General features: G+C 35.3%; 2 protein-coding genes across 2 annotated transcripts; one reads left to right on the top strand and one right to left on the bottom strand.

Moving 5' to 3' along the window:
- The first annotated feature begins 39401 nt into the window (after positions 1–39401).
- CHMP2B (charged multivesicular body protein 2B) lies at positions 39402–69264 on the top strand. The gene is made up of 6 exons (XM_059064773.2): positions 39402–40074; positions 55251–55342; positions 60216–60410; positions 63928–64030; positions 67252–67358; positions 67563–69264. The coding sequence occupies exons 1-6, from the start codon at positions 40041–40043 to the stop codon at positions 67671–67673; spliced, it is 642 nt and encodes a 213-aa protein (XP_058920756.1). The 5' UTR covers positions 39402–40040; the 3' UTR covers positions 67674–69264.
- Positions 69265–73814: 4550 nt separating this feature from the next.
- POU1F1 (POU class 1 homeobox 1) lies at positions 73815–89612 on the bottom strand. The gene is made up of 6 exons (XM_059063790.2): positions 89187–89612; positions 86200–86271; positions 78082–78306; positions 75851–76015; positions 75057–75117; positions 73815–74182 (listed from the first exon to the last, which is right to left on the bottom strand). Exons 1-6 carry the CDS (start codon positions 89326–89328, stop codon positions 73972–73974), a joined length of 876 nt encoding a protein of 291 aa, XP_058919773.1. The 5' UTR covers positions 89329–89612; the 3' UTR covers positions 73815–73971.
- Between the last annotated feature and the right edge of the window lie 54567 nt (positions 89613–144179).

Below are 144179 nucleotides of genomic sequence, written 5' to 3'. Positions count from 1 at the left end.
GATGTCAATTACAGGAAAAAATCTGTAAAAAATACAAGCACATGGAGGCTAAAAAATACACTACTTAATAACCAAGAGATCACTGAAGAAATCAAACAGGAAATCAAAATATATCTAGAAACAAATTACAATGAAAATACGACAACCCAAAACCTTGGGATGCAGCAAAAGCAATTCTAAGAGAGATGTTTATAGCAATACAATCCTACCTGAAGAAACAAGAAACATCTCAAATAAACAAACTAAACTTACACCTAAAGCAATTAGAGAAAAAAGAACCAAAAAACACCTAAAGTTAGCAGAAGAAATCATAAAAATCAGATCAGAAATAAATGAAAAAGAAATGAAGGAAAACATAGCAAGGATCAATAAAAGTAAAAGCTGGTTCTTTAAGAAGATAAACAAAATTGATAAACCATTAGCCAGACTCATCAAGGAAAAAAGGAAGAAGACTCAAATCAATTAGATTAGAGTAGAAGTAGAAATGAAAAAGGAGAAATAACTGACACTGCAGAAATACAAAGGATTATGAGAGATTCCTACAAGCAACTATATGCCAATAGAACGGACAACCTGGAAGAACTAGACAAATGCTTAGAAAAGCATAATGTCCCAAAACTGAACCAGGAAGAAATAAAAAGTATAAGATGACCAATCACAAGCACTGAAATTGAGACTGTGATTAAAAATCTTCCAACAAAATGAAGCCCAGGACCAGATGGCTTCACTGGGGAATTCTATCAAACATTTGAAGAAAAGCTAACACCTATCCTTTCTCAAACTCTTCCAAAATATAGCAGAGGGAGGAATACTCCCAAACTCATTCTATGAGGCCACCATTACCCTGATACCAAAACCAGACAAAGATGTCACAAAGAAATAAATCTATAGTCCAATATCACTGATGAACTTAGATGCAAAAATCCTCAACAAAATACTACCAAACAGAATCCAACAGCACATTAAAAGGATAATACAGGGTTTCCCTGGTGGCGCAGTGGTTGAGAGTCCACCTGCTGATTCAGAGGACATGGGTTCATGCCCTGGTTCGGGAAGATCCCACATGCCACGGAGCAGCTGGGCCCATCAGCCATGGCCACTGGGCCTGCGCATCCGGAGCCTGTGCTCCGCAACGGGAGAGGCCACGACAGTGAGAGGCCCGCGTACCCCAAAAAAAAAAAAAAAAAAAAAAAAAAAAAAAAAAGACCTAAATGTAAGGGCAGACACTATAAAACTCTTAGGGGGAAATATAAGCAGAACACTCTATGACATAAATCACAGCAAGATCTGTTCAGACCCATCCCGTAGAGAAATGGAAATAAAAACAAATGGGACCTAATGAAACTTAAAAGCTTTTGCACAGCAAAGGAAACAATAAACAAGATGAAAGACAACCCTCAGAATGGGAGAAAATATTTGAAAACGAAGCAACTGACAAAGGATTAATCTCCAAAATTTACAAGCAGCTCATGCAGATCAATATCAAAAAAAAAACAACCCAATCCAAAAATGGTCAGAAGACCTAATAGACATTTCTCCAAAGAAGATATACAGATTGCCAACAAACACATGAAAGAATGCTCAGCATCACTAATCATTAAAGAAATGCAAATCAAAACTACAATGAGATATCATCTCACACCGGTCAGAATGGCCCTCATCAAAAAATCTACAAACAATAAATGCTGGAGAGGATGTGAAGAAAGGTGAACCCTCTTGCACTGTTGGTGGGAATGTAAATTGTTACAGCCACTATGGAGAACAGTATGGAGGTTCCTTAGAAAAATAAAAATAGCACTAACATACAACCCAGTATTCCCAATACTGGGTATACACCCAGAGAAAATCAAAAAGAGTCATGTACCACAATATTCATTGCAGCTCTATTTACAGTAGCCAGGACATGGAAGCAACCTAAGTGTCCATCGACAGATGAATGAGTAAATAAGGTGTGGCACATATCTACAATGGAATATTACTCAGCCATAAAAAGACATGAAATTGAGTTATTTGTAGTGAGGTGGATGGACCTAGAGACTGTCATACAGAGTGAAGTAAGTCAGAAAGAGAAAAACAAATAACGTTTGTTATTTGTTATTGTTATTTGTGTGCTAACACATATATATGGAATCTAAAAAAAAATAATGGTTCTGAAGAACATAGGGGCAGGACAGGTATAAAGACGCAGACGTAGAGAATGGATTTGAGGACATGGGGAGGGGGAAGGGTAAGCTGAGACGAAGTGAGAATGTGGCATGGACATATATACAGTACCAAATATAAAATAGATAGCTAGTGGCAAGTAGCCGCATAGCACCTGGAGATCAGCTCGGTGATTTGTAAACACCTAGAAGGGTGGGAGGGAAAAGCAAGAGGGAGGAGATAGGGGGATATATGTATATGTACAGCTGACTTGCTTTGCTTTAAAGCAGAAACTAACACACCATTGTAAAGCAATTATACTCCAATAAAGGTGTTAAAAAAAATCTTGAAGTCATTGTCAGTGCTTGGTGTCTAAGGGAAATTTTTGCTCTCCATCAGAACTGTAGTCCTCTGGAATGTTCATAGGTACTTTTTTTTTTTTTTTTTTTTTGATTTATTTATTTCTGAGTTAGAAGCAGAGTCCCTGGTAAATGATTTGGAAAAATCCTGAATTAAAACTAAATGTTTTTTTTCCTGTGGGAATTTTCAACACTATTTACAAACTTATAGGCACCATTATTCTCCAAGAAGATAATACAATATTCAGTATTGTCTATGTGCATTTCACCACAGAATGTCTTTTTTTTTTTCTGTGAGCCTAGAGATTCATGGACTACTTTAAATAATATCAGATTAACCATTTGTATAACAGTTCTTTATGGAAATAGCAATCAGGAGATTGGGTTACAAAAGCCCTTCTCACTGGTACTGCATATTTAGAGGGAGCTCCCTTGTTAAACCATTCACCTGCACTCTTAGGGTACTCTGATAGAGGAAACTTCTGCCAAGGGAAAAACTTAGAAGAGAAATGGAGCTCAGAGAAGTCCAGGTATTTTATGAGAACTTTCAAGTGCCAGATGATTTTCCAAGTTCTAGGGATAAGGAAGCTTAAAAGGGCCAGAGACAGATTGCTAAGCAAACAATCGCAGTGCCACAGTGCAAAGTTAGGATAGCGGTGTTCTGGGAGCATGGAGAAAGAACACCCAAAGTCCTCTTAGGAGCTGTCAGAGAAGGATAAGGGAGAAAGGCATTTTAACCTGAATCTTGAAAATTGAGCTGCTGTTAATTAAGTTCATAGGTGGTGACACACTTTCCAGGAGTGGTAATAAGCAGGAAAAAAGCATGGAACTTTGAAACGATACATTGGTTGCTTGGGAAAGCAAATGATTTGGTAGAATGCAGGTAGGGTAAGTCATGGAGCTGGAAAAGTAATCAGGGATCAGATTAGAAGAGCCTTGTGATATGAGCAAAATAATTTTTGAAAGATTTTTAAGCAGGGGAGTGACATGAGAAGACAGGTCTTTTAGGAAAGCCTCCTGGGAACTCTGTGGAGGATGAGAATGAGAGAGTGTGAGAATGTGGCAGCAATCACAGTTAGAGGCAACACAACAAGTGAGAAAACCTGAGGATTTAGATTTATGCTAAACAGAAGAGAAGCTGGAGAGAGGACAAAGTTGGGAGCTGTTTAAAGATATTTAGAAGGTTACAACAGGACTTGGTGACATGTTGGCTGCAGATGCCTAGAATGAAGGAGGGATTAAAGATAACAGCTTTGTCATGGGAACTGGGACCCTAATAGAGTGTTTTTCTTTCAAAAGGATCTGAGACCATTGCATAGTCCCAATACAAAAGTGAGAAAACTGCACAGTCTTCAGGATAAATAACGTATTTGTGGTATTTTCATTCTTATGCCTGTTTGTTCAGATTATAAATTAAAACAAGCTTACATTAAAATATTTTAAAAATATAATTGCTGTAATATTTGAGACTATTTCCTTTAAGGCTTCTTTTCTAAGCCTATGGAGAGGGGCAGTGAGTGAAGGTGCATATTTATGACTGTGTGTGGTGGAGATCCAGTTTTTATATCATGTGCAGCCTGCATTTCTATTTAATACTCTATCATGAACATTTCCCTACCTGTCTTAGTCTGTTTGGGCTACTATAACAAAAATACCATAGAGTGGGTAGCTTAAATAAACATTTATTTCTCTCCGTTTTGGAGTCTGGGGAGTCTGAGATCAAGGTGTCTGCATAATCTATGTCTAGTAAGAGCTTGCTTCCTGGTTCATAGACAGCCACCTTCTCCTTCTGTCCTCACGTGGTGGATGGGATGAGGGGACTCACTGGGGTTTCTTGTATAATGGCACTAATCCCATTGAAGTGGGCTCCATCTTCATAACCTAATTACCTCCTAAAATCTCCCACCTCTTAATATCATCAATTTGGGTTTAGGATTTTAGCCTATGAATTTGAGGGGACAGAGCCTTAAGTCCATAACACTGTCATTAGAAATTATTCCTCAGCATCATTAAAGTGTTTTTTATTGATATTAAAAAACTATATTAAATTCTGCTTTATAACTGTCCTACAATTAATTTAATCTTTCCCTCCTCTTTGATATTTAGGTTGTTTCTTTACCTTTTTTTTTCATTTAGAAGTTAGTGCCTTGATAAATACTTTTTCACCTGTTTTTAGATTCTCCTAATAATTTACTTGTCACAGATTCCAAGAAGTGGAATTATTTTGTCAGATGGTATAAACATTTCCAATATTTTATGGATATTGAAAATTGTATTTCAGAAAACTTGAAACATCATGTTACTTATTTAATTAACCATTAACCATATGACTTTTATTTAGTGTATTTAACCTATCCCCAAATTCTATTTTCCAGATACTATACAATTATTTTGATTCTACTGGTTTTAAGTTTTAAAAAGAGTAGCTAGATACTGGATTATTGCTAATCATAGTTCCTTAGAAAATGTATTTTCTTTTTCCTAATATAAACCACATAATTCCTTTATAAATTTATCTAAATTAAAAAATGGAAAAATTGATCAAAAACAGAGTTATTTGTCTCTTCTATGTATAATATATGTTTCTGCTAAAATCAATATTGCCCATGGTAGAAAATTTGGAAATTATGCTAATATCTACAGGAAAAAAAATTACTTACAACATTACCATCCAAAAAGAACCATCTCTAATGTGTGTTCCACAATGGTACCTTGGGGATTTTTTTGTTCTCAGATCTGACCCAAGTTTAACAAACATTTGTTGAATAATGAATAATTTTTAGCTTAATTTTTAATATTTTACATAGATATTTACAATAACTAACATGTATCGATCAAAGTATCAACCTCCTTTCTAAATGCTACATCCAACGCCTCATTTAATACAACAACCCTATTTCGTAGGAACCAGTATAGTACTCAAATGGTAAATGTAGGGTCTGTGTTTTAAACAGATTAAGTTGCCTGTAAAATGTCACATAATAGCCAACAGTTTAAGCTGTGGCAGGGCTTGCTTCTAACCATTACACAAGCCTGCCCACTTGACAGGCAGATAAACCACAGTCATTTTATTAGGGTTTATTATTTTAGCACTGCTATTGTTTATAAATCATTTCTTAAATCCCTGAATGTTTGATTCCCTGGACTTAGTAGCATTTATTAAAAAATTTCCAGTTGCTGGGTAATTCCAATATTTTACTACTTTAATATTGTGAATTTTATCATTGTAATTAATATTTAGTCTGCTTTCTGAATATTACCTGATCTTTGATTGTTATCAGTGGAAGTACTAGATCAAGGAAATGATTGTTTTTAAGTACTTTACACTCAGAAAGATTGTTGATGTGCTCATTACAATACATGCAGCCCTCAATCTTTTTAGTCACCATATCCTTTTAGATTCTTAAAACTTACTGTGGACCCCAGACAGATTTCATTTATGTGAGTCAGAGCTATCTATATTTACCATATTAAAAATTAAAACTAGAAAAAAATGTAAACAACAAAGCACACATTCCATTAGTTATCAGAGTGATGACTCATCACACACTAAGTAACCTGTAGAAAACTCTCCAGTACACTTGTGAGAGAATGAGTGTGAAAGGGCAAGTGATGTCATGGTGTTATTATGAACATGCTTTAACCATGTGATTTCTGTGACAAGTTCTTGGGGATTCCTAGGGGTCCGTGGATCACTCTTTGATAACCACGGCACTATATCATATTTAGTATTTTAATTTACCATTTTAAAAATCTTTTCATTTTGATGGGCAAAGAACAATATATCATCCTGGTATTAACCTGCATTTACTTGGATCATTGTTATTTGCACCTCACCTTTTATGATCTTCCCTCCTCATGTTGATTTCTTTCTTTGTTTTTCACTTTCACTTTCACTTTGAATCGGAATTGTCCAATTCAAAATCTCTTTACATTTTCCCTTGAAATGTAGACAATAACTCACATTAGGTTTTCATTTTCTCTCTAGCACGCTGAAGCAAATTTATGTTACTTGTGGTTGACTGTTCTGGCAGACCTTAAGCTCATAACTCCTCAGAATAAGTCCCCCTGACTTCATACAGGTTGCAGCTGATCTGTGTGTGCCCTACAGACCCTTCCAGAAAAAAAGAGTCCTCTGTCTTGAAACATCAATAACCTGTTTAACTTCTCCATGTTTGTTATACATAATCTCCCTTAAAATTTACCCAACAGTAAACTTCTCACTTTTTCCTCCTCATTCTGTTCTCATAGGTGCAAAGTCAGGAGAAAAATCATAGGAAAAGAAACAGAAAAGACACTCATACCTTCACCTATTGCTATTGTGCCACCAAATTTGCTTCTTACTGCTTCACCCATATGGGTCTTCAGATACTTGTTGACAGAATACCTGATATTCTTTAATACCAACTTCTGCTATTTAATTTTATTCTTGACTTTAAAAATAATTTCTAAATGATGCCTACACTAATATTTCTAACTATCATCTGTCTATATTTTCTGCTTTAACATATAAAATTTGGATTCATTTTAATAGAATATTGCAGGAATAATATTGTTTCAGCTGAAATTGTATTGTCTTGTCTAAATATTAATCATATGTCCTTCTATTGAACATAACTTCCCATGTTTAGAAAAGCTAATTTAATTTTTCCACAATATGGTTGAGTTTATCTCAAAAACAATCCCTTGCAGCATTTAGGTTTACAGAAATTATGTCCTGTCAAAATATCTTATAATGGCAGCATTAAATATTGCCCTAAGGAAAAATATAGCTAAAAGTTGACTGAGAAATAATATCTTGGTGCTATGCCACATTAGAATAATTTTTTATTTCCTGGAGATAATAGTTGATGGCTATATTTTGAAAGAGAATCTATATTTGCCCACAAAGTAGAATATTTAAATGGGAAAGTTAAGAATTCATGATGCATTGCTAAATTATGAACTCGACTGCCACCCCCATGCGTTTCTACTCATAAAAGCCCCTTTTCCACTTTGGACTAAATGAAGTGGTTAATAGTTTGGGAAGAGTAATTTAGCTTCTGAAAATAGCTTGCAGATAAAGCATAACATTGGTGATAAATATAATATACAATTAACAATTTACATACAGTGCTTGTGCATACAGTAGTACATGATAATTAGCAAGCACACCTGGCAACTCTCTGTATCCTCCCCTCCATCTGTTGCTTCACTTTGAGTTTTAGGCAACTAGAATACTGAGTATTAGGAGTGTTTTTCAATGCTGTGAAATTTTGTTTTAATGCATATATATTATATAATTCAGTAAATAAGTAATATTCTCGACTCAAGTACTCAAAAACTTTTCTATATCTGGCATTGGATAGGCTACATGTCAGATATTTGAAAGACATTTCCAGCCTTCATCTATATATCTAGCATTCCTTTCGATCTTTAAGGATGGCAAAATCAACTCTGGGCATTGTGAAAGCAAGATCATACAAAAGATTACATAGAATAGCTGAAAATAGTCCATACCAGGGAAATGATCTCAATGGCTTAAGAAAAGAAATATTGTCTCTTTTCTGGGATATGAGACCATACACTTAATCACATCAATGTGATAAACTCAGAAAGCAAAATTATGTTATAGAATAGTCATTAAAATATGGATGATAAGAATCAGACTTCCTGGCTTAAAATCCATATTTTGCTGTTCACTAACCATTTAAACTTGGTCAAGTTTCTTTACCTCTCTTTGTCCTAATTTTTCTCTTTGGCTCAATGTTTAGATTTGTAAAATGAACATAATAATTGTATATGTAGGGTTGTTATGAAGATTAAAGGAGGTAATATTCATAGACACTTATAACAGTAACTGCCATAGAGTAACTCGTATAAGTAACTGTTAAATGAATAAAGAGAAATAAACACACTATGCTTATCTTAACTTTGCTCATTTTAGCCCTGAAACTGTGAAAGATGCCCAAAGATTTGCTTGTGCTAATCAATCACAAAATTCTTATTTCTCTCATATTATTCTCTTAAAAGTCATTTTATTAAATGTTAATAATATCATGACAGAATGGATTCAGTTGACTTTTATCCACATTTTATCACGAATAAAATATAATGTTTTCACTTGAAAGATAGAATATCTATTTTCATACTGACCATTGCTCTTTGGCAGTGTTCCAAATGAGACATGTTAATTAGTATAATAATGAACTGTGCTTAATTAGTCAATGTACCCCTAAATTTTTTAAATCGCAAAAAGTCTTGTATTGCATGTGAATATTTTTAATTGAACAAGAGACCATAACTAAAACCCTGGAGGTATAGATTAGATAATTAGTCACAGTTTGCTCTTTGCTGATCCCAATAGAAATTAGCTGAATCTAAACCACTAATGACAGACAGTATAATATGAGAGTAAATAGTGGTCTTATTACTCTTTATTTGCTGATATAGTCCTTTTTAAAATGTTAAAAAAAATTTTTTTTATATATTGGTCTGCATATCTTTAATTTTAGGATGGAAGATTTTACCACATAGTTGTAATTAGCAGTAAAGTAGTAAGGCAACATGGACAAAAAATTGTTCAACTCCCTCCTATTTTTGGTATAAGTTCTAAAATATAAGGCAAATAGTGAAGGAAACTATCTTTTGTTTCCTTTCCTGCTTTTAAAAGATTAATATCATTAATATTCTTTAATATTCAAATAATCTTTCTAATATCATAAAGTTAGAAAATAATACCCTAATTAATCTATATCTGTATAATTTATAATAAATATAAATAAAACACAAATAAAATTCTACAGTTGTAGACAAAGTCTAGATGTTTTGTTGGCTCATATAACTGTCATTTAAATACCTGCAGTCTGGGCTTCCCTGGTGGCGCAGTGGTTGAGAGTCCGCCTGACGATGCAGGGGACACGGGTTCGTGCCCCGGTCCGGGAAGATCCCACATACGGCAGAGCGGCTGGGCCCATGAGCCATGGCCTCTGAGCCTGCGCGTCCAGAGCCTGCACTCCGCAAGGCCATGGCAGTGAGAGGCCCGCATACTGAAAAAAAATAAAAATAAAATAAATACCTGCAGTCAGATCTTAGTAAATTCTTCAAAAAGTGGGAGATTTGAGCAAATTAAGCTTCTCAATAATTTATTAAGAATAGCTGCTGACCAGTTAGCTTTTGCTATGTTACAAATCACCCATAAAAGATAGTGGTTTGAAACACCTACCATTTATCATTTTTCACGAGTCTACAGGTTGGCTGGGTGGTCCTGCTGATCTGGGTCAGACTTGACTGATCTTTATGGCTGGGTACTGGCTGTCTGGACTAGCCTAGCATACGTGTCTGGATGTTGATCAGGTGACATCTGGGGACAACGAGGATAACTGGACTATTCTCTCATCACATAGCAGTTTAGCCTAGGCTTGTTCACATGACAGTAAAGAGTGAGAAAGGGAAGAAGTACACAAGGTCTCTGGAAGCTTGGATTCAGAACCAGTACATCGCTCTGCCAAATTCTATTGGCCACCACAAGTTACAAGGCCAGCCCAGATTCAAGGAATGGAGGAATAACTCCATCTCTTAAAGGGAGTAGATGCAAAGAATTATGGTCATTTCTGCAATTTACCACAGACACTCTGGGTAATTTAGGAATAAATCATATTTTTTTCTTTAACTGGGCTGAGGCCCGATCTAAGTACAATGTTCATATCATGAGCCCTGTAATTAACAAACTGACTTTTTTTCCTTTTTTTTTCCTTTTTTTTTTTTTTTTTTTTTTTTTTGCCTCTGAGGAGGTCTCTGTATAATATTAACAAGGAAATGGGAAGCATGAAAAAAACAGCTAGTCCATTTGGCCTCAGAAAGCCCTGAGTATTTTAGTCATGGTTCAACTAAACTATTTGATGTTTGATTCACAAGAAAATATTTCCTGGCTAAAGCTTCTTGATTTCATGTCAACAAGTCAAATTCCTACCCTTTCTTTACTTTAAATTAGCTGAATGGGAGTAGCCATTACAATGGTGAACAAAGTTGTATTCATTTAAAAATACTCTATCAAACCCCAGTTGAATTGGCCTCTCTAATTTCAGCATAATAATGTAATATAAAGTTAGTATTTCAGCTATGCTCCTATGATCTTGTTAACTGAAAATGTTATCTGTAACAATCTGAAGTTTGTGTTTTTCTGTTCCAAGCACCACATTCCTGCCTGGGGTTTGCCATGGAGGCCACCTAATTCCTGTTTCTTTGTGAAAGAGTCTTCCAACCTGGATCCTGCTAAAGGCAGCAGAAAGGATGAGTTAAGAAGAATTTACGTGATATACGTAATGTTAGCACAGATTACACGCACACGTGTGTAAATATGTATCTGTCTTTGCTGCATAACTGACAGGATCTTTGACACTGTCTTTCACCCATGTTTTTTCCTCCTCCCATACTTCTCATCTCAATTAATGGCACCACTTTCTGTTTTGTTACTTAAGCCAGAAACCCAGAAATCTTTCTTGACGTCTCCTCTCATTTATTCCCTGTCTATAATGAATAAGCAAGTCATACAGATTCGAATTCCTTGATACCTCTGCCATCTGACTCCACCTCACCATTCTTCACAGCGACTGTGTAACTTCAAGCCTCACTGAGTCTTACTTAGGTTCCTGCAACTGCGTCCTGACACATCTCCTTAAAATCAGTCTCCTTTCCTCCAACACATTGCCTGCTCTGCTGCTGAAGTGAACTCCCTAAACATAATTCTATTTATGTCATTCACCTACCTAAAATCATACAGTGACAATTCATGGCCTTAAGGATAAAAGCCAAACTCACATAAGCGTGGAAAAAGATTTTAAAGCACAACTCTTTCTGTATTTAACTAAGTTCTTACCACAAGGTCTAAAACAAGGCAACAGGTACTGCCACATTCCAAAAAGGAGGTGGTGTACTTTCTAGATGGAGTGATTGAGAGAGTGGCAAAATCTGATTTGCAACCCTCCACCTAGCACCCACTTCTCGGCTGAAGTTGCAGAGAAATTTTAAAGTGGTTTAGCAGACACCTCCCTCCACACTCAGACACACACACACACATGCACGTGCACTCCCAAGCACTGGGTGAGGGAAAGGTGGTTCTTTCCTCTTGACCTAAGCTGAGTGGCAGAGTCTTTAAGAGAAACACTTGGCCATTGAAATTTGTTAAGTACAGAAACCGGTACCGGAACCATATCTGAAAAAGTCCAGAGAGCGTGGACTGGATGGCACAGTAAAGAGGCTACAATGGGAGCAAACTTAATTAAAGGCAGAAGAAAGGGATCTGTTCCTCCTTGACTTGTGGTCAAGAGGTGCTCTGTGTTCAGGCTGAAGCCCTTTTAAATGTTACATAGGTGACTGCCTGGTGAGTCAGGGACCCCAACAGAAGGATGGCCCTCTGTGTGCCCAGGGTCCTGAAGGAGCAATCATAAGTAGAATGGACTGTTCGAGGCCAGCATTTCCCACATTAAAAGTACTGTAATCAGAGTAAGGCATGTACCTGAGGAACCCAGAGATAATCAGGGAGTATCAGTATGAGCAAACATTCCCAGGCAGCGTCACTAGATGACACCTGTGCCTGTCAGTACGCTCTTTCCTATTTCTTACACCTTCGCAATTCTAGTCATTAACCCTGCAGTGGGCCAGAGTAGCCCAGGGACGAATCAGGAAAACAAGGTGATCCTTGCCCTAGATAAGCAAGGTGATCCTTACTCTGGACAAACTCTCCTCACCCTTGGCAAGGAAACTGGAGTTGGTATTGTGAAAAGTGAGAATGGGAGATAGAGGTGGATTTGGGGATCAGGTAAAGATAACACAACAATTTTTCCTTATGCAAACTTTCTTTCCCAGGAACTGACTTTAAACTTTTCTACAGAATGTATTTATATACAATATTCAAAGACATACAAAAATTTGATGTCATACCTTTGAAGCATTTGGTTTCTTCTTTATAGAACGAACCTCTTCTTAGCCACAGGTAGATACACTATGTATTTGAACAGATAATATAAAATGCGTTAATGTGTCTCTCAGAAAGAGAAATAAAGCCTCAAAACCTCAAAAGTTTCCTCAGTGGTAACAAATAAATGTTCATAAAACTTAATGAACTCTCTGGTTAAAGGAATTTAAGAACCTGGGGAAATAGTCTCTGATAACCCTCTGGCAACATTTTAATTATAATGCTGTCCCCCTCCCCAGGCAATGAGTCCAATCTATTATAATATGAACAACAATCTATTTACTACAACACATTAAGAAATCCAAATATCTGGAACAGGTCATATCTCATTTGCTATTGCTGATTAAAACAAATAATGGAGTAAGATGGCTTTCCATCTCTCTCTTGTTTTTTAATCACCACTGTGCTTGTGTCCAAGATTGTTTTGGAAATAAACTAATACTTTAGTACTTGAATAAACAATTTTCTAAATTGTATTAATCATATGATACTTAGTTTGAGAACTGTTCTTTTGAGTATTTTTCTTAGTGGTGATTTAGAAACTCTTATTTATCAGTACTTTATGTATTTTGTTGAGTATTTCAAAGAGATCATTTCCACACAGGTCATTAGAGTGTGTCAAAATATCACTTCTTGAGTCGTGGAAAAGTGAAATCCCCTCTATTCACTATCTTAGATCATTTCGTAATCATTTGCATGAATTACCTCTAGTTCCTCTTTTTTCTCTGTGAATTACAGAAATGGTACTTAAAAGATGGCCTAGAGCACACCACTGGAGTCTCAGCTAAATGGTAAACAATGGGTAGAGCCGAGCTCATCCTGGACTTGTCACTCCATGCCCCATGTTAGAGGACAGACCGCCTTTCTCCTTCTCACTCACACCACAGTTGTCAGCTCTTTTCTGTGAGTTTAAAGATTTCTCAGACTCCTGTTGGTATATCATTAGTTCCACTTTTCATACTAAACAAAATCTTGAAAAGACAGATTATCTATGCGTATAAGAAATTATTTTCCCTGAAGGGCATTTTCTTTCTCTTTATCCAGTGTATTTTTAAATGTCTCAAGTGATGAGGCTGGCTGTTCAACCAAGTTCAAGAGCACACTTTTATTCAGCCCATTATCTATCATTGTGAATTCAAACCTGCTGTTCCTCTCTGCTGATAATCTATCATCTAACAAGAGCAAGGCTGGCTTTAAACCACAGGAGCAAAGAGCAGCCATGGACTTGCCTTACAAGGAGATTTATACATTGAACTCCACACACATAAACCAGATTCAATACAATATTTCCTTGCTCAAGTTTTCCACAATGCTCCATGCCCTCTACCCTTTTTGGAAACTTAGCTACTTCAGAGAATTAACCAAATATTTAAAAATTAGAAGAAGAATGAACGAATGAATCTAAAATGTATACCTAGTCTCTCAAAATTAATTTTCAGGATATTATTTTTTAATTTAATTTTTATTTTGTATTGGAGTATAGTTGATTTACCATGTTGTGTTAGTTTCAGGTGTACAGCAAAGCAATTCAGTTATACATATATATCCATTCTTTTTCAGATTCTTTTCCCATATATGTTACTACAGAATATTGAGTAGAGTTCCCTGTGCTATATAGTATGTCCTTGTTGATTATCTATTTTATATATAGTAGTGTGTATATGTTAATCCGAAACTCCGAATATTATTATTTTTAATGGGACATAAATCATTATTTTCTGCACATAAATAAAAAAACAGAAGGGATGTCCTACTGAAGGACTCTCTCTCCTGAATGTCCTTATTTTTCCTTCATTATGCTATCTATGTTCCCAGGATAGCAACATTAATTTGACATGGCTGACTTATGCTACCTACTGTTTCCTATATAGCACTTTGAGTGCCTGAGGCTGGGTTTTCCTGCTTTGGGGATAGGGGGCAGAAAAACATTTCTAACTCTACTCTAGTATGAGAAGCAATTAAGCTACAAGTAGTTTAGCTGTAAGCAGTTAACCTCACAAACCTAATAAATTATTTGATTATATGGAACGCTTAGAACTTTGACCCCTTTTGGTAAATATGCATGAAATTGCAAAACTTGTATTATTTTCTTGGTTTTGGTCACTTAATTAATTTAACATTGCCCCTCTTATTCCATGCTTTGGGATGTACAAATAGCAAATAGGATACATGCATATGCTCTTTCATTGCCAAATCATTTGGTTTATATTGTCTTTGCCACTGCTATTATCCCTGGTTCAGTTGAAGATTGCACCACTTTATTTCTGCATTTAAGAGAAAGCAGCCTTTGTTATTTTGGTCCCCTCTACTCAATTAAAAACAAACAAACAGGCATAAAACCCTTCATGGACACTAATAAATCCAAAATAGCCTGTAATTAATTTCAAATTCACTGCTAGTTTCAAAAATTAGCTAACACTGCAAATTGCACTGACCATGATCAGGCCCTTAATAACAAGGCCTATTGTGTGAAATGTGCAAGTCAGCAGAAACACAAATGAAAGCCTGCCGGCTTCAAACACATGAGAACAAACAGAGCAAGATGAAATCTGAATTTTCAGAAAAACTTTAGACCACTATACCTCACACCAGATCAATTAATAAATCACTTCAAAGTGTCCTTTCTTTTTTGAATACTCATTTTTGTGAGGTCAACCCAAAAGAAGTGTGAGAGCAAAATTCCACCTTTTTTTCTAAAACCTCAAAAATAATATACCAGGAAGTCTTAGGTCATCTAAGGGACTCATGACAGATAAGTATATAAGTGACCTTTATCTTTATAATTAATTTGAAAATATGCAAAATTATAGAAGTTACAACTGTTATTTAATCTAACACAAAGAAAGAGAAAATGTTGGATTATTATTGTACAGCTAAACAATTCTCTAATCCTGTTTTCAATTTAAGCAGTCCTGAGATTTTTTTCACTTTTAAAGTGCTCTGACAACTAAATCACAAATTTATTTTCATTTTCACTCTCCTATATATTATACTCACTGTTTACATATTTAAGGTAATACAGACTTGTAGTAATCATTTCATATTATTTCTATTTGCTGTTCTTATTTGTTTGCTTTTAGTAATGCAACTTTGAGCTATGATTTTTAGAAACAGTCCAAATGTTTCAAATAGCCTACTGAATTACAGTACATCCTCAAGCATCATACTTTACGGGTTTAAATTCCAGTCTCATTATTTGTCAACATGGGGAAATCACTAAATTTATTTAACACTTGAATTTGTCAGTCATATAATAGGGATAACTATGTATTACATAGGAACAAAAATTGCACGGGTAATATATAGGACTGACTCAAAGAATATAAGAAAAATATTTTTCTTCTTCGATAAATTGCTCTGCTGATGACCACTTTCCACTGAATTCACCCCCTCACCCTGTCTAGGCCTCCTCGGCAGCTCTGTAACTTATGGCCAATCTTTTTGTTCTTCAGTTCTCATCATTTGCTGCTTCCCATCTTCTCACTATGAGAGTGCAACAATTTTCCCTCACTGAAACTCTCTCTCTTGAATGCCGTCTCAATGAAAAAATTTATGCAACACTTCCTCCTATCCTTTGAAAAATCTCATTCCAAATTCTTAACGACTTTCCCAGCAAAATAAAAGCAGATGCTCCCCACAAAACTCCAGATACCATATATATGACACCACACACAGCTAATCTCTTATAAACTAAAGATTCATTTTTTTCTCTCCCTTAATTTTTTTTTCTATAGCACATGTTCTGCTTATGAATCTTATACCTACAGTCAATTTTCCAAGCTAATGGAGGCAAGCTGTGGGAGAGATAATTAAGAAGAGTAGATAATCTACTCTGCTATTAGTGCAGGTGTCAGTGAAGAGTCTAGCCTGAGACATCATCGTGAGGGGTGTATGGTGGAGAGACAGAAGGCTAGTAGTCCCAAGACAGTTATGGAGTGGCAGAGAAAAGACAATAAGAAGGGGTGGGTGATCTAAGCCTGGAAAGGGAAAAGCATTAGGACAGGTGATCACTCATTTATATGAAAGTTGTGGATAATCTGGAATTTAATATTATGTTTAAATGCCTACTTGGAATACGATACTAATTGGTCTAAAGTCTCATGTTTGATTTACACCATGAGCAGTTATTCTCCCCTACCCCACTGTTTATATGTTAAGATGAAAGACCCTACCATCATCCCAGAAGTCAATATCACAAATGTGCCCTTGTGATCAATAAAGGAACTGGCATAACCCAACACCAGCACTGGGAAATCACTTAAATTACATATTATATTGATTATGGGTCATTGCCATTAATTTTGTACATGTAAGTCAGAATGTATACCCTAAAACCATGACCAATTGGCCTTTAATTATTTTGTTTTTCAACATTGTTTTAATCAAGTGGTCTGTTTAAATGTGCAAGAGTATGTGAGCATCTCTTCACTAATTCAGTAACTATTAGCTAAAGGCCTATTATATGGTTTCCTGACCTAATAGTGCTTATGTAATGGTACGAGTCTGTGTGTTCCAGAAGGCAATGAAGTCTTTCCATATTGTAAAGACAAAGTAAGCATTTCAATACTCCACATATAGAATAGGATCAAAATCATCAACCAATGAAAACTAAAGAAATATTAAAATCTACATGGGAAAGTAGCAAGAGTAGCTCAGAGTGCTTTATTTAGGGTCTTAAAAAAACTGATAATAATGGAAATTCCTTGGTGATGTAAGAACTTCTGTCATTTTTTTACCATCAACGGCTTCAAAGGAAGCCAAGGGTAGCAGATGCAGACCTTTCAATTTGTAGCCATCTTCCCCCACAGCTTATGCTGTGGTGTCCTTTGGGCAGAAACACTCCAGGGTCTCAACTAGTGTGTTTTCCCATGACTGATACTATCCTGCCCTGATAGCTAGGAAGTGATAAAACAACAAGTAAGAAATCATTTTTCATAATTCTTCAGAGTCCAATCTAGTCTCACACCTGCTTCTCTTGCAGTCCTTCATGCTGTGGAAGCTGAGTTTTAGTGCATTCTACAGCCTCACGGTAGAATCACTTCACATATTTTTCAGTAGATTAGCCTCTGGAGTATTTCTTTCTTACTCTCAAAGTCTAGTAAAACAAAGTATGGCCTATAAGCATCCTCTCTGAGGAGACATAAATATGAAACAAAATATTAAAACAACCTTGCTTTCCAATATTTCAAACGATATATTTTCATTGAATAAACATCCCAATTTTTTTCCCAAATGGTTGAAGGAATCTGGAATATTTAGAGAGACATTAAGCGTATAAATTCCCAGATGATTTGTAAACCAGGAATTATGAAAATTATGAAATTGTTAAAAAAAAGTTGAATGTCCAAGAAAATTAACCTGCAACTTGCCATAAAATAATGTCCTCTTTCAAAGAAAAGGATCACTAATATATTAAAGTATTAAAAATTAATATAAGGAGTCCATTTTAATTGGCTTCACTTTTGAGGTTAATAGGTATTAACTTTCATTTTTATAAAATATTTCCATGTTAATGACTCCAAGATCTATTGTTTCAAGGATTTTCCTGAGGCACATGAAGCTAAAGTTGAAAGCAGCTAAGGGTGCTTGAATTCCTTTACAAGCCTATTATAAGCCAATATTCAATCAAAACGATTATTGCTAGCCATTAAAAAATCTACTTCAAGGGTAATAATTCTTGCATGTTATTACTGGGAATTCCTATAAAGCAAAAGGCTTTTGTATTGCTGTTTGCAAAGACTGTTTAATTTATTTGATGTCCTTGACAAAAAAAATCTGCTGTTCAACCAGAAAAGAAAAAAAAAAGTAGTTTTGTCCCCTTTATCTCTGAACAAGAAGTATCAGGAAGCTTCAGGCTAGAATTAACATGAGATAGGCTATTACAGTTGTAAGAGCATTTAGCAGCCATCCCTACTGACTTCAGGGTGATAATATACACAGCCCCCGTGTAATCTGTCTCTTCGGCTGCTCTTTCTTTGCCTCTCTCCTCCTCTCATTCTTTACTAATATACACGCCTTATTGTAAAGCATAATAAGCAGTAAACAGCAGCATTTTTCTACCAAAGTGACACCACTGGTTGGAGTTTTACCTTCAGCAAAGCCATATAAAGAGTCACTGCTTACATGTAACCATTTTTTTTTTAAGCCAAATACAACATTCAAGTATAGGAATATTCTACGACTCATGCTCTAAAGAGTAGGCTATATTTGGTAACCTTTCCACTAGAAAAGTTGTTTTTGAATATTGTTAATTTTCACAGACAGAGAATGAAAATATAGCTAAATCAGAGTTCAAGAAAATAATTGTTTAGAATGCTGTATCATAGTTCATGAAATAAAATACAGTAGTGTAAATAAGAGGTGAAAAATGTTTCTTGATGACTCAGTATATCCATAATTATTATTGTAAATAATATCATCTGCCTGGAACTGAGTATGGTCCAAAGCACATTTAAATCAAGGCAGCCCCTTCCTTGAAACTTACAAGATAGAATGTAGGAGAAATGATGTTTGAACATTTTTAGCTCCTGAATTTCTTCAGGTATTTCTAGTTTAATTTCCCTGTTTCCCTAAATTTATATTATCCTCTCTTGAAATTAAAAATGGAAAGCAAAACAAAAATGACACATGTATGTAATTAAACATTTGTTAAAGCTTAGGCATCACAAAAATCTAACAAATAACAAGCTAGCATAAAGTCAAATTATTTCTATGGAAATTTCTTTTAAGGCAGGTGTTTTCAGCCTTGGTACTATTGACATTTAGAGATGCATAATTCTTTGTCATGGGGTACCAGTCCATGTATCATAGTATGTTTACCAGCATCTCTGGATTGTAGCCGTTAGATTTCATTAGCACCCTCCACACTACACCATGAGTTGTGACAACCAAAAATGTCTCCTGAGGGGCAAAATCACCCTCAGTGAGAACTACTGCTCTAAGTGCAAGACCTAATCTAAATTTGGTAATGTTTAATTGCATCATTAACGTTGGAAAAAGGAACTATTGCTGAACTCTCAGTTGCAAAATCTGAAAATGATACACATACCAGCTGTGGCAAGACAAAGCTTGGCTTCATGTACATTTCCTGTACACATTCTGGGAAACTGAAATACCATTACACATACACAAGAAGCTAAAGGTCCAAATACCATGAACATTTGTAAATACCATTGTCTTAGTTTTCTCTGGCTGCCATAACAAAATACCATAGACTGGGTGGCTTAAACAACAGAAATGTATTTCCCATAGTTCTGGAGGTTGGAAGTCTGAGAGCAGGGTGCCAGAATGATCTGGTTCTTGTGAGAGATCTTCTCCTGGCTTGCAGATGGCTGCCTTCTCACTGGGTGCTCACATGACCTCTTCTTCGTGTGTACAAGGTGAGAGAGAAAGAGAGAGAGAGCGCAAGCTCTCTGGTGTCTCTTCTTACAAGGGCACTAATCCCATCACAAGGACCCAATCCTCAAGTCCTCATCTAAACTTAGTTACCTTGCAAAGGCCTCACCTCCAAACACCATCATACTGGGGGGTATCTGTTTCTCTGTTCCTGGAAGATAAACGCTTGTCAGCTACTTTTTAGTATCTCATACAAACTGAGTGTTCAAATTAGATAAGCATTATTAACACTACTTGACACTTTTATTGGCATAGTTAAATTTGAATTATTCTTGGTCTTGATCTTGTCATCAGTTTGTGTTTTTTATATATATATATATATATATATATATATAAAAGGGAAAAAATAAAGAAGGTACAAATTTATTTATCTCAAAATTACATAAGATCACAAAAACTATATAAAATAGTTTCTTACTATTTACTACAAAACTAATCTACAATGTTAAAAGTTTGAATGTGGTTACTACTGGACAAGGGGAAGGTTTAAGACTGAGGGGTGATGAGGGTAGTTCTGCAGGGTCCCCCTGAGTGAGAGGTAACTGAGAAAGATTCTGAGGTGTCATTTCATAACCAAAGCTGGGTACTCTTTATGATTCATCAAGTTGTACACTTAGGATTTGTACAATTTTCCTTATATAATTTATACTGTTACTCAAATGTTTAAAGACTTCTAGTTTCGAGCTACATAGAATCTGAGCCACACATTTATTGCTTTTCTGGATTCAAAGATAAGTAAGACATCCTCAGTCCTCAACTGGATCAAAGTCTAAAGAAAGATTCAGACCTATAAACAGATTGCACAATACAATGTGATAAATGATAAATGACATACATGAGCAGAGTTGTTTGAGATCAGGAGGTAATTAACTCTGCCTGGGGAAATCAGGAAAGATTTTGTGATAAGTAGTCTGTGAACTGGTCAGGATGCATGGTAAGAGTCCATCTTGCTTACATATAAAATAAGTTAATTTTGAAGAAAATGTATAAATAGAGGTTAGCTAATAGGATAAGGATTTCAGTGTTCAGATAGTTTCTATACTTTTGGTTGAGACAAAAAACATGAATCAGATGCAACTAAGTAAGAAATTTCTTGCCTTATTACCCAGAACTTTATCTAAATAGTAAAATATTAAAATAGTAGGCATGGATATTTGTTTATGCTCCATCTTTGGATGACTTTGTCATTGAAATAAGCTTTTTAAAAAATGTAACAATTACAAGCAAAGGGTGAGAAAACAATAGAAGAGATAAAATGTCACATAAATGCTGATGGAGTACATTATGCAAATTTATACTATGCAAATGCTTAAGCTTGGTCTTAGGAATAAAGAGATAGGCAACCATGAGCACATTTCTTCAAAAATGATTGCCAATCTTCAGTGGCTGATCATGAATACAAAAATTAACCCTTGAAGAAGGGTAATGGTTATTGTTCTCATAGATCCAAGCTTTAACCTTGAGGAAAATACAGGCTTCTAGAAGTAGATTAACAGCAGTAGCCACATTAACCAGAATTTGGGGTCCAATGGGTATTGCTCTCAGTCCTGTGTACTAGTAGAAGGTCTATTTTAGAGAGTGATGAGAGGAAAAAGGATCACTTTTCAGGAAATCAAAAGTTAGGCATAGGAATCTGTGTGTTTTTATTAGAGCTGTATTCATGAGAATTGCTTTTCTCTGTCAAAGCTGCTAGTGAAAGATATGCTGGAAGAATTACTCAACCAGGAGTAAAATTCAAATTCTTTAAACTCTATTTACTTTACCAGACATGATTTTAACTTGGGGATTTCTCATTCCTCCTACTTTAGCAAAATTCTTTCAAGATGGAACACTAGAACTAGTCAACTCTCAGGGGTGATCCTGAAAGCTTAAACTCTGAAATTCTGGGATTCTTCTCACAACCACCTATTATTTCATATTTCTCACTGTTTGTCTGCACTGCATTTCTGCTTTGACACCAACTAGCAATTCTATAATTAACCCCACTCTGCTTAGCAGCTCTGTGCTGATTTCACCCTAATGGTACTTTCACCACTTTCCTGAATTCTCTCCCTTTCTCATCCTTCTGCTGCACCCTCAGTAACTAGTCACTATCCATGGATCAATACAAGAACCACCTTCAGTTATGTTCTATTATCAATGCCTTACACACTGGTAATGATGAATCACACAGAAATGTTTGTTGGAGTTCACACAAGTTATAGTTTCTAATTTAAATTGCACCAATAAAGTGCTTACTATTATAATTCTCTTCTTTTCCAGTTCCTTGAGACATTTGTTGTAAATGTTTACTATACTCTTCAAATCCTCAAACATATCCTACACTGTTAAAAAAAAAAAGATGAGTATCAGTCAATAACTCCATAACTCCACTACCATACTCAGTTATCTATATATAATGCCACACATTCTTTTTTCCTTTCCTTCTGTGAGTTCAGATTTTTCCTATTCTCAGAGAGTAAACCTTTGACCCATGAACTAGAAATGTTATTCTTTCCTTCTCTGTGCTCGCATTCCTCTAATTATCCTCTTTCTCTTTTCCATTATTGAAACTCTGTTTTTCTTAACTAATTAAAATACCTCAAGTCTTCTTCAGTCTCAAAACAACTCTGCCTCTCACCCTAAACCCCTCAAAAAAAAAAAAAACTTTCCTCAATATTACTACCTCCTTCATCTTCCTTCCTTTCTTTTGTGGTCAAAAGTCTTGAAAGAATACTTTGTACTTACTTTTGTAAACATCCTAAGTTTCTATTTACTCCTTGTCAATGGTATATAAAGTAGTATCAACCTGGCTTTTGCCTTTATAGAAGGCTATAGAAAGCTATATGTCCTTGTGAGTTATATAACTTTTCTAAGTCTACAAAATGTTAATACCTACTGTGAAAATTTGGTAGGGCAATTACATGTCATAATGTTACATAAGACTTGCACAGTACCCAGCACTTTGTAAGTGCTCCATAAATATTATCTGTCATTACTCTTATTCTTTCATAGTCTTATTATTCCTACTATTGTTCTTCAACTCACTCTAATCCACTTTTGCCCATGACCTCATCCCCAATTATCCTATAGAATTGCCCTTTCTAGAGTCACCAATGACCTCCTAATTGTCAAATCCAAAGAACTCTTTTAAAAGCTTTATCCTGCTTGAGTATTAATATTTGATACCGTTAGATGCTCTTGTCACTTGAAATACTTTCCTTTCTTGATGTTAACATTGTCTGTCTCTTTTAATTCTTCCCTCTGCTATTTCTTCATGGTCTCCTTTACTGACTCCTTGTTCTTAGGGAGCTCTTAAATGCTGAGTCTCTTCAAAGTTCCGTCCTTGACTATTTTCTTCACTTTCTTGCATGTTCCTTAAGAGAGTTCACTTCAGCAAGGCTAATGACTCTTGTTCCACATCTTCCCTAAGCTCCAAACTGCATTTCCAATTGGGTATTGGAGGGCTTTCCACAGATGTCTCATAAACTTATCAAACATAGCATATCTACAGTGGAACTCATTTGCATTCCCCTTAAATAATCCTCCTCCTACAAACTTTATCTTAATAGTCTCTATCTACTAGTCTTCAATTCTAATTTTGATCCTATCATATCTCAGTTGAAATATTCAATTCATTCTTTATCTAGTGGCTTTGCACTCCAGTTTACCTGCCACAAAATTATCTTCTCAAAAATTCAATGTTAGCACTACAATGTGAATGTACTTAATAAAGTGTACACTTAAAATGGTTAAAATGGTAAATTTTATGTCATGTATACTTTACCAAAATAAAAATAAATTTGAAAATCAAATGCATCGGGACTTCCCTGGTGGTCCAGTGGTAAAGAATCTGCCTTCCAATGCAGGGGATGCGGGTTCGATCCTTGGTCGGGTAACTAAGATCCCACATGCTGCAGGGCAACTAAGCCCACGCCACAACTACTGAGCTCTTGTGCCTCAACTAGAGCCCGCGCGCCGCAAACTACAGAGCCCACGCGCTCCGGACCCCGCACCATAACTAGAGAGAAAACCCGCACTCCACAACTAGAGAGATATCCGCACACCACAACAAAGATCCCTCGCCTCAACGAAAAGATCCTGTCTGCTGCAACTAAGACCCGAAGCAGCCAAAAAAAACCCCCAAAAAACAAACCAAAAAAATCCAAATAAATAAATAGTAAATAAATCTTAAAAAAACCCTCAAATGCTGGAAAAAAAGTCTTCAATGATTCCAATTACTACAATCTTCTCATTGCAAACAAAATACTTCAAAATCTGGTTCCAATTTATCCCTCTAAGTTCTTCTGATACTGGTGTTTCTGTCACTCTGATCTTCGCACTATTTGTTGAATATTCTCAGACACTTCATTACCAATGGATCTTTGCATATATTGTTCCCTCTACTCAAAATGTGTTCCTTTTTTTGTCGAATAAGACTTACTCATGATTTAATCCCTAGTCTCTCTTCTGTTTTCTCAGAAACTCCAAGGCAGAGCCAGTGACTTCTTCATAGTTACTCCAATAATAGCATTTTTTGTACATACTTTAATACAGTGCTTATCACCTTATATTACAGTTATTTACTTCTACTTTTCTCCCCAACTAGACTATGAAGACATTAATCACAAGACTTTTTATCCCTAGCTTTTGTAGAATTCCTAGAACAAAATTGCTATTCATTATGGGTTGCACAAATGGATGAATGAGTGAGAATATGTAGAAAAAGTGACAAATAGCATTGTAAAAATCCCTATTATAACACTTTATTTAATCTAAGATGCCATCAGTTCTCAGAAGTACCATTTTTTATGTGAGACTGAGAAGGAAAAAATTCTGTCAATTAAAATATGACACGCTTTCCTGAAACTTATGTATTTTTTTATTTTACACATGTTGAGAGAGCTCTTTTAGACTTATTTAGGTGTAAAATTTTTTAAAATATAATTTTATGTATACATTTAAAGAAAAGTATAATAAACTATATCACTTTGGGGAGGACACATAATATTCTAAGTCTCAATTTCAATTGGTATGGAATTCCTGAAATGTTTACTTTCAGAGCCTACTCTTTTGAATCTCTTTTTTGACTCCTTCATCAATAAGCATGTTTTCATATTAATTATCATCTGTCCTGCTAAGTGTGTTTTTGATGAATGGTTATGTCTTACATCTTCACTATTTTCTTCAAGATTTTCATCTAGGTTCTTGACTCACATTTGGCAGTTTTTGATATCTGACACTTCAGTAATCTTGCTAGCAGGTGTTCATAGACAGTTTTCTTTCAGAAACAAGGGCTCATGCCCTTTTTTTAAATAGTCCTTAAATAGTTAGCTGATTGAAAAATCATGAGGTTGCAGTTGTCCGTTCATTCTGGTAGCAATAACAACTGAGTCATTATAGTTTAGGGTAAGTTTATGTTTAAACTGTTTCAATTCATGTCCACTAACTAAAATCAAGAGGTAAAATATTGATACTCATTAGGAAAGGTTCCTAGGTGTCTCTTCCAGAAAACATATATCCAGTCTAATAGCTGTCATTTTCCAACCATCTGTGTGTGTGTGCATGTGCATGTACACATGAATTTATGTATGTGCATGAAAATATAGAGTAACATTTTTGAGGAGATAGTTTTCAGAAATATTTTGAAGTTAAAATGCAACATGGAGGGAACATTTGGCCTTTGGCAATTATGCACAGCTTCATGGTGATACATTGCCTTTCTTCATCCAGGCTCATGATCTTCATCTTCTTAGTGCTTTGGTATTTATTGTCTAATTTGGGGACATGTCAAAGAGCTTCAGGATTCACCAGTTTATCCTGTTTGACTCAACTGAATCACATGTTGTAAAAATAATCCTGTGTTACAATTGCATTGGTCACACCAACTTCTCATTGATTTGAAAGTTCATTCATCTATGGTGAGGTATATGGAAATTTCTCTTTCCTTCAGTTACGTTGTCTGGTGTGTAATTGCCAATCTTTTTACAAACATCTCAGTAATAAATATATGCCTGTCTTATGTTCTTGGATCTCATTAAAACTTTTGGTTGTTCTTTGCAAGAAATTATAGAATTGTGTTCATTCCTCCTCTGATGAATATTTGCTTCATTAATATGAAATTCATGCCCCACTGCTCTATTTCCATGCCTTTCTAAGTACAAAATAACTTTTTGTTTCAATGCTGAATCACAGAGTAACCATTTTGATGACATTTTCAGCAATGCACATAACTCAATTTAAGTGACAATATGGATAGCCATGATAGAATTCTCATATGTGCTGGAAATAGGAATTACATTAGCCAGCACTGATTTTAAGTTGCCATCAATTGTTAAAGTATTAGAAAAATTATGCCTTATAAACAACAAAATATTGTGGATTCCTAGGGAGTTCAGCAAGGTGACCATTCCAAACTTCTCTATTTTTTTCTCTACTCACAATTCCACCCATTTACTTCTTTCTCAGTAGAGGACTTTACTTCCTCATCACTTAGAGAATCAAGATGTTATAAGTAAGCTATGTATGTGCTCACTTGTTCACTTTTCCTTAAAGCTCATCCAGCCTCTATTTTTTTTTTTTTTAATCTCAGAGGCAAAGATACTCCTTTTCCTTTCTAAAGATAAACTTTCCTTTGATCTTTATCTAGCAAATCAGTGACATAGATAAACACCACAGATGATTGTGATGCAGGTAGTTTTCAGCTCAGTTTGATAAACAATGGTGCCACCATCTTTCATCTCTGTCTTCACAAGGAGCTCTCACATTGTTATAAATACACTCATTGGGGAATAGAAGTTTCCTGTTCCTTTTGTGCACTCCCTTCCTTTAAGATTGTCAATATTAGTAAAGAAATGTTTATCTCTTAGATGTTACACTGAAAAGAATCCAGATGCTCTAAATTATTCCAAACTCACGACAGGATGAAACCCCAAAACAAAATTAGTTGCCCTGACTTCAAGGTACATTCTTGACCTTGGTCCTTGGAAGGTGAGGAGAATGAGAAGGATGAAAAAGATAAGGTATGAATGATGAAAAAAAAAGTAAAAGTACTCATGGGCACCTATTCAAGGTTGATAGGGCTAAGACTACAGAGAGCCATGTACAAAACATGAAGGCATTTCTCACTTTTTCCATAAATATGCTTGGGTCCACCAACTAAAATAGTTTTCCCGGACCTACACACACACTCCACCAGATATTGTGAGGTTATATTTCAAGTATCTTGAAAACAATCTACTTCCTTTTATTTAACTCTCAAAATTTTGAAGTGTATTCTTTACTCAATGACTCCACTTTTTTTTCTCACAATCATTTGCTCTAAGCATTTTTTGACCTTTTGCTCCTAAACTAATGAAACTGCACTTCTGAAGGTCACCAATGATAATCACAAGATCAAATGGCCTTTTTTTCTGCCCCATACTTTGCATCTACTGTATGTGATTTTCACAGATTTGACTACCCATCCGTGAAATTCTCTTTCCTTCTGACTTTCCTAACACTAAACCACAGATCCTCAACTTATTTATTTGCGTTATTTATTTCATTTTTCTTGGATGAAGCTCAAATTTCACAAAAGGAAGAAGCTGAGGGAGAAGGGTAAAAAAAAAAAAAAAAAAAAAAAAAAAAAAAAAAAAAAAAGTTTTGTTGAGAGCAAAATCTTCCCAGAAAGTTATACAAAGAAAGGAATTGGAGACACACAACTTCCACCTCCACATTTCTAAACTCTGATTTTCTTCCGCGGAGGGTAAAGGAGTTAAGACAAAAAAGTGTTTATCAGGCAGCAGAGACAGGAAATGTTCGTTCAAGCATGAAGAGAAGAAAGTCAGCATGTTATCTTTCTCCCATATACCAAAGGATGCTAATTTGCTTTTAATAACATTTAGTAATATACATTTAGTAACATGCTTTTAGAAGTCAGCACCGGGGGTGATTCCTTGGTTCACAATAATTTACAAATAACCCTTTAATAAGCAAAAATCGTGCTTAATGGCCATATGTATACTCTAACCTTTCTATTCTGAGTGTCTCTGAATATCTAGGGGTAAATATCTGCTCTAAATTGGACATATAGATTTGGTATCCTTGGAATTCAAAATTTAGAAGAAAGAAACACGAAGTCTTTCTGGGCATTTTGCCTGTGTCATGTTAATAAGTGTCAATACCTGGAATAAAAAGGCATTTCTTCAACTCCTAACAGTTGCCCTAGTCCCTGTTCTTCAACTAAAGTAGTTCAATCTTTCAATTAAAGATGTAGTTTGATATTAAATACTGCATAGACTTACAGGGAGAATGTACCATTACCTGATCCCTCATGTAAGAGATATCAAAACAATGTAGGGTTGGGCTGTGTTTTTCTCTTTCGTTGTTCCTCACAGACTTTGGAATAAAATCCCAAAGTCCAAATCATGCACATTTTGTAGATAAAATTGAGCCATATAAACATTTTGGCAGGTAAACACTGTTAGAATATATATTTGTTATCGGGTTAAATGTGACTCTCAGAATTTGATTAGAAAGTTCAACCCACTTGCTTTGTATCTCTTAACCATTTATTTTCCTTATCATCTGGGCTCTGAGAATGGTTATATGTTCAGAGTTACTTTTTATTGTCTATTCTTTACAACACACCTGTGAGTTAGAGAAATATGATTATTCATACCGTACAGATGGTGGGACTAAGGTATAATGCCATCTAAAACCTGAATAGCAGAGTCGGAACCCGAATTTATGATTCGCCAAACCTCATGTAGAGCAGTATTTCCTGTGATATCCCTGCCCTCTCTTTATAGTTCGTGAACAAAAGGCTGCATATAATTGCAATCTTTATAAATGCCAACTACTTTTTCAGAATGGGTTTGGTTCTTTCACTGTGATGGAAATATATTGTTTATTAAAATGTAGATAGTGGTTATCAGTAGTACTCAGAGATAAGTTTTAGCTGATTTTGGAAATCATTACCTTCTGTGTTAGGCATAAGTTTAATTCTTTCCTCATTTGATTTCTTGTTTGGGGCATGTTTGTTAAAACAAGCAGTGATCTCTGGTGGGAGAAATGTGTTGTTGGAAATAACATGGAGCTAAGCATTTAACCCTATGTACCAGGTATGAAAACGTGCCAGCTTAGTCACCCAAGGAAAACAATGTTTTGTGCCAGAAACATATGAAAATTCAGATTAAACTTATTTTACTCCTGGTAAAGAAAAGGAGTGCATAAAGAGGAAAATAATTTGGACTGATACTTTTTGGTGTTATTTATAAAGCAACTATACATTAGTATTAATAAAAAAGTTTTTCCCCCCTCTAAAGACTAGGTATGGGAAGAAAAGATATTGGCCCAATGTATGTATTTTTCCCATTCCTTTTTTTCTGGAGCCAATTTTGGAGTAACTAAATTAGAACATATAGAATAATATTACAGTTGATTTTCCATAAGGTAGAAATCAAAATACATCTTTGCTGTACTTATCATCTATATAATATCCAAATTAAGATTTCTTAAAGGGTTTTCAAAGTGTAGTTTACCATCCATGTCATTCAGACTATTTTTCTGTCAGTTAATGAAGTGCAGGGGCTAACCTAATTCATATGATTCTGATCTGTCATCTCTGCAGCAGGGATGAAGCCCAAAATGAAATTCCATTCTTCATTTAATTCCTGTAGCTTGATATTAGTCAGGTAATCAAGCACAACTCCTGGGGTCTTGCGTTTTCAGATGAGGAAACTAAGGTCAAGTGACTTGCCCTGGGTCACACAGCAAGACATCATAAGAACAAGGAATAGAGCCAGCAACCTTGGACTTTCTCAGACGTTAACAAGACCACTGAACCATACTATCTTCTCAGGTAATTGCCTTCTCTGACATCAAGTGGGTCACATTTTATTACCTCAATTTTTTCTTTTTAAACAGAATCCTTTTTTTTTCTTTCTTCTTTCTCTGCTTCTTTTAAACAGGCATTTAGAAATGAGATTCTCTGCTTAGTGTTTCTGGTAATTATCTTCAAGGAAACCAGAATACAAATTTAAAGTACTCATTAGCATGCTGATTAGAAATTTCTCTCAAAGACTCAAAAGGCTGGCAGAGACCCCCAGAGATCATCTGATCCAGCCCCTGACTTCAAGCGTGCTTCACCTAAACAGTTTCCAGCAGATGGAAAACTATATTTATGACCCCCAAAGGGAGGGCCCCCGACCTCCCTTGGTAACGCAACCCTGTGCTTAGATCTGCTTTACTACGTAATGGGTTATGAGCAAAATGTAGAAAAAGAAACTGCCCTCTCTTGTAATGTCAGATATTACTAAAATGACTAAGATTAAGCATAATTTATATTTGTATTCATATAAGTTATCTGACTAACATTTCTGACTGGATTTTGGAAAAGTCTCCCTTGTCATTTGGCATTCTTTTGACATAAAACTTTTTGTAATTTATTTTTCAATTTTAAACCATATTCTGGAAGAACCTTCATAATTTTTTTTTTTTTTTTTTTTGCGGTATGCGGGCCTCTCACTGTTGTGGCCTCTCCCGTTGCAGAGCACAGGCTCCGGACGCGCAGGCTCAGCGGCCATGGCTCACGGGCCCAGCCGCTCCGCGGCATGGGGGATCTTCCCGGACCGGGGCACGAACCCGTGTCTCCTGCATCGGCAGGCGGACTCTCAACCACTGAGCCACCAGGCAAGCCCTTCGTAATTTTAATTGAGGTAAAATGTCCGCCCTTTTAATTTTTGTGCCTTTTGCTTCTTCTATGCAGAATGTGTCCCACAAAAATACTAGTACTTTCTCCCAATCTCTGTTTCACCACCCTAACCTGGGTAACCTTACACTGGGTTTGAGGGAACTGTGAGACTTAACTGTTTCCGATGGCTTAGAAATTAAAAGACGAGCTGGGTACATGTGCACACCCTGACTTGTTCATGGGAATTGCCTTCATCACTTTCTAATTTCTTTAGCAGATTGTAGATAGGGCTTCAGAAATTCACATTTCCATAATCACAATCCCATTTCGGCATCATTTCTTTCAGGGACTGATCGATCTCAAATTTGACATTTATGCTTCTGATCTAAAATAATTTTCTGTCTTCATTAAAATCAGAATATACTTATAAAAATATTTATGAGTGCTCTCCTGAATCTCAGTTTTGAATGGCAGAAATAATTTGCCGAAAGAAAAAATTCCTAGCTCAAATGTACCTAAGAGAATGGGGAGTTTATCCAAAGGGCTGGTCTCTCATATTTACACAACCTGTTTCAATGAGCTACATGAATTATATCCTGGGCACTGAAAGTGGTGGGAACATTCTGTTATTTCTTCATAAGCCAAAATGTATAAATGTATCAACAATGCCTGCAGATGTCTCAGAGACTGCCTTCCAGTTTGTCTCTTTATTCTTCTTCTTTATTTACTGCTTCTTTATTAAGACAGATCTATAGGACAGGACAAGCATTGACTTGAGACCTGACTCATTGGGGTTCCTTGTAGAACTCCCACTGACCAACAGTGAGCTTCAGCAATTCTTCGTTATGGGGTCCTGATATCTATTTGTAAAATGAAGAGCTTGTAATGGATGACTTTTAAGATTCCTCTCACCTCTAAACTTCCAGCATAAGTGAATGAACAAATGAAGAAATAAATGACTGAATAAATTATTGAGCATTCTCGTCTAGTTCTACCTAATTTGTCTTTCTTACAATAAAATTGAGTGGCGTTACTCCAATGTGCATTTTTGAAATGTATTTAAATTATATGCTGAATGTTGATTGAATATTGTTGACTTGATGTAATAAATGTTTATTGAAACCTTTTTTTGCCAGACATATGTGGAAGATAAAAGAAAAAGGCAGCCAGTAATTTAACTATTTAAATATGTTGATTGTCAACACTATGGATGCAGCGTGAGACCAAAATTAAATATCAATTAAATAAAATTTGATTAAAAACAAATGCACTATATCCATAACGAAGAATTTGGAACAAAGTATTAAACCAAGTCTGTTCCAATGAAAAATCCTATGTCAGGATTTGTCCAAATGTCTTTTACTCCCTTTCCTAGAAATCTGCTAATCGATGTGAGAAAGCACCAAGAATACTCCCACCAATATATACATATGCTGTGTTGTGCTAGGGGGCACAAATCCTGTCTTGAGTTACTCATGTGCAACTCCATTAACACTGTGAGAAATTCAGGGTAAAGTTTAGTTTATTTTTCAAAAAGGATCATGATGTTACATATTCTAAATAACATACGAACTCTTTTGACTATAAAACCAATGATGTGCAGCCATACACATTTAGGCTACTCATTTAGCATTTCATTGACTAAATGTCTGACTTGTTTGACTCATTCTCTATGGCAGATATTTTTAAAAGCAAGATTTGACAAAGAGAAAAATGAGGTGAATTTCTAGAACCATAAAAGCATGGAGACAGAAATTATAGGAAAAATTTGAAATTTTAATGCCAAAACATGGTGAACATGCTAAAATATAGGAAAATGTTGCATACGTTATTTGGCTTGAAATGGACAAAAATTATCTATGTGTTTGAGATAATCTTATTTGAATGTTGGCCTTTGTTTAGTCAGATGGAGTAAGTGCTGCCTTTTCTGCGCTGAATTTGCAGAAGTTGATAGAGGGGGATCCGTGTGTAGATGTTGAGCCCTGACAAGAGATTGGAACCAGGAAGTAAAGGTAAAACAGGAGGCCCTTCTCTAACTTACCCTGCCCTGAAATCAAACCTTGTATTTCTCTGTGAGCAAATGTGGGAAGCAGCAACCTTAGACAGTCCACACTCTTTGATGTCCTGCCCCGTGAGCACACACGACCTACTCAGTCACAGTCACATGGTAATTGACAAACAGTCAGCATCGACTATGAAGTATGAACTCACCAAAGGAGTCTGTCCTCACGTTTTCTAACTCAACACCTTGTTAGCTATATGACTTTGAAAAGCCTTTTTATTTCTCTCAGCTGTTTACATCTCTTAGGAAATAAGAGATGTTTTAACTTTGCCAATGACTCTTTCTGTCTTAAGTTTCTGTCTCTAAAAACAATTTTTTTTTTTTTTTTGTGGTATGCGGGCCTCTCACTGTTGTGGCCTCTCCCGTTGCGGAGCACAGGCTCCGGATGCACAGGCTTAGCGGCCATGGCTCAGGGGCCCAGCCGCTCCGTGGCACGTGGGATCTTCCCGGACCGGGGCACGAACCCGTGTCCCCTGCATCGGCAGGCGGATTCTCAACCACTGCGCCACCAGGGAAGCCCCTAAAAAAATTTTTAATGCTACATAAGTTGACATTTTATTTTACCATAGCATTATTAAATATAAGGCAAGATATAGTGTGTAAGAATATAGTGTGTATGTTCTGTACTGTAGCATTATTAAATATAAGGCAGAATGTATTGTGTAAGGTAGTAAGTGAAATAGCAAAACAGCTTATGGTCTGCTCAAATTTGAACCTAAGTGAAACAGGAAACAAAAAAGGGGTTATCCACATTAATCCTTGGGTTATTTATTGACTCAGAACCAGGCTGTCTATATCTATGTTGTTTATGGGGATGGATAATGTTGGCTGCTTTCAGATATATATAAAGCCTCGAAACTGAGTATGTCAAGTTGATACAAATGTACTAAATACACATTATGTCCCTTTGGCATTAAAAATACAGAAACATAGGTAATAAAAGATGCTACTGCATTATTAAGTTTTGACTAACTATTGATATATTTATATTCCAACAGGAAATGATTGAAGCATATGACAAGATAGTCTCTGAATCCAAGGAGCTTAGGATGGGATGCTGGGGAGAAAAGATGAATACAAACAAACCTGTAATGGATCCTCCCAATATAATAAATACCAATGTTAGACACATATTCCTATAACAAGTCAACTTCTATAAATATAATAGAATCAAGGACAAGAAAAATATTTTTCTTAATTAAGGAGAAGGAAATTGGCTAATTGGGGGATAAGTGAGGTGGGGTGACTGATAGAGTGAAGGTAACCAGGATCAGAATCAGAAAACACAAATCGAAGATTTATATTTTCTCTATTACAGATTAGTGAATTTCAGAGTGAAGTGATTACTCTTGAGGAAACATGGAAAGGTAAGATCTAGGAACATTAACACAGAGACCTAATATCTTATAGTGCTTAATATGTGTTAGGCACTACTCTGAGTATTTACATATATTAGCTCATTTAATTCTTTCAACAGCCATTTGAAGGTAGTATTAATATTATCTCTATTTTACATGTGATAAAATGGACATGGAGAGATTCAAAGACTTGCCCCATGTCTGATAGCTAGAAAGTGGCTGAGCTGGTTATAGACCTGGGCAGTCTATGTCCAAAGTCAGCACTCTCAACCATGATGTTGTATAACGGCCAAACGAGTAAAAGAGGGTGTCCATTAAAATTATAGCCTATGACAGCAAAAGACTGGAGAATGGCAAATATTCTGGCTCTCAAAGAGGAAACTATGTTATAAAATGCTTCAGAAAACACTCTTAAATAGATTATTAAATTATGTTTAATTAATACTCGAAAAACAAATTGTTGACCATGTGGAGTGAATGTTGTTTCCTCTGGAATAAATTATGCCAAACTCAACTCATCTTTTTTATCTTTATGGCTGTTATAACTGATAAAATGTGATATAACAGGCATATTGTACCTTGATATCAGCAGAAGTTTTTCTGTCTTAATAAAGATTACAAAAATCTTCAAAATGATCTTAAAAATGAAAATTAAATAAAATCTTGATGATTTTATATAAATAGATTCATAGATAGCTACAATGCCTCAAAAGTACTTATAAATGAATCAATACAAAGATGAATGGATGTCTCTAGTGATGCATGAAAACTTTTGTATTTGGGTTAATATTATCCATAATCAAGAATAGGATGAGTGGACTGAGTAGGAATTTATATTTTTTTTAAATGCTAAAAGTCTTACTTGACTAAAAGTTTGACGCATTGCAAAGAACATGATAGTCAAAAATGGCAATGCAGTCGAAGAGAGTGCTATCAGAAATTCCATGTACAGAACAGGGGAGGTAATAGATGGCATAATTTTAGGATCACATGTAAACAATTACGTTCCATGTGAGTGACTCATAATGAAGGGAAATTATTAGGAGGGCAACCTGGATGGTAAAATTTTGAACATATAATGAATGAATAACAGAAGTTCAATCTGTAAAACGTGTGTGTGTGTGTGTGTGTGTGTGTGTGTGTATGTGTGTGTACGCATTCAAATATGTATGTGTGGTCCAGACATAAGTATTGAGATTATGTTGATCTCTTTCTGAGAAACAGATGAGGATAATCAGGATGCTCTGATTCACATTTTAACAGGACCACTCTGTCTCTATATTGTGACAAAACAAGAGTGAGGTAATGATGGAAACAGAAAAATAACATAGATCAGCGGTCTCCAACCTTTTTGGCACCAGGGATCGGTTTTGTGGGAGACAATTTTTCCACTTACGGGGACGGGGCGGGGGGATGGTTCGGGATCGCGATGGGGGAGCGGCAGATGAAGCTTTGCTTGCTCTCCAGCCGCTCATCTCCTCCTGCTGTGTGGCCTGGTTCCTAACAGGCTGTGGACTGGTACCCCAGGGGTTGGGGAACCCCGACATAGATGGTAATGATCTAGAAGAAAGATGAAGGTTACCTGGATTGGGATGATTCAGAATGGTAAAATGCTATTTTTTTAAACAACTTTATTGGAGTATAATTGCTTTACAATAGTGTGTTAGTTTCTGCTGTATAACAAAGTGAATCAGCTATATGTATACATTTATCCCCATATCCCCTCCCTCTTGCATCTCCCTCCCACCCTCCCTATCCCAACCCTCTAAGTGGACACAAAGCACTGAGCTGATCTCCCTGTGCTATGCGGCTGCTTCCACTAGCTAACTATTTTACATTTGGTAGTATATATAAGTCCATGCCACTCTCTCACTTCGTCCCAGCTTACCCTTCCCCCTCCCCTTGTCCTCAAGTCCATTTTCTACGTCTGTGTCTTTATTCCTATCCTGCCCCTAGGTTCTTCAGAACCTTTTTTTTTAGATTCCATATATCTGTGTTAGCATACGGTATTTGTTTTTCTCTTTCTGACTTACTTCTCTCTGTATGACAGTCTCAGGTCCATCCACCTCACTACAAATAACTCAATTTCGTTTCTTTTTATGGCTGAGTAGTATTCCATTGTATAATTGTGCCACATCTTCTTTATCCATTCATCTGTCAATGGACACACAGGTTGCTTCCATGTCCTGGCTATTGTAAATAGAGCTGCAATGAACATTGTGGTACATGATTCTTTTTGAATTATGGTTTTCTCAGGGTATATGCCCAGTAGTGGGATTGCTGGGTCGTATGGTAATTCTATTTTTAGTTTTTTGAGGAACCTCCATAGTGGCTGTATCAATTACATTCCCACCAACAGTGTAAGAGGGTTCCCTTTTCTTCACACCTTCTCCAGCAATAAAATGCTATATTTTTTTGGCTTACCATATCTTTAAAGGTGAAGCCAATAAGATTTGATGGTATTACCAGTAGGATATGGGACACCATACGCCAAGATATTCGGCCTGAGCTATATTTTATTCATAATAAAATTCCAAAATTTAAAGGAACCTTAGAAACCTTCTGATCAAACCTTTGATTCTTCAAAGGAATTCTTTCTACAATAACCTTCTCCTGCTTTAACACTTCTGTGACAAGGAACTCACTATCTCACATGGCACCCATCCTATTTTAGAGAAGCTCTGGTTTTAAAAGCTCTTTTTCTTATACTGAGCTAAAGCCTGTTCCTCTGTGATGGACAAGTGTGCTATTATGATTTATAAAAAAGAAATATATATTTGGTCTTCCTCCTTATTTCTCGCACAAAGCTTCTAAAACTCTTGGGAATTCATAGTGATGAGCAATAAATGTATGTTGACATTCATAACAAACACCTTTCAAACACACCTGAGTTTATGTTAATAAGGTGATTTTGGAAAGCCTCTAAGGATGGGGGCTGGTCATGAAGGTAAACAACCATGTGAATAAAGGGTTGGAACTTCCAGTCTCCTTCCTCCAACCTCTGGAGAGGGGAAAGGGGCTAGAGATTGAGTTCAGTCACCATGGGTCAATGATTTAATCAACCATGCCTATGTAAGAAAGGATCCATAAAAACCCAAAAGGTCTGGGTTTAGGGAGCTTCCAGGTTGGTGAACCAGAACACATCCACATGCCACTGTGCCTGGGTCCCAAACTCCATGGAGACAAAAGAACCTGCATTCAGGACCTGGCCCTATGTATCTCTTCATCTGGCTGTGGATTCCTTTAATATCCTTTGTAATAAACTGGTAGTCTAGTGAGTAAACTGGTTTCCTGAGTTCTGTGAGATAATCTAACAAATTAATTAAACCCACGGAGGGGGGTCATAGGAACCTGTGATTTATGGATGGTTGGTCAGAAGCACAGGTAACAACCTGGACTTGCGACTGGCACCTGAAGTGAGGATGATCTTCTGGGACTGTGGATCTGATGCTATATCTCTGAGTAGACGGTGTCGGAATTGAGTTGAGTCATAGGACACCTAGCTGGTGTTGGAGAATGGCTTCGCATGGGAAAAAAATCCCACATATCGGAATTTGTGTCAGAGAGTAACAAGTAAATGATAAAAGATGAAAAACCTGGTAGGAAGGTGGGTAAGAGAAAATGATGGAGGGACTGTATTTGTTTCTTCAAACAAAACATGGTACGTGTCATTAGGTATATAACAAATATATTTTTCACTGCCTGAGCAGTTTGGAAGAATATTATTGGGTCATAATGACCATAGGATATTAGTTCATTATTTCTTAATGAGGTTTAAAAAGAATAACATGAAAACATCTTCTCTATCCACTATGTTTATATATATGTCTTGTTGATTCAGTGAGTTTGTATGCGATGATGGTGGTTTTGAACAAATGAAAAATACCATTGTATCCTAATTTATGGCACCTTGGTATCCTAAGTCTCAGTTATATTTAAGTGTACATGCCCTTCAGTAAGCAGTGATCTACAAAATGTAAACCAGTATTTTGGCCAGCAACTAATCAGAATGGATGCCAGTTTGCTCATCAGCTGCATATCAGCCTGCTTCAAACCAGGGGAGAATTAAACTATTTGAATGCTGAGCTTAAATACTGCATATTTCGATTTTGTCTTTATTGCAATGAGGAAGCCCTGTCTTTAGCTCCTGCTGTGCACTTTTGGAGGGTCTTCCATATGGTTGCTAAGTACTTTGGCATTTTCCCAACTGTTACAATTGGGTCAGTGGGGGGGATTGTGTGGGAGTAATAAAACAAGGGTGACTGCAGCAGAGAGGAATACGATCACTAGACACATAACAGCTTATTGCCTCTCAGGCACTCAAGCACAGCTCCATGCTATTCATTACAACAGGCAGCCGGGGCAAACGGCCTTTCTGCTGTAGAGCTTATCCCAAGAAAGGCCAGGACTTGGGGGCAGAGGCTGTTTCCTGTTTATGGTTTGGTTTTTATTTATTTATTTTTTCTGTTTCCTTACTTCTTCACCTTCCCACAATATCTCAAATAACTTGAGAAGGAGTAAGATAATTATACCTTGCATACTACTATGATATTCTGAGAACGTTTTCATGAGCAGACTCTTAGCTACATTTTATAGCTAAATTTTAGCAGCAACAGCGGGATGATCAGTGGCCCTGAGGACTTTGATGTCTCAAAAGGGGGAAAAATGGGGAAGGAAAGTCTGACTACCCCAAACACTTAAAAATCCTTGAGACATGATTCTTAAAGCCAGAGGTGACTGATCATACTGATACTATTATTGAGGCGTCTTCCTATCATACATCACATTCTTGTAAAAAAGGTACTATGATTTTCATCCTGTGGAAGGCAGTGCTGCTTAAAGCACTAATAGATTGGGAGAAAAAAGTTCAAAGAAAAATTAAGATTCCAAATAGCAAAATAATATATTAAACAGAGATGTATAAACACAGAAAGAGAGACACACACACACTCACAAAATGAACGATGAACTCAAGGTCCTGATCCAAAGACAGTATTTCCCATATTTACGCTTATACACAGGATTCTTGAAATAATTCATTATGCTTTTCCTTTTACATAATATGGAGTTTTTTTCCACAGTGAATACCAATGTACAGGTATGTAGCATTCTAACAGGTTCACAGTGTAGCCATACATTTTTCTTGAGCAATTACAAGAAGAGATATTAAAGAAATAGAGTTGGAGACATTTAAACCGGTATACAACAAATGTGTATGGATTTTTTTCATGTTTCCAGCCAAGAACATTAAATAAAAAACGTTGCCTTAAGGAAGCTGCTCCCCATATTCCCTTCCTCCCCCCACCCCACTCCCAAGCCTAGAAACCAGATCCCCGGAGACCCACACCTGGTGGTCATTGCCTCGGGCTCAGGGCCGCAGTGAGCGCCTCGGGTCTGCCAGGGTGCTGCGTGGGTGGTGTTAGAGAGACAGCTGAGCGAGTCAGGGCCCAAAAGGGCGTGAACTCCCGAGACAAATAGCACCGGGGCTCGGACCCCAGCATTAACAACAGCCCCTGCACTTATGAATGCCTTGATACAGACAGCAAGGGGATGGTCGTAAGTCAACTGGTTCCAGGACGACCCACGCTTGTCCTAGGATTCTGGGGATCCCCCTACTCCCAGCTTCTCCGGGGCAAGAAGAGCGCTAAATTAGGCTCATCTCTGTCAGCATTCAGCACGGAACCCGTACCTAGAAGCCACCTGACACCGCCCGCAGTCTCCCACGCACTGCTGCCACCTCAAACCTCGCATGATTCGCCACACCGGGACTCTGCAAGCGGGAGAGCGGGCAGCAGCTGAAGTGAGGGCAGCGGCTGCAGCTTCAGGCGCCGCAGTACGCATGCGCGCGCGCATATCGCGCAGGCGCTGCCTGGAAGTGACTTCTCCAAAAAGTGTCTTAGTTCGCGGTCACCTGAGCTGAGGGTAACTCCGCCGCGGCAGGGTTCGTAGATACCCGACCTCCGCGGGTCCTGCCTGGAGACCCCGCCCTCTTCTCTTGCCCATCCGCTCCGCCATCCCGAGCCCTCCAAAGGCCTGTCCTTTCCCTCCGGTCCTTTCCCAGTCGCGGGCCGGACCGGGCCGAGCCGGGCTGCCCGGGCGCGGTCCCTCCCTGACCATGGCGTCCCTCTTCAAGAAGAAAACCGTGGATGGTAAGTTCCAGGCCGGGCCGAAAGGGCCCAGCTCTGTCTTTCCCCGGCGTATTTTGGGGGCTTCCGGCCGCGATTCTTGTTGCTGTTCCCGGGGGCGGGGCTGGATCAAGTGGCCCCACAGGTGACCCCTTGACCTACCTCGTGCGTCACTTTTCTGCTTCCCTATCTCTTCTGACTCGCCCCACCTCAACCTCACCTGGGCAGTCTGGCTTCCTCTCTCAGATAATAGTCCTTAACAGCCCCGCCCCCAGGTTTCTCCTTTAGCGGGATCCTGAGCATCCAAGGAGGCAGGATGCGGCTGGACTTTGAGTGTCATTAGACTTGGTGATTTGATAAATTTCTTATTGGTTTCCCCTGCTTGGTTTACTGCTCTTTCAGTTTGGAGCCGTACTACTTCTGGGCATCCAAACCGGAAACCTGTGTTGAGGTGGGGGAGGGGGTAATAGGCTACTGTTACAAAATGAACTTGGGTACGGGCCGGTCTTGCCCTAGGAACACCCCATCAATAGAGACGTGAAAAAAATGTTTCTTGACTGACACCGGTAGAAAAATTAAAGAAATCCAGGGGAAGTGCCTGGATTTAGTTTTCATAGTAGATTTTTCTCCCTTATGATTATCTTTTGCTATCTAAAGAGATATGGTATGCATTATGTGCATAGAAGTTTACATTTTAAGATACTTGCACTGCTTCAGACATTTAGCTCAATGTCATGTTAAGGGGAAAAAAGTGAATGTACAGGAATATACAAATCGGTATTTATAAGGAATGACTGTAGTATGTGTTTATATAACTGTTTAATTAGTCTTGATACTTTCATTGACTCCACTAGGAATCAAATTCATTCAAGCTATTTAAAAATCGTGTTTCACATTACATGTTGAATCTAGGTTGTTGCTGGTTCAGTCGAAGAATCACTTCTTTGTAAGGGTCTAACTCTGCCACAAAAGGAGCAGTGGTAGCTAGACAGTGATTGGTACAAACAGGGTGCTCAGTCTAGACCTAGGGTAACTCCTTCATTCCTTTGTAGTGACTTTTCCAATGCCAGCACAATTATTTTGTGGACAATGACAAAAACATCATCTTTACCCTGCCACCCTACCCTTTACTTCAACACATAAAGTCATTTTACCCCTAATTTATCACAGAGCATAATAATATTTTTGCTTATTCTGAGTGGGTGAACTTGACCTTTTATTAACTGAGAAATACCACTTACAATACCTGAAATAACTACCAAGTTGGGATAGTAAGTAATACAATTATATGAAATGAGTTTTATGTGTGTTTTACCTGAGAATCCTATTTAATCTTTAACATGGCACTTTAGTTTTTTAGTGTTTCAGTACCAGTAATATGATTTTCAGTCATTGTATAGTACTCCAGGGGAAAAAAAAGGTTCATTTTTTTTGTTTCAGTTTTATAGAGTGAGAATTTACTAAACAGAGGAAAAGGGTTGCATCTTTCTTACTGTAATGTTACAAATTAAATTTTTAAAATTAACATTAAAAGCCAAACACCCTAGCTTTAATTGCTTGATATCTGTCAAATCTTTACAAAGACATGAATACCAGTTCTATATTTTCAGTGCTGTGCTTCCTGGTGCTTTTGGCAATCTAGTGACTATTGTACTTGAAGTATAGAGCAGAAAAAAAAAAGTCAATGAGGATGTGCAGTGAGGGTGTTTTAACTGTATATTTATTTGAAGTTGGGTTAATTCATCCAAGAAATAATGTTTTTGCTAGATAGACTTATTTGCGAGAAAAAGATCCTAAGGACTTTTGGAAGGAACTATACTACTGTCTTAAAGATCTGTGTATGAAATTTCTGAATATAAATTTGGCCACTATGTACATTTACTATAACTACCAAACTGCATACTTGATGTTTTCTTAAATTATCATGTCAATTCAGACACTTAATGACATCTTAACTGTCGATCTGTACTTTCATTATTTTGATCTAGAAATTTACTGATGTTTTTATTCTTTGTTTTTTGCAAAAATAAGGTGTTTTATTTAAAAGGTGACAGCATTCTTCTTAGCAATAATGAGGCTATATATTATGAAATTAAATGTATTCTTATGCATTTCTCCCAGATCCTTAGACTCGTTGATTATTGATCACAAGATCTTTTACTGTATGCTGTCTTTTTGTCTATTTCAGCCGTAATGAAATTCTGATATAAAAGGAAAATATGTAACTGCTTATAGAGCTGGAGAATAATTGAATCTTTTTGTCTCTTTGGATTGGCTAGAAGAGTTGCATACTATATCATTAAAGAATACTGCACATGTAAATTAAGAAGGGAGACAACATTAGAGCACTTATTACTATTCAGTTATGTTTAATTCATTTTTGACATAAAGATGAACAAGTCTCTGCAGTGTATACTTTGTTATAAAAATTAATGAGAATTGTACCTCAATGCTAAAGAAGAGATTCTTTTGAATTTGAAATTACAGTTGAGTACTTTTACTGATTTATAAGATATACACATATATATAAGGCATATATATGGCAAGGTGTTTATCTACAGTGTTTTTTTGTTTTTCTTTTGTTTTTTTCCTAAGTGGACTAATGGTGACCTATTTATTGAAGCTAATTATGAACCTGTGAATCAGGATGCCATGAGGACTTGTCATGAATGCACAACTAAATATGCCTCTTAAAAAGTGAAGTTCTTTAGGCACTATATACTTTTTGTCTGTTATCCTCAACAAAGACAAATTTGAGGTATTACTCTAAGCCAGCACTGTTAGCATTTTGTATCAGTATCTTATTTAATTCTTACAAAACCTATAAGTACTATTATTATCCCCACTTTATAGATGAGGAAACTGAGAGGCAAAGGACTAAGTAACTTGCCCAAGATCACACAGCTACTAAATTAACTTGAGTATGGGCCAGTCTTGGGTACGGGCCTACAGCAGAGCCAGGACCTCATCTCTTTGGGTATTATCATTTTTATTTCTTCTTATTGGAGAGCCTGTGGCACAGTTTAATTTTGCTGTTCTTGCTAACTACATGGAATTCTCAGCTTTTGGTAGGTACCATGTACACCTACCTTTTGTCTGTGAGCCAGACTCTTTTCTCTCAGAATTAGTATTAGAACTTTAATTTCTAATGGTGGTAGAACTGGAAACAACCCTCCTTTTCCTGACTCTCCCTTAACCCAGCATTTTCTTAGGAAATATTTTCCAGTCTCTTTTTGCTCTTCATCGAAACCTCTCGAAGGAGTGGTGATGTCTCCTATCTTCACTTCTTTACTTCTCTGATGCCCCCCATGGTACAGCAGTTTGTTTTACATCTCATGTAATGAATGAGATCTTGCTAAGATCATCAATGACTTCTAGATCACCAAATCCAGTGGTCATTTTTTAGTGATCGTCTCTTGGGCTTATGTTTTGCATTTGATTTTGACAATACTCTCTTCCTTGAAATTTTCTTTCAGCTCACGTGACATAACACTGTCTTAATTTTCAGCAAATTTTTCTGACTACTCTTTTTCTTTTTCCTTTTATGTTTTTCTTTCTTTTTTCCTTTCTTCCTTCCTTCCTTCTTTCCTCCCTCCTTTCCTCCTTTCTTCCTTTTCTCTCCTCCTTTCTTCCTTTCTTATATGAACCTGCCCTTTAAATGTTAGCATTTTTCTTGGTTCCATCTTGAACTACCACTATTCTAATTGTACATTCTCTCCCTACATGATCTTATCTAAACTCTTATTATTTTAGATATAACCCAAGTGCTGATGGATCCCAATTGTGTATCTCTAGATATATTTTTCTGAGTTTCAGACCAATATATCCAATAGTTTGCTAAGTATCTCTGCCTTGATGTCCCAAATACCTCAAATTAAAACAGATCCCAAACAGAATTCATCACCATCTCCTTCAAGTCAGTTCCTTTACTGGGTTCTCCTCTTCTAGTGTTTGGCAGTTCTTGATTTTGCCCTCTACCTTCAGTTAATTACCAAGTCCTGTTCCTTTTGCCTCTTAAATGTTTGGCACATATGATCTTCCTTGCTCTTATTCAGATCCCATTTATCTTACACCTTACTACATCACTTTTCTGTGTTTTTTTCCTGTAACTTCATAGGCTTTAAATCATTCATCTATTGGGTTGGCCAAAAGGTTTGTTTGTTTTTTTCTGTAAGATGGCTCTAGAAGCACTTAGTTGTCTTTAACTGCATTCAAAACAATTTTGTTATATTGTATGTAATGGCTGTCATATCAGCGTGCATTTAAAAAAAAGACTTATCAAAATTGGTGAATTTTTGTGTAGCCATTTAAATATTGAAGATGGAAGAAGAAACAACATTTTCGGCATATTATGTTTTATTATTTCAAGAAAGGTAAAAATGCAACTGAAATGCAAAAAATGATTTGTGCAGCATATAGAGAAGATTCTGTGACTGATCGAACGTGTCAAAAGTTGTTTGCGAAGTTTCCTGCTGGAGATTTCTTGCTGGACGTTGCTCCACAGTCCGGTAGACCAGTTGAAGTTGATAGGGATCAAATCGAGACATTAATTGAGAACAATCAATGTTATACCACACGGGAGATAGCCAATATACTCAAAATATCCAAATCAAGCATTGAAAATCCATTGCCCTATCTTGGTTATGTGAATCACTTTGATATTTGGGTTCCACATAAGTTTAGTGAAAAAAAGCTTCTTGACCGTATTTCTGCATGTGATTGTCTACTGGAATGGAAGAGATCATGGGGCAAGCGAAATGAACCACCACCAACCACACCAAAGGTCAGTCTTCATCCAAAGAAGGTGATGTGTATATGGTGGGATTGGAAGGGAGTCCTCTGTTATGAGCTCTTTCCAGAAAACCAAACGATTAATTCCCACAAGTACTGCTCCCAATTAGACTTAGCTGAAAGCAGCACTTGACGAAAAGCGTCCAGAATTAGTCAACAGAAAATGCATAATCTTCTATCAATATAACACTAGACTGCATGTTACTTTGATGACCAGGCAAAAACTGTTACAGCCTGGCTGGGAAGTTCTGATTCATCTGCCATATTCACCAGACATTTCACCTTCGTATTTCCATTTATTTCGGTCTTTACAAAATTCTGTTACTGGAAAAAATTTCAATTCCCTAGATGACTGTAAAAGGCACCTGGAACAGTTATTTTCTCAAAAAAATACAAAGTTTTGGGAAGATGGAATTATGAAGTTGCCAAAAAATGGCAGATGGTAGTGGAACAAAATGGTGAATACGTTGTTCAATAAAGTTCTCGATGAAAATGAAAAACGTGTCTTTTATTTTTACTTAAAAACCAAAGGCACTTTTTGGCCAACTCAATACAAAGTTGCCTGTGTGATTGATATATATGAAATCCAAATCTTACTATGCTACTCCTCAGTATAAATCCATTTATTGAGTCTCTAGCACTAAAAGGATCAAGTGAGTGCTCTTTAAGAAGGTATGTATGGCCCTGCTTGATCTGGTCCTTGTCTTCCTTTCTAGCCATGTCATTTTACTCTCCAAGAACACTTCTCATATTCATCTGTATATTACCATACTCTTTCTCACTCTGACATATTTTAAATTATGATGACTTTATGCATAGAATTCTTTTTTTTTCTTCCTCTAGCTTACTTGAACTGTCTCAGGTTTTTTCTTTTTCTAGAAATTCTTCTTTGATGCCACCTCACATTATGTTAAATGCCTCACTCCTTGTGTTCCCCCCATCTCCTTCCCGATTTGCATTCACCAGAACCAAAGTAGATCCTCACACACTTCCAAAGTTGGATTATGCTTTTTCTAAGTTTTTCCTTCATTCCACATTTGCAAGGTTGCAGAGAGTCTTCAGCATAAATGAAAATAACCACAGCAGTATAGAATTTAGAGAGTAAATTCCAAAATAGTAGCATTTACTAACCAAAAGTTGTGTTCCCAGTATCCAGAGCTTATTATAGTCTACATCCATATTATTGCCACGCACCTCGAACCTTAGTACAAGTTTAGAGATAATTTGAGGAATGTTACTGACAGTAGAGGAACAAAGCTTCTTGGATTTTGCCTCGTTGGAGTGGTATCCATGTATGCTAGTTTTCCAGAGTTCAGAACCTGTGAAGTTTTGACTAACTTGGATAAATGTTTTAAGAGTCAGTTGTGTTGCCACATTTTTTATAGCTCAAGAAGGAATAAAATTTACCATCTATATAAATTAGATCCCCTTCCGAAACATTCTGCTTTCTTCCAGGTAAAATACAAAATTCTTATGATGCTACATACAGTAAGTACCCAGATCTTTCCTAGCGTGTTGTGTGTTCCCAGAATAATTATTATTCTGAATATTTAAAAACAAACTACTTTCTGTTTAGTCCCTAAATTCTTGGCACACCAAACAAAAATAATTGAATAAGGAATTCAGGAGCACCATTCTCTCTTCTGAGCATTTTTCTGAGCAAAAATTCTCCATACTTTATTTATTTATTTGTTTATTTTTAGGAATGTAGACTATTCTCTTTATTTTGAACAATTTCAAATCTACAGAAAAGTTGAAGTGACAGTATTCAATGAACACCCATTTTCGCATTGCCTAAATGCACCAATTATTAACACTATGCCACATTTGCTCTCTCTCTTCCTCCTCTATGTGTGTATGTCTTTATGTGTACTTACATACACACATGTGGGTTCTTGTTGAACTATTTAGGGTAAGTTATAGACATAATGAAACTATCTCTGAATAGTCCACCAAATATTTCCCCAGAATAGGATGTTCACCTGTATAACCACAGTGCCATTATGACTCTCAAAAAATTTAGTAGTATACAAATAACATTATTTAATATGGAATGAAATTCAAAATTTCCTCTATTGCCCCCCCCAATCCATTATTACTGTTTTTGTTGTTATTGTTTGTGTGTGTGGGAGAGTCGTTACCTGGGTGATGAAAAAAGATTTCCCTACTTATGTGGCATTTGAGGGAAAAACAGAATGTTGAGAAGAAATAGTCATGTGATGATCTGGTACACGAGCCTCCTAGGCATAGAGAACAGCAAGGCAGGAGGCCCGTTCAGAAGCCTAGGAACAGATATTTCTGTGGGAAAATATCTTTCCTCTGTATTTCTCCATCCCAAGCATAATAGAAAAGACTGGTATTTCTTTTCATGGTACCATTTTCTACCTTCAAGTCCAACCATTCTGTGAGACTGTTCTTTCAAAGGATCATTCCCTCATTCCCTTACTTATCTAAGCTGAAAACTGCCCTTTGACAGTTTTCTGAAGCTGTTATTGATGATGATGCCAAAGGCTGTGTCTTTGAGAACCACATGAGACCCAAAGATCTGCCAACAGCTGACATCTCAAAACCTTCCTTCAGCTCTTGAAAACACTGATATTTTAATAATAATGAACAAATTCATTTCAATGAACTCCTCAGGGCTTGAGTGACTTTTGAGACTTTACTGGTGGGGGAGAAAACATTCCTTATTGCTTCCTTTTATCCTACCTTAGGGCTAGACTCCTATTCTCTTCTTAGTGTTCCACCTCTTCCTCCCAAGTGAGTCCTGCTGAGTTTTTCAACTTCAACCTGGTTCTTAAGTGGATGTATGTATAGAGTAAAGCTGTTGGCATGATTCTCTACTGTCCTTTCTGTTTCCTATAGTTTATTTTTGTTTTTATTTTTTCTTTTTCGTGTGTTTAAAACTGGTTAATTACGCTGATACCTTTTCTCATATATCAGGTCCAAAGCCTGAGAAACAAGTTTGGTTTGCATATCAAATTCTGATTTCTCCTCACCCACTCTCTCATTGTCATTGTCCTTCTGCCTCTGAGTAAATTTGGTTTTTAGAGCCTGTACTTTTTGGTTACTGGCCTTTAGTATTTGTTTCTCACCCCTTAACCTTTAAGTTTGGAGCATTTTTGCAGTTTTTTTCTCCTCATCAACCTAAGAAAATGGTATAGCCCCAAATGGCCAGGACCCCCATCCCCTTTATTGTTCATTGGTGAGCTCCACCACAACTGCTTTAGCTGGACTCACACTCCCAGCTCTTCTGTTCATAGCCATGATCAGGGTTTATCTAATATCCATCATCCCCCTATTCCAGTGCCACAGTACCCACTATTTCCATTGATACTAGCTTGCAGAGCTTGCACATGAAATCTGAAGAGGAAGCTCACTTTTCTCTTGGATCTTGATCTCCAAAACCCAATTAAATGGAGATGGTAAAGCAGGATGTGGGAGCATTTTGTGCTCCTTTCTCAATCCATGTGATCATTAGATTCAGGATAATTGGTAGGCAATAAAGTTGTATAAATCAAATGACTTTTCTCTGAAGAAATACATTTAAAAGCAGAAAAAATATATTAGATTAAAAAGTCCATCATGACCTAATAGTAAAGCGGAAAACCCAGTACATGGTATGCGGGTGCTGTCTAAGAGACCAGCTTGAATCCAGCTGAGTGGTACAGTCGGTGAGTTGTGACTTAGTGCTCATGGAGCAGTAATCCTGAACTATCCTGAAAGCTTGAGACAGGCCCCCTCCCTTTTCTCAAAAGATAGGCACTTTAGAGGATATACTCACAAATTAATGAATGTCTGTGTTAGCAGTTGGTAACTACTTTTTGCTTTAATCCTCAGATGTGCAAATAGCATGTAAATGAGCAGGGTCTAGAAGGACTGCCATAATTCAACTTGGGGCTTGGCCTCAAATCCCAGTAGAGAATTCTAGTGAGCTAGACCACATGGGAGGCCCTTTGGGATTTTATTTTTTATTTTTTGGCTTTTTTCTTTCTTTTTTCTGTAAGCAGATAGGCCTTATTGGCTCAGAACCAAAGAGTACAGAATGAGCTTTTCTGTCTGTATCTTCTTAAGTCCAAAATTTACATCAGTGATCTTATCACTCTAATGTATACATGCATTCTTTTGTTCAGTAAAAAGAGCCTGAAAGGCTTGAGACAGGCTTTAGCGCCCGAGTGGAGCGGGCCTGAGTGGCTTTTTCTCAGTGTTGTGCTGGGTGTGGGTGAGGAGAGGGTGGTGGGTGGGGGAGTTCCCAGACCCTTTGGACCTCACCAAATGGTAACAGGGAGAGCACACCACGGGCACTCCCATGTATTTTCGCAGTGTGCAAGTTCCCTATAGCCACCTGTTATGAAACGCTTCACAACGCCCCACGAGGTAGAAGAAGTGCTGGCGTATGAGAGTTCAGGGAGTGCTCTTGACTAGAGGAGAAGACGGGATGGACAGGGAAGCACAGGATAGGCAGAGCCAAGCGCTCCATCTCTCCTAGGTCAGCAGTACTTGCACGTATTTCTGTCATGGTCATAACTCAGAATGAAAAAAGGGGAAAGCAAAAAATTATAAGAGAAACATCTGATTATTTCAGTATTACATTTTTCCATTGTAGAAAGGTATCTATTGTAGTTCAGATTTTACTATGATAATTTGTTATATTATCAGCCATCTTTCTTGATAACCAATAGATTTTATTATACATTTTTAAAGAAATGTGTTAAATTATGACTATAAGGCAAATCTTTTTACATTTTGATATATATGTTTGTGCTACCTTAGATTACTGTTAACTAATATATTGGTGTAGTTGTTGACATGAAGTAAAATGGGAATACGAATAGGTAAATAAAATAAAATATGTTCCTTGCTCTTAAAGAGCTGTAATCTTAGGAATAAATCAGACCTACTAAGAAATAAATATGACTGGAAATAAACTTGACCTTAAAAACATTAAAATTGTCTCCAAATCTTTCTCATGTTATTCCTTCTGAATTATTTAGAAGACCGACTGGGGGTTTAGTGGTTTAGTTTAGTGGTTTAGGGTTTAGTTTAATTTTTAAAGAAAATTAAAGAGTAATTTGTTTTATAAGATATACCTATCATCTCATATGAAAAAATATTTTACTGTCTTTTCCTACTTACCTTAATATGTTTTAAAGTGTTATGACAGTTTTAGTATAACATTAGATGCTCTTGGTTTATAGCCTAGAACTGTTTAAATATTAATAGGTCTATTAACAGTAGGCTGTGGAATATGCAGTAGTTAATTTTCTTTATTTTCCTTCTCTTATATACAGTGACAGTTATGGTACACATAGTTACATAAAATTAAGGCAAGTGAAGTGAAACTATTTTAATTATGTTTTGTTAGAATTTCATGTCATACTTCTTTTTCAGGAAAGATGGCTATATCTGTTCTTTACTCTGATTCTCTGACACCAACTGGGTGTCTTCAGCAGTTCAGTTCAATCCTAACACTAACTGTCTGGAGTTAGCACATACCCCACACCACAGGTTAAGGGCTCTGTCCACAAGACTGTCCTCACTTAAGAGGCCAGTCACAGTCCTAGATTACCACCAGTACTTCTGAATGAACAGCTATAAATTCTGGTGTCACAACTCCCTCTTCAGGTTTGGTAATTCACTAGAATAACTCATAACTCAGGAAAGTGCTTGACTTAGTATTACCATTTTATTATAAGGATGCAACTCAGGAACAGCTAAACGGAAGCAAGTTATTATGCGGGGGGCAGTGGTGAGGGGTGCAGCTCAGAGCTTTTCTGCCCTCTCTGGACATGTTACCTTCCCAGAACATCAGTATGTTCACAAACCCAGAAGCTCTTCCAATCTCTTTGTTCAAGAGTTATTATAATGGAACCTCTGGCCCCACTCCCCTCCCCTGAGGGATGGGGCTGAAATTCCCCACCTTCTAATCAAATATTTGGACTTTCTGGCAACCAGCCCCATCCTGAAACTATCTAGGTGTACCCCTCTCTGAGTCAAAAGATGTTTCTGTCACTCAGGAAATTCCAAGGGTTTTAGGACCTTTGTGCCAGGAACTCAAGCCAAAGACCAAATAATGTATTTTTCATTATGCTATCCAAGTAATGAAAAAAATGTATGTGGATAACATTCTAGATCTTAGCAGTCAAGGCTTTCAGTAGTGTTTTCACAGTGCTTTGCACTGTGTCAATTACCTGGTCACAGTTCAACTTATCAATACAGTGACTTCTCTTTCAGCCCAGTACTTTTGTAACTTTAGGAGACTGTCATCATTATTTTAATATTTCATCTTACCTAGTTGAGTTCAGGGAGTTTTTAGTATACAAAGGGACTGTACTGTAAAAGTTCATTTTCATAGTTTTAAATTTAGGGCATATTTTCTATTGAAACAGTAGGATAAGTGGTGAATGTTTTCATACCAATCTATTATTGCCTTGGGCAAAATAGGGAACTAAGACCAAAAGATAAAAATTTGGACGGTTTAAATGTTGAGGATGAAAAGGCTGATGATTGTTTTGAAAGGGGAAATTAGAGCTTTCTTTGTTATTTTGTTTAGTATGAATATGTAGATGTCAGAGGAAAAATATGTGTTGTGGACCTAATTATGTCCCCTTAAAATTGGTATGTTGAAGCCCCAACTCCTAATGTGACTGTATTTGGAGATAGGATCTTTAGGGGGATTATTAAGGTTAAATGAGATCATGAGGGTGGAACCCTAATCCAATAGGACCGGTGTCCCTATAAGAAGAGGAAGAGATACCAGGGATGGGCACACACAGATAAAAGGCCACGGGAGGACACAGCAAGAAGGTGGACATCTGCATGCCAAGGAGAGAGGGCTCAGGAAAAACCAACCCTGCCAGCACCTTAATCTTGGATTTGCAGCCTCCAGAACTAGGAGAAAATAAATTTCTGTTGTTTAAGCACTCAGTCTGTGGTGTTTGTTATGATAGCCCTAGCAAACTAATAAGTCATGTTATTTTAGAATAGGATCCCAACCAATGCTCCATGAAACATTTGTATCTGAGAAATTTTAATAGAGATTTCTCAAAAGGGATCCTTGGCTTAATAAATTTGGGAAACAATCTATCACATATTCTCCCCTTAAAGATTGACAATGTATATTCTTATGTTAAATGTTCTTAGAAGCCTTGAAGCAAAGAAATCATTTTTTTTCCCAACTTGAACATTTCCCAAATATATTTGTCTATAGAATATCTCCTTCCCTCTTTTTTAAATGAAACATGTTTCCCATCCAGAAGAAAGTTGGTGGAGGGAGAGAGCTCCCTCTCTTTTCACCTCCTATATACATATTTTATGGTTTCATATTCTTATATTTAAGGAACATATAGAATGTGTTCTTAGTAAATCCTGACCATGAGATGTCCACCAGTATAACTTCATTGAGAAACAGAGTAAGTAAAGGAGGAGAAATAGATGTCTTGTATGTAGGATATAGGAGCTCTGGCATCTTATTTTAACTTTTATTCAGAAAGTCATTGTAGTTCATTAGTTATATTCTATATAATGACATGAAATGTTTTTCATTCTGTTTTAACAGTATTTTTATTGATATGGATCTATATTTATAAGGATTATGTCTCTGATAACTTTACTTTTTGTTTTCCTAAAAGCTTCACAGTGTAATAGCAGCTATTTAAAATCAGAGGCCTTGGAATCAGAATGGCTGTATGTGAATCCTACCACTTTTTCTCATTTGGGCATATTACCTCACCAAATATCAATTCCCCTCTCTGAAACAAGTGAGATAATAGTACCTACCTTTGGGGGTTGTTGTGAAGCACTTAGTATAGTGCCTGTTACTCAGTGTAATTAGTTATTTGTATTCTGAGTAAAGTTTCATTAAAACAGAAATATATGGAATATAAGTTGTGATGCTCCATCACTAAAAAGGATAACGGTTGCTGGCTTTGCTGCTGTTTTAATTGAGATGAAAGTCACATGACAGTAATCATTTTAGAGTGAACAGGTCTGTAGCATTTAGTACATTCACAATGGTGTATAACCACCATCTCTAGAGCCAAAACATTTTCATCACTTTAAAATAAAACCTTATATCCATGAAGTAGTGACTCATTCGTCCCCCCTCTCTCCAACTCCTGGCAACTATCAATCTTCTTTCTGTCTTTGTGGATTTACCTATTCTGGATATTTCATATGAGTGTAATCATAAAAGACCATTTGTAACTGGCTTCTTTCACTTAGCACGCTTTTGAGGTTTATCCATGTTGCAGTATGTATCAGTACTTCATTTTTTAAAATAACTGAACAATATTCCATTATATGTATATACCACAGTTTGTTTCAATTCATCAGTTCATGGATATTTGGGTTGTTTTCACCTTTTGACTATTGTAAATAGTGATGCATTTGTGTAGAGTATTTGTTTAGGTACTTGTTTCAGTTCTTTGGGGTGAATACCTAGGAGGGGAATTGTGAGGTGATTTGGTAATTTTATGTTTAACTTTTTGAGGAACCACCAAACTGTTATCCACAGTGGCTGAAATAATTTACATTCCTACTGGCAAATCAACACTTATTTTCCTTTTTTTGATTATAGCGATTTTGGCAGATGTGAAGTGGTATCTGGTTTTCCTAATGACTAATGATATTTTGCATCTTTTCCAAGTGTTTATTGGCCATTTGTGTATCTTCTTTGGAGAAGTGTCTATTCAAGGCCTTCACTCATTTATTGAGCTGTTTGTCTTTTGTTTTTGAGTTGTCAGAGCTTTTTATATATTCTGGATACTAGACTCATATAATTTACATATATTTCCTCCCATTTTCTACACTGTCTTTTCATTTGGTAATGTCCTTTAATCACAGTTTTTAATTTTCACGAAGTCCAGTTTATCTATTTTTTATTTTGTTGCTTGTGCTTTTAGTGTCATATCAAAGAATCAGTTGCCAAATCCCAAATCATGTAGATTTACTCCTGTGTTTTCTTCTGAGTTTTATGATTTTAGCTCTTATATTTGGGTCATTAATCTTTTATGAGTTAATTTTTATATATGGTGTGAGGTAGGGGTCCAATTTCTTTGTGTGTGTTTGTGTGTCATGTGGCTATCTAGTTTTCTCAGTGCCATTTGATGAAGAGACTATTTCTGTTGGGGTGGTGGTGGTTTTAAATCTACCTCTTTAATAAAAAGGTACTCTAGTGAAATGATTAAGATCACTGATTCAGGAGACAACACTTGGATTCCTTGGGCACATTATTTAAACTTACTAACACTTCGTTTTCTCATATATATAAAACAATAGAAAAACCAACTCCATGGCATTATTGTGAACATTATACTGTATACTGTATGTAAAGCACTTAGCAAGATTCCTGACTATGAAGGAACAGTTTTGGCAAGCATTACTATCCATATCTGTGATCCTTTGAAGAAATCACTGTTTAGTAACAGTTAACCCAAATGATAGTCTGTCAGTCTCAGACTAATACTTTAATTCTTCAAAAGGTAAGACTGGGACTTCCCTGGCAGTCCAGTGGTTACGACTTCGCCTTCCAATGCAGGGGATATGGGTTCGACCCCTGGTTGGGGAGCTAAGATCTCATATGCCTCACAGCCAAAAAACCAAAACATAAAACAGAAGCAATATTGTAAGAAATTCAATAAAAACTTTAAAAATGGTCCACATCAAAAAAAAAAAAAAATCTTTAAAAGGTGAGACCGGTGGATCCAGATGAATTGAAATAAATGAGAAAGACATTAACAATGACTGGATACTTACAATATATCAGGGCATTGTGTATGTTATTTACTCCTTAACAACAATCCTAATTTTGTAAGAAACCTGAGGTTTAGAGTGTTAACTAACTTTGCAAGGTATCATCATATAATTATCAAGTGGCAGAGGTGCAATTCAAATCCAGGTCTGCTTCATTGGAAGGTCGGCTGCTTCACTCTGTTATGATGACTTAGTGTAGAAAAAAAGATTTAATAAACACATTGCTTGTCTTCCTTCTTGGAATTTCATGTAATACTGGAGTAAGGAGAGATGAGAAAGGTGTGTGTGTGTGTGTGTGTGTGTGTGTGTGTGTGTGTGTACGTGCACGTGCATGCATGTGCACGTTTGTATTCATATATATATATGCCATATAAAACATTATATAATAATCAGTTCTCTAAGGGAGTATTTTACTGTGATTTATGTATACTTTTGGCTAAACTATAGCATATTTGCACTTCTGTAGTTTTTTATATAATCAATATTTATAATTTGTTTTAACATTTGATTTTTAGTATATCGAATAGAAAGAAAAAAATTTAACATCTTGTAAATTAAGGGTTTTTTTTAATTGAGGTTTCTGAGTCCAATATTTTAAATGGTATTGAAGAAGATTTTACAGCTCATACATTTAGGTTTCTTTTGTGTTCTCTTAGATGTAATAAAGGAACAGAATCGAGAGTTACGAGGTACACAGAGGGCTATAATCAGAGATCGAGCAGCTTTAGAGAAACAAGAAAAACAGCTGGTAAGTAAAACATTAAATTTCAGTTTAACTTTTCAAACAAATTTAGAAATCAGTGTTGGAATAATTAGCTAACTAGGAAAAAGACACGACAGGTGGTAAGTGATTTACTTTACTAAGAAATGACGTTTAACATCTTCCTGCAATTTCTGCTTACCTTTGTTTACTGTGTCATTCTGCTGACTTTTATCAGGATTCTGTGTATTGTGTATTCTGCTGATTATATTTTTCAGTTTGTGAGAGACATGAATGCCTAGGAAGAAATATTGCTCCAAACAGCCACCTTCTTGTCAGTTAACAGCAAAGATAAAATAGTCCTAGAAAACAAGAGAGTGTTACAAGAAAATAATTATGTTAACTCATAGGTGTCTTACTTGATATTTTAACTGTTATTGGGTCTATGATAATAAATGTACTTTCTTAGTAGATTGGCTATCTTTCTATATTTTCATGTTATGCTTTTAAATGTATATTGCTTAAAATATTTTTTTAAACCAGCATGTTTGAGGTATAATTGACATGCAGTTGACTGTACATTTTTAAAGCATACAATTTGATACATTTTGACATATGTATTAACTCATGAAACCATTACTACAGTCAAGGTAATGAACATATCCATCATCCCCCAAAGTTTCCTTTTTCCCTTTGTAATCCCTTCTACCCATCCTTCCCTGTTTCCCTCCATAGTTAGGCAACACTGATCTGTCATTGTAGATTAGTTTACATTTCCTAGAATTTTGTATAGATGGAATCATAAAGTGAATTCATTTTTATATGGCTTCTTTCATTCATAATTATTTTGAGATTAATCAGTGTTGTTACATGTATGAATACTAACTCCTTTTTATTGATGAATGTTATTTCATTGTGTGGACATTTCACAGTTTGTCTATCCCATTCACCAGCCAGTGGACATTTGGGTTTTTTCCAGGTTTTGGCTATTTTGATAAAGGTTGTTATAAACATTCAGTTGAAGTCTTTGTTTGAACATATGTTCCCTAGGGGTGGGATTGCTTGGTAGATCACAGGTTAAATGTATGTTTGACTGTATAAGAATGCTAAACAATTTTTCAAAGTTGTTGTTCCCACCAGTTATATATGAGAATATATATATAACTATAATATTTTCTGTTCCCACCAGTTATATATGAGAGTAAAATTGTTTCACATCCCAGCCAATAGTTGGAGTTTACAGTCTTTATATTTTAGCCATTCTAGTGGTGTGTAGTAGATTGTCATTTTAAATTGCATTTCCCTAATCACTAATGATGTTCAGCATCTTTTCATGTGCCTGTTCACCATTTACATATTTTCTTTGCCAAAGTGTCTATTGAAATATTTTACCCATTCTTTTCATCAAGTTTTCTAATTATTTAGTTGTGAGAGTTCTTTATATATTCTGAGTGCAAATGCTTTATTAAATATATGTTTTGCAGTTATTTTTTCCAGTTCTTGGCTTGGTCCTTTATTTCCTTAAGAGTGTCTTTTGAGGAACAGAAGATTTTTATTTTGATCAAGTGAAATTTATATTTTTTTCTTCTATGATTTAGTACTTTTAGTGTCCTATCTAAGAAATCTTTGCCTAACCCTAAGTCACTAATATTTTCTCTGAGATTTTCTTCTAGAAGTATTATAATTTCAGTTCTTACATTTAGGACTGTGAATCTTACTGAATCAAATTTTACTATGTTGTCAGGTAAGGGTAGAGGTTCACATTTTGCATTTGGATATTCAGTTGTTCCATCATCATTTGTTGGTGACATCTTTCCCTATTCAAATATCTTGTCATCTTTGCAGAAAATCATTTGATCAAATACACATGGACCTCATTCTTGACTCTATGCTATTCCATTGACTTATATGACTATTCTTTTTTTTTTTTAACATCTTTATTAGAGTATAATTGCTTTACTATATAACTATTTTTAAGCCAATACCACACTGTTTTTACTAACACTTAATAATTAAGTCTTAAAGTTATATAGCATTAACCCTTAAGTTCTGTGCTTCTTTCTAAAATTGTTTTGGCTAATTTTAGGTGCTTTGTATTTCCCTATGAACTTTAAAGTAAACTTGTCAATTTCTACAAAAAAGATCAGATTTTGATTGGGATTATATTGAACCAATTTGACATCTTAACAATATTAATCTTTCAACCCATGAACATGCTATATCTCTCTATTTATTTAGATTAAAATTTTTCTCAGCAGTATTTTTACTTGTAATTATACTGATCCTGTGCTTCTTTCAGCAGATTTCTGATTTTGTGTTACTGGTATTTAGAAATACATTCATTTTTTTGTATATTGATCTTTTATCCTATAACTTTCCAAAACTCACTTATTCTAGTAGCCTGTTTGTGGATTCTGTTCTATTTTATTCTATTCTATTGTCTGTTTCTACATAGACAATCATGTCATCTGTGTAAATAAAATTTTTCATCTTCCTTTTCAATCCTGATGCTTTTTTTTTTTTATACCTTATTACACTGGCCAGAAATTCCAATGTTAAAAGTGGTTTATAACCTCTTTTTACTGATTTTTAGGGGAAGACATTCAGTCTTTCATCATTAAGTATGATATTAACTGTAGGCTTTTTGTAGAGGCCCTTTCTCAGGTTGAGGAAGTTCCTTTTGTATCTAGTTTGTTGAGAGTTTTTATTGGGAATTAATTTTGTCAAGTGTTCTTTTTTTTTTTTTTTTTTTTTTTTTTTTTGCATCTATTGAGATGATGATTATGTAGTTCTTCTTCTTTAGTCTGTTAGTATAGCGAATTACATCATTGATGAATTCCAAAGTTGAATTCCAAAGCTGAATCAAGCTTTTGCTACTGGGATAAACTTCATTGGTAATGATGAATTTTTTAAAAATACTTTTATTTCAATTTGCTGAAATTTTCATAAGAATATTAGCATCTCTGTTCATAAAAGCTGTTAATTTGTAGTTAACTTTTTGTATAGTGTCTTTATGTGGTTTTGACATCAGAGTACTGCTGACCTTAAAGCATGAATTGGCAAGTGTTCCTTACTGTTTCATTTACTGGAAGGGTTTGTGTATTTCTTTCTTAAATGTTTGATAGGCTTCATCAGTAAAGCCATTGGGAGTGAAGTTTTCTTTGTGGATAGATTTTAAGCTACACAAAAATCTATCTTTGTGGATAGATTTTTAAATTCTAAAATTTTCAATTTTTAGAAAATAGATATAGAATGGATCACGCTATCTACCTTTCTGAATGAGATTTGGTAGTATGCATCTGTCAAGTAATTTGTCCATTTCTACTAAATTTTAAAAGGTAATGACATTGTGTTTATAATTTTTTTTTATTATTCTTTAACATCTTTAGGATATAAAGTGATGCCTCCCTTTACATTCCCAATATTTATCGTTTGTGTGTTCTGTCTGTCTGTCTCGTTATTTTTCTGACTGGCTAATGGTTTATCAATTTCTTGTAAAAAACCAGCCTTTGATCTCATTAATTTTCTGTATTTTTTTCTTTCCTAGTTTACAGATTTATTTTCTTGTTTATATTAATTCCTTCCCTTTGTTTACTTTGTTTTATTTGCTCTTCTTTCTACTTTCTCTATTTTGAAGCTGACGAGATATTCGTTTTTTTAATGTAAGCTCTAATGCTATACATTTCTAAGAATTATTTTTAACTGTAGCTCACACGTTTTGATATGGGGCATTTTTATTTTATTAATTTAAAATATTATCTCATTTCCCCTCTGATTTTTTTCTTCAACCCATGACTTATTTCAAACCACATTGTTTGATATCTGCTTCTTTTTTTCCTTTCATATTTTTCTTACTGCTTTCTAGTTTAATTTTACTGTAGTTAGAGATCATACTTCATATGATTTCAATCCTTTTATGTTTGTAGAGCCTTGTTTTCTGTTACAGAATACGGTATATTTTGATTTTTTTTTTAGTGTACACTTGAAAAGAGTGAGTATTCTGTTGGCGATGGAGCTTTTCGTAAATGTTGCTTAGGTGAAGTTGGTGATAGTGTTTTTGTAAATCTTCTGTATCATTACAGATTTTCTGTCCACTTCTCCTAACAAGTACAGCAATATACTTAAGAAAGGAGTTGTTGATACCCCTCATCCTAGTTATGTATTTGTCTGTTACGCCCTTCAGTTCTATCAATTTGTGCTTCATAAATTTGGAAGTACTGTTTTAGGTGCGTACACATTTAGGATTGTTTTGACACCTTTATGTATTAATTCCTTTATTATTATGAAATGCCCCTTTTTATTCTGGTAATATTCCTTTTTCTTAAGTTTTTTTGATCTGGTTAATGTAACCACTCCAAATTTCCAGATTTTAATAAGTATTTATATAGAATATATTTTTCTGTCCTTTTACTTAGATTTATTTAGTTTTGTTTTGGTAATTAAAGTTGGTTTCTTGAGATAGCATATAATTGCCTTTATGTTCTTATCTAATATAACAGTCTGCCTTTTATTTGAGATGGAGATGGACCTTTTCACCTAACATAATTGTCTATATTACTAGCTTTAAATATACCACTGTGGTCTTTTTTGCTATCTCCTACCAACTCTTCATTTGATTTTTTTTTTCTTTTTTTCCCAACCTGCTTTTGGGTTGAGTTTTTAAATTCTCTTCTGGCTTTATGTGAGTACTGGTTTGTAGACTTGTTTTGTATTTCTGGATGAAGGTACTAGTTCTCTCTTTTCCATGTAAACATGTAGAATACATTTCCCTCTCAAATTACTATTTCTGTGACTTTATACTAGCCTCTTTCTCTTTTCATAATCAGCGTGAAATGGTATATTGTATATGTTCATATTCTTCTTAAATCATTGAGGACTCCCCCTTAATGATTTTGTTTCCCTCTTTTATTTCCTCTCTTAGGAATTAGAAATTAAGAAAATGGCCAAGATTGGTAACAAAGAAGCTTGCAGAGTTTTAGCCAAACAGCTTGTACATCTAAGGAAACAGAAAACAAGAACTTTTGCTGTAAGTTCAAAAGTCACATCTATGTCCACACAAACAAAAGTGATGAATTCCCAGATGAAGATGGCAGGAGCAATGTCTACTACAGCAAAAGTAAGTGGGAACGTTTATATCCATAGCTTTATGTTTTTATCTGAGATATTTAAATGTCAGTATTCAGATTAGATTCAAATTAAATTTAAAGCACCCTCTGATATATATGTGGTACAGAATCTTTGTAATTTTTAATAAAATGAGTTGTAATACTACATAATCCAGATAAATATTTCTAGATTTTTTTATTAATTTGTTTTAATATAAAATTTTTTGTTGCAGGGCAGTTCCACTGTTCCAAGATTATATGTAGCTTCTAAATTTTTAAAATTGACTTAAAACATCATTTTAAGATTTTTGACCTTATTTCATTATGCCATAAGTTTTGGTATAATAATTTGAATAATAATTTTCTCTTGATTCATTTTCATGAATGTGTCAGAAGGACACATGAGTATTGTGAGAAGAATTTATCAGTTAATTTTTATCAGAAACTTAAGTTTAACTTACAGTCTTTACATTAAAAAAATTAGTGTTTTTACTACAGACCTTAAAGGACTGTGAGCCTTTCAGACATTTAATAAGTAATGAGTTCTTTGATGTATATTAAGAATTGTAAGAAATCAGAAATTCAAGACAAAGGCTCTGCTCTCACAGATCTTATATAGTTCAGTTGGGGATGGGAGGAGGTTAAGATTTGTCTGAAAAGGAAACTCACTATACATCAGTCTATGCTAGGTTTCAGTAAACTCACAGATCCCTGAATAGTACTTACTGTACATAAGATGGACATATTCTGTTTCCACGTGTTCTGCAGTTTAAAAGGCAATTATACTTGATCTGAAAGACTTTGCAGAAGACCTAGGTCTTAAATATCACTGGGCTTTAAATAAAGGGAAGAAAGAATATGAATGTGAAGAGCAAAAGGAAGAAAAGCCACAGAGGAGAGAGAGTACAGGTTTATATTAGGAAAATAGTACATAACAGTTGATTCCCATTACTTGCAGTAGTTATGTTCTATAAAGTCAGGAATACTGAATTAGAGAATATCAAACCATTGCTCCTAGGGGAAATGCAGGCTTAGGTTCCTGTGAGCCTTTGATCACAATTTTTGTCAACCAGTCTACCTAACCTCGTTTTATATGTTTCTGTTGAAAGGCACCTTACTTATCATAGTTGATCATTAAAATTGAACTCATGGTCAGTAGCACTGTAAGTCATACCTGAAAAAAGCTTATCTAACAAATGTATTTTTTCCACATTTGTATTTTTTCCAATTTTTCCACATTTGATCCAAGGCATGTCACAGGCTTCTTGCAGTTAGACACGCTAGACCACACTTTAGTACATTTTAACCCCCAGCCAACCAAAGGCATGAAATAAACCGCAAAGAAGACACTAATTTACAGTATTAGTGCTGAGTCAAGGTGGCAGAGTGTCACCTTGCTTGAACTAAGCTGGAAACGTGTGTTGGGTGACTCAAATGTTTTGCAGCTCTGTGCATGTCCACAAATGAGCACAAAAGTACTGCAAGTGTTGACTTGTTACAAATATATTTTAGTGAGTAGGCAAGTTAAAAACTAAGGAATCCAGAAATAATGAGGATCAAGCTTAATTGCCTTTTAGACTGCAGAACGCATGAAAATAGAATGTGTCCATCTTATGTACAGTGACACATTTGTTCCTTAAAAAAACAGAATGTTTCAACATAGTTTCATTCTGTTAGTTTTTACTCTCTAGGAATCTTAGTCATTTTACAGTGAAAAACACAGTTAAAGGCAAAAACTTTTTTTCCCTTTTTTGGTTTTACCAAATTGACAGAACTAAACAGCTGTCTAATTTGAGGAAAAGGTCATATCTGAAGATCACACACCTGGACTGGATAACGTTTCAATAATGTTTAGGAGGAAGACTACTCATTTTGCAATTTTCTGCAAGTGATAGAGGAGGAAAAGGTACCTAATGTGGTCCTGCCATATAGCAATGTATGAATTGGTTTTCACTTAAATTTCTCAGAAATATTTTAATTCAGGAAATATTTGTTTAGGTCCCCTAAGTAGGAATTATAATAAGTGATGGAGATGAAATGAAAAGCAAAACCAGGCAAGGGCTTAAAGTCTATTTAAAAAGCAGCCCGTTTGAGATGTAGCTTAGTGCAGTGATTAAAAACATAAGCTTTGGAGTCAGATTCCTTGGGTTCAGATCTCACTTGGTAGCTATGTGACCTTAACAAGCTATTTCACCTTCCTATACCTTCATTCTCTATTTGTAATGGAGGGGAAATGATAATATCTAGCACATAAAGACTTGTTAGGTTTAAATGTCAATTAACTTTAAATATTATATGTAAAGTGCTTAGAACAGTGCCTGGCACACAGAAAGCTAATATATATAGGCATTAGCTACTCTATTATCACTGTCAGCACCATTGTTGTTTTTAGTATATTTTTGTAGCAATAATGTAATTTGTGAGTAAAGTAATATAATTTACACCAATAAATAAAATTTTATCTATAGTGAGTAGGATTTAACAGAAGTATCTATTCTAACCTAGGGTGTCAGGGACTACTTCCCTAAGGAAGTTGTATATAAACTGAAATCTGAAGTATTGATAGTGAAAGCAAATAAAAGAGAGCATTCCAGGTGAGGGACAGTATATGCAAAGGTCCTGTGGCAGGAGGAAACATGGCACATTTAAGGAAATGTAAGATCAGTGTGTCTACAGGGCAGTGGTGTAGAATGAGACTGGCCTGTTAAGCAGAGTTCAAATGGTGCTTGGTATCACAGGTCAATTATGGAATTTGGCTTTTAATACTAAAAGCAATGCAAAGCCACTGGAGAGTTAGGTATGTGTGGGCTGGTGGGGGGTGGGGTGTATAGTGTCATACTTGCAAAGATTACTTCGGCTGCAGCATGCATAAAAGACTGTGTTTGCTTTGTATCTTTGAAACTGACATATTTCATATAATACACACATATAATATATATACAGACACATATATAATAATAATATATAAAATATTCTGGCCTTACTAGGTGGCATTAATTTCTTTTAATAAAAGTAGTTGTGAATATAAAATATAAGAGAATTCTTTTCACATATTTTTGCAAAACTCAATGTTTTGAACATTTCTTGAAATCATGGTTGAAAATGAATTAATAAGTTAAATATGTATGCTAGTATATCCTTTAATTTAGACATTAAAACTTTTGAAAATTTTTGAAAAAATTAAACAATTCTTTCAAATTTAGACATTACCTGCTTGCCACATTATAGGCAAATGTAGTTTTCCCATTTGAGTAGCAGTGGATTTTATGTTGTCAGTGTTTTTTATTATATAATTTTTTGCCTACTGTTCAGATGAGGTTTTTTGCAGTTGTCTTTATTATATAGATGTTAAGCAGATGGTTTCCAAATGAGCATTTCATTTTTTTCTAGAATACTAACACTATTATGTTTGATTATGGTAGAATATCTTTAAGAAACCTGCCTTTTTTTGATGTGCTCCCTTTGGACTTATTCCATAGTAAAATTTTCATAATTATGTAGCTAACATGAATCTTTTCATATATTTAGACAATGCAGGCAGTTAACAAGAAGATGGACCCACAAAAGACATTACAAACAATGCAGAATTTCCAGAAGGAAAACATGAAAATGGAAATGACTGAAGAAATGAGTAAGTTTAATAACTTGTAATGAAATTTACAGGTTTTTCTCTTTGAATTAGCAAGTTTATTTACTAGCAACCTCATATTCTCATCCATGAAGGCACAAGTGATGAGAAAAGAAATGATACAGCTCCCTTCTAGATAGATGACTATATTGTAATTTCATTGTATTTTTATATAAGGCTCAAAATTCTATTAACATTTAACTGAAGGAAAAATATAAAATATGTGATGCCATATTTCTATGCCATATTGGCCTCAGCAGTTTTACTTTGTTGATTAGAGGACCAAAACCAACGGTATAAGTTAGATAGTTTAAGAGTTGTGTTGATTCTTTTATACTGTAGAAGATATATAAATATATATAGAAGATATATTTATATTTTTTCATACTATAGAATATCTAATGTATATCTATATATAAATTTAATGTATATATTTCATGCTATAGAAAATCTATTTATATTGGAGGTAGAGATAATGGAGTTCTTTCATTCTTTTTTCTTTTTCCCTTTCCAGAGTCTAAATTTAATATTTAATTTTCTTCTTTTTGAGTATAAACTACAGGCTGTGGTGGAAATATGAGGAATAAAATGAACAAAGCTATAAAAACAATTTATCATCACACCACCCAGATATAGTTAGTGTTAACATTGTATATGTCTTTCCTATATTTTTCCATATCTTATAAAGTGAGATAATCTAACATGGACAATTTTGAATCTTACCTGCCTTTAAAAAACAGTAGTATAATATAAACATGTACTCATTACCTTGAATTTTCCCTGAAGTCTATTTTTTTAATGGCTTTAATATTATGTAACATCAATATACCCTAATTTATTGAATCATTCTTACATTGGTCAATAAGATTGTTTTAAAATGTTCAATGTATTTGATAATCCTTTGATAAATATGTTTCTTTGTCTGAATTTCTTCAATGTTCTTAGAGTATTAACTTTTATAAAGCTTTTGATTCATACTGCCAGACTTTTTCCAGAAGGACTATACCCATCTTTACTTCACCGATAATAAATGAGTGACCCTTCACAACACCCTGGTCAACATTGAATCATTATTTGTATGATATGTCAAAGCTGGCATCATTATTTCACAAAGATATTTTCTAATTGTTTTACAACTATGTCGGGATATACCAGTTTAGTTCTGCTTATCTGCTAGCATTTTAATTTAACGGCATTTTTTGCATAAAATAGTATCTAATTAAATTACTAGGATTACTGAATTTACCTTTGTTCTAGTATTCTATTTCAGAGTATCTATTTTCCTTACAAGGTTTAATGATACTGTACATGTATCTTTGATAGTTCCAAAAATTGTTTACTTTAGTTTTTACTTTGAACCTTTACTTTTAAAAATATAATTTTTCGAAGACATCATTAGTGAATTTTTAATGACTGAGAGAATTGTCGTTTATATAATGATCACGGTATCTAATATGTTTATGTGGATTCCAGTGATGGTACAGGTGTGAGCAGATCTTAACAGAGGGATTAATTATTCCATTAAGCTATAATGAAGAGAATCAATAAGCTTGTACTTAAAACTTGTATCTGTCACAGTTCTTGTTTGTGTTTTAGTAATTTGAAAGTGAGTCTGAAAGAATAGTAGTTCTTGGTGGTTACTTGTTTTTTCAGTAAGGTATTTTAACATTAGTACTTTCACCCAAAGATAAATTCAAGGTTTAAATGGATATGCCTTTGTCCAGTTAGAATTTATATTGTACAGTGTTGCTTCAATGCTTGTTCGCATTTAGATTTTGGAAACAAGATCTTTGGGAAATTTTTATTACATCCTGATTACAGCATTCTGGTGTTTCTTCTCCATCCTTTTCTTTCATTTTTTCTGCAAGTAGTTTTTCATTCAGGTCCTTATAAACTCTGACCTGGAATCTCCACCTCCCGTGTTACTTCACTACAATCTGAGTATCACTGCTAAATTATTTTTCTAGAAGCTTACCTCTGAGTGTGCTGATCATATTCCCGCAGTGGCTTCTTTCTGACTACAAAATAAAATCCTGCATTATAAATCAAACAATTTTCAGGTCAAGCCCCTTTATTTTGTCAGTGCGAATATTGAGGCCCAGAGAGGTAAAGTGACTTCCCCCAAAGTTGCACAGGTACTAAGTGGAAGAATTGAAATTGTAATTAAAATCTTAACATTCACTTTACTTCTTCGGAGATGATATTCCCCTTTTTTGGCCTTAAGCTCTTTAGCTTTTTCCAATTGACTTTATACTGTTAAACTAACACAAAAAATTAAATTATCAAACCATGCTCATACAAATCAGAGATCTTAACCAATATCAAGCTTTAGTAGCAGTGTCAAGGATACAAGCTATTAAGATGCACATGCAAAACAAGGAGAGTGGTGGACATCCCAAATGACTCTCCAAGTCTTTTCTTTCCATATCAGACATAAGCTCTTTGACCTAGCATAAGAGATCATGTGTCCAATAGGTTTGCTTATCATCTCATGTTGAAGAGAGCATTTTAGGAAATATATTAAATTTATACCTCAGATGGTCACCTACCTTATGTGTTATTTTCTAGGGAGTCATGGATATAAACCCATAGATAGTAGCTATAGCAATACCAAAGCAAAAACAGCCTGCTAGGAGCATTCCATAAACAAGGACTCTCTTGCTAGCAAATATTAGTCTGTCTAGCAGGAGCCCAGTTAGCAGCGTGCTTACAGAGAGATCAGACTAGGTTACCTGTCTTCCTTTCTCTGGGGGCATTCCAGTGATCATGATAGTAATGATCACAGGCCAGTTGCTTTAATTCTTTCCTTCTCAACCATTTTCCATTTATACATCTTAAATAACCAAACAGGGGAACTTACTGTTTCTTATATATATTCCCTATTGCCTTCCACCGTGTCTTTGCTCACACTACGCTATCTCCGTTTGGTTAAATCCTATGTGTCCTTCAAGGACCATCTCATATTACTTCCCCCCAGGTGGATATACTCTTCTTCCCTTTGAAGCTTTATAATCATTTACCTTTCCATTTATCAGAAACTGTTTATTAATTTTTCTCTGTTCTACTTAAGTGTAAACTACCTATAAGATCTTTACTTTTCTCCATCTATTCAAAAAGTTTATTTGTACTGTGTAAATTACATAGTTGGGCCTTTTTCTAAAAATATAAACCTAACCTGAAATCTGTTTGAAAGTAACTGCTTTGTTTCCTCCCCTCCTCTCAAGTCAATGACACACTTGATGACATCTTTGATGGCTCTGATGATGAAGAAGAAAGCCAAGATATTGTGAATCAAGTTCTTGATGAAATTGGAATTGAAATCTCTGGAAAGGTATGAATGTCATATTCTCTCAGTTGGAAATATTTTCTCTACCATTTGTGTCACTTAATTGTTTTAAGTCTTCCTTTATGTTAGGTTGTATGTTTTTAATATTTGTTTGAAAAGTAAATTACACTTGTTTGCAGCACATCCTTTATATCCTATCCCAAAAGTTTGATAATACACATTTTTTCTCTTTTTCTCTCTTTAATATAGATGGCCAAAGCTCCATCAGCAGCCCGAAGCTTACCATCTGCCTCTACTTCAAAGGCTACAATCTCTGATGAAGAGATTGAACGGCAACTCAAAGCTTTAGGCGTAGATTAATCAAAAAAGCCATTATATTTTGCCTATTATAATTATTTAGTATAAACCAGGCACAGTGCAGATTCCTTTTACAAAACACATTTATTTTGCAAAAACGAAGACCATGAGTAAACAGTTGTTTCCTAACCCATGGCTGTTTTGAATCTTTTGCCAAAGAATGACAATGATACAAAAATGGGAACAGTTTGGATTTTAATTAAAACTGTTTAGGAGTGATGATGTGTAAAATGTTGACTTCTGCATGGCATAGAGAAATTATATTCATTACTTAGTGTAGTTTATGTTCTAAATCTTTTTCACTGAATACAAATCTTGTTAAAGCCACTAGGCACCAGCTTAAAGAGACCTGTAAAAATATTAAAAGTATATCATTAATTCTCTATCTGTTAACTTGTCCTTTGTAAGCAATATGTGTTATGACCATAGGCAGTTCAGCTGCCAAATTATTTTTAAATTACTTAAAAGAAGAGTGCTATTTAAACATCTGTCTTAAACAAAAACTGTTATGAGTTTTTCTTTTCTTTTTTTTTTCCTTTGGAAGAACATTCTAGTTGGTAAGTTTCTTACCTTTCAAAATGTGCTTGGCCACTGCCTTAAATAGCACAAACATACTGTGCACATCTTTAAATCATTTTAACTGACAGAAAAGAATTACATTTTAAACTCAAATTGAAGCCTTTTACAAAAATTATCCAGGCTCTTTTTTGTAAAGCTTATAAAAGTGAATTAAATATAATTAGCAAAAAGAGACACTGAATTAATAACATTTTATAGTAATAAAACAATATATTTTGATCTTTCTTCCAAGAACTGAGATTTTCTCCATATGAGTTATAATTTAATCTCTTTAGTTTTGAACTGTATTAATGTATACACTGAACCCTCTAAATTGAAGCCATCATTCTCAGTTAAATAACACTACTATGACAGTACTCAACCTAAATTTTAAAAACTAGCATTTTTTTCTTGGTAAATAAACTACAACCTTGTCAGAAATTACTGCCTGAATGTGTATTAATGTATTAGCTGCATTTTTTAAGGTAAAGTTGCTATGGTATTTAATGTGAGTATAGAAAGTGAGAATAAGTGAAAAAGTGGCAGATTAGTTAGAATTTAGAATTAGGTTAGCTTTGAAAAATGATGTTGTCATATATGGGTTTTAGCACATCCCACCATAAAAACTTTTCTGGAGGAGATCAGATGGCTGTAACCTGGTTAATTTGGGATAATGGATTTTTTGGACTAATATGGACAGCATCAATACATTTTAGGACTAGTAGACATGTGGCATATGGATTGGTGGGAAAAACGAAAACCTAAACTTTACAGTTTATAATCCATAAACCATTTTATAATGTTCAAAGATAAGATTCTGTTATTGATAATATTAAATGCAGTTACCCTGAACATTGATGGGTCAAAACATTTTACTGGATTATGGAATGTTAACCCAGAACTTGTTTTGATTCTTGGATGTACATAATAATGCTAATAACTAACTTTCTTGTTTACTTTCTTGTTTACATGTGGGGGGTTTTGTTTTTAAAATTATTTTGTTTAAAAAAATCCCAATAAAGGTTTATTGCTGTTATGTTTTTTTTCCCCTTATCTCTTTAACTCTATTTTTGGTTTCTGCTAAAGTTAAAAGTTTTATGCATATGTGGTAATTTTTCAAAAGACTGATTTTTATTACCTTCTTGGAAGGAAAAATTAGATAACTCTGCTACTTACATTTTAACAATAATTATCTTTTTAAGAATTAGCAGCTGATACAAGACTGATGTTTGTGAATGGAGTAAGTCTAAGAATTGGTGTTTTACATGAAATTAATCTGATAATTTCTTTCCTAGAACTTCCAGGGGACAACCATTTTTCAACAGATAGGTGTTAGAGCTTATTTTTTTTTTAATTTCAATCAAAAATGAATGCCACAGAAGACTTTGGGATCCAAAGGAAAAAGTAGAGTCATTCTGATTTGGCTACATTTATAAAATGCTCTAGTGGCAGTTTTCAGCAACAGTCACTATAAATTTGTAATGTTACACTATCCTTTGCTAAAAATAATATTTCCTTTTAGACCCTTAAGATTAGGAAACAAGGATTCTTACATACTGAGTTTAATGAAAATACTGATTTTTTTTTAAACTTGATTTCCCTCATTTCCTACTTTGGGCAAAAGGATTTTTTAACAGCTGTAGTCAAACAAAAGTTTGCCAGTAGAAAGAGAGCAGAGGAGTATAGAAAGGGATGCAGCCCAATGTCATATTCTATTTCTGGATGTAAAAGTCATGGATGGAGGAGATTGCTGAGTCTCAGAGAAGTAGAATGTGGTACAAAAATGTCAATACTCATCTTGCACAGACTGTACTCTGTGCTCTGAGAGGAGCACCTGGTCATGGCAGGGATAGTGGAAATGGGCTCAGGAAATTAACACAATATTGAAAATCAACTATACTTCAATAAAATAAATTTAAAAAAAATTTTAAAAGATAGTGACCTTGTAGACCAGAGTGGGGAATCTAGTAGCCTGTGAGCTTTATGTTATTTGACCCGCACAGTGATGTGTATTTTATTCTTTGTAATGAATGCCTTTAGGGAGAAGCCTGCCCTTGCCCCTTGGCCACATGTGCATTCCTTACTAGCCCAGTAGTGACACTTCTAGCCTGATCCCAGTGGATCCAATTTAAACATGTACCCCAATTTCAGACACTCCCATGTTAAAACAGTGTATGTGCAGATCTGAAAAGAGACCAGTGAAGACTTTCTCCTTTGATGCCATTACTCTACATGAATAGGGTTTTGCAGCTACAAAAAAATAGATCAACTTTCCAATTTCCTTTCTGTAGAAGCTGAGTCCCATAAAGGTATTTAAGACCATTCCTGTAACTTAGTTCCTTCAAGAGTCAATTGGATTGAAGCCTGAGGATCCTGAAGTCTGATTTGAGGTACCCTGCTATTGGAACAGCACACACACTTCTTCCTCTCCCACAAGCTATCCTCCTAAGAACCTGAAAACGCACTACACGCACACACACGTGCGCAGGCACATACAAACGTACACACACACACACACACACACACACACACACACACACACACACACACACACACACACACACACACACACACACACACACACACACCTCTGTCCCCAAACACTGAAAATGTTTCCTTTAACTAAATAAATACTTCGATATGGAAAGGTAAATTACATGAATGAGTTTCTCAACCACCTCTACAGGGTAAAATTGAGTATACCAACAGGTAAGTGACAAACAGATCTTTCCATGTTAGTGGAACGCTACTGAATTCCTGAAGATTTACCACAGAAGAGCTCACAAAAACATGAGATGGAGAGGCTGTGTGGCTTAAGTCAGCTTTTGACATTTATTCCCAAATGTATGAACACATAGATACTGCACAGCAAATCACATTTGTCATTTGTTTAATTGCAGTTTAGGATTCTAAACATAAACCATTTTCTATTTCTTAAAAAGGCCAGTATCTGTTAAAATTCTGTCTCAATATAGTTAGAAAATGTAGTCTCAAAACTCATTTATACAAATGAGTTAATAGCAAATACCAATGCATTTACAACCAATGAATAGCTAAATAACTAAGGAATTGCTATTTCAATATTAAGTATTGATTCAAAATATTTTTAGGGAGAAAAATTGGTTTCCAATGCTAATTGTATCTAAAGTTGCAAAGAATGACCTTTAAAATGTCTGATAATATCTAAACATACATCTGTAATAATGACTAAGCATGTATACATGCTTGTTTTTGCTATATAATGTCAGATTAAACATTCCCAGCAGTTTCATATTTTAAGTGCAAAAAGTCTGGATTTTAAATGCAAAAACTATTCTAGATTTATATTGCATTACATTTGCTTCTATTTGCAAGTTTCAAAGGCATGCATATATGTATTTTTAGGTGTGTATATATGTATGTACATTTTGCCCTGCCTTTTGCAAACTAAAGAATCACTCCCCCAACTAATATATGCTTTAAGCAGGTGAATTATCAAGAGAAAGTACTTATAAATCCACATAGCTGAATAATTTGGAATTTACTCTCAAATAAGAAAAGCCTTTTTATATATATAGTAAATATATATATATAGTATATTAAATATATAGTTAAATATATATTATTTAACACCTCCTGGGTGCTAGATGTGTGCTTAAGCATGGATGATCAGGCCACTGAAAACTAATTTTTTTTAATTATTATTATTGGGGTATAGTTGTTTTACAATGTTGTGTTAGTGTCTACCATACAGCGACATGAAGTAGAGTCCCCTGTGCTATACAGCAGGTTCTCAGTTATCTATACATATCAGTGTATATATGTCAATCCCATGAAAACTAATTTTTTTTGTTGTTCATGATATATCAAAGTTTCTAGCCATCCAATTAATGCTGATTATGTGTGCACAGACAAACATAATCTACATAGATTATGACCTGTATAATGCTTGGTCTTCATTAATATTACAAAAAGCAAGAGACAAGACACTATAGTGTATTTAGTAAGCATTCTAAATTTAAAAATTTAGTCTAATTGTTCCCGTTTTTGTGACATAAAATAAGTTAAACATTGCCAGCAGATTGACATTCAAAATGCAAAACAAAGTCATTATTTGATAGTGCTATCACATTACAGTCTACTTCTGCCTACAGGTTTTAAAGAAGTGCATTCTTCTTTTAAATTGAAGTATAGTTGATTTACAATATGTTAATTTCAGGTGTACAACATAGCGATGCAATATTTTTACAGATTATACTCCATTTAAAGTTATTATAAAATAGTGGCTATATTCCTTGTGCTGTACAGTGCACATTCTTATAAATTAAATAAATATGTCCCTCAAGGTACAACTCTCTGAATTGAAAAGCTCAATATAGTAAACTTTTTTATTAATAATAAATCATATTCTAACCAATTACATAAAAAATGATCATCTTTTCTGATAGGAACCCAGATGATTTTCTAGGTTGTGAGATTTCAAAAATAAGTTATGTTATTAAATTAGACTCCCTTCAAGTTTGTAGCCATTGTTAAGAGCACCCCTTTGTTCATTTAACAAAGACTACATGCCCATTGTGAGCATAGGCTTTCCCAGGCACTGGAAAAACAACAGCAAACAAGCCAGACCTCTTCCTTGCACTTTTACAGCTTACAGAAATAGCAGTGTGGGGCTCAAGAATCAATAAAGCATGTTTTCTGAAGCTAAACATCAAAAAAGCGAATGTCTGGGAAGAATAAAAAGAACATAAATTAATATTTCTACAAATTTATTTTGAAACACTTCTTTGGGCTCTATGCCCTAAATGTTAACTTCAAAGGTGTCACTTCTAAGATTTATTCCTAAATGCAATAATAAAATTCAAAGGCCCCTGTGGCTCTTAAGTGCAAAACTTTTAGTTGAGGACTTCCCTAGTGGCGCAGTGGTTAATCCGCCTGCCAACTCAGGGGACACGGGTTCGAGCCCTGGTCTGGGAAGATCCCACATGCCGCGGAGCAACTAGGCCCGTGCGCCACAACTACTGGGCCGGCGCCCTAGAGTCTGCGAGCCACAACTACTGACTGAGCCCACGTGCCACAACTCCTGAAGCCTGTGCACCTAGAGCCTGTGCTCTGCAACAAGTGAAACCACTGCAGCGAGAAGCCCGTGCATCACAACGAAGAGTAGCCCCCGCTCACCGTAACTAGAGAAAGCCCGCACACAGCAACAAAGACCCAATGCAGCCAAAAATAAATAAATAATAAAATAAATTTATATTAAAAAAAAAAAGTTTAGTTCAAACAAACTATTAGAGCTGATGGTAACCAGGACATCAGTTAAGGAATTTTCTAATTGGATCTCTGTTGATATTCTTTATGTGACATTACTGACTAAAATATTAAAAAGCAAATACACAGCCTTTGGAAAAGGAAACTTTAAAAGACCACTCCCCTGTGTGTGTGTGTGTGTGTGTGTGTGTGTGTGTGTGCGTGTGTGTGTGTGTGTGTGTGTGTGTATGAAGAGACAGGGAGAGATATACTGAGAGAGAGAATCACTGTTTTATTCCTATTAGTCTCTGGCTTAAAAAGTACAATGTGGCTTCTGGGAATAATTCATCAATATAATTTAAATTGTCATATTTATTTTTAAAGTAGAAAAGAAAAGCTTCTACAAAAGTTACTGATATGATTTTTTTGAAGCTAACCAAAAAAGGAATTTCTATTTTGGCTGGAGAAGAGAGAGGAATGAAAAATAGAAAAACTGGCTATTACACAATAGGAAATCTTATCTGCATTCAAGATGCTCCTTAGAAATTGTAAATAAACTCTGATTCAGACTTGTTTTCACCCGTTTTTCTCTCTGCCTTCGGTTGCAAAACCAAACCCTCACTACTTCCTTCTCCAAGTTCAGTTCTTCAGCCATCCGCAAGATCTCTTGAGAGGAAGGTTTATTTTGTTCTCCAAAGTGTCTCTCCAGAGCGTCTTTAGCAGCAATACTGGGAGGTGGGGAGTTGACAGGAGAGAAAGGGAGATAGGATATTTTTAGGGATGTTTTTGGCAGATCAAAATTGTTAGTTTGAATTTCCTAAATAGTAACATAAAAAGGAAATTTAAAGACTCCGAAAACACCTTCAAAGCTCTTCAACAAAGATAAATGTGCAGTTTGTTGAACATTTGGATGCTTGCTAGTCTTACGTAGGCTACCTATACCAGAGTCACAGGAAGAAATAAGTAGGGAAACCCAGACATTGTGTTTATCCCACTTTGTGCCACAAGAGGGCACTGACTTACTGAGAAGGAAATAATTCTGTAGGCATTTCTAAATGTCCCCCAGAAATCATTTATTTACAATAAATGAAATGTTTCATGTACAACTAACCCACTAAAACAGAAACTATATTTTAGCAATTCCCCTGTGAGCCTCATGGAAATTACAAAAAGATCAATGAACAATCTTTCTGGCTTGAAATGCAATGAGTTATCTTGAACTTTAAGCAGCTAAAATACTGATGACTAGCTTTGTTACTTGTAGTAACATAGATACCATACTGCCAGAGCAAGAATTATGTATCAAAGGACAATAGAAACGGTCACTCTATTTAGAAGTGATTGTCCAGTTTCTGTTTTATCCAAAACTTGCAGAGTAAAACTGTTCTTGAATCAAACAATACATATTTTTCCATCAAATTTTTAATTTCCAGCTATATCTCACCAGTAATTTATTAAATGTTACGCTATTTCACCTCTTATTTTCTCAATTGACTCTATTCATTTTTATGTTATATTGAACCTATATTATGCTTAAATGCTCATTCCATTTGTAAAATATCACTTTCTTCTCCAGTAACTCTTAATATCTCAAAAGTATACCTGATAGTTGTTCTCCGTTTCCTTTTTCTTTCATTTGCACCCACTTTCTCATTGTATAAAGCTGTGATGGGGAAAAGATGAATAATTACAAAAACAAAGTAAGTCTTTTTATTTTAACTATCAGATTTGGATTCAAAATTTTCTTTATAAAATAATGCAAAATAAAATTACCATACATTTTTGTTTTAAAGTTTTGCAGTCTACATCATTTTAGATTACAAGTCCTAGATTAAAACGTTAACACAGAAATAAATATTAACTTCGCAAAAACACTTGTCTTTAAATCATATCCCTACTTTTAGTTGGAACACTTGCTCTGAATGCTCTCAAACCTTGCTCTTTATCCAGCCTTGACATTAATATAAGTAGATAATTTTATCACAATAAATTGCTCATCTAGCAATTGCTTGTGTGTGCAAATGCTCTGGCTACACTTATATTAGGTTATGAAAATGATTCATGTATAATTACTACAGTATATACCCCAGAGGCAAAACAATCTGGATGTGTTAAAAATAATCATTTTACCACTTCACACCTATGCCTTATCGTCTAGAAGCTTTCCTTATACAGTTTATTCTCTCACAATTTACATTCTCAGTAAACTTATTTCTACACTCCCACTGGCCTTGCTTTTTTTAGTGTGATGAAACAAGATATTTATTTTTCACGTCAAAGAGAAAAAGCAAACCCAAACCAAACTTCAAGCCTCTCACTTTAGCATTAATCCAACCAAGGAAAGGCATTGTTTTCAGGTTAGAACATCACTGAGCCTCCAGAAACAACTTTAGTACCTCCTACTTGCTCGGCTTCCTCCAGCCATTTGGATAATATTGCTTTTAGTTTGCATGCATTTTTGAAGCTGAGCTGCAGGTTTTCAAATCGGCAGATAGTTGTTTGACTGAATTCAGAGCCATGCACAGCTGCCAGGGCTTCCCCAACATTTGTTTGGGTGTATCCTGTGAAAAAAACAACAAAGGCCATTAACTTCAGTTTTTCAAGAAACATTCATTTTGGTCCATTATTGTACAATTTTGTGTATCTTTGTCAACTATTAATTACCACTTTTAACCATATATTTGTTGGCAACTTAGGGTAACAGTAAGGTTCAGTGTAGAATTGTTCAGTATTTCAAAAAAAAATTCCTTCTAGTTAATAAATTACTTTTTTAGAAGTCAAAAGAATTCAGGTAGGAACATCTGCCATTCATAATATTTAGCCAGATTGGTTAGATGTGTCATAAACACTTTAGAAGACATTTAAAAATTCTCTTAATCATTTTTATTAAACATCTGATGATATATACTCAAAATCTATAGTATATTAAATATAATGCATAAACTACATGGTGATATATCATAAATATTTTTATCTCAACTTTAAGAGTGAAAAATTCAACATGTTGATGATAAAACTAAGAATTGTGTTTACTTTCCTGAAAACTAAGAATTGTGTTTACTTTCCCTAAAAACATGTTTATTATGAGACTTTGATCACACAATATTTTATGTATACCTCCAAGCATATTTACGATATCATTCGGTAATGCTTCTATCTCCAGGCAAAAAGTTCTCATAGATTGTCTCAAACATTTTTAGAATACAAGTTGATATAAGCCATCAACATAGAATTTGAAACATTCACAGCAATATAAATAGCAAATTGAAAATGAATGTTATAAAGATGCCTACTGCTGTGTTTATGACAAATAGTTACTACATATTAATTCAGGGCCTAAGGCTATATACCTGTATGCATAAAATAATTACCTATGATGCCCATCACTAAATATCATTAAAAATAACCAGTGGCTCATTTCACAAATGCAAAAGTTTGCACCATCCTTTCAATCCATTAAAAACTACATTTCATGCATTAAAATCAAGGTTAATTATTATGGTTATTTACATTAAAAACACTTTTCAATAAAGTGAGCAAAGGCTAAGAACAGACAGTTCACAGAAAAGGAATTACAAATGACTGTCAAACACATGAAAGAACATCTTTCATTCTTCACTCATAATAACAGAAATTTAAAATGAAACTACCATAAGGCACCACTTTGACCTATCTGATTTGCAAAGATCCAAAAGATTTAATAGCATCTTTTTCCTTCAACAATTATTTTTTTATTCTATGTGCCAGTCACTGTTCTAAGTGCTGAGGATATGCCCCTAAGGAGAAAACAAAAAAGAAATAAATAAACAAAAACCAAAGTACAAAAAACTCCTGCCTTCATGGAGCTCATATTCTGAAGGGTGGCAAAAGAGACACCCATGGTGTTAGTAAAATTTGGTACAACTTCCACAGAGACCAATTTGACATCTATCGAGATTACAAACACACATACTCTTTGATCAGGCAATTTTGCTTTTAACACTTTCCCTTCACATGTATTTATATAGGTGCAAAATGACATTTATGAAATTAATTATTGTGGTATTGTTTTCAGTAGCATAAGATTGAAGGCCATATAAATTCCACCAGCAGGAGACTGGTAGTATATTCATAAAATGGAAATTGGCAGATGCATTACAGAAAGCTCTCTAAAAAACTAATATTGAAAGCTCTCCAAAACAAATAGTTAAATGAAAAAAAAATCTGTATGAAGAAATATATGTATCTGCTTGTATGTATATGCATAAAATATATCTGGAAGGCCACACAACACTGATAAACAGGAAAAACAAGCAGAAGGGATATATTTCACTTATACCTTTTTAGCCTTTGAATCATACAAAGGTATCTCTTCAAATAAAATATAGGTTAAAAAAAGGCACTTCAAAACTTAGCTCTGAAAAAGAGTACCATTAATTTAGAAATCTATGTATTTTGGCAACTAAGAATTTACAGGGAAATGAATGTTTTTGTAGGTTTGTCATCATTCGAGTAACTTACATCCACAGTAGAGATGTAGAATGAGAACTGTCTTGGACTGTTGAGCAGAGTGTAAGAGACTGAACAGTAACAGAGGAAGAATTTGCAGAGCAGGTTGTGTGCCTCACTGCTCATAACAAGCACATACCTAGCTTAATTCTTCTCACTTTAAATTCATTGGCAAACTTTTCAAGTTCTCGGATTTCTGGAGAATCCATGTCTATTGGCTCTTCAGCCAACTTGCTTTTCCGCCTGAGCTCCTGCTTGAAATCAGCGGCTGTGAGGTCCTCTGCCAGGAGAGGCTGGTGCATGGGAGGAAAGCCATGACTCAAGGTGTGGTCGGGAAACTTATAAAGACAAGGGGCTAAGCTCCCTGTAACAGCAAGAAAAGGAAAGGACCGTTTGTAATTATCCCCCATTTCTATACATGCAAGAGTTTGGCCCTTAAGATTATTCTGTGACAGCCAGTCTCAATTCTGAAAGGTTACCTGACATTCAGTCTTCTGAAATAGAAGAGTAGCTTAGTATAAATGCGATGACTTATTTTCCACCTTCCTGGGAGCAGCAAAAACAAAGATCATGCAAAGCCAAAGGAAAGAAGCAGGGACTTGCAGATAATTAAAATAGAAATAAACAAATTTCACAGAAGTGTGAGTTTTCCATCATTTTTTTCTCTTAAAAGACATCTATTCCTGGGAATCTGAGGTTCCACTTTAACCAGAATGTACATATTCATCTCTGTTTTCTTAATTCATTGAACAAATAATCTATGATGTTTGTTATAATCAAGGCATGTGGTTAAGGGCTATGCTGGGAAGTTTTCATAGGATTGAAAAATTGATTTTACATTATTAAGAAACCCCACTGATTTTTCAGTAAATGCTTAATTTAGTAAAGGCAGGTAAAAAGAAATTTATGAGAACACAAAATACATTAATATGTTTAAATAGATTTGACGTTAACAAGCGACAGACATTAACAAAAAGTAATTTTTAAAGTTCTATTAAAAAGTCAGCAACAAGAGTTCTTGAAAAGTATAAAAGAAAATGGAATCACTTCTTGACAATTATTTAGGAAGCAAAAATAAGTGGTAAGGAAGGGTGCAGTTCTAGCTATGATAGGTAATCATCCATAAATGATGAAGCATTGAATCCATTTAGTGAGTTAAATAAATCACAAAACTCTAAAAGATTTAATTTTTTAATTGCTTCTAGATTTCATTCTTCATTTGGAAAGAAGAGTCTGCCTCAGTTGTGGAGTGTGGGTGAGAGGATGGTATAAGCCAAATTCCCACACATTTTATTTCTGTTTTCTTCATCAGTACTTTACATTTTTATTCATAGAGGTTTAACTTTAATTTATATTAAATGACACCTGCGTAACCAAGACATTTTGATGTAAATAAAATATGCAATAATTAATAATTTTTCTTATGAGTACAAATAAGTATTTAAACTAAAAATAAATGACTACAGAATACCTGCAGTAATCACTCTTAGAAACTTACTGAAAAAATACCTCGAGTTTATGCTACCTATAATTTCTCTATAAATACATTCACAAGTCAGACATGAGTAATAGTGTATTTTGACAGAATACATAAAGCTTACATTAATATATCAACACGTAGTGAGCAAAGAATAGAGTAAATCAGGAAATTGTTGGCTTGTATTATGTACATGAGAATATGTAATTATATAGGGTACCCCTATCCAGTAGACTATATTACTTTTCTGAAGCAAAATACATATACAATTGAGAAATTAAACAAAATAGCATAAAATAAATTTAGCCGTTTCACAGATGTAAAAAATATACAAAAGAAACTATTCCTCGCTAGAGCAATTAATGTTACTTCTAAAAATCAAAATTATCCAGTTTTTTTAATATTAATTTTTAATTTATTACATAACTCAATTTGTTAATGTTTATTACCTTTGGGGTTCATTTTTAGCTTTCTATTAGTTTTACGTTTCTGCTAGTTGAACTAAAAGAAAGGACTAATATATAAAAAAGAAGACTGATCACTTTTATTTTAACATCTACTTAATATTTATCTCAAGACTTTTCTTTTACTTTGCTTTCAGATTTGAATCTTACACATATGAAAAACTCTTCACTTCTTTCATCAGAAAGAGCAAATGCCACTTAATACACTTAGTGATGAAATACTCTGAGAAACAGTAAAGACAGAGAGACAAATCAGGCTGCTGTTTTATTTTGCATATTTAATGTATTTTAAGGCACTTTGGATAACTCATGTAATCTGTGTCAAATTATTTTTATTTCACATAAGTAATTTGTTGCATATCGTTTACATGAGATGCAGAAAGGTCTGAATTTGTTAGCAATCTTGATCACTCTTTTCAATTTTTCTTGCTGATAATAGTTGCACTGCTACAAATCTCCATGCTGTGTTCATTTTACATTTGTCATCTTCTTATCCTTATATAAACAAATGAAGTAGAAAAGATATGTATTTTTTACCCACAATTTAAAATTTGAATAAAAACAAGTGAAATAACCCTCCTTGGGTGCTATGATGAATTCACTACACAGTTGAAACTAGAAGTGAAGTCCAATGAACATTGCAGTAAACCACATCAAAATAATCAGTTCATTTTTCAGGTAGTCTGTACTCAGGGAAATCAAATGACTTTAAAGATTTCTGCATCTTAAACATATTTGGCTACATTAAACAAACGCTTTCAGACAAAAGTATTATATTTATTTAATAAAATGTTGGAAGTGTGCCATCTCTATTTCTGGAAGATTTTAAAGCTAGTTTACACATTATAAATACTCTGGAGAAATGCACATTTAGCGAATAAATTTGAACATGAGTCCATAAAAAGTACACAGGAAATACCATGTTCAAAAGTCTGGCATCCAGAGGAAAAAGGAAAGCACAAAACATAAATAAAATAAATTAAAATAAAATAAAATAAAAACATGTGACATGTTTTTATTTTCCGTTAATTGAAAGTATACACAATTATCTGCAAGGACACGGTTTTCCTGGAACTAACCTTAAACAGAAATTCATGACAGTCACAAGCACAGCCAAACAACCTGTGGTTTCTATCATATGATCCTATATTTGGGGAAAAATGGGGAGTGATTGGTATGGTATACTTGACAAGATATTTAAAAATTTTTTCTAAAGCCCGGATTATTGAAAAGTCAGGTTGGGGAGGAGGAGAATAAGATGCAGTGAGTCGTGTGCAGCAGAAGTTTCATGAACAATTTCCAAAACATTGCTAAAGCAAAATTGTCTATAAGCCTAGAACAAGTGCACACCTAAATAGCTCGGAAGTGTTTGTACATTCTTTACAGCCCAAGATGTATTTTCACACTGCAGATTAATCCACCACAGCCTTTCTGAACTGCTCTGCATGTACTTCTGGGTGGCGGAGGAGGGAGAGGAACAGAGGTGAGTCTTTTAAAGCATGTGATGGGGAGGCCATGGCCTTGCCTTGCGGGGACCTGGCTAAAGGTTCTGTGATACAGGACAGGGGGCTCTTCTGCATCATGTGGCTCAGCCAGATGCTAACTGACAACATCTCTGAGGATATGAAGCTTTAAAAGAACAAACAGGGGAAGCAGAGGGACACAGTAAAATACTCCCACCTTGCTGTAGACATGCACAGCAAAGTGCATTTGAATATCTCCATTTCTTTCGTGTTTCTTTGTCCTCATGCATGACAATGTGAAACAAATCATAAATTTGAACTGTGATTGTTTTTCTCTTTTGTGCATTTGTACACCCTATTCATGTATAACAGGGTCCTCTTCCTGGTTTTATAAATTAGGTTAATTTGGAGCATAGCCATGCCTGTTTGTTTAAATATCGACTGTGGCTGCTTTACAATCACCGAGTTGGGTAGCTGAGACAGAGGCTACAAAATCTAGGGAAAATACATAGTGTCAGTGCTACTGAAAGTCCTTTCATGACCCAGAGGCAAAAGATGGTCAGAATTACTCCTTCCCTTAGTGTCAACACAACCAGAATAAGTTAGGGAAAAGTAAGACTAAATAAAACAGAAAATGACAAAAATGAAACAGAAAAAAAAAAAAAAAAAAAAAAAAAAGACAACTTAAGAATGAAGAGATGGGCTCCAAAGCAGACTATTTCTCTATGTCACTGTCAAACAGATTTCTGTTACCCTTTGCCCTAGCTCAGGTGGAAAGGGCACCTGCAGCCATACTAATATTTTCTCTTATTATCCACTTCTCATAAGAAAAGAACATCCATCTTCTTGATTAATTCTCCAATATCAGCTATTTTGCTTTCCTGATAAAATTAATTTTTAAGCAAGGACTCTTACAGCACATCTTGGGTGGCCATTGTGTCATAACCTTGCTGGATTTAGCAATCATTACCATGTAGCTGATTTGCCCAGTTTCCACAGGACAGTGGACAAAGTACGCAGCTCATTAAGCTTGTTTTCTAACTTTGGCCCAGCTTTAGAAACTGGAGAACAGACACAATGTCAGATACCCAGGAATCAGAGTTTTGAAGGGTTTTTTTTTTTTTTTTTTTTTTTTTTTTTTTTTTTTTTTTTTTTTTTTTCGTTATGCGGGCCTCTCACTGTTGTGGCCTCTCCCGTTGCGGAGCACAGGCTCCGGACGCACAGGCTCAGCGGCCATGGCTCACGGGCTTAGTTGCTCCGCGGCATGTGGGATCTTCCCGGACCAGGGCACGAACCCGTGTCTCCTGCATCGGCAGGCGGATTCTCAACCACTGCGCCACCAGGGAAGCCCTGAAGGGTTTTTAAATTTTATTTTGTGTTTTTCCAGAAGAGATCTTTGAATAGCATTTATAATTCCCTGTTTCCTATTATCTATACTGTAGGCTGTTGAATTATCTAAGTTCTCAGGAGAAAAGAGACAGAAGAAGAAATTTAACTGAGAATGTACCTGAAGAGAGGATCAAGGAGAAAGCCAGGTTGAGTTGGTACAAAGTTGCCACAACTCAACTCTGATAGACCTGTGGTGCCCACTGCAACTTGGATATGAAGAGACTGACAGTTGGAGATGCTGCCTTGAACAAGGTTTGTAATTAGTTCCTGGTGTGGATAATTCATTTCATCCAATCAGTCATTCTCTTTGGTATGCCCACACCTGAACTATGAAACACAGTGGATTCATCGGATGATTAGAGTCCTCCTTACCAACCTTAACAAAATATTAGCTATAGCTCTTGTCTTCCAATGGGTTATTACTTTAATGAAATGCTCAAACTACATGTAAGCAGCAGAGTATAGTGACAAAATAACCATGTTCAAATAAAGCAATTTCACACCCTTTGAAATATTGTTCTTTCTGCACCTTCACTTTTATATGGAGTATGTGACAATGAATCTGTCTTTGTCGTTGATGATTAAATGCTTCTGTGGATTGTGTGGAAGCAGCTGATTTGATGAATGCCTTGAGACTTCTCAGAAAATTCAAATGACATTGCCAGGTTTCTCTTGCGTTTTTTATACCTTTTCTGAATTCCTGAATACTTCTGAATTCTTGTGTTTTACAACTCAATTTGTGTAGCTTCTCTGGGGATGATGGCAGAAAGGTTCAGATTCTCGGAGATTTAATCGGTCATGATGCAAAGGCTAATTACCAAATATATGTCAAAATAGTGACATGGTAACAAATTATAAAGCACACCATATTTTAATGATATCCCTCTCAAAAAATATTCAAATATAATCTCTATGCTTGCTATGGTGAATTTTTCTTTCAGTGACAAAATGTATTTAATTTTGGTTTAAGATTACAACAATACCTCCAAATCTTAGGGCAATTTTTCTCGTGATTGTCACCAACCCAGGCTTTGAATCATTTTAAAGGGTTTTTCCAGTAGCCTCTCCTTTTTAACTTTTAATAAGGAAGAGAGTTTCCTGAGCCTGCCAGGGAAACTTGTACCAGCACAATCTGAGCTGCCTGTGGACTCTCAGTTTGAACCTGGGCCTGTTCTCTCCAATCCTGGAAACGGGAAGGGTGTAAGATTTCTCAGGCCAGCTGTGAACTCCACAGACACTGGCCTAGATCTGGTGAGAGGGAGGTGGTAGCAAAAACCGTCTAAAAGTATTTGGTCTGTGGCTGGTTTTATCTCTGCCAACCTCAATCCATTCCTGCCACTTGCTGGGTATAGAGGGAGCCTGTAGTTGTACCGGGGTTCCTGGGACTTACTGTGAAGGAAGAGCAAGGCCTTTTTCCTCCAAGAAAGGGCAGCACGTGGCCATGAGCTTGTTATATCCAGTCTCCATAATCAAAATGTGGTGGAGGCCACAGAAAGCATTCTGCCTGCACCCGTAGTGGCTAAATGCACATTATTCTATTTTTTTTGTTTTTGTTTTGTTTTGTTTGCTGTACACGGGCCTCTCACTGTTGTGGCCTGTCCCACTGCGGAGCAAAGGCTGCGGACGCGCAGGCTCGGCGGCCACAGCTCACGGACCCAGCCGCTCCGCGGCATGCACGGTCCTCCCGAACCGGGGCACGAACCCATGCCCTCTGCATCGGCAGGCGGACTCTCAACCACTGCGCCACTAGGGAAGCCCACATTATTCTATTTTATAATGAAAGTAGTTCATCATTGAGGGCTGTTCCCATTAACCATGAATACTGATTAACTACTACGTATATGAATCATAAATGATCTGTTTTCAAAGAGGAAGAAAAAATATGGCTTTCTTTATTTCTTACTTATTAAAGAGAGACATTAGGATTTACAGGTAACCATTAAGAACATCAGTTTTCATTTTATATAAAGGTGAGGATACTAGTTTATTCAGAATGCTGCCTAATAGAAGATAAAATAAGCTAATTTGTTCTGGAATATTTTATTTTAAAGTTTTAATGTTTTATTGAGTCTTAAACTGAGAAATTTTGAGAAATTAAAGGTTGGTGAACTAAATTCTTTGTTCAATCTTATCTCAAATGTATAAGCATAAATCCATATTTGATTTTTTATTACCTACTCTGGATAACAAAACACAAGACAAGATTTCCCTAATATGTGATTTCTCTATCCAGAGTTTCTCAATATCACACTAGCTTGCACACACACACACACACACACACACACACACACACACACACACACTCACATTCTCCCATAGATCCTTGGTAGTTTACTGTTACCCACAGTATTTCTATCCCTGCTGCAGAAATAAATATAAAAGATTAAGGGATACCCCAAAAAACTTCTGTGCCCAGAAAAATTGTTTCTATGGCCATATCCTAAAATTAAGTCATAACTTTCGTAATGAGTGGATCTCTTAGGTCATATTTTCTTTTCCTTAAGAAATGTGCTGGGCTTCCCTGGTGGCGCAGTGGTTGAGAGTCCGCCTGCTGATGCAGGGGACACGGGTTCGTGCCCCGGTCCGGGAAGATCCCACATGCCATGGAGCGGCTAGGCCTGTGAGCCATGGCTGCTGAGCCTGTGAGTCCAGAGCCTGTGCTCTGCAACAGGAGAGGCCACAACAGTGAGAGGTACAAAAAAAAAAAAAAAGAAATGTGCTGTCAATATCTTCATGCAAGTGTCAATAAACAAGTTGTTTATCTTGATCTAGTGATGCTTTACTTATCCAAAGGGAAAAAAGATATGTAACTTCAACTATTTCAATCTCATCTAAGAGTGAGAAGCATCTCAGACAGGGCTGCCAAAGACTCAACTATTGCTAAAGCAGCTGCAAATCACTCTTACCCTTCAATGTCTTATTTATCTTTATGGACCAAATGTCCAGAAGAAATATTGTGATGAGGAGAATGCTCTATAAGTTGGCCTATCTGCTTTGGTAGCCACATAAGATTACTGAGCACTTGAAACATGGATAGTGCAACTGAGGAACTGAATTTTAAATTTGACCTTATTTTAGTTAATTTACATCTAAATTTAAATAGACACATAAGGCTAGCGGCTACCTTATTATTACTGTAGACAAGCCCACTAATGGCATAAACAAGTGACAATGAGCAGTCTGGCAGTAGAGAATTAAAATTAAAATCATACAAAGCAAACACAAGAGTTAAGAAGCCTAGCAGTTCAGAGTTGTGTAGAATAGGGGCAATCAGGTATAACTATTATGGTCTCTGAAGACATCACAGATCAGAGAACATATCAATAAGCGGTGGTTTTACCAGCATTTCCAAGGTCAAGAGATCTGAAATTCATGATATACTCTGGTCAAGATTCCCTCAGACCCAGGAAATCCATCCAAGTGTCCCCAAACTCAATCTTATATGTAAAGACAATTTTTCTTACCTGCCATCACTCCATAGGTCGATGACTGGTTTCCATAATGACAGGAAGGAACAGAATAATGAAGTCCTGTTGCTGTGTTTCGCAATGTTGTCACCAAGAAATATGTGCACAAACATTTAGGAGTTTGGATCAAAGACAAAATAGACGGGACTGGTAAGAAAATGTACGAGGATTCAAGACACATTCGTTTCATTTCAAAAGTACACGTTTAAGCTATTCTTAAAGTTATATGCCAATAATTTGTTCACATTTGGGGGCGGTTCTCGGATGAGTAGGTTAAAACTAGGGATTGAAACTTGTCTCAAATAATGAGATCATGAATCATCAAAGTGGACTAGAGCCTTCATTAATTATATCCTGTGCTCTGTGTTGGGGTGATTGACCAGTTTGAAACTTGGCTAATTGGAAGCAGCCGAATTCTCGCAGGTTCCACCCAATACAGACATTGCAAAGAACTGAGGATAGTTTCTTAAAATTCTTGTATAACATAGTATAATACAGTGGTCTTTTTCTGGAACAATGAATACAGAAATTAACTCCTGATCAGTCTTTACTTCTGCTTATTCACCTAACAAATTTTTTCTATCAAAGAGGAAATGGCAGAGCCACTAGCCTTTTATTGGATATAATAATAAAAACCCCACTAAGTTCAGAGGCTTATGAAAAGCCTGTGACAATGTACAATGTATTTAGGCTGCTGTTGAAACCATGAGGTTGTAGGTTTTCTTCATGCACACAATTAATTCAACGATTCTAATGCTGAAGCTGATCAAAAAATAAGTTCGTTGGTTGTTGAGTAACTTGAGGTTTATAAAGGTTGAACCTAACATATAAACTTAACCTCATTTATAGTTATAGGTTTCATTGAATTAATGTGTGTGTTGAAAGTATTATAAATTTGAATGACTAAACTTTTATCAAGCTTTAAATATGAATCACAATGGACTACTGACAATAAAATCACTAGCCAATGTTTTCCTATGTATTTTATTTTCTCTTTTTTTTCATGAGATCCTGAATGTAGTGGTGGATTTTCATAAATAAAATTATATCTTCTTGAATAATATGAGATATTATAAAGAATAGATTTAGAATCCTTTGAAAATATATGGTCTACCAGTTAAAGACAAAATTTCTTCAGAAAATAAAACATATTTTCTCTAACTATAACTCAATTTTTAATATTTTAAAATATCTGCATAAATTTTCATTTTACAACGGACACAGAGAGAGAACTGAAGTCATTTTACTTTATAATGATTACTATGCATTCCAAAATTAAACATATAAACATGAAACGCATTCAATATCTAAGTGCTCTTCTCATTATAATCACTATTTTTAATTCCTTACTTAGACAATTAGATGTATATGATTACAATTTGATGAAAAAATTATAAAAATCAATGTTATTGCTATTTAAAACCCGTTAGGTCACTTTTACTGATTATGAATTTTTTACTTCCAAGGTTTAAATACCTTTTGTTTTTCTGATTTGGGGAAGTAGTGTAGAAGGGTAGGCTAACTTACTAAATACATTATTTATTTATTTTTAAATTATTTATTTATACATTATTATTTATAATTAGTTATAAATTAGTTATAAATAATATTTATAAATTAGTTATAAATTATTTATTTATACATTATTTACTTATTTTTAAATAAATAAATAGGGTTTTGACCTAAACTTGTTTAATTTTAACCTCAATTCCAAATTTTACTTTTATTCTAGCCAAATACTATCCACACACAGTAGATTAAGCAAACAATGCATTATCCTTCTCATCACCAACCTATATAAAATTCCTATTATGTAAAATATACAATTAGCTATGTGATAATTGTTTAAATTTATTTATACCACACCTGTTTGATAAAAATACTTTATTACATTTTCCAAAAAATATGTTTGAGGATATTTTCATTAGTACATTTTAAATTAAATTCTGAGAATGTTTAGTAGATAAAAAATCACTACATTAATATTTTCCCAACATCTAAATATATGGTCTCTAGATACTTTAAAATTCAGCCCAAGATTAATGCCAAACTTACGTATAAGTTTGAAAGCTGCTTAATTATAATAAAAGATAAGGCTAAAATACTTTAAATCAGCATATAAATGTATCAACTCAAATTTTGATTTTTAAATGTATAAAATTTAGTTCATATTTAGATTGCTTTTAAAACAAGTGGGAAGTGCTGTTAAACAGAAGACATTTACTCAACTCAAGACTGTTTATAAATCAACTTCAAAACACTTTGTTACTGCATAAAAAATGGACACATTAACAAAATATACTTATTTGCTTGGTTGTGTTTGAGACAATATATTTGAATTCTCAAGTTTAATTTTCATTTAAGAAAGTTATATCAGAAAATATAAAAACTTTGAAGTCTCTTCAGAACTCAGTTTTGAGAAAATTCAACTCAGTCCATGGGCTCTAAATATTATATTGCCTCTAGATTTGATTTCTGATTTTTTAATTATGCTAAAAATGTAAGTGTATTTAAACACCTAATTATCTTATTCTTTGAAACCCATTGTTGTTGGTATTGGGAATTATTCAGTTGTGTTTACTGTGAGGTGTATGACTGTTTTTAGACATGGTAGTAAATGTAATCTAAAAACCAAATAAATCTCTTAGATAAAGAAATAACACCTTTTAAATTATTTTACACTATTTCTTTAGCTTTGTTCTTTATCCATACATGTCTACGTAAAAATGGTTTTCAGACTCACCGTTTACTTATACAGAAAACAGATCTCTTTTATAATAAAACCAACAATAACAGAAATTACTACACTTGCTAATATTTCTTGAAAAATTTCTTAGGCATTTTGACCTCTTCAATATCCTGAATATTTAACTTAACACCAATGAAAATAAAAGAAGCAATGAGATTCTAAACTAACAAGATTCAAAGCGTCCACCCTGACATTTTAGGCCCAGCCACACGTAGACGGTTATTGGAGTCAGTACCTGTGGACATCACGTTGGTGGCGTGGTTGGAGACTGGTAGGCACTCGGCAGCGCTGTGATGCATTATCAGAGGCAGAGTTGCAGAAGACTCAGAATTCAGAGGTATAAAGGTATCAGCCGAAGTAAAAGGTTGGCAACTCATTCCCACAAAAGAGTAGAAAAATGAGGAGAAGTGCTGCCCCTCAAGTCAGAGTTTTATTATATCACCATCTCAAAGGGCCGTTTCAAATCTCACTACCTGCATATATACATCAGGGAGGCTCTGAGCACCAGGAGGGCGCGTGCTGGTATTTATACTGCAGGGAAATCCCTTTATACATGTTAATCGTCTTTTCCCAGGGGTATTGCTTCATCAATCTGGACAGTCTTCCTTCTTACCCAAACATAATCCATGCCCAAGAGGGGAAGCTGGTTCTTGGGTACAGACTGAAGGCAAAGGAGAAATATGAAACTTTGACAACTTCAGTAATTCAGACCTTTTAGAAAGAAATCAAGAACTTAAAAAAAAAAAAAAAAAGTGGCCCTCAAAGAAATAACACTGCAATGAATTGAAAAACACTAGGTGTGTTTTTGCTACTAACAAAATGATAAACTTATACATATGAGATTTTTTCTTTTTTTTCATAACCTCATTAAATCTGAAAAATAACAAAACAAGAGAAGTACATGCTACATGATTTTAAGCAGAACTTTTAAGTTTAAATTGAAAGAAGCATAAAAGACTAAATGTGAGAATGAATATATTGCCAACCAGTGATTCACACTCAATATAATTCTGAAAAACTAGAAAAACAATTGTATTTTTACTATATCACAAATAGTAAATGATAAAATATTAAATAAAATGGTAGTAATTTGTAGAGAAGATGAACATCAGTGATAGTATCTCTCCCTTGGTTTCAATTTATTCAACAAGAACATACACTTTGTGAGCTCTTACTAGATGTCAACGCTATTCTAGTCACTTTCTACAGTTATGTCAGCAAATGTCACATCTTTGTGAGATCTGTACCATTCTCACTAACCTTGATTGTGCCAGAGCCTCTGATCTTTGCCATTCCGCTCCAGAACCTGCACTGGGTGCAAACTTTCCACACAAAATATATTGACATTATAAAGACTATGAAAAAAATTATATACTATAAACAATTGATTCAAAGATAATTATCTGTATAATGATTTCACAGTGATCATGATTTCTACATATAAATGAATGAATGCAATACTGTCTTTATTATGTATACTAGGGATAATATAGGGACCAGAAGTAACCTGACAGGCATAGATATTACTGACATAAGCAAGGACTTATGCTCCATTAGATATTTTTGAAATTTTATATTATGGAATATTTACCTTGGAATTGGTTGCTTTGTGCTAAATTTAATGTTGATATTGATGAGAATACACTTTCAAAAACTTGAACGCTTGTCATTAACCAGTTAATATTTTGTAGGAAAAAGATGTTATAAGGTTGCCCAAACCATTAGATATTGCCTGAAAATATTTATTGTAAAAATGACATATTTTCCATTATGAATTCTCTTTGAAGCTCCATTTGTCTTCTCTAATGAGAGAAGAAGGTTACAGGTAATCAAACGTATTTATTTTACTTTTGCAGAATTCTTGTAATTTTCAGACTTCACATATACAAAAAAGTATATTTTTGGTATGTTTATAAAGAGAATTTTTTATAAAGAGATTTGCTAAGAAAAGTAAAAGTTTATAGGGCATCAAATAATTTTAAAAATAAGCTAAATGATATTTAAAGCGAATAGTACTTGAAAATTGCCCCTAAAAATTTTGCTATAGTTTGAGTCCTTGGAATATGTCAGTAAAGTATATCAACCAAATGATAAAGAGGAGCACTGTAAAACTTGTCTGGAACAGCAACAAAGAACTTCACCAGTATTTGCCATCTAAAATTCTAAAATTGCAATTTTAGACATAATTTCCTTAATAATGGTTTAAAACATTTTAACTATTTGTGCTGTGAAGTGGAAACCAGACTGTTACAGTTAAAATTGTATAAAGCCAGGAAATAGATGTTCCCATTATAATCTTTACTTAGCAGTGTAAATTATTAATTTATCAGATTTTAAAATCAGCTTTTGTACACAGTTTTGCTTTTACATAGTATTGAACTATATAGCTCTATTACAATTTAGCCTTTTATTGTTGGATGTTTGTATTGCTTTTTCCTTTTCACTTTTATAAATAACAATGCCATTAACTCTTTGTCCAAAATGGGTTTTTTACACAATGCATTTTTACAATTTATCTATAGGATTGTTTTGAATATCCCTCCTTATGATGGGTTCTTAGAAGTGGGATTATGAGTTTGCCTTATGATATTTTTAAAGTTCTTGAAAAAATTCTTAAATTGCTTTAAAAACGAAGGACTTTTTTTTTTAGAACAGTTTTAGGTTCACAGGAAAACTGAGCAGAAAGTACTAAGAGTTCCTATATGTACTCTGCTCCCACACATGCACGGTCCACCTCACATCTGCACCAGAGTGATATGTTTGTTACAATTAATGAAACTGCAATGATACATCATTATCATCCAAAGTCCACGGTTTACATGAGTTCACTCCTGTGTATTCAACTAGTTTGAACAAATGTTTAATGACCTGTATCAACTATTGTAGTATCATACGGGATAGTTTCATTGCTCTAAAAATCCTCCTTACTCTGCCTATTCATTCTTCGCTTCCTCCTAACCCCTGGCACCACTGATCTTTTGACTGTCTCCATAGTTTTACCTTTTCCAGAATGCCATGTGGTTGGAATCATACAGTATATAGCTTTTTGACATTGGCTTCTTTCACTTGATAATATGCATGTAAGTTTCCCCCAGACCTCTTTAGGGTTTGGTAGCTCCTTTCTTTTTAGTTCTGAATAATACTGCATTGTTTGGATATACCACAGTTCATCCATTCACCTACTCAAGGGACATCTTGTTACTTCCAAGTTTTGGCGATTTTGAATAAGGCTGGGGTATACACCTGTGTGCAAGATTTTGTGTGGACATAAGTTTTCAGCTCTTTAGGATAAATACCAAGGAGCAAGATTGCTGGATTGTAGAGTAAGAATATGTTTAGTTTTGCAAGAAACTGACAAACTGTTTTCCAAAGTGGCTGTACCATTTTGTATTCTCACCAGCAGTGAATGAGAGTTCATGTTGCTCCACATCCTCCTCAGCATTTAGTGTTGTCAGTATTTTGGATTGTGATCATTCTAGTAGGTATGCAGTAGTATTTCATTGTTTTCTTAATTTACTATTCCCTGATGGCATATGATGTTGAGCATCTTTTCATATTTATTTGCCATCTGTATATCTTCTTCAGTAAAGTGTTCAGATCGTTTGTCCGTTTTTAAGTTGGGTTGCTGTTTGTTCTTATTGTTGAATTTTAAGGGTTCTTTGTATATTTTGGATAACAATCCATTATCAGATATGTCTTTTGCAAATATTTTTTTCCCAGTCTGTGGCTTGTCTTTCAAGCTTCTTTTTCAAACAATTTGTTCTATTATGATTTGGTTTCAAATATCAGGAACAAGTTGAGCAAAAAACAATTGTTTATTATTAGGCGATACAGAGGATTCTTGGAACTCACAGAGGTCAGGCCATAGGGAGGGACTGAATAGGAAATGAAAGCCATCTGCCACATCTCTCTGACTCTCCTATCTCCTTTACTCTGTGTTTCTCACTTTTTAACTCTCTGCAACACAACCTATGTTGAGTCCATCTATGGCCACCTCACAGATCTCCAGATCATACCTTAAGCTTTTAACCAAAGAGATTATTTTGCCATTTCTCAGTCTACATTTATGAGAGAAACATTCTGATTGGCCATGGCTTTTGTTTTGTTCCAGAAGCACAACATGGTTCCCTGTGTCCACATTTGTGAATGGATTGGGTTACACTGGAAGCGTTCAGACATTTGTAGACAATGAGGGATGGATCGCTACCTGGGAAGACACCCTTAAAATGTGACTGATGCTGTTCTGCAATTTCATAATAGCCTCAGTAGAGTAAAACTAACATTTTTGTTGCTTTCTCAATGGTATTAATAAACTAAATTTTAAACACTTAGCTCTATTAGTCACTTAAGACAATAGCATTTTATTAATTTAATTTTCAGTTTTATTGCTAATGTGCTATATTTTCATATTTATATTAGCTATATGTATTTATTGTTTTGTTAATAACAGATGTTATGTTTTGCCTTTTTACTTAATATTTATTTTTATTATCAATTTGTATGTGTTTTTAAAATATATTAAAACATTAATTTTAATTGTCATTGTTTCATTTTCATTGTTTCCATCATTTCATGATTAATTTTTTTTTTAATTTCTTCTTTGTCTTTTAAATTTATATTGGATATTGACAAACATAATGTTTTGTGCATGAACTAAATATGTTCATCTCTTTTCCTTTGTGCATTTCTTTTTTTTTTTTTGCTGTACGCGGGCCTCTCACTGTTGTGGCCTCTCCCGTTACGGAGCACAGGCTCCGGACTCGCAGGCTCAGCGGCCATGGCTCATGGGCCCAGCCGCTCCGCGGCATGTGGGATCTTCCCGGACCGGGGCACGAACCCGTATACCCCGCAACGGCAGGCGGACTCTCAACCACTGCGCCACCAGGGAAGCCCTACAACATAATGATTTGACTTATATATATAATGAAATGATTACCACAACAAGTTTACTTAACATCCATCATCCCATATAGATGCAATATTAAAGAAATAGAAAAAAAAATTTTTTTCCTTATGATGAGAACTCTTCAGACTTACACTCTTAACAACTTTCATATATAGCATAAGAGCAGAGTGAATTATCTTTATCATGTTGTACATTACATCCCTAGTATTTATTTTTCTTATAACTGGAAGTTTGTACCTTTTGAATACCTTCATCCAATTTCTCTTTCCCCTAACCCCCACCTCTAGTGGCCCCAAATTTGATCTCGTTTTCTACGAGTTTTATTTGTTTTTGAAGTATAATTGACCTACAGCACTATGTTAATTTCTGGTATAGAACATAGTGATTTGATATTTCTATACATTTCAAAATGATCACGTTGATAAGTCTAGTTGTCATCTGTCACCATACAAAGATACTACACAATTATTGACTATATTCCCTATACTATATATTTCACAACTGTGACATTCATTTTGTAACTGAATCTTTGTACTTCTTAATCTCCCTCACCTATTTCTCTCCCTGCACGCACCTCCCCTCTGGCAACGACCTGTTTTTCCTCTGTATTATGACTAGGTTTCTGTTTAGTTATGTTTGTTCATTTGTTTTGTTTTTTAGATTTCACATCTAAATGAAATCATACAGTATTTGTCTCTCTCTGCCTGACTTATTTCACTTAGAATAATATACTCTTGGTCCGTCCATGTTGTCACAAATGGCACAATTTCATTCTTTTTTATGGCCGAGTAATATTCCACTGTATACATACACCATATCTTATTCATTTATCTATTGATGGACACTTAAGTTGCTTCCATATCTTGGCTGTTGTAAATAATGCTGCAATAGAGTTCATTTATAATTGCTTAGATACTAATGAAAATTATAGCATAACTTGAAAACTATTAGATAAATAAGAAGAAAAACCCACTTCAAATTAAGGTAATAAAAGAAAATATAGCAGACGTCTTGGTGAGGCACATTTGTTAGTTTGGTTCATTCACTGTAGCTTCTCTTCAATTAAGTAAATAATTATTTTTTAAAAATAAACTGAGTTTTGACAGAATAATCACATTTTGACAAAAATATATAAACCCAGAAAAAATGCTGTTACGTTATTAGGAAATAATACTCAAATCTATTTGTCTCCAGGTAATAGAAGTGAAATCTTTTTTTTCTTTTTCACATCCTTTTTCTTAATTTTTCTACATTTTTGCATGAGTTGAGAAATAAAGTAATAGTTCAGCAGGTAGATAGATTTTGGAGCAAAAATCTTTGAGCTTGAACTCAAGCTTGACACCTTAATAGCTATGAAGTGACAGGAAAGTAACTTCACCTTACAGTGTCTCAGTTTACTTTTTCTATAAAATGGAGATAATACTAATAAGTTCTCTATAAATGTTAACAATTATTAATATGTGAATTTTAAAATAAACATTTATGCTTATTAAGCCTACGTGCTTTATGGTTATTATTTTCTTTGATCCTCACATTAATCCAGCAACCTAGGCACTGTTTTACAGACTGGGAAAGTGAGGAATAGAGAGGTTAAAGACTTACCAAAGGTCATACAGTAAGTAACGGAGATGGTATAGGAATCCAAGCCATCCATTTAAAGCCTGAACAAGCTACATAATACTGCCTTTTATTGTATAAGGAAAAGGTGCATTGATTTTGAGATTTATTAACTATAGTTCCCTGACTCTTTCTACGTATCTTTATATTTAGACTTTTTGCTTGTCACATGACTTCAGGGAGAAAACATGGAAAAAGAGCTAATTCTCTACAAGATGTAGTATTCTCACCTTCTCAGCATATGGGTCTCTGTATAAACCTATATTAGTTCCCAGGTGTATTACATGAATAATATAGATATTATTTCTTGTGGGGTAATGGACTGGCACTACTAAATAATTTAACCATATTCAATATGTTCAATTAATGTTAATATTCTTTCTTTACCAATTTGTAATTCAAATCACTTTGAACTAATTAGAATTTATATATATATATATATATGTTACATATGTTCTCTCTATATATAAACAGAGAGAGATTGAGAGAGAGAGAGAGAGAGGAGAAGGAATTAAGATGGGGGATTCCCATCAGGATATGAAAATGAATCTAATTTAATTTATTCAGTTAGTGTAAGTGACAATAAAATGTAGTATTCCCACAACTCAACATTTGAGAAGATGATAGATTTTACTCAAAGCAGTTTTTAAAGAAAAGATTATACAGACATATGGCTTGAAAAGAAACTCTGTTACATTGGAAGCAGACATTATTCAAAACATGCAGCAGTCATGCAAGTCATATTTAGCTCTTTGTTGATTGTGAAAGCAGCAACGAATGTGTGCATTATGCAGTTTATTCTTGCTTAAATTCTCTATAAAATCAAGAAATCAAGGTTCTTTATCACCCAAGGAAGAGATAATGTCAATGACTTGCAGCCTTGCTGAAGATGAATGCTTTCTTAATGCTGTCTAAAGGGTAAACTTGGTACTTATGGAAAATAAATGTCAAGGTGAGACATTGACTTAGGAATGATGCTCTTCCACAAGAGCCATATCCCTGTTGTACTACAGTTCATGGGTAGATTTATTATTTGCCTCACTCATTTAATAGAGTAAGTCTTGTCTAAACAATGGACTGCTGCGCTTGAATTAATTTAGTTTGAAAACATCTTTGCTCCAAGTTTCATTAGACAGCGTTAATACATGATGCATAGAGGTACGTTTTGGAGTGAGTAAATCTTTCACAAAAGGTGTTTGCTATTTGAACTTAAATTAGAAATTATATTGTTATTCCTTATACTCATGGTGTAAAAAAAATAGATTAGCTCCTTAGTAGTCTTATTGGGTGACACAAGGATATCATGTGGTGTAACAAGAAATGTATACAGAACACAGCAAATTAATTGATACTGTGCCGAGTGAGACTGACTCCTTTTTTCATTTAGGTATCTCTGAAGATGAAAGAAGCGAATGCTTTCCTTAGTTACTGCAGTGAGATTATTTAATTATAATCATCTGGCTGTGGCTTAGTTCGGGACACAAGATAATCTAATGTAGGGGTTGTAGAAGGGGGACAAGGTAAACAGGGGTGCAAAGTAGGAGAAAGAAAGGTGTTTCATTTCCTCTGATAGAGATCAAAGGCTAAGTTTGATTATTTGGGATTGCCTCAGTATTTTGTGTTCTTTTTGAGGGGGGCTGGAATATGTCAACTAAAAAATTCAGTTATTTATGTGTGATTCACAACGTTTGCTAAAAAATATTTCACTCAAGTTAATGTGGTAATCATTTCATGATGCATATAAATAGTCAAATCATTATACTCAACACCTTAACCTTATACAGTACTATATGTCAATTATACCTCAATAAAACTGGAAGAAAAACATGTTCTTAAAGTGATGGTAAGCAAGGCATTATAGATCATAATGAAGAATTAGAAGGCTTTCAGAAGACAAATTAATACTATGCTCTGCTTTAAGACTACCTCTCCTGAAATGTTGTCTATACCATTTACTCCTCTTCTGCTTATCCTATGCTTTGTTTCTTTTTTTTTAACTACCATGTTTATGCTGCTTTTATATTTCCTACATATCAGGCAGCAATGTCATGAGCAAATAAAGTGTTTTTAAATTTGTGTGATCATTTGAGAAACAGATCTAATAACCTAAACTTTCATAAATCTATATTATTCTGAATCAGATGTGGCTATATCTATTTTCAGTCAATGATTAAAATGGGGGAAAAATGAATGGCTTGATGAATGTGGGAGAACTAAGTAGCAGCGTAACTAAATTTATAGAAAAACCCCAGTGTCTGAAGGTCATTATTTAAGAATAGTGCTGAGGGCTGCTCTTGGCTCACAGGAGCACAGTTCTGGTTAGTGCCCAATTATTAGGAAAGAACATTCTTTTATTGTAAACAATAAGACTTTTTCTAATTTGAATTCAGATTCAATTACTGTTTATTGAACATCTACTCTGTGACCCATTTGTGCTGTGTTTTGAAATATATCATGTTACCCCAGCATATGTTATTTGAGTGTAATTTTAACAATATACAAGTGATTTTATGCTGATCTCTGTTCTATATTTTCCCAACATTTTTAGATATATAAATTATTAAATGTAAATTCGTTATTTATATTTCTTTAGTTGAAAATACTTCCTTTATGTTTCTTGTAGTGTTACTATCACAGAAATATCTAAATATTATGACTTGTACTTACTTTAAAAATCTTAATCTCTCCACATATATTTTCATCCAGTACAAGAACTCTTTCAGTGTAGTAACTGAACAAGTCTGTGGATGTAATTTCAATTCTTTACTGGATGTCTTATTAAGCAAGTAAAGTGCATTTGTTTCTGCAGGGGAAAATGGAGAGAACAGATTAAAATAATTTAGCAATTAACCATATACGTTTGTGTCCTGTGTATGTGTATGTATGTGTATACATCTATATTTTTTATGAATAATTAGCTGCCTAGATCTTAGGTCTCTGAATAAAAATGAAAGTAATTACATTACTCCTGACAGGAGCCTAGAAGTTTAATTAAGAAAAAATGAAAGGTTCAATAAAGGGTAAATAAAGTTAGAATTTCTTTCACTGAGACACCTGCCTTGAACCAGATTGATTCTGCAAATGAAAACCACTCTGTTGTACATTAAAGAATGGAACTATCTCTGAGGATAAAGCTGTTCTTCCCACGGTTCTCAGAGAACATGCAGAGTGTAAACAAAGTGTTTTGACAGAATTTTTTAAAGCTAGATTAGCTAAATTTTGAATTTTAAATAATGATAAATAATGAATCTTAGTAAAACAATAACTGACTTGGAAATGTTTATGACAATAAAGTTGAACACATAAAATAAATAAAACCAATAAAAGTCATAAAACCAATGACATTGATAGTCTTAGGATCTATGGAAGAATTAAAATTTTAAAGTGAGTTTTAATGGAGTCATCTATGAAACTGAATATGGTCAGAATCACCTAATTACTCCACAGTATGAAATAATATCATTTAAAAATACATTATATATTAAAGTGAATATGATAATTCTATTTCTAATAAAAAATTTAGTCAATGAATCAGACATCATGAATGATGAGTGATTAAAATATTGATAATATTTACAAAATATAAAAAACACATGACAATTATTTTGCAAAATACATTTCCCTTTAATAAACAAATGTATTGACTAGTTGATACATAGTGAAATAAACATGTTTCTTACTTGCCTTACTTTAACTCTATATATTTTCCAAGGGGTCAAATAGGTTCGAGAGGGTGAGGGGAAAAGTGAAGGGGAAAAGCAAGAGGGAGTTGGGGTAAGGGAGATGAAGGGACCAGAGAAGGTTAATGATATGCCACGTGTTTAAAAGATCCACTGAGAATCTTGTGTAATGGTAGGTAGGAACAGACACATGAGACATATATAGCAGGAAACTATGGTCATGCTTTACATGTGATAGATATAAAAGATAAATATACCACATCATATGATTCAGGTAATTATGATATAGTAAGCAGCATGTAAAATATTACAAAGAATTTTGTCTTTTAAAATTATTCTTCTTAGTACATCCTTTACTTGTATTTGATATCCATAATCTGGAGAGATAATTAGGGAAATAAGAAGGATGAAAATAGGAATAGAACAAGTTCCTAGAATTAGCCAATTACGCAAGTTTGTAAAGCTAACTACAGAATTCCAGTTTAAAAATGATTAGTAATGAGAACAAAAGTTCTTCAGAGTTCAGGGAAGCTTTGTAATATTTTAATTGCTCTTTTTATATTGAAGAACAAAGTACAAATCATAAAGATATTGAGAAACGATGACCTAATGGAGATTAACATGTAAGCACCGAGAAAATCCATTTCATTTTTATTCATACCTGAACTTTGGACACATACTTCTGCTTAATGAATATTGGTGCATTAAGCAGAAAAACATCATCTGTTCAAACACAGTTGGTAGTTTAAGGTTTCATTTTTTTATCAAACATCTTGCAAACCAAGCGATTTCATCAGCATATTCAAATCAATACCCATCACCTGTAAAAGGTCACTTGTAACACTTTGAAACATAAAACAGAGAAGGTAAGATTGTTAACTTAAAAACATTAAAACGAAATTCTTTTCTGACAAGACAGTTTTTAATCTTTTATATTTACAATAATTTGTCAAATTCTACTAATAATTTCAAAATAATTTATACAGGTATCAATGTGAGAATTTTGTTTTTGATGTAGGTGCCTTTACGAATCAGTAGGAAAAGAAAGAGTTATTTAATAAATGGTCCTGTGACATTTGGCTCACTTTTGAAAAATACGTTGGAAAAGAGCTTCACTTTGGAGCAGATATCAAAACAAGTACACATGGATTAAAGTGTCCACTATTTTTAAAAATGTTGTCTTACAAGTAGAATTTATAGGTGATTTTTTAAATCTCATGATGGAAATTTTAAAGAAAAAATAAAAGGATTTTTTTAAAGAAAAGACTTTCAGATTTAGCTTTACATACATATATAAAGGTCTGTATATCAAAATCACCATAAATACACTAATTTTAATACTTTCAATTCTGAAAAAAATGGCACTCATATAACCCAGAAAACTTTCTGCAACAAATGGAAATGCTGCATAAAATAGTTTTTTAAACATATATAACTAAGAGAGAGAGAGAGAAGATAGAAAGAAAGGAAGAAAGGAAGAAAGGAAGAAAGGAAGAAAGGAAGAAAGGAAGAAAGGAAGAAAGGAAGAAAGAAAGAAAGAAAGAAAGAAAGAAAGAAAGAAAGAAAGAAAGAAAGAAAGAAAGAAAAGAAGGAAGGAAGGAAGGAAGGAAGGAAGGAAGGAAGAGAAAGAAGGAAAATGAAATCTTCAGATAATAGAAACAAACAAGAATAAATACGTTGGTGAATTTATACTAGACCTGTGTTGCCTGTATGGTAAAATGAATGCCTGCTTAGTAATAGTCGGGACCTTGGGTTTAGTGACCACAATAAACTATATATATTCACACAATTAACAAAAGGTACAGCTATCCAAAAAAATATTAAAGCTTAATTAAAGAAGAAAATAAAGACATTGGGCAGGAAAAATCAACAGTTATCCAATATAAAGCTGGATCACTTAGTAACAGAGTAAAAGAGAGACTGGAAATTGGAAGCTGAAATTCAGACCTTTTAAAAGAAGTTTGGAGTAGAGGAAAGTAAAGAATTTGAGTGGTAATTGGTGTAGGTAGGGATATTCATAAAAAGCAAACCTTACAGAGACCGCTCTGGATGGGAGCCTACAAATCTTTTGGCGGTCCCTGTTCCATGTTTCCCTTCCTCTCTACTCTCACCACAAGGACCCATCTCTACCTTGTGCATTTGAAGGTGTCATGTTCCAGGAGACACTTGCCTGCTACATAGAAGAACAGTACCTATGACATTGGGAATGGAGCATCTGCAAGGCAAAGCAAGTTCTCTCAGAAACAACAATCACATGCCAGAGCATAACTTCAATGAGTATTTCTTGTACAAGACTTCCTTCTCCACCCAACCACCTACCAAAAGTGAAGTTGGAAAACACAATTCTGGGGAAGGGATCTGAGATTTCTGCCTCATCTGTGTTGTAGAGAACAAGAGATCAAACACAACAGGTCCAGAAAGGTTAGACAGCTTCTTCGAGTTCTCCCAATGAGGAAACGGCAGACCTGGAATTATCACCGAGGTGTCTGAACTCTAAAGTTGGTGTATGAGGATGAGACTTAAAGCATCAAGAAATTTTAAGAAACTGCTTTCCACCAGCTCTATTTTAATATGAAGAATCATGATAGGGCATAATTTCTTCCCACGAGGCTCTATAAAACAATTTCAAAACATCTATACATTTCCATTTGGAAATTCAGCTGTACAAGAAGGATTATATTTGTTAATTTCTATAAGTAGTGTCCTTTTAAACTCAAAGACCCCCGTCTCATAAGGCTTGTGGGAAATGTAATATAAGACATTCTTGAAAATCCACATCCCCACTCTTTTTTCAAGGGTCCTTAGTCCCTGAAGATGTGATCACACTGGTTACTGTTTAGATACTTTCTGTTCCAATCTACATGGTCACTTCAGGCCTTCATCGTTACACTTCTGCCATTATTGAGAAACAGAAATCTTTGGTGCAGAGCACTGGGTGTGAATCAAACCTCTTCAAGCACTTGTGTCTATCCTTCCTGAGGTCCTTGGCTCCTGCCAAGGAGGAGTTGTCTGCTAGTCTCCTCTTCAATACTGACACCACTGTATTCTCTTAGCCCAAAGAGTTTGAAGGCCCCCATCTCCCTCCCGCCTCAAGTGCTTAATTTTGAGAAACATAATCTAGAAAGCCTTGCCATAAAAGTCATGGAAGCACTTGAAGAGATGGGAAGAGAAGACGGAGAAAGAACATATGGAAAAAGTAAGAAGAAAAATATAAATGAACTTCTTCAAAATGTATTTTAGCCTAAATTCTCAGGCTTACTTAAAGGAGACTATGAAAAGAAAATATTGTTGAAGTTGAAGTCATTATGAAAATTATTTATGGAAAATTTGAGGCTGGAATCCATCTTTGAATAATGAGCAGTAATTGAGCTGGAGCAAAGGCAATTAGTCTGGCAGAACTCTATGACCAAACGAGAAAAGCAGGAGAGGATGTTGGAGGGAAGGCAGGGAGCAATCGGGACAGCTTTCCCTCCTGTCCGCATGGCCACTTGAGCAATATCCTAATTACACTACTGTTTTCAAATATTGGTTCTTTTAAAAATCCCAAATGTAACTTTATCCAAGTAAATAAGCAAATAAATAATCTGAGATGTGGAGAGGACCTGAGCATGTTGAATAATTCTTTTTAAAAAACTAAAAAGAATATTACTATTATATAATCCTTTTAAAATTTCTTCATGTGTATTTTTCTTTAGAATAATGGTTTTTCTACATTTTCTAAATTACACCTTCGAGATAAGCAAGCATCATGTCTGTTTCCACCTATTCCCTGGCCTCATCCGTTACATTTGGAGGAGCTAGATGCTGGCATAAGGACATCTGTTGGTTTTAAATGTTCATTTGTGATGCTGTATTATCCCATGTACTGAATGCATAGCTTGTAGAAAGAACATCTACACCTTCTTCAATTAATATTTAGTATTAAAATCTAAAAGATTATATTTGAAAATGAAATGAATAATTTCATGGGAAGTTTTTTTAAAAAATCAAACAACCCCTTTGATTAGAAGGAAATCAGGCTTCTTAAGAAGATACAGAATAAATCATAATGCTTCATGAAAGTACAAAGAATAAGATGCATTAATTAAAAATAGAAGCAACCAGAGTAGATGTGACCGAAAAAGGTGAATCTTTGTAAAATAATGTTGCATATTTTCTCTTCCAATGAACTTAAGATAAAAAATTTACTAAATTACACAATCCATTCTGGGTAATTAGTATGGGAGATATTAGTCTTGGTTACAGATGAGGAAATCAAGGTTCAAAAAGTTGCTTTAATCAGTGACAAAAATAAGATGAGTAAATCATCATGATGCAAAGAGCAATTCAATTTCTGACACTAAGTCATATCAGGACTAGTTCTACATGAAGGCTAATTAATATAGCTGCTTACATTATGTTACTGACCACACCTTTCTTACTCCCTGATAATTATCTCTACTGACAGGTCTTTGATAATAAGCACTGGTTATCTCTTTATTCAAATACTCCTTTCTGTTATGATTAAGGTGACCATATAATTTACCATCCAAATATGGACAGTCTTTAGAAGCAAATGGATTCTATTCAAAATTATCCTGGATAACAGGTGTGAACTGGGTAAACTGGGATATAGGGCTCTATGTGATGCATCTCAGGCATGGTTGAGGAAACATAATTATGGCCCATGATAACCATAACTTGTCAGATTTATGTAGAACAGAACCCCAAGTGGATATACAACAGGTATATATTGACTTGGACTTTAAGATTGGATGGTGGGAATACCTAATTTGGGAATCCTGGTGGGACAGTTTGTGACTGAGAGGCTAAGAACACAGGCAAAGCATGGAAGAGGGCAATGACATTCACCTTCTAAAGCTTAATGGGAACAAAATAAAAACAACCTAACCATTATCAAGACTTGCCTGTGTTACCTTAGGGATTGAAGGATTTTTAATTCTGTTTTGTAAAATATTGATCAAAACGAACAAGTATGTTTCTTCCTTTTATTAACTAGATTGTGATAGCTATGTAAATTTTTATTAAATTTAGTATTTGAGATCTAATTTTAAATCTACATAAAATTTTAATTATAACCTATTTTATTTGCCCAGTAATTTCAGGGTTTCACACATCCTTAACAAAGACCACCTCTACGGTACAAGCCTGCTATCTCTTAGCCAGGTATACTTTCTATCCTTGGAGAGAAGGGTAGTATAAATTTTATATACATATATATATGTATGTGTGTATATATATACATATATATACATATATATACACGTACATAGTTTATTAAGAGTAAAAGTAAATATTATTAGCAAACAAAAATGTTAAGGATAAAGGAAAATAACGATCAAAGAAACTAAAACCCCTTAGTTATTTTTTACAACCTTAGATATACATGTTGTAATATACATATGTGTATTTATTATATATACTATATATCTTATATTATATATTATATATCTTATATGGGTATATATAAGTGATGCAAAACCACTTAACATAATGCTTTTGCATTGGTTTCTTTCTTCTCTGTGCAGGATTAGAAAGTCAGGTGCTTGGTTAAAGCATAAGATCTGGCATGTTGGAAATAATAGCAACTATTTTAACCATGGGCCCCTTCTCTGGCGATCAGAATGGCTACTTTTAACTTCTTTCATTCCAGTCCCCTGTCTCATAGCCTTTTCTTTTCCAAATGACATTTGCCCATATAACAAAGGAAAGACTAAGACAGAAGAGACATGAAAAACATTAGGAAATATTTGTTTAGTTTGTCAAATATAATTTGGTTAATAATTTCTGTCAATATATATTGATATCATCTTTTTTATATAATAATATGGTCATTTCTCCAGATTTTTAAAAGTTTAAAAAGATTTTTTTGATGTCTACATAATGTTTCATCATATATCATTGTATTTTTTAATAGTAATTTATAAAAAATTTTTATTGGAGTATAGTCGATTTACAACATCGTGTTGTAACCTCCCCTTGTGACCATGCCATTTTGTCTTTTCATTCAAAGATTTTGGAAAAGTAATAGAGAAAAAATGGTAATAAGGAGAAATTAATTCCATTAGCTTCTGTGGTGGTTCTTTTTCTATGCCAGTTTGGCTAGGTTGTAGTACCCAGTAATTTAATCAAGTGCCAGTCTAGGTGCTGTTGTGAAGGTATTTTATAGACGTGGTTAACACCTGCAGTCAGTTGACTTTATAAGAAAGGGATACAACCCTTTAATAATGTGATCAATCTAATCCAATCAGTTGAAGGCTTTAAGAGCAAAAACTGAGATTTCAGAGAAGAAATTCTGCCTCCTGACTCAATCCCAACTCCTGCATGAGTTTCCAATAGGCCAGATGTTTACAGATTTCAGACTTGTTGGTCCCCATAATCACAGGAGCCAATTCCTTTAAATACACACACACACACACACACACACACACACACACACTATAATTCTAGGGGTTTGGTTTCTCTACAGAACCTAACTAATACAGCTATTAATCATCAGTGTTCAAGATTATTGGCTAGCTGAATTATTCTTATTTTTTGTAAAAACAATACCTTCCTTCATGTAATATCCCTATCCGGAACTGGAAGATGTAAAATGCATAGAAAGTATACAACCTATGAGATTATATCAGAATTTGATTTTAGGATTTCAAAGAGTTTAAGGTAGACTTTAAAGTAAAATTATAACTAAAATTAGTTTAGTATAAATGTAAAACTGAATGTACTAGCTGCACATATTAAATATATCACAAATTGTATTGTATTATATTGAAGATAAAGAATTCTCCATGATCTGCCCGTAAATGGTTTCCAAGTTTATACACTAATACGGGTGGTGACATATTCCAGATGATCAGATATGTGATTACTTCTGCTGCTTTTGTCAATATCTTAAGTCGTATCACATCTGGAGAACTGCAGATCTTATAGTAGAACTAGGCAATAGATGCTTTCATGATAACACAAGCCAAAACATTATAGTGAAAAAGGATTTGAAATAAAAAAAGAAACAGGCCACCAATGTTATCATAATATCCTACTATCTGATCTTACTAATGTATGCCTAGAATGAAACATTGTCTAAAGCTGGTTTTTCATCCTCTTCCCTAAGGTATGACTCAAGTCATCTATATGGTTACTTGAAACATTTTTGCAGTTTCCTCTCAAATTGCAAATATTGCCAAAGCATTGCCTATGTCAAATGTAACTCAGGAAATGTCCCGATACAGATGTCAGAAAGAGGATAGGCATATTTATAGAATGCACAGTTATTGTGTGAGGGAAGAATTAATTAACAATGTCACATTTCTCCATCTTGTAAATATTCCATCAAAATGTCTTTAAAAGTAACTATTAATAAGAAAATTGCTTAAATACTGACTTTCATGGTAAACATAATAATTTTTACTATTTTAATGTGCATGTCTACCTAGGTGAGTTGGCGGTTTTAAACTGCAAACAACTTGATTTAAACACTTGAGAAAACACTTAAAGCATTTCAAAATCAAGGGTTGTTTACCATGATGTTATAAATTGCTTTTAAGTTTGGTGAATTCTATATTTACCTATAATCTTCATAGTAAGTAATATAACTAGCTGTTAAAACTTTACACACCAAGCCAGTATCCAGCATGGCAAATTATACCAGCACTGATCACAGCTTAGGTAGGCAAATGAGTCAACACTTGAGTCCTTGTATTTCCTAGCACAGGGTCTCTATGACTTGGGAAAAACTTAGTGTGCTTTCCGAGGTCCCAAGTTTTAGTGTTTGACCATCAGGACATTTACTGGACATTCACTACTATAGGCACTCTTGCACTTAACCTTCCTATCTTTGAATTAATCTACAACCACTAGTTAGTCACAATAAGCATCAATAATACACAAACAGAAAATTTGTCATCATTTCCTTATAGCAAATAACCTTGTCATATAAGCAGACATTTCTCACTAAATTAGTATTCATTTATACTAAATCTCATTCTGCTAGTTTGGGTAATCCATGCATCTTCAAAAGATATCCACTTTACTCCTACAGAGTGGTTTTTCACGAAGAGATTCTACATTGCGAGGTGTTGAGGATGGGCTAGCCAGTCTCCAAGGATAGGTTTAGAATTTTAAGTGTCATGGAATAAGCTGAAGTTTTTAATTCAGACTAAAACTCTCTGTCAAAATCGTTCTTTAGAGACAGAAAAAGTACTTTTAGCAAACTTACATAAAGAGATAAGTTTTTAAGGAAAGGAAAGAAGGCTTCCTCAATGACGTACCAACTCAAATCCTCAACAAATTAGTGTCAAATAGGATTAGTCACTTTTCCTGTTGCTCATCAAGCAGATGGCCAGCATTGACCACCGTTTAATAATACAGCAACACAGGACAAGAGCGTGAATTTTCTCCTTCAAAGGAGATTAATGCTTTGAATCAATACACAGCATTCTCTATTCAGGTCAAGTTATGTGTCTCCACAGTGATAGGTGATAATGCATGGCTTTGCTACATTTTGGTAGATTTAATGCTTCGTATAAGCATCACAAAGCATTAAATATTTTTTGTTACAGAAATCACATTAGATTTGGTTTACATTGGCAAGCCTACAGAAGTTTGGAAAATTCTGCTTGATTCTTTTTTGTCAAAATGGGTTGTGATGCTAATAGAAACCAAGATGAGATGTGTCCTGGCACTTTTACTGTTAACTTCCCATAGGGTCAGCTCTGATTTGGGGTTCTAAAAGCAGTTAACAAATTGTGGACTTCCAGGGGTCCACAAGACCTTGTTTCTTCCCCATAACCTGCCACTAACGTATCAGGTAGATAAAAAGCTCACATTCATATGACTTCTTTTGGCTTAAGCAAAGTTTTGAAAAGGGTCAACCATGCAAAGCCTTAACCAGGAATGTATTAAGTCACCAGTTCCATGGATAATTTTTTTAGAAAAAGGTCTTCAAGGGAAAAAAAAGCTTACAAAAGGTATTTATTTATTGAATATGTTTAATCTTTATACCTAGACTATTTCTAAAGGAATTTAAAGTAGCTTATGGGAAAAGCACTTAAAATTTGACTATTAAAAATGGAGCAAAAAAATATTGAGAGCCACGTAGCAAAAGGAAGGCAGAGAGTGGTACCATAGTCTTTGGTCCAAGGAAGGTGATGACATATTGATGACTGCATTAATGGAGACCGTAAATGTCCCAAGTATCAGTACTTTAGTGGTGGTCACTGTGTAACTGGACAGCAGCATAAAGGCATAGATATTTACTAAATGGGCGATGATTGCCAGAGGGGATTCTAGAAATGCTCAGAAAGTTGACTTGGGGAAACTACTACATTTATATAAACTTCTCTGCTACTCTATTCACCTTCAGGGTGAATATGCTCTGCCATTTTTCCTCTACTTATCTTTCTGCCCCAGGAAAAGAGCAGTTATCGGTTGTTCAAAAGATGTTGAAGGAGTGGGGTGAGTGAAAGAGTCCGTTACTGAGAGTTCATACATGGCGCTAAAACTTTTGGTTCCTTCATCTATTACAGAAAATTAAATTAAAACTTTCTAAGGTAGAACTGTCTTCTCTCCTCCCTCTACAAATACTCTAGTATTAAATTGCAAGCTTTTTTGCAAGCTGACACTAATACTTCCATTCCGATTGTTTAACATTTTTATTTTAAAAGCAGTTTTAAAAGTTGTTCATTGTTTAGGTAATTTCCATGAATACAAGAGGTTATAAAAAGAAAATTGGAGGGAAACAGAGCGACTAGTATTATGAAATACTCTGTCAGGCAGTGATAACTCATCAGTTGACTTGGGAAATAGAGTGGAAAGTTGATTGAGGGCATGCTTGCTGTTGATGAGTAAGCATCAGATTGTGTTTGGAATATTCTGTTTGAGAAAGCTGAGAAGTATAGAGAAATTTTATAAAAATTTCAAACAAAAAACTGAATAAAAACAATTTTAGTAGCTAAAGCTGTAAACTCCTCATTAGGAAGTTTAGAAAGTTTTACAATTATAAAAAAAAACTTTGCTAAAGGTCTGAGATGAAAAAGTTTACTGCATTTAAAAATGAATCTTTAAAAAATAAAATACATACAAATTAGGTGAAGTAACTTTATGCACCTCAAATAGTATTCAAGGTTATTTAATTTTGTAGCTCTTCCTAATGCATTTTTATACTATGTCCAACATGTAGATTTTTTTTTTTTTGGTTCATGATATTGACATTTGCTTCAAGTACACCAGCAGGTGGCACTACCACACATCTAGAACCAGGAAAACAAAAGGGATTGTTAAAATTTATCTGGGACTATTGACTATTGTCAGGAAAATAAAGTTTTCTCAAAAACTAGTCTAATAATATTTTTTAAGTAATAACTGTAAGTAAAAAGTCAAAGTTTAACTTTGACTTCCAAGGCTTTTTATGAATTATACAGATGATTGTCTATCACCTTTTCTTCAGGAAATCTGGAGTCACACAAAAGACAAGCACAAAGAATGCACTGAATGTGTTTCTAGAACAAATAGGATGAAGGAAGATAGTTGTGCAGTTTTCCTGGTGCCTGGAATAAACCTTAGAGTGGTATTTATTTAAGAGATTCCCAAATGTATTTATTAATTAATAAAAAATTATACTCTGTGATTAAACTGTTTAAAATGAACTCTGAATCATGAGTAAATGTTAATTGTTTCTTTCAATTTTCGAGAAAAATGTAACAACATTTATGTTATCTAAATAATCTTACCACTGAAACCATAGATTCATGAGGGAATATACTTTTAAAACAAAGAAAATTATGCTGTACTACAAAGTATTTTCAAATTTTGCAATACCAAAACCTGCATTAAACTTGTTTGCTAGCATAAAATTTGCTGAATATCAGGTAGTATGTGAGAAAAATAAACTCTTCTGAATGAACATTGGTTAATTTATTCCGTAGCCCTAAGTACAAGTGAAATAAGATGTATGCTTTTTGGTTTAATATACCCTGGTCAACCCTCTAGAACAACACACTAGAAAATCCTTCCAGATTTGGGCAGAAGAATCTAGCCTACTACCTGCTTTGGTAAATATAGATTTACTGGAATAGAGCTCTGCTCATTTCTCTGTGTAGTGTCTGTGGGTGTTCTCACACTGTAACAGCTGAGTTGAGCAGTTGCAACAGAGATAATATAGCCTGTAAAATCTAAAGTATTTATTATCTGGCCCTTTACAAAAACAATTTACCAACCTAGCTCTAAAATACACATTTTATTTATATGTTTTCCCTCAAATTACATGAAGAGATTGCATAAACAAAAGTACAATTATAATGTATGTACATGTGTATTTGTGATTTCTCCCTATCGATCATCATACAATTTAAAGAAGCCTCAAAATTCATTAATCAGTAATGAATTCCTCGGATTTCCAATAATCAAAATGGATACCACGTGAGGCTCAGAGGATACAAAGAGTTATAAGACTCAGTTCCTAATATCCAAGAGCTTATAGTCTTTGGGGAGAGATATTGCACTTACAAAGATAACTACAATACAAACCAATATCAGGTAAATTTCAAAGAGAAGGCACAGTCAATAAATGCTCTAGGAATTCAGAGAAATGAAAGAGCATTGTTTAAGGTAACTAAATTTAGAGGCTTTATTATCAATAACAATTTTAAAGGTGAGGAATCCACTTGTTCATAACTAGTAAGATTCACAATTTTGGCAAGATAAGGAAGGAAAATTCCAGACAAAGGAAATGGCTTGAATGACTTTGATGCGTATATGTGTATTCAGAGTTTGTTATAGTTTTACTATGAATATGTTAATATATACTTTAGTTTTGGGGCATTTGTTGGTATTTCAACTTACAATGTAAATTTGTGTCTAATTTATAAGGAATAATTCATGCAATAAATATTATATTTTATAGAAATGTAATGACTGCATTATGACTATAAAAACCTATAGCTTATAACTAAATTCCCCCTTTCCCCTTTCCAAAAAAATAACTTTTCAATTCAATGAAATATCATTTAAATAATATTAGTAGAGCTTATCATACAATTTTCCCTAGCTTTTAAACACAGCCATACCTCAGAAACATTGCTGGTTCAGTTCCAGACCACTGCAATAAAGTGAATATTGCAATAAAGTGAGTCACATTTTTTTGATTTTCCAGTGCATATAAAAGTTATGCTTACACTATGCTGTAGTCTGTTAACTGTACAATAGCTTTATGTCTAATAAAACAATGTATATACCTTAATTAAAAAATACCTATTGCTTAAAAATGCTAACCATCATCTAAGTGTTCAGCGAATCATAATCTTTTTGCTGGTGGAGGGTCTTGCCTTGATGGTGATGGCTGCTGACTGATCACGACAGTGGTTGCTGAAGATTGGAGTTGCTGTGGCATCAACTAAGTTTATGTCATAATCTAAATCCTTTGTTGCCATTTCCACAATCTCCACAGCCTCTTCACCAGGAGTAGATTTCACCTCAAGAAACCACTTTCTTTGCTCATCCATAAGAAGCAACTCCTCATCCATTCAAGTTTTATCATGAGATTGCAGCAATTCAGTCACATCGGCAGACCCACTTCTAATTCTAGTTCTCTTGCTATTTTCACCACATCTGCAGTTTACTTCCTCCACTGAAGTCTTGAACACCTCAAAGTCATCCATGGGGGTTGGAATCAACTTCTTTCAAACTCCTATTCATGTTGATATTTTGGCCTCTTCCCATGAATCACAAATGTTATTAATGACATATAGAATGGTAAATCCTTTCCAGAAGGTTTCCAATTTACTTTGGCCCAGATTTATCAGATAAATCACCATCTATGGCAGCTATAGCCTTACAAAATGTATTTCTTAAATAATAAGACTTAAAAGTCGAAATGACTCCTCAACCCATGGCTGCAGAATGGATGCTGTGTTAGCAGGCATGAAAATGACATTAATCTTGTTGTAGTTCTCCATTAGCGCTCTTGGGTGCACCGTCAATGTGCAGTAGTGTTTGGAAAGGAATCTTCTTTTCTAAGAAGTAGTTCTCAACAGTGGGCTTAAAATATTCAGTACACCACATTATAAACAGGTGTGTTGTCATTCAAGCTTTGTGGTTCCATTTGTACAGCACAGGTGGAGTAGCACAGTTCTTTTTTTTTTTTAGCGGCACGATGGCCTCTCACCATTGTGGCCTCTCCCGTTGCGGAGCACAGGCTCCGGATGCTCAGGCTCAGCGGCCATGGCTCACGGGCCCAGCAGCTCCGCGGCACGTGGGATCCTCCCGGACCGGGGCACGAACCCGTGTCCCCTGCATCGGCAGGCGGACTCTCAACCACTGCGCCACCAGGGAGCCCAGCACAATTCTTAAGGGCCCTAGGATTTTCAGAATAGTAAATGAATATTCGTTTCAACTTCGTCACCAGCTGCATTAGCCCAAAACAGGAGAGTTAACCTGTGCTTTGACACCTTGAAGCCAGGCATTGACTTCTCCTGAGAGAGAGAATTAGATGGCAACTTCTTCCAATAGAAGATTGTTTGGTGTACATTGAAAATCTGCTGTTTAGCATAGCCACCATCATTAATTCTCTCAGCTAGGTCTTCTGGATAACTTGCTGTAGCTTCTACATCAGCACTTGCTGCTTAATCTTGCATTTTTATTTTATAAAGATGGCTTCTTTCCTTAAAGTTCATAAACTAACCTCCTGAGAGTTTCAAACTTCTTCTCTACAGCTTCCTCACCTCTCTAAGCCTTCACAGAACTGAAGAGAATTAAGGCCTTCTCTGGATTAGGCTTTGGTTTAAGGAGATGTTAAGGCTGGTTTGATTTTCTAACCAGACCACTAAAACTTTCTCCATATCAGCAATAAGGCTGTTTTGTTTTCTTATTATTCATGGGATCACTGGAGTAGCACTTTTAATGTCCTTCAAGAACTTTATTTTTTGCATTCACAACTTGGCTAACTGTTTGGCACGAGAGGCCTAGCTTTTGGCCTATCTTGGCTTTGGACATGACTTCCTCACTAAGCTTAATCATTTCTAGCTTTTGACTGAACACGTAGAGGCCATTGTAGGGTTATTAATTGGCCTAATTTTAATATTATTGTGTGTCAGGGAATAGGGAGGCCCAAGGAGAGAGAGAGAGATGGGGGAAGGACCATTCCGTGGAGCAGTCAGAACACACACTACATTTATTGATTAAGTTAACAGTCTTATATTGGCAGCGTGATGCTTTGTGCCCCAAAACAATAGTAACATCAAAGGTCACTGATCACAGACCACTATAACAAATATAATAATAATGAAAAAGTTGGAAATATTGGGAGACTTATGAAAATATGGCACAGAAACATGAAGTGAGCAAATGCTGTTGGAAAAATGGCACCGAGTTACTTGCTTGAAAGAGGGTTGCCACAAACATTCAATTTGCAAAAAACTCAATATCTACAAAGCATGATAAAGTGAAGCGCAAAACAAGGTATGACTGTACCTAGGCATAACTGTATTTTATCTGAGCATATCAAAAGAGACAAGTCAAGGAATTAGAGGGAACAGCAGTATGTATTTTAGTTTCAACTTAATTCATGTGCTTTAATTTCAAGGGCCACAATTGTTAAGAATATTCAAGAGGTTGGTAAAATGTATAATGAATTATTATTGGAATGAAATTTATGGCATTTCAATTTTTTAAACACTGAGTTATGTTGCCCTTGGTTTGCAACCTTGGGAATTCCCCAGGTGGGAACTGGCCCCTGTACACAGAGGGTAAGGAGAGACAGAAGAAAAAGGCAGATCACAGAGGTAGGTGGCAGGTTTAATAAGCAAGGGAATATACATACAAAAGAGGTTTGTCTTGGGCAGGTGCAAGATGAGTAGATCTTGGCACCCGCCTTCCAGAATCTATGTATAAAAGTTTATATAGAGGTCTTAATACTGGATTCAGTCACATAAACCATCCAGATGGTCTTAACAACACATTACTGTTTCACGGCTATGTCCTTGAAGCAACTCCTAGTGGCAGAACTTACATTCCAAGGACAGGGGATGGGGGAGGAGCCTCCAATTGCCCAGGTCAAGTTCGAGTGTCAAAGGGCACTCAGGTCTTCTTGATGACTTTCTCCAACAGTTACAAACTCAAAGGGAAAGAAATATGTTAAAAGCATTTTAAATGCTGCTTCAGTATGAAAGAGTGGAAGTGCCAGGCAGTTCTGATTGCTTATGCTTTGCTTATTTTAGAATACATTTCTAGGATTTCCTCAGATTAAATTGAAATTAAGGAAAGAAAATACCTCTTTCTTAAAGTTCAGATCTACTACAGTTTTAGAGTGTGAATATAGAGAAAAAATGAACAGTATGATTTTGGAATACAGGAACTATAGACTTAAATAGGATATATAAGAAGAAAATTTTAATTAAGTACAATAATGTCAATTATATGGCACTATAATAGGATGTGTTCAACAAAAATAATTTTTTTGTGAAATTAGAGACAATCATCTTGGTGTTAAAATGTTTTAGAAACATTTTGATTGTTAACTAAAATTCTTGAACATTATGCAATGTTTTCTAGGTGATTCAAGATCACTGTTATGAACATCAGTTATCTTCACCTCGTTAAGCATCAGTAGTCATATATGCCACTCCAATTTTGTCCTTAGATTTGGTGAGTCGTGGGATTTGTCCTGCTGTGGGTAGATGGGAATATTGTTTGCTGTTCTTTACTTCTCTCCTCTGCATGTGACTTGCAGTGACCTTGAGTCTGTGAAATACAGTGCCCTGTCCCAAGCATGTTAGCTTTGGTGAAGTGACTTGTTTCAGCAAGTGCAGTATGGGTAGGTCTTACAAGGTCTTAACAAATTTTGTGCATTTCTACTTGCTTTGTTATGCTACTACTAACTCTCAAAAGAAGTATATGCCCTGGATAGCTGCTGGTCCCAGAATGAGACCTGTGGAGAATACCGGAACCCAGTCCACAGCCCGGAGCCCAGTCCAGCTGACCCACAGCCCGAAGCAGAGCTTCCCTGGCTGCCCCATAGATCTGTGGACAAGAAGAATAAATATTCTTGTAATATCTATTACATATATTATAATGTATAATCTTGTTGCTGTTCCTGTAAGCCACTGAATTTCAGCAATAGCTCTCAAATACACGATGATATTCTGCATAAGCCAAAGACTTTACCTTTGGTGATTTCAGCTTATATTAATCTATAAGTCATGGAAAAATCATGAAGCTTGTTACTGAAATTTGATGGTGGTAAAAGTCACTTAGATTTTATACATGCATAGTGAAGAATGGAGTTGTTATTGGAGAAATTCCTGAGTGTTTTTCTAGATGAAGGATTAGCCTTATTTATTGTGTTATCTCAGGCTGCTATAAGAAAATATCATAGACTGGATGACTTAAACAACAGATATTTACTTCTCACAGTTCTGGGGGCTGGGATGTTCAAGATCAAAGCACCAACAGATTTGGTTTTGATGGCCCTCTTCCTGGCTTGAAGACAAATGCCCTTTCTCTGGTCCTTCCATGGAAGAGAGAACAAACTCTGGTCTTGTTTTTCCTTCTTATAAAGACACTAATCCATCATCAGCCCCACCCTCATTACTTCATCTAAACCTGATTACCTCCCAAAGACCCCATCTCCAAATACCACCATACTGGAAGTTAGGACTTCAACATGTGAATTCTGGGGGAACACAGATAATCAGTCTGTAACACCTATATCTTGATTAGATGGTTCCAGGAAGCATCCACGACTGCTAACAAATTCTGCTACTAATTTGATAAGATTTGGAATTTCTTTAACAGAGCACCGTAATGCCTTTTATTTCATAATTAGAAAAAAGTTGAAATTTAATATACTTATAGAAAATAATTCTTTTGGGGTAGATTGTTTCCAAAAATGGGCGACAGAAATAACTTCTCCTGTGCATGTATGCTGTCCCTCTCTTCAAGAGATGGAGTTCATATTCCCTTCCTTTAATATATGTTGCCATGTGACTTGCCTTGACCCGAAGCACGTGGCAAAAGTGACCCTATAGCAGTATGGGACAAGAGCATAAGACACCTGACAGCTTCCACTTTTGCTGTTTGGAAAGCTGGGCCCCATGCTAGAAGCTGAATCTTGTTGGGAAGAGAAGACCGGTCAATCTCAAGCAGTTTCATCCGCCCCAGCTGAGGTACCAGACACGTAACTGAGGCCATCTTAAACACCCAGCTATAGTCCAACTCTCAGTGGAAGGCAGATACACAAATTACCTCTACTGAAACTAATTGACCTGAAGAAATATCCAGTTGAAATATCCAGCCAATCCAAAAAAATCATGAAACCAATAAATCATTTTTCTTCTATGCCACTAAGTTTTGTAAAACAATTGAAACATTATTTAATTAAACTATAGTGTCAGAACATTTCTGAGAAATTGAATTGGAAAGACTGCAATGGAGGCAGGGAAAGGGCCCAAAATTCTGAGCCGAGGGTATTTGAAGTAGAAGTTCACTTTCTTCATAGTTTCTTTTGGTATTCTGTGGAAGCTTCCTGAGAAGAAAGACTAGTCTGATGCACATCAGCCTTTGAGTTTCTGAGCCCTGCATTATGCAACTCAAATGTGTCCAACACTTGTGTTCTGTTAGAATATATTTAGTGTCATATATTCAAATTGCCAAGTCATAGGAAAACCACAAAAGAAAGAGAACCCTACTTTCTTTGACTTGACCAGTATCCCACATGAAATGGATGTGGATTAACATCTGACTGGACATGAATAGGGAATACCTTGGACTTGAAGGGCCTCAGTATTCCAGAGCTCTCATCTTTGTACATGCTTTTCATGCAGAAAAACTTGTCCTATATGTGAGGAGATAAAGCATCTGTGGATTGATTTTAAGATTCTGAGAATGTATGCTAGGGCTATAACTCCATGAGTTAATCATAGATAGAAGCACATGAATAAGAGTAAGTGAAACAATACTTTAAAAAGGATAAATCAGATATCTATAGCTGACATTCCTTTAAATTTTAATATTTGAGGAAAACGGATGCTTCTAGCTTACTAACAACCAAGTCAAATATTTTCTCATAGAAAATAGGGATCTTGGGAATTTGCACATGTTTAAACAAGTTCTAAATTTATTGCCCTCTGTTCTTGGAGAAATTAAAATTTGAAATATAAAAGGACGATTTTGTCACACATATACATATATCCATTGATTCTTTCTCCATATTTTGCTGTACACCTGAACCTAACACAACATTGTAAATCAACTATATTCCAATAAAAAAGGACATTTTTGCATGCTTTTGTAGCAAAGATTCAGAGTTGAAATAGTCTCCATTGTCTCTGTAAAAACAGAAATTGATGAAGGGAAAAATGTCTTTTACTTAGTTGAGCATTTCAACAATGCATGAAAAGACTCGGTTAGGATATACAAAATGGCAATGATACAACAAGCAGTTATTTAAAAGTTGAAAGGAATGTGTTGTACATTAAGAATACTCAGCCAGAGCTTCCCTGGTGGTGCAGTGGTTGAGAGTACACCTGCCGATGCAGGGGACACAGGTTCGTGCCCCGGTCCGGGAAGATCCCACATGCCGCGGAGCGGCTGGGCCCCTGAGCCATGGCCGCTGAGCCTGTGAGTCCGGACCCTGTGCTCCGCAATGGGAGAGGCCACAACAGTGAGAGGCCCACGTACCGCAAAAAAAAAAAAAAAAAAAAAAAAAAAAAAAAAAAAAAAATAGAATACTCAGCCAGGGAATTCCCTGGTGGTTCAGTAGTTAGGACTTAGTGCTTTATCTGAGGGGGCCCAGGTCCGATCCTAGTATTGGAAAAGAGGAGGCTAATGCAGTGTGGTTAACAGAGTATTTAATCATATTTTATAGTGTGTGCAATGAAAGTGAATAGGAGTTTTAGAAGATGACATAATTAAAGTTATGTTTTAGAAAGATCATTCTGGAAACGGTGTAGAGAATGGGTTAGAGACAAGTACAAGTGGAAGGACGTCTTCTGCAGTGGTCCAAGCTAGAAATGAAGGGGACTTCAACTCAGGCTGTAGGGATGGAGAGAAGGTGACAGACAACGTCTGTCTGGGATCCTTTTTTCTGCCTTTACTCCTTATGCGAGGTTTCAAATGTCACATTACCAGAAAGGTTCACCCTGACCACCCTATTAAATAGCTTAACTATCACTCTCTTCCCTCTTTATACTGTACCATTTACTCTTTATTCTTTTCATAATGCTTCTTTTCCTCAGATATATCTGTTCATTTTCCATCTCCCTTCATTACAATGTAAGCTGCTTGAGGCCAGGAACTTTGGGTCACGGTAGCATCTTGGCTCTTAGAAGATTTCCTAGGATCTTGCTACTCCAAGCATGGTCTGTGGACCAGCAGCACTGGCATCTTTTTGGAACTTATTAAAAACGCAGAATTCCAGAACTACTGAATTAGTAGCCAAACAAGATCTCAGGTGATTTGTATACACATTAAAGTCTGTGAAGCACTGGCCTAGCACACTTTAGATCCTCAATAAATGTTGGATGACAGCATGAAGTTAGAATAGATAGAAGGTGGTAATCAGCTGAACATATAGGCTGAATCTGAGGGAGAAGGATGGTAATAGGGTTTCTGGGTTTCTGGATTAAGCAATTAGGAGAGTGGTAAAGCCACTCAATGAGATAGGGAACAGTAGGCATAAGCAAAGGTATAGGTGGAAAGATGAAAATTCAACTTTGAATATTTGGAATTTGACTCTCTTAAGAACAGCCAGTAGGTAATTGAATATAGAAACCTAAATTCGAAAGGGAGATCAAGATTACATATACAGATTTTCTACAGGCATAGAGTGGAACCGTTCAGAGACACACTTTGCATGTCTCCCAACATATACATACATCTTGGCCAGATGGAGATAAACAGGAGCACTCACAAAAAAGTACTGTTTAAATGTTGAACTAACAGGAAAGTGGTTTCAGCTGTAATTCCCATGGACTTAACTTTGCACTTCATGATTTGGAAAGAGAAAACTTCCTGCTACTCATTACCCAACATGTTGAATCATTTTAATCTACTGTTTATACTATTAATCAATATCGATTGATACTAATTAAATTTTGTGGTCATCATTAACTGCTTGATGCTAAGATTCAGAAAGACCGGTCTGCTTAGGGTTTTCATTCTGAAACTCGTTCCTTAGCTATGTATATATTATACTCTTGGCAGGTAATCAAAATAAATATTTAGGGGGCAATTCTTTCAGCTTCACTGAAGCATTTAACTTAATTGATTACACTTGGCTTTTACAGATAATGAGGACTCCCTGGTTTTGAATTGCTCAGATGGCTATACTCAATGGATGATGATATAATTTAACAATAATTTTTGTTTCTAATGAGCACTGTACACAAACAATGGGATGCTTTCACTTACTTTTTGACAACATAATTTAGGAAAATTACAGAATATCATTATCCCAAAGCAGTGGGTGTCAGAGAGGATGCTAGTGGTTGTGTGGTCAGTTTTTACTTTCACTATTAAACCAGCAAACTCTTAAAAACAGTGCCGGCTAGAATGAAGACAAACTGCTGTCTTCATGGGTCTCTGTGAGTACCTTAAGGAGTGCAGTTTGCTAGCGTGTCTCAAGCAGTGCACTTTTTTTCTAACTTTTCTTCAGTATTTCACATCTGGGAGTTTCTCCTGAAGAAATACTCCAAAATAGGAAAAAAGATTCATTACTTAGTAACATGTTGTCTAATTGATTAATGAGTATCCCCCCCACACACACCTTTTGGGGTTTTTTGCCATTATGAATGAAAAAGCCCTCAAAAGAACATTTTTAACTGTCTCTTCTCTCTCAAAAGAAGTATAATCATTTTGGTTTTTTTTTTTTGATCCAGGATTGTTTTTGTTGCAGATGCTATTGATAAATGACATTTATTATTCTTTCGATAATTGAAAATATTTAATGATTCCAATAATAATCATTAGTAATGTGCTTTTATAAAACAGAATGCTTAACAAAATTTACAATTTTCTTGATAATCCAGTTATTTTTATAAACACATAAATTATACCATGTCATTACTTCTCACATCCTTTCTCTTCATTCACTTAAATGCAAAAAGAGAAATAACATATATTCCACTTTATCTTTTCAAGTAAGAAAAAGCTTTTTTTTAATCAGAAGAAAATATATTTTCATATTATAGCCTAAATTGATTTAGCAGAATTTAAGCTAAATATTAAGTGACTTGGTATTTTTAAATATATAATCAGCTTTCAGAATCTTTGTTCTGAGCTTCCTTGCATAAGGAAAAATAAGTTGAATGAAAAGAAATATCCAGGCTTTGGGAGAAAATACACAACATGATGCTATTGAAGTTGGAGATTCATCAATAAGCTCCAAGGAAGTAGAAAATTTAGACTTTCAAAATACTAGGAAAGGGATAGGATCAGTGAGGTGTGCATATGTTAGAAGGGACCCTAGACCCAATTTAACATAGAATCACTGGGAGCCACGGGACCAGCACATCCACCCCTCAGTATCCTAAGGTCTTGGGCTAAGTTGCTCTGATGCAGAGGCCCAGGACCCATCACTTCAGCTTCCTGGATTGCTCATCTCCAAGGTTCTGATAAATTCCCAAGAAAGGCTAGAATTTCCCTGGGCCCCTTAAAAAATGATTAGAATTGTTGCAATATCTTCAATATCTGAGGGGTCTTCTACACAAAGGGAGACTGTCATTACCTGGCTTAGTGTTTAATATTTTGAGTTTATAAATCTATTAAACATGTAATCAAAGTTCCTAAATATGCAGTTGAAACTGTGTGACTAATATTTCAGGTTCTCTTAAGTGTCTGAAACTTATAAAGGCACACAAATCTCACAGAAATGATCACAATAAGACCTGTTTAAGAAATATTTCTATCTATACACTCACACACACATACACATTCATGTATGTATATTAACTGGCCACAAAATATTACAATCACATGCTTAGCATGGCTTTCTCTGAAGTAGAACCTGATACAAAGGCTTGCAGGTAGGTGATTTATTTGGAGGTGATGCCAGGCAGCAAGAGGGAGGGACAAGCAGAGTGAAATGAAAGGGGGAAGCCAATCAAGGATGTTTTGTAGAGTTAGTTGCCAGTCTTGACACCTAATGCAAGGTTCCAGAGGATGTCCTGAGTTATCTGTATTGCACCTCACAACAGTTTGCCCAGGAAACAAAAGCATTTCCACCCTCATGGGTCAAGAGTGGCCACACCAGTGTTAATTCTTTCACATTTCCAGGATGTGCAGTGGTGGGTACCAGGTAGAATCTCTGGAGACAAGAAATGAGAGTTATGTGACTTGGGCCCTAGTTTCAAATCCTGTGTAGAAATATCATCATGGCAACGTCTAGAGGCATTAAAATCATCCCTGGCATTGCTTATTTGCCTTCGTTTGGGCTTAATTAATATAGCATCACAGTTTGTTTTATTTAATTTTTCTCTATTATATAATTTTATTTCCTTTACTGTGGCTTTCATGCTCTACGGATGTCCCATGGGACCAGTACTTCCTCTGCAGCATACAAGTTCTCTTTTCCAAACCTCAGGTGTCATTGGGCCAGGAATAGGGATTTTCCCCCTGTTCTTCATTCCAGTTTAAAGATTATTCACCACCTCCCCAGACCTCCTCAGCTTCAAATGTCTCACCATCTAAGTACATCATCTACTCTCCCTCCTTATTGCTGTCATTAATTGAGTCCTGAACTCATTGCCACTCTCTCCAACATTATTCCTGACATAAGTTGTATTGGTTTCAATATCAACTTGACAGTTGATTCTAGGATACTGGCCACTCAGCTCCTCGATTTCTCCTCCACCCTACCTCCCCCACTAGTGGGCACTTATTAGACTATGTTATTAGCAGTGATGGTAATATCTCCATTTATCTCTATCAAAATACCCAACTTTCCATATATTACCTATTATATTTCCAGTAACTCCAACATTGTTTAAGCCCCACAAGGACCTATAATCCATCAATACCCCTATTTCTACCTGTCCCTCACTTTCCTATGTCCTCATTCCCCTCCTTACCCAAAAGAACTTTCTTATCAAGCATTCTGATACTCTCTGGCATACTTCTTCAACTATCTTGCCCTTCTCTCTCATTGGACGAAAGCACACAGATGAAGCCACTTTGACTGTTCTGCTCATCCTCCCAGGAGAGGGAGACCCAGAGACCAGGCTGAGTGGTTTCACTTGACACTCATGATCACCAGCCTCAAGTGAGCTCTCAGCGCTGCTCAGGAACCATGCATTTCCCCAGTCCATTCACTCTCCCACTCTGTTCGACATTGATTTCATGCCATTTCCTCACTCCTCAAACTTCTAATGCGTTCTTTCTCATCTTCATTCTCCGATAAACCAACTTGCTTTCTCTTTCACTGGGAAACAAAACTTCCAAAAGCTTCCACCACCACCTCTTCTACTACTTCCTTCCCTTCATATCCATTCATGTACTCTACCTTCTCTTCAATTGCCGTGAATGAAACACCTTTCTCGCATTCTAAATTCTATTTCTTTGAACTGCTCAAAGTCATTTTGCCAACAGGGCAGATCCAGGTTTTGTGGGGGCTGAGTTTATAAATTGTGGAGGCCCTCTTTAGGAAAAACAGTACAAAATAGCAAATACTAAATTAGGTATAAATGTGAATATTAAAATTAAAAAAGTATCACAGATTTCAATCAAATATAAAAAATGTGGAAATACTACAAGAATCTTTAATTCAGAAAAAATGATATATTTTATTAATTAACAGCCTGATGTGTTACTGTACTTCTTTTTCCCCCATATTTTTGTTGCATATTCATTGATTGCCTCTTCATATGATAAGCTCTGTATAACTGTATTCTATAGAGTGAATAGTATGGTACTCCAATTATTCTGTTAATATTGTTGATCAAAATTTGAATTTATTATTGAGAGTTTAGAAAATTTTATTTCAACTTAAATATTGGTTATGTTGTAAATTTTTAGGATTATTGTCAAATTGGGAAAATCTATTTTTTTTTTTAACTTATGAGCTATAAGATTTCACTCTTGTGAGTGACAAAGCTTAAATACTCTTTGAGTGGATAACAGTAACCTGTTTGTTATTGATGTCATGCTAGAGTGTGCATGCTATTTTTTTAATCAATACCATTATTTTGTGGTATATCTTCAAGAAATTTAAATATTTTCATTATGTTCATATGATTCATTCCTTTTTATCATTTGGATTATGAAATAATACAAAATATATTCATTACTTCTATTAGAACATCTTTTCTAATGAATTATCTTTTCTTAATGAATTATTGTTTTGATATGATTAGAAAAATTTTGAAACAGTTGGGCTCTTCAGAAATAGTTTATATTGATTTAATATATAAACATAAGAAAAATAATTTTATTAGATAGTACAATTATAAATTTATATTCTGACTTATTGAGTGTATCCAGACAAGAAATCACTTGTGTTGTGACTATTTTTCAGTGAGAAACAAATCCTCCACCTCCAATTTTAGACACCTGATGATTTGAAGAATTTTCCAAGAATTTCTGAGAATTTTCTTGTATATTCCAAGGCTAACTTCTGGTTCCACCCATTGTAAACTTTTTATTCACCCACTACTAACACAATCCTGGTTCTGCATCATAATTGAAATGTGACCTCTGGTTCTGTATCTTTTTGTCAGGATGCCAGGTGAGTCAGTACTATGGTTGACTGGGAGATGGAACATCTGGAAGCCATTTCTACAATGAATCATGTAGAAGTGACGGGGAACTACAAAAATATACCTTGCTAAACTCAAAGCAAATGTATCCTCCAGTTTTATTTTCCTTTAGCCTGGTCCCTAAAATGCCTGTGGCCACTCCAATACCACCTAATGAGAGGGGAGTGTGGATGGATGGGAAGTCAATGTGGGTAGCAATACTGGTTTTTATCTTTTGTGTTTAAAATATTTTGCATTTGAAAATTTTACAAAAAACATATGACAATGTCAACCCATTGCTAATACACCTCCCAGGGCCCTGGAAAAAGTGAGAATGAGGGCCCCTGAACTTTAAACTTCAGTTGCCTTACAGTAGATCTGCCTGTATTTACCAGCAAGTGCATCCTCTCGCTTCTTCATCAACAATAAGGTTTGCCTCATATCAATCAAACATGCTCTTGTATATTCCATGAATAAAAACACTTGACACTACTTTACCCTCCAACTGCCCCATTCTTTTCCTTTTCTTTGCAGTAAAACTATTGAAAGTGTTGCATAAACTCTCTTTAATTCCTCTTCTCTTAAGCTTTTCAACTTTGCTATATGCAGCCTTAATCTCCATTGAAACTGTTCTTATCAAGTTCACAATGAATTGAACTCAAATCTTACCTTCTCCCTTTCTGATCTGCAACTCCTAAAAGCTTTCTTATCTCAGTTAATGGCAGCTTCATACTTCCAGTTCCTCAGGTCATAAGTAACAGAGCCATCTCTGATTCCTCTTTGTTCTCATACAGTTGTCAGAAAACCCTGTAGGTTCTACCTTCTAGCACATCCATTGCTACCATCCTGGCCTAGTTACCATCCTTTCTCACATCAATCAATGCAACAACCTCCCAACTTGTGGGTCCTTCCTCATTCTATTCTTAACATTGCTCTTAGAGGGTTTCTTTTAAACTATAAGCCAGCTTCATCCTCTACTCATAACACACCAGTGACTTTTAATTTCATTCAGAATAAAAGCCAAAATCCTTTTAATGACTCGAAAAACTCTGCACTATGGCCATACCTCTGTGAGCTCATCTCTGTCGACTTAAAAAGAAAAAAAAAAAAAGCACAACCTGAAAGTTGAGAGTTTCTGTTTTATTGGGTGGACTTACTGAGGACTTAAGCCTGGGAGACAGGACTCTCGGATCACTCTGAGGAAGTGCTCTGAAGAGGCAAAAGGGGAGCCAGGATATATAGGAGTTTTTGCAATAAAGACCAGGTAGTCGGAACATCAAAAGATTACTGTTAATTAAAGGAAACAAGATATTTCAATTTAAGGAATCTAGTGCTTTTCTATGTATGGGAAGATGCAAGAATCTGGGCTCACTGAAATCATTCCTTTGATATGCACCTCAGCTATCTGTAGCCAGTAGCCTGTGCTTTCTCAAACTGAGTTTCCTCAGGTGCACCCTCAGGGGTGGTTGCAGCAGCTGACTGCTAGATGAGGGGGCATCCTGCCTCCATCCTGAGTTCCCTCAGGGTTCACCACTGGGGAGGCTATAACGTGATGGCTTGATGGCTGCAATATCCTTTGTTTACTGATACGGCAGGCAATAGTTTTCATTCACATCTATAGGCCTCCTTTGCCCACTCAGGCTTCCTTGTTAGTCTTGAACATCCAGGCAGGCTCCCAGGCAGGCCAATTCTTTGCAAGGCTCTTGCTCCCAGTAACATACTATAAACCATTGTTATTTTATTGATAGTCTCTCATCTTTTGACCTCGTCTCCACTCTCCAAGAACAAAAGCTCCAAGAGGGCAGTTAATTTATGGCTGCACTGCTAGAACATAGAATATTGCCCAGCACACAGCTGGCCCTCAGTAGAAATTTTTTGAAATAATGAAAAAACAAGCAAATGGCTAAAATTTTCCCTTATATCTCTGATGTATCTCTCATAATTAACATATAATGGAGATATTCCTTAATAAAGTCTGTCTTCTTCATCTTTTAATGGTCATGCTTAGTTCATTTATATTTATGGTCCTTGATATTATATTTGGAATTATCTCCATGATCTTGGTGTTTCTGAAAACGCTGCTATTTCTATGTATCATTTGTTTTTCTCCTCTTGTGGTTTCTATTGGATTGCTGAATTTTCCTTATTCCTAGTTTTCCCCTTTACTGATTTGGAAATTACATATACCAGCCTTAGAATCAGAGCTACTTTGTTCATAGCTTTCTTTGATAGTCTAAGGAGCAGATTGGATATTTTATAGCCAAAGGACATGGATTTAAGCTTCTTCATTAACTATGTTCTCCCTTGTCAATCTGTAAATATCCTATGTACTAAAACTGGAATTTTTAAGTGCAACTTTTAAAAACTAAACAAAAATTTAGACTCAAACACATCTCAGCATAAATGGGAATTTTGAAGGCAAAGTTCCTTAATTATGTAGAGAACACTGGTGATTACCTTAGGGTAATCTGACTGCACAGTATAATAACTTCAGGAACTTTTAAACAAACACTGATGCCTGGGCCGCATTCCAAACCAATTAAATCACAAGCTTTGGGGGACTGAGGTCCCAACAAGTGTCTCATATGATTCTAATGTGTAGTCAGAGCTGAGTGTCACTACCCTAGATTATTCACATGCCTAAAATGGCAACACCTAGTATCTTATATCCTAAATATCCCCATACTATTCTCAATTTCTAATTTCATGTTTATACCAAATGTTTGATATTATAACACAGATATAATTTATACAGATACAAGTTGTGGTGTATAGATAAGTGTTTAAACACTGGTTTTTCTAGGGGAAAAAACCCCTAATTTGTAGCATTTGCCAATTTTCTTGGAACAAATATTCTCACCACGATCAATTTCAACTTACTGTTATTAAAAATGGAATTGGGAAGAGAGATGCATGACCAGCTTTCACGAGCCTGTGAGCCTGATCCAGACACCTTTTTATATAAGGCTCTCATTCTTTTCTTTTTTTTTTTTTTTTTTGCGGTAAGCAGGCCTCACACTGCTGTGGCCTCTCCCGTTGTGGAGCACAGGCTCCGGACTTGCAGGCTCAGTGGCCATGGCTCACGGGCCCAGCCGCTCCGCGGCATGTGGGATCTTCCCAGACCAGGGCACGAACCCGTGTCCCCTGCATCGGCAGGCGGACTCTCAACCACTGCGCCACCAGGGAAGCCCAAGGCTCTCATTTTTTATAGAATGATAGATCCACCACATTATTTTACAAATGAAGAATCCAAGATGCAGAGAGTTTGACTGACGTTCTAAATCAGACAATTACTTAATAAATCAATATTTGTATTTAATATTGAAGCAGCGAGATAAAATTCTAAAATATATGTGTAAACACGCACACACATCAATAAATAAGAGTGCCAATTAACCTAACACTATTTACTGACTGATTTTCTTTCTTTCTGTTAAGTTACTATGTCTCTTCATTACTTACTAAGTGCTTATATATGGAAAGGTGTGTTCCTGGTTTATCTATTATGCTCCATTTTCTTCCTGTCTATGCTACTGTGGACTAAAATTTGTGTTTATGTTTGCTATGAAATTTTATATTCCTCTTTTGAAAATATGACTTGGCTATTTCATACATATTTTTCCAGATTTCTTTAAAACACTTAAAAAATTTTCCTAAAGAAATTATTAGTAATTTTGTCTGAAGTTAACCAATTAAAGTTATAATGATAAAAAAATAAATATTAATTTTAAAACTAAAATTTCCAACAGTAGAATATTAATCAATTTTTTAACATCTTTATTGGAATATAATTGCTTTATAATGGTGGGTTAGTGTATGCTTTATAACAAAGTGAATCAGCTATACATATACATATATCCCCATATCTCCTCCCTCTTGCATCTCCCTCCCACCCTCCCTATCTCACCCCTCTAGGTGGTCACAAAGCACCGAGTTGATCTCCCTGTGCTATGTGGCTGCTTCCCACCAGCTATCTATTTTACATTTGGTAGTGTATATATGTCCATGCCACTCTCTCACTTCATCCCAGCTTACCTGTCCCACTCCCCATGTTCTCAAGTCCATTCTCTACATCTGCATCTTTATTCCTGTCCTGCCCTTAGGTTCTTCAGAACCATTTAAAAAAAACTTTTTTTATTCCATATATGTCTGTTAGCATACGGTATTTGTTTTTCTCTTTCTGACTTACTTCACTCTGTCTGACAGACTCTAGGTTCATTCACCTCACTACAAATAACTCAATTTAGTTTCTTTTTATGGCTGAGTAATATTCCATTGTATATATGTGCCACATCTTCTTTATCCATTCATCTGTCAATGAACGCTTAGGTTGCTTCCATCTCCTGGCTATTGTAAATAGAGCTGCAACGAACGTTTTGGTACATGACTCTTTTTGAATTATGGTTTTCTCAGGGTATATGCCCAGTAGTGGGATTGCTGGGTCATATGGTAGTTCTATTTTTATATTTTTAAGGAACCTCCATACTGTTCTCCAAAGTGGCTGTATCAATTTACATTCCCACCAACAGTGCAAGAGGGTTCCCTTTTCTCCACACCCTCTCCAGCATTTACTGTTTGTAGATTTTTTGATGATGGCCATTCTGACTGGTGTGAGGTGATACCCCATTGTAGTTCTGATTTGTATTTCTCTAATGATTAGTGATGTTGAGCATCCTTTCATGTGTTTGTTAGCAATCTGTATATCTTCTTTGGAGAAATGTCTATTTAGGTCTTCTGCCCATTTTTGGATTGGGTTTTTTATTTTTTTCATATTGAGCTGCATGAGCTGCCTGTAAATTTTGGAGATTAATCCTTTGTCAGTCGTTTCATTTGCAAATATTTTCTTCCATTCTGAGGGTTGTCTTTTAGTCTTGTTTATGGTTTCCTTTGTTGTGCAAAAGCTTTTAAGTTTCATTAGGTCCCATTTGTTTATTTTTGTTTTTATTTCCATTTCTCTAGGAGGTGGGTCAAAAAGGATCTTGCTGTGATTTATGTCTATCATTTTTTGACATCAAGAATGGAACTTCTTTCTTCATATACAAGAAAACTGATAATTTTTATAGATAATTTATTTTATTAATTCTGTTTCTTAGCCAGTTGTATTTTCTAGGTATAAAAACATATGACTATAATAATCTAAGCCATATATGTGCCCCCCCTAACATGCACATATTTGATCATCATTATTCACAGATTCTGTGTGTGTGAGTTTTTCACTTGCTAACTTTTTTTGTAACCCGCAAATCAATATTCCTGGTGCTTTCACAGTCATTAGAGATCATTTGTGGACATGTGCAGAATATGAGAAATTTGATTCACCCCACTAGACACAGGTGAGTCAAGTAAGGTAACACTCTGCCTTCTTGTTCCAGCTCTCCTTCTGTAAACAAGTGCCCTTTTCACAGTTCATTTAGTGCCATGTTTTTTGCATTTTTGTGTCTTTTGTTGGTGATTTGTTGTTTAAAATAAGCCCCAAGCATAGGGCCGAAGTGCTGTCTAATGTTTCTAAGAAAGGAAGACTGACCTGTCTTAAGGGGGAGAAAATTCATGAGTTGGATAAGTTTCCTTCAGGCATGAGTCATAGTGCTAAAGGCCTTGAGTCCAATGTTAATGAATCAACAGTATGATATATCCAAGGAAAAGAAGAAAAAATGCATTTATTTGTATGCAAGGCTGCTTCACAAAGTACTAAATTAACACTTATTACTTGATTAAGCTGTGGAGAAATAGAAAATGGCTACATTTGTGAATTCATAACATGACAACTGATTTTTAAAAAAGTATCCTGCAAGGTATCACTTACATTTGGAATCTAAAAAAGCCAAACTCTTAGAAATGGAAAGTAAAATGGTGTTTACCAGGGAATGGGGGTTGGGGGAACAGACCAGAGTTTGTTTAAAGGGTGCAAACTTGAAGTGAGTAGTAAATAAGCCCTAGAGACCTAATGTACGGTATAGTGAATATAGACAACAACATTGCATTATAATAATCAAACTTGCTAAGAGAATAATACTTAATGATCACAACCACTAAAAGAAAGGATCATTATGGAACTTGAGAGAGGTGCTAATTATCACTACAATGGCAATCATATTATAATATATAAATGCATCAAATTGACATGTCGTACACCATAAGTTTGCACAATATGTCAAATATATTTTAATTTTTAAAAGGTTTTAGAAAAAGGTGTCCTGGACAGCAATACTGTGAAGCTGAAAGCCAAAGAAATTTACAGTCATGTATCCAGAATCAGGGAAATGTTAAACCTTTCATAACTGCTGTTTTATTACAAAGAAATACTGCAATTAATTATTTGTAAGATATATATATATCAAATAATGTGATTTTAAATAGAAACACATAAAGCAAGGTTATGTATTGTTTGGTTGATGAAAATATTGTGACCAGAGGCTTATAGGACCTAATTTTGTATATTCCCCAGGAGAAATAGCCCCGTAGTCACTAATTTAGCATTCACAATGACTTTATAGAACATAATGATTATTGTGTGTGTTTGTATATGTGTGTGTTAAAGAAAGGAAACACAGCCTAGAGTTCCATAGCCATTACACAAACAGGATACAATTTTTTTTGTATTTATTTCAACATACATTTTACAGAGTTTAGGTTGCTGATTTTTGTGTGTGTGTGTGTGTGTGTGGTACACGGGCCTCTCACTGTTGTGGCCTCTCCCATTGCAGAGCACAGGCTCTGGACGCACAGGCTCGGTGGTCATGGCTCACGGGCCCAGCCGCTCCGTGGCATGTGGGATCTTCCCGGACCGGGGCACGAACCCGTGTCCCCTGCATCGGCAGGCGGACTCTCAACCACTGCGCCACCAGGGAAGCCCTAGGTAGCTGATTTTTTAGTGTATGTGATGTTCTGTGTGTGTGTGTGTGGGGGGGGGTGCATGCACCTATATATTACATATACATGAATTTTTCTTCTAAAATTTTAAACATTCCCTATATTACTTTGAATTATTTCTCACATCACTTTTAATGGCTACTTATTAAATTATATTATGGATAAATATATTTAGGTAGCCATTTCCCTAGTGTTAAAGAGGTTGTTTCTAAGTTTCTGCTGTTGAAAATAATATAGTTCTGAATATCTTTATGCACTTTCTTTTCTGTATATGGGATTATTTCTTAATGATAAATTCTAGGAGCCCTTTTCTGCTGTCAAAATGTCTCAATATTTCTTTATGAAAAAGCTTTAAAAATTTTATGTTCCAATTTTTCTTGTAAGTGTAAAAGCATAACAATCATTTTGAAACTCCTATAAGAAAGATTCTGAATATAGCAATTTTGTTTCATCTTTTGGAATAACAGTGCCCTTTCTATTCCCATCCCTTTACATAATTTCGTTAATTTAACTCAGGATTTAATCATTATTCAATTTTCTCTCTTTTTTTTCATCTTTTATTTCACTTTGCATGAGAATTTACAATGAATTAGTTTAGGTCTATGTATGTGCTTGATTTAATGTTCAAAGCCAAATCCTTTTCAGTCATAATAACCTGGATAATAGGTTCCTAATTTTTACTCACTTTTCACTGTTTGTAGCAGGCCTTATTGCAATTAATCATTAAAATGCTCTCTATATTTGCATCTTTATCACATCTAGGTGATATAGGACTGAATATTCACTTTTTACTTTTATAGATATTGTTTCATTTTCTTCTATTGTTTGATATTTCACAGATACATTTTGAGGTCAAACTGATTTTTGTTCCATTGTACATACCCTGCTAATGTTGTTGTTCAAGTTATTGGATAAAATTACTGGAGTTGGTAGAACGTCATTCCATATATTCCCATTGTTTTCTTCAAATTCTAAGACAACTATTTAACACTTAAAAATCATACATATATTCACTTAAAAAACATTATTATTACAATTAAAAATACTTTAGTTGATGAAATATTGCAGGACAGTTATTTCTGCATGAGTTTCCTCTCTACAGTCTAAGCTTTATAATTGATTTTTGCATAGAAACATGGACAGAACATGATAATAAGTTACTACCAGATATTTAACTATTACCATATACTGCTTATGTGATTGGAGTATTTTTATATTTATATTAATGCCATGACTTCCATTACTTCTTTGCACAATGGCTCTTTCTCCACCAAAATAAAAATTTTCATTTGAACCAAAATATGTTAAATAAAGTCTAATACAATATCTCATAGAATATCTTAAGCTTCCTTTAAGAAGCTGTTATTCAGTTGCCTGATACTGTTGTTATTTAACCTTTTGGACACTTTTGGGTTCCTTGTAAAGCATGCTCAGTTTACTTCATCTATATTTGAAGTCAAACTTCTTAATAACTGAAATGCAGTCCTATGGTTCTGCTTATCAATATGTACAGGTGACTGTTTCTGTGAAGTACAATGCCAAGTTATAGTGTGGTCAAACCAGGACAACTAACAACATTAAGTAACACTTAACTGACCTCAATTTGTTTCCTTTCCTAAGGAGAAAAATAACACTCAAAGCAACCTATGTTTTTTTCTTACACAAACTGTATGAGTCTCCTTGTCCACATAACAGTGTTAAAACTATAAACAGGTGATACTCATCAAAGGTGGGTGTGATCTTCATAATGGTCCACATGATATCTTTATTTTTTTATTTTTTTGCGATACGCGGGCCTCTCACTGTTGTGGCCTCTCCCGTTGCGGAGCACAGGCTCCGGACGCGCAGGCTCAGCAGCCATGGCTCACGGGCTTAGTTGCTCCGCGGCATGTGGGATCTTCCCGGACCGGGGCACGAACCCGTGTCTCCTGCATCGGCAGGCGGATTCTCAACCGCTGCACCACCAGGGAAGCCCCACATGATATCTTTAGAGTGTAGACCTTATAGAGATTTGCTCAGAACAGTTTGTGTTTCCTTCTCATAGACTTCTCAGGGTTTGAGATTTTGGCCATAGCTCTTTCCAGCTTCCATTCATGCGTTATTTACTTCTGCCCAAATTGTAGTATTTTCTATGATGCCCTTACAATATAAGGCAATGCGTAGTGATCCCTAATAAGCTATTGTTGCCATCTGTTTTCTCCACCAATTCCTGAAACATTCACCTGCCCTGGTCGTTCGTAAAATTTGCATTTTAACACCCAGCGTGACTTTTTCTTGAGGAATTCTTGATATCCCTCTAGTGTCATTTGTTGCACCAGCCATTTCAGTTCATACATTCCTCCAGAGCGCAACATAAAGGCAGAGACTAAACTAGAGTAAGGACACATTTATAAAAAAGCCATAAATTGGGAAAAATCCACAATGGCATACCTTCACTTGACTGAGAAAATAAGCCATTACTCAATCTTCTTTGTTAACAGGAAATGAGAGAAAATATTTATTGACTGTAGTCTTTGGTACAATCTATAAAATTTTGGAAATTAACTAAACTCTAATGAATTAGTGTTGTTTAAACAAGATATAAGCAACATTAAAACCCTATACAGCAAGACTTCAACTGGTCTTTGCAGGTTTTTCCTTTTCTTTATGTAGGAGGTAATATATTGCCTTCAATGGTACGGTGGTAAATGTTTAACAACCAACTTTCTGGGGAAAAAAGTCCTGGTGTTTGCCAATTTCTGTAGTGTAAATACTCCAACTATGGCTGATTTCAAGTATACTCCTTTGGGAAGAGGTATATATATAATCAGTTCTCAAGGTCTAGGTCAAGCCAGCTTCAGAACCCACCTGGGTGTACTGGTATCAATTTGAAGTTTTGTTCTATTTATAAATAACGCCACTGGGATCAAGCTGGTAAATCTTCCTTTTTCTTTATTTTCTACCTCCATATCTTCCCTGACTTACAGTGGGGTGGGGTTACATCCCAACAATCCCACTGTAAGTTAAAAATATCTTAAGTCAAAAATGCATTTAACACACCAAACCTCCCAAACATCATAGTTTAGCCTAGCCTACCTTACACGTGCTCCAAACACTTACATTAGCCTACAGTTAGGCAAAACCATCTAACACAAAGTCTATTTAAAAATAAAATGTGGAATATCTCATGTAATTTGTTGAATACTGTACTGAAAGTAAAACAGAATGGTTATGGGGACAGAACGATCGTAAGTGTATGGGTTGTTTACCTTGTGATGGTGTGGCTGACTGGGAGCTGTCGCTGCCACCATCATTAGAGAGTATCATACCACATATCGCTAGCCCAGGAAAAGATCAAATTCAAAATCTGAAGTATGGTTTCTACTGAATACATATTTCCATCGTAAAGTTGAAAAATCGTAAATTGAACCATCATAAGTCAGGGACCGTCTGTATAAAATAACCCTCACCATGTAGGGGTTTTTGAAAAATAGAGGTGCTATGTGCAAAGAAATGTGATTATTAGCAGATAAGAGACACTCGTGAAAAACCCCAAAGATTTATTGATTTATATGTAACTGGTTAATGTCTTTCAGAGCAATAAATCTTTGGGGTTTTTCACTTCCCAGAAAGAATTTTTTTCATTTGTATTGGATAAAAATGTATAAGTTAATCTCTCTACTTATATAGTGGTAAAATAGGCCATAAATAGAATGTCAAGACCAAAAGTGCACTTTCAGGAATCTCTTTTGCCTATTTCTAAGTTTTGAATAATTTTTCTGACACTTTGGCTCCATGAAGAATTTGAGTTTGTCATCACTGGTCCAGAGGCTGTGAGTGGCTGCTCAAAATTAGAGAGAAATGGTTGTAAATGATGTTAAAAGAATACACTCCTTTTTCTTTTCTTTTTAAAAGATCTTTCTAGATGTTATCAGTAGAAGATTATAAAAACTTGTTAAGAGACTTTCTTGGGGATAATCATTTCTCCAGGGTCAATGTGTTGTAGAGTACTTACTGTCCATAGTGTAGACCTCAGCCGAATGGGACAGTGTCCCAGCTAGAGGACAATGAAGAAATCAAAGGCAGTCTTAACTTCAAAATTTAACTGAGAACTTTTTTTTCCATGAAAAATTCAAATATAGTGACTGGAGAATAATAAGGCCTCTAGAGCAGAATTTTCAAGTTATCTGGGGGTGAAGAACCAGTTTTATTTACTGACTTATTTTTCCGGAGTGTGTGTCCTACTGTGCTACTGTGCATGACTAGTTACACTGCAGGAGCCGAATGCAAATCACCAATGCAACTCATCAAGCAAGTTTGACCCAAACTACTCTATGCCCTATTCAGCTCTATTAGTGCAATGATAATGTACTCTGACATCACTGCAGTGACAAATTGCTACAAGAGTTTCCAAATGTTTATTCTCAATTGTCATAACACCGTGACGAGCAGTCAGCAGACCTGGCATGGCCTGTGGACCACACTGTAATTAGCACTGCTCTCCCTTGGGAAAATAACATGAAGCGGGTCTGAAATTTCTGCATCTTTTTTTCTCCTTATGCTTAATTGTTTAGCATGACAATTTTTTAATGTTGGCTGTCACCTTGGAAATGTTGCTGCTTCTGTTTTTAAAATATAGTGACCAATGTCACCAATGTATGAAACTTATCCAAGGACACAAAATCATGGGAACGAGTTTTCTCAAAGAAAGAGTGACAATCTTTATATTGGATTTTCTGTTTAGCAGGTGAATAACAATGAGGAATTTCCCAATTAGTTAAACGAAGTTTCAAACAAAATTCATGATATTACTTCCTTACCAATGCTGGTTAGCTATTATTAGACTATGCAGTCACCTTTTTAACCTTAAGTATTCATCAAGTGACCTATGGTTTTTTATAAGGAGAAAACAATTTAAATTACAAGAGATTTGCACTTGGTGCCATTAGAATTTTCATAAAAGTGCAAATTGCTTTAAATTTAAGCACTAGCATTTTCTAATCTTGAACACTTTGATTACTTCCTCTAAGAGCATTGATGTTTAATAGTTAATGCAAAAAGGTGGGCCCTTTGGTCCCTTGATTTCCATTTTTTGAACCTGAGTAATTAACTTTAGTGTCATTTTTTAATCTGAATCAAAACATATGAAACAAAAAAGACTGAAATTGCTCTCAGAGAAGGCTTAAAATATGATTATCAGTGAATAAATCAAAGATCCCAAAACAGCTCCCATTCTGTAGACTGGGGATGAGAGAACAATTTATAAATGATAAACACAAACAATAAGTGATGAGGTATATTTAAAGGTAATAAGGGGGGTGGTGGTGTGATGAATTGGGAGATTGGGATTGACATATATATATTAATATGTATAAAATGGATAACTAACAAGAACCTGCTGTATTAAAAAAATTAATAAAATTCTAAAATTCAGACAAACAAAAAATAAAGGTAATATTGCTAAGGAAAGAAGAAAACAGAGAAGGGTTTAGAGACTGAGTTTCTGAGAAATTGAAGGTGTGGGGTACTAAGGGTGTCGACCTGCAACAAAGAGATGTCAGATATTCCTCTAACAAGGATGGGTTTAGTCAAGATCAGTAGAGAATTGCAACCAGGGGTCTGCAAATCCCTGCACGACAAAGGAAGGAGTACACTTATAAAGGGGAAAGGGAAGTTGGAAGGGCTGTAGTAAACATAGAGGCTGTGACTTTTCATTGGCTGAGTCCTTGCCAATGTGGGAGTCTTACTTCTCCCTGTAGGGCTGTGCTATGGTTACAGAGTGTGAGAGCTCCCCCTTCTGGCCCCCAAAATCTATTGAGGTTTCTGTTTATTAATTTTTTTCCAACAGTTTGGGGTGTAGGGCAGAGGGGGAAGGGCATGTTGTGTAATGAGAGTGAGTGGTCAGTATCTGTTCTTAAGAAGATGCAGCCTGAGCAAAGACTTGAGAAAGTCAAGGGAAACAGCATTTCACACAGAAAGAACAGCTAAAGCAAATGCCTTAAGGCAGGGGGTACCTGGTTTGATCAAGGACCACCAAAGAGAGGGAGAATAGCAGAGAGGTACTCAGAGAGTTATTGTGGGTGGAGGGTGGGGCCATGGGTGCTGCTTAACATCTTCTCTGTCTTATCCCTCCTTGGCTCTGGCCATTGCTACTTCAGCTGAGCAGGTAGGGCCCGTATCACTGGGCACCTAGGGCTGCCTGGTGGGAGGATGCCTATGGGACCTGTTCTGTTCTGCTTGCTCCTGAGCACACCTGGAATTGCCAAGGTGCCATCCTCTGGAGCAGTCCAGGATGAATGGGGTATGACTGCTTGTTAATAAAGCTTCCCCCATCACACGTTGGTACAGAGGACCCGTGACCTCAGAAGGGCCTGGCAGGATGGAGCTGCAGTTGCCCATAGAGAGAACCAGTTCAATAATACCTCCATGGCCAGGTTTCTCTTCTCCACTTTGCTGTCTTTAGTTCCCTTGCTCTGCTTCTCTGGAATCACTTCCCAAAATAAACTTCTTGCTTATAAGCATTTGTCTCAGACTCTGCTTTTTGGGAAAATGGAAGTGAAGGCAGAGCTGGGTGGCCAGGTCATGTAGGACCATATAAGGGATTTAAGACTTTGTAAGATTTTGGCCATCTTCGAGTGTGGGGCTTTGGACCAAGGAGGGAGATGATCTGACTCAAAAAAGTAGAAGCTGAGGAAAGAGAGGGCTTGATCAATCAGTGACTGCAGACAACTGCCCCCCGTGCAAAAGCACAAACAATCTGTAGTCCTCATAATCAGAGGAGAGTTTGAACCCCAATTCACAGCGGCTATGCTTATAGTCTCTTTTGTCCTGTGGAGAATAAGAAACTGTGCCTTCAGAGAACTCTACTTCACTTCGCTGTACAGTAGAAACTAACACAACATTGTAAAACAACTATACCCCAATTTTTAAAAAAATGAATAAACAAGCTCCTAATGTATAGCACAGGGAACTATACTCAATATCTTGTGATAAACCATAATGGAAAAGAATATAAAAAAGAAGGTATATATGTGTATAACTGTACACTTTGCTGTACAGCAGAATTAACACAACATCAACTATACTTGAATAAAAAAAAAAAAAGAAAGAAACTGCCTTTTCTCTCAGATTGGTACCAGCCAAGTGGAAAAAGTCTTAAATAGGTTCTTGAGAATTTGTAAAATGGATGAGGAAGGAAGCAGATTATAAATGAGACCACTTAATTTTAATTCTCTCAACTCCTGGATGTTACTACTATTCATAAAAGCAGAAAGCTTTTTAAATACACAAAGAATGCCAATTATTCAACAAAATGATGTTAATAATAAAATGCTTGCTTCTTGTTTGATGTTTCTGTATATATTTTTTTTAAAGAATGACTGTTTCCCAAAGCTTAGTCTTTAAGAATCTGTAGCTGGAACTTCCAAAAATCTGAATTGTCTTTTTTGTAGAAATACATGAAATTTTGATGCTTATTATATTACTACTCTTCAAATACTATACTGACATATCGTATTCTACTACAACATAGGTTTTTTTTTTTTTTTTTCCCAGTCTAGTGCTAGAAGGTGGGGATGTTGGTTTCTGACACCATTCAAACAAAAATGTGCTATAGTAAGTCAGATACTATTTTAAGTGAACCTCTTTTGGAATACCAACAATAACTTGGATGATAAATGCTTCTTTTTCCTCTCCAAATGGACAATTTGATCATCTGGGATATTTCATTTAACTTTGTATATCAAATGTTATATTTTGTTTAATGTATAAAGTCAGTTTTTGTGTAACAAATCCCAATTTTGTATACCTTACTTTAATTAAATTTTCTGTCAAGAACCATGAAGGGATTTTACTATACTTGGAAGCTAACAATTTAGCCTGCCACAGTTTCATGGACATTGGCAGAAGGCACAAGACACTGGGGTTGCAGACAAAGGACCTTTTTACTCAAGGCACAGGAAGCAGGATGAGCTTTATGTCTGCATCAATGATTCTCCCCCTTCCCCCCACCCAGTCCACAGGGATGAGGTACAGGTTAGCACAGGTAGATGCTGAACATGCAGTGAGTTTTTCTCATAACTGGAGAATCCAGAGTTTGAGAAACCTTAATGTTTTATAAGGAGACTACAAGCAAAGTGGCTCAGTCTTTGCACCAGAGAGAGACGTGATCTTTATTATACTGACAGTAAGTAAATCTGCCCTGTGCTTTGGAGAGAGACATTATTTCTGTCTTCTAAGGCTGTTCACTATACAGATATCCTTGAAAGAATAGTCTGGCACAGAAAGTTGTCAATGGCTCTGCTTACAAGATGTGAAGAAATGTGAGAGACATAACATTGTGTTATAATTGGCTTTTGTAATAGAACTAATTCTTGCTCATGACCAAAAAAAAAAAAGGGCGCCTTAGAAAAGTATGTAAAATAAACAGGACTTTTTCACACAAATGAGATCATGGAATTCTGCGTGTGTATGTGTGTGCATATGACTTAAAACAAGAAAAATGTATTATCTCACATTTCTACAGGCCAGAAGTCCAAAATCAAGGTGTTGATGGGGCCACTCTCCCTCGGAAAATGTAGGGGAGAACTCCTTCCCACTTCTAGATTCTGGTGGTGGCCATCAATCCTCAGCTCCCAACTGCATCATTCCCATATCTGCCTCTGTTGTCACATGGCATTCTCCCTCTGTGTCTGTGTCCAAATTTCTCTCTTCCTGTAGGACCCCAGTCCTATTAGGTTAGGGTACACCCTAATTAGTATGACTTCACCTTAACTTGATTACATCTGCAAACACCCTATTTTCAAATAAGGTCACAGTTACTAAGGGTTAGGATGTCAACATGTCTTTTTTGGGTGGACACAATTCAACCTACAACAGGTGTCCTTTCCTAAATCACATAATGGCACTCTCTGCTTGTGCCTAGGGGCTGCATCCACCTCATAGGTGGTCTTTGTGCATATTAGAAAAAGAATGCTCTGGCTAATTATTAAGTAAATGAAAATCAAAACTACAATGAAGTACCAGTTCACGCCAGTCAGGATGGCCATCATTAAAAAGTCTACAAATAACAAATGCTGGAGAGGATGTGGAGAAAAGGGCTGGTGGGAATGTAAATTGATGCAACCACTATGGAAAACAGTATAGAGTTTCCTTTAAAAAAACTGAAAATAGAGCTACCATTTGATCCAGCAATCTCACTCCTGGGCATATATCCAGAGAAAACTATAATTTGAAAAGATACATGCACCTCAGTGTTCATAGCAGCACTACTTATAATAGTCAAGACATGGAAACAAACCTAAATGCCCATCGACAGATGAATGGATAAAGAAGATGTAGTACATATATGCAATGGACTATTACTTAGCCATAAAACATGAAATAATGCCATTTGCCAATATCACTTATATGTGGAATCTAAAATATGACACAAAAGAACTTATTTATGAAATAGAAACAGACTCACAGACATAGAATACAAACTTATGATTATCAAAGGAAGAGGGGGATGGGGGAGGGATAAATTAAGGATTTGGGATTAGCAGATATAAACAACTATATATAAAACAGATAACAAGATCCTATTGTACAACACAGGGAACTGTATTCAATATCCTGTAATAAACTATAATGGAAAATAATGTATACATATATATAACTGAATCACTTTGCTGTGCAGCAGAAATTAACATTCTTTAGACTAACTTTTTATTTGGTTAATTGTTTATTTTGCTGTGCAGAAGCTTTTGAGTTTGATGTAGTCCAATTTGTTGATTTGAGGTCATAGAATTATTTAACTTGCCTTTTGCAATCAGTTCTGTATTTCAAACATTTTCTATATTAGGATATAGAGATATACCACACTATTTTTTATACACATGTAAAAAACTATTACATGGATATATCACAATTTATTAAATGAATCCCTGATCAGTGGCTATTTAATTCTTACAAGTTTTTGTTATTACAAGCAGTGCTGTACTAAACTTCCTTATACTCATTTTTTGAATACTTTCTATAGTAGAGATGTACGATTCATAACTAGGAGGATGTATGGTTTACTATTGGGTCAGAGACTATGTGGAATTTTAATCTGAGGACTATGAAATGGGTCTATTAGAAATTGCATCAATTTTTTCTGTTTCCTCACAACTTTCTCATTTTTGGGTGCTAGCAATCTAATAGACAGAATAATAGTTCACCAAAGATGTTCATGTTCTAATCTCCAGAACCTGTGAATATGTTATTTTACATGGCAAAAAGGACTTGGCAGGTGTGATTAAGTTAAAGATCATGAGATGGGAAATTGTCTTGGATTATCTAGGTGGGCCCCATGCAATCACAAGGGTCCTTATAAGTGAAAGAAGCAGAGAAAAATTGAGGAGGGAAGAAGTGGTTGTACTGATATAGATGCTGGCTGGGGGCCATTGGTCAAGGAATGCAGGCAGCCTCTAGAAAAAGGCAAGGACAGGAATTCTTCCCTAAAGTCTCCAAAAGGAACACAATTCTGCCAAGATGAACTTTAGCCCAGTGAAACTCATTTCAGACTTCTAACCTCCAGAACAGTAACATAGTAAATAAATGTATGTTGCTTTAAGCTACTCAGTTTGTGACAATTTGCTACAGCAGCAATAGAAAACTAACACATTCAGATTATTTAATATTTACCAATATAGCAAGTAAAAGGCAGCATCTTATTTTTAAAATTTGCATTATTTAAATATAAGCGAAACTGACCTTCTTTAGTGTGTTACTGTGTATTATTATTATTTTGGTTAGTCTTTTCATATCCTATTAAAAATACTCTTTTTGTACATAGGAAATTATTCCTTTTTCATAAAGGCTGGAAACATTTTTACCATTCTGATGTTTCCTGTACCTTGTAATTACATTCCTGATTTGCTTTTTTTTTCTAGAAGAAATTTAAACTATTTGCATAGTTGTTGTTTTTTTTTCTTTCTGGCTCTTGAATTAGTGTCAGCCATAGAAAGTTTTTTTTTTTTTTTTTCTCCTAAAGTATAAGAAGATTTAGCAATGCTTTACTCTATCTAGTTTCAGCTCTAAATCTTTGTCGCTGTATCCCAAGTGCCTAGGCTAGAGCCTGGACAAAAAGTAAGTACTCAAAAACGTGTGTTGAATAAATAAATACATGAGTTGATTTTTGATTTATTTGGATGCATGCAGTGAGTAGGGACAAAGCTTCACTCATTAAATATTTCAAATGGCTTCTCAGTCTTCGGAAAACCATTTATTTAAAATACAGATTTTACTCAGTTATCATAAGTGATTTCTTTGTGTTTTATTAAATCCTGATACATTTTTGTACCTGTTTCTCTGCACACTGTTTTATATTGTATTGTTATATTTGATTGTCCCTACACCAAATTTCCAAAGTTATCTGTTTTAACTTTTATAGCTTCATTATAAAGTCTTACAGTGAAACAAAAGTTTATAGTTAATACAGTACTATTGTTAGCATAGTTTTGAAAATTCTTGCATTTTTTTCCTTGATAAAATGTAGTATCACTTTCAAAAAAGTTCCCTTCTCTAAAATAATCCTGTTATTTTTTAATGTTGGTAGGCCCTCAAAATTTCATACCTAATCTCTGGAAACTGAGTATGATGATATATCATTTCCAGGATTATGTTATGTTATATGGGTCCCAGCTGACCTTAAAATAGGGGGATTCTCCAGGTGGACCTAATCTCATCACATGAGCCCTTTTAAAAGCAGAGTTTTCTATTTTATTCTAGAGCAGAAGAGGAAGTTGGAAACATCTCAGGAACATGGGAGTTCAGCTTCCTGGTTTTGAGGACAGAGCAGGCCAAGTAAGAGGTACTGGGAGTGGCTTTCCTTCGCTGAAAGAGGTCCCCTGAGAGTCAGCGGGGAAATGGGAACCTCGGTCCTACAATGGCATGGAGCTCAATTCCACCAACAACCTAAATGAGCTGAGAAGAGAATTCTCCCAGAGAAGAGCCCCGTCCAGGAACATCTTGCTTTCAGCCTGGTGAGACCCTGAACAGAGAACCCAGGTAAATCAACCTGGGCTTCTGCACTACAGAACTGTCAGCTAATAAATTTGTGTTGCTTTAAGCTGCTGTACTTGAAGTAATTTGTTATGCAGTAATAGAAAACTTGTGGCCTGAAATGTGTTTTCGGTATGTTTTTAATGATAAGCAAAGAAAACATTTATGCTCTAGTTAAGTGGACATTGTAGGATCCAGAGCTTACTTATCATTTACATTCATAAAATGACCCTCGGGAAAAAATAAACCTACAAAAATGTACATAAACAGTGATTTATATAGTAAGAAGGTTGGGGATTCTAGTTATCCCTTGGAGAGTTAGTTGAACCACTCATATCCTCTTCTTTGAAAACCATCTATTACCCACAGCTGCTTTTGAAGATCTAGCCTTTAGATGTATCTGCTGGTGGGCACCTGACCCAAGCTAAGCCACTAAATCCTCTGTCCTTGGGAAGTTGAAACCAGAATTCGTGATAAAACTGAGACTGGTTCAGTTATTTTCTACATTTATATGTGTACTAAAGCAGCAAGAGCAAATCTACAGAGAAAGGAGATAACGCTGACAAACAGAAAGGGAAAATGAGACCCCTATAGCCCCCGACTCTTCCCTTGCAAGCTTCATGTGTCTTTTCTTGTTCTAGGTTTCATGAAAGTCCCTGTATCTGTCCACACTGTCCCTTCTGGCTTTAGCTTGTTTGAGTGGTTTATGTTTTTTTACAACCACAAAATTTACAGAAAACTAATGGATAATTTTAATTTTCTTTTGTGTACTTTTTTGAATTATCTAAAATTTTTATATTAAAAATATAGAATTTTTTAATTAGGCAAAATTTTTAAAAATTTGGGCAAAAATATGCAGGAAAAAATTTTAAAAATCAAACAATACAGCTGGATGGTCGAAGTTTACACATATTTATAATGCATCTAAATTCCAAAAGATTTGAGGTGGCTGAGAACAAAATACATATACTGTAGGAAAAATTTATTAGAAAAAATAAAAATTAAGCCAACTAAAGAGTTGGTAGATATTATGCCAGGAAACTGTTATAAGGAAACCATAGTAACTTAACATAAAATTTGATTGAGAGTTTTGTAACAGTCAAGGGGGAGAGAAAGCACAGTGGGTGATTTTCTATCTATTGTCTGATTAAAGGAAGCATCTCAGTTTTTTAGAATATATAAATTTTCCCCTGTTTTTTTTAGTCTGAATGGAGCATCTGTAATATTGCATTGGCCAAAAAGTTCGTTCGGGTTTTCTGTAACGTACAGCAAATCCCAAATGAATTTTTTGGCCAACCCAATAAATAACATTATAGAATAATAGAAGGTGAACATTAAAAAGGCTGAAAAAAGTAATGTCATCTAAGACTTTAATTTTGCCTCCTAGAAATGTGTGTCTTAGCTAGGTGAAACAATATGCCTTGGGTCAG

Source organism: Kogia breviceps, chromosome 5, assembly GCF_026419965.1.
Source record: "Kogia breviceps isolate mKogBre1 chromosome 5, mKogBre1 haplotype 1, whole genome shotgun sequence".
NCBI classification, from domain to species: Eukaryota; Metazoa; Chordata; class Mammalia; order Artiodactyla; family Physeteridae; genus Kogia; species Kogia breviceps.
Note: the sequence above shows the minus strand (reverse complement) of the source record. Positions and strands in the feature narration are given on the sequence as shown.

Excerpts from the sequence above, each read along its gene's own strand:
- CHMP2B (XM_059064773.2), top strand. The coding sequence starts at position 40,041 with ATGGCGTCCCTCTTCAAGAAGAAAACCGTGGATG. Across the intron at positions 55,343-60,215 it reads AGAAACAAGAAAAACAGCTG|GAATTAGAAATTAAGAAAAT; the intron begins GTAAGTAAAACA and ends TTCCTCTCTTAG. Across the intron at positions 64,031-67,251 it reads GGAAATGACTGAAGAAATGA|TCAATGACACACTTGATGAC; the intron begins GTAAGTTTAATA and ends CCTCCTCTCAAG.
- POU1F1 (XM_059063790.2), bottom strand. The coding sequence starts at position 89,328 with ATGAGTTGCCAACCTTTTACTTCGGCTGATACCTTTATACCTCTGAAT. Across the intron at positions 78,307-86,199 it reads GACCTATGGAGTGATGGCAG|GGAGCTTAGCCCCTTGTCTT; the intron begins GTAAGAAAAATT and ends TTGCTGTTACAG. Across the intron at positions 76,016-78,081 it reads AGTGAGAAGAATTAAGCTAG|GATACACCCAAACAAATGTT; the intron begins GTATGTGCTTGT and ends TTTTTTTCACAG.